The 121,896-nt window shown below is 39.1% G+C and overlaps 7 protein-coding genes and 2 pseudogenes across 7 annotated transcripts; 5 read left to right on the top strand and 4 right to left on the bottom strand.

Moving 5' to 3' along the window:
- Positions 1-11,290: 11,290 nt before the first annotated feature.
- On the top strand, positions 11,291-12,256 carry LOC125282517 (olfactory receptor 688-like). Its single transcript, XM_048217474.1, has one exon. The coding sequence runs from the start codon at positions 11,291-11,293 to the stop codon at positions 12,254-12,256; it is 966 nt and encodes a 321-aa protein (XP_048073431.1).
- A 16,915-nt stretch (positions 12,257-29,171) lies between these two features.
- On the bottom strand, positions 29,172-33,804 carry LOC125282516 (olfactory receptor 52L1). Its single transcript, XM_048217473.2, has one exon. The coding sequence runs from the start codon at positions 30,725-30,727 to the stop codon at positions 29,783-29,785; it is 945 nt and encodes a 314-aa protein (XP_048073430.1). The 5' UTR covers positions 30,728-33,804; the 3' UTR covers positions 29,172-29,782.
- Positions 33,805-36,404: 2,600 nt separating this feature from the next.
- LOC125282515 (olfactory receptor 52K1-like) lies at positions 36,405-40,093 on the bottom strand. Its single transcript, XM_048217472.2, has one exon. It carries the CDS (start codon positions 39,390-39,392, stop codon positions 38,349-38,351), a length of 1,044 nt encoding a protein of 347 aa, XP_048073429.1. The 5' UTR covers positions 39,393-40,093; the 3' UTR covers positions 36,405-38,348.
- An 18,828-nt stretch (positions 40,094-58,921) lies between these two features.
- On the top strand, positions 58,922-63,237 carry LOC125282514 (olfactory receptor 56B4). The gene has a single exon (XM_057316909.1). It carries the CDS (start codon positions 59,638-59,640, stop codon positions 60,601-60,603), a length of 966 nt encoding a protein of 321 aa, XP_057172892.1. The 5' UTR covers positions 58,922-59,637; the 3' UTR covers positions 60,604-63,237.
- A 9,112-nt stretch (positions 63,238-72,349) lies between these two features.
- Positions 72,350-74,551, top strand: LOC125282513 (olfactory receptor 688-like). The gene has a single exon (XM_048217470.2). It carries the CDS (start codon positions 73,586-73,588, stop codon positions 74,549-74,551), a length of 966 nt encoding a protein of 321 aa, XP_048073427.1. The 5' UTR covers positions 72,350-73,585.
- Positions 74,552-91,192: 16,641 nt separating this feature from the next.
- Positions 91,193-95,337, top strand: LOC113245801 (olfactory receptor 688). The gene has a single exon (XM_026486104.3). The coding sequence runs from the start codon at positions 94,372-94,374 to the stop codon at positions 95,335-95,337; it is 966 nt and encodes a 321-aa protein (XP_026341889.1). The 5' UTR covers positions 91,193-94,371.
- Positions 92,110-92,605, top strand: LOC113245855 (60S ribosomal protein L12-like; annotated as a pseudogene).
- Positions 95,338-106,482: 11,145 nt separating the features above from the next.
- On the bottom strand, positions 106,483-108,769 carry LOC123000335 (olfactory receptor 52B2-like; annotated as a pseudogene).
- A 5,211-nt stretch (positions 108,770-113,980) lies between these two features.
- On the bottom strand, positions 113,981-121,320 carry LOC113245808 (olfactory receptor 52B2). The gene has a single exon (XM_057316908.1). It carries the CDS (start codon positions 115,299-115,301, stop codon positions 114,333-114,335), a length of 969 nt encoding a protein of 322 aa, XP_057172891.1. The 5' UTR covers positions 115,302-121,320; the 3' UTR covers positions 113,981-114,332.
- Positions 121,321-121,896: the final 576 nt, after the last annotated feature.

Here is a 121,896-nt window from a genome sequence, read left to right on the forward strand (position 1 = left end):
GTAATGATATGTCAATGGAAATTGCTGGAAATCCACATTCTAGGGTGTTGAGGACAGATGTTCACAAGAAGGTACATCACCAGATGCTCTGACACAAACCCACCCCAGAGAGTTGGTGCAGGAATCACCCAACCACTGGGTGCTGCTGGCTGCCAAGCACTACAGGACCTGGGTACTTGAGATGAGTGTAGCATGGGCACGAAAGAAGCTGTGCATGCTCCAGCAAAGCCTGTCAGAAGCATGTAACAACCAGCAAGTAAAACCCTTTCTGGTGACTTCAGTGAAATAGCAGACTAAGGAACAATAAGGGCCTGTCCCCCCACAAAAACAGCAAATAAATTATCCCAAACTGTTAGAATCAACTTTATCAGAACCTTAGAAATTAGTCAAAGATTTGCAGGAATGAGGTGAACAACTCAATCAAGAAGAAGGTGACTGAATCTCAGTAAGAGAGCTCTGTGACATTTTAACTCACCCCAGCCTCATCCCTCCCTCTTTAGTTCAGCAGTGGTCTGGAAAATGGCAGCCCATGTTCCCCATGGGGCTCCATGGTACTGGAAGAAGCAGATCAGACTTTGTTCTCAAAGAATTATAGTTGTTTGTTTCAGCCTGTCTTGTGATTTCCTGAAAGATAGGTGCAAAGTTGCTTTTATTTCACATAACTCAGAACTTTCCCAGGACAGGGTGGTGGCTACTTATGAGCATTTGTCAAAAACATTTAAAGACAAATGGATTATCCTCAGCCACCTGAGAGAAGGAATGATAGTTGAGGAATCAACAGACACACCAAAAGCATTGGAGGGAAGGCTAGGTAGTGAGATGTCTCACTGGAATAAGAGCTTACTTTGAAAAGTTCTCACATATGCCTGGGAATCTAGAAAGTCTCAAACAAGTCAAAGACTGAATGCATGCTCAGAAAAGACCTGAGAAGGCCCTTAACTCTTACCTCTGCTGACCTTCAGTCTCTGTGCAAGCAGAATACCAATATTAAAGTAGCATTGCAAAGTGCCTACTTGACTGTTGAAGGCATGCTACAACACACACACAGACTCCACCTGCAAAGAATGAAGTTTTTCCATTCCAGGCAATTAAGGAAATTTCTGTTGAATCACTAGATGACCACCAAGCTAATCAACAGAGACTTTAGTAACCACAAGCAACAAAAACTTCAGACTATGAAATTTGTCTGGAATCACTAAAAAGCAACAGCACCACCACAAGGAGTCACTGTTTAGTGTCCTTTCATTTCATCCCGACGGACTCATTTCATCCTAAAGGTCCCACAAACCTCAGGGAGGGGGAGAAACTGAATCCCACAGTTTCTTCATTATAATATTCAAAATGTCCACGTTTAACCAAAAATTATGAGGTATGCATAGAAATAAGAAGTATGTCTCATACACAGGCATAAGAAAAAGAAGAGAAACTGTCTTAAATATGCTCAATGAGAAAAAAAATAAACCATGAACAAAAAACTAGAGCAAACCAATATAACATTTGTCTCACCAAATCAAGAATATCAATAAAAGAGAGAAATCATAAAAAGAGACCAAAATAAAAATTCTGGACTTGAAAATTACAATAACTAAATTAAAAATTCACTAGATGGGTGCAATAGCAGATTTAAGCAAGCAGAATAAAGAATTTATTAAATTGAAGACAAGTCCATTGAGATTAACCAAAATGAGAAGCAGAAAAATAGAATAAAGAAAAGTGGACAGAACCTAAAAGACCTGTAGGACCCCAATAAATCATATCAACACACACATAATGGGAATGCCAGAAGGAGGGAAAAAAAAGAATATTTGAAGAAATAGTGAAATAGTCACAGAAAGCTTTCCAAATTTGAGGAAAGATTTGAATCTATACATTCAAGAGCTCAATAAATTCTTGTAGGATAAACTCAGTGAGATCCACATTGAGACATATTATAATCAAACTTTAGAAAGACAAAGAAAAAGACAGAATCATAATGGTAGCAAGAGAATAGTCATTAGAGATCCTTAATAAGATTAGTAGTTGATTTCTCATCAGAAACCATGGAGACTATGGGCACCTTCATGGCTCAGTTGGTTGGGCATCTGACTCTTGGTTTCAGCTCAGTTCATGATCTCAGGGTCATGGGGTTGAGCCCCACATCAGGCTCCATGCTCAGGGTGGAGTTTGCTTGAGATTCTCTCTCTTTCTCTCCCTCTGCCCCTCCCCTGCTTATGCTTCCTCTCCCTCTCTCTCTCAAATAAATAAATAAAATCTTAAAAAAAAATGAAACATGGGGACTAGAAGTCATTAGGATGGCAAATTAAAAGTGCTGAAATAAAAAAATGTCAACCAAGATTTCTGTGTCTGGTAAACCTCTCCTTCAAAAATAAAGAAGAAATTAAAATATTCCCAGCCAATTCCCAACAAAACAAAAACAGAGTTCACAGCTAGTAGAGCTACCCTACCAAAAAAAAAAAAAAAAAAAAAAAAAGGAGACCTTTAGGATGACCTAAAAGGACTCTAAACGGTAACTCAAATCCATACAAAGAAATAAAGAATAGCCTTGGTCTGGCCAGAAGGCATGGAGTGGGCAGAGGCCAGGCCACTGAAATAGAAAGGGAAGAGCCGAAGCCACCGCTGCCACCACCACAGCTGCTGCCAGAGAGAAGCATGTGTGCAAGGTGAGATAAGAAAATGAAGATGGCCACCAAATCATGCCCAACTGCAACCAAGAGATTCCTGCTGCATGTAAATCTTGTCTCTGTGGTTATGTATTTATTAATAGGAAATTTTTTAAATAAACCACTAAGAGAAATCATCACCTTTTACCGATGTGATTATCATATCTTTGAAAGATTTCTGAGTACTTTTTTTATATGATCTTAAGCTGGGATATAGTGCATCCATAGCAAGTACACATGTCAAGACTGTCTTTAGAGAAACCTCTGTTAGTGAAAGGACTATACAGTGGTGGCTTGAAATTTTTGTTCTGGGGAGCTGAGTCTGAAAGATGAGCCTTGAGGGAGACACAAATCTGTTTTAAATGAAGATCAGTTGAAAACCATAGTGGAAGCTAACTCCAAAACAGTAATTCAAGGCCTTGCAGCAGATTTCAGAGTTTCTGCTACAACAATTTCTCAACACCCAACTTCTGGTTACAATAGGAAAGGCAAAAACATTGGACAAGTGGGTAGGTATCACACCATGATGGATGATCACAAACAGACGTTTAGAGATGGGCTCATCTCTTAGACTTGAAAGAGCAGAGACTTATTTTGGATAGGATCATGAGCTTTGGCAAAAAATAAAATTGAAAGTGATCTGGACAATAGCTGGATGTTGATGAAATTCCAAAATATGTGTTAAAGCCATCAGTGCAACCAAAAAATTTTCCAGTAATTATATGGCGGCCTGCAAAAAGGGCAATTCGTTACTGCTTTTTAAACCAGGTTTAACTAACTTCTTATTGTCAAGAAATTGAAATTACGTACCAAAAATTGTTTTAAAACCACTCTGCTTTGGTTAGTAGACATGGACCTATAGTTTTCCATGACAACATTTGACTACAGACATCACAAACCACCATAGTAAAGTTAACTGAATTGGGCTAAGAAATTCTGCTACATTCATCATACTCGCCTGAACTTTTTTCAACAGATTACCACATTTTTTTGTCATTTGGATCACTTTATAAGAAAGAGAACATTCTCCAATTGAGAAGCAGTAATTGGAGAATTTAAATAAATTTCAACAATGCTGAACTAACAAATATGGTATAAATCATTTAATATATGGAGAAATTTATCATTTAGGGAAAGTGGTTAATGCTAACAGTGGATGTTTTGGTTGAGTAAAGCTTTCCTTTCTCGAAAGAATGAATGAACACTGTAAAGGTTATAACACGGGGAAATATAAAAGACAATTAATAATGCTCAACATCACTAAGCGTCAAGGAAATGCAGATCAAAACCACAATGAGATATCACCTCACACCTGTCAGAATGACTAAAACCAAAAACACAAGAAATAAGTGTTGGTGAAGATGTGGAGGAAAAGGAACACTCATGCACTCTTGGTGGGAATGCAAACTAGTGCAGCCCCTGTGAAAAACAGTATAAAGATTCCTCTAAAACTTAAAAATAGAATTACCATGTGATCCAGTAATTACACTACTGGGTATTTACCCAAAGAATATGAAACACTAATTCAAAAAAATATATGCGCCCCCATGTTTATTGCAGTATTATTTACAATAGCCAAACTATGGACACAGTCCAAGTGTCCATGGATAAATGAATGAATAAAGAAGATGTGGTATGTATACATACAATGGAATATTACCATATATACATACAATGAAATCTTGCCATTTGCAACAACATGGATGGATCGAGAGAGTATAATGCTAAGTGAAATAAGCCAGTCAGAGAAAGACAAACACCACATGGTTTCACTCATACGTGAAATTTTTTAAAAAGATTTATTCGTTTATTTGATAAAGAGAGAGAGTGTGTGTGAACAGGGGGAGGGGTAAGGGGAGAGGGATCGAAAGAATCTCAAGCAGACTGCCTGCTGAGCATAGAACCTGGCATGGGGCTAGATCCCATAACCTCAAGACCATGACCTGAGCTGAAACCAAGAGTCAGATACTCAACCAACTGAGCCACTGAAGTGCCCCCATATGTGGAATTTAAGAAACAAAACAAATGAACAAAGGAAGAAAAAAAAAAAGAGAGAGACAAACCAAAAAGCAGACTCTTACCTATAAAGAACAAACTGATTGTTACCAGACGGGAGGTGGGTGGGGGAATGGGTAAAATAAGTGAAGGAAATTAAGAGTATAGTTATTGTGATGAGCACTGAGTAATATATAGAATTGTTGAATTCACTGTACTGTATACTTGAAATTAATATAACATTGCAGTTAACTACAGTGGAATTTTTTTTAATTTTTAAAAAAGACAATATATATTAATAACACCTTTTTTCTTTATGATTTAAAGTACAACTACAAAACAAAAATTATAAATTTACGTTAAAGGACTCACATAAAGTGTAATTTGTGACAATAACAAGATAAAGGGGATGGAACTATATAAAAAGCAAAGTATTTTGAATATTATTGAAACTAAATTGATATTAATTCAAACAAAAGTATTATAAATTAAGGTGTTAATTATAATACCCAGGACAAAACTAAAAAAAGTAATCAGAAAATACACAAAATAAATGAGGGAAAAAAGAAGGGAATCAAAATAGTATACTATAAAATATTTGTATAACACGTAGAATTGAGAAATTCAGGAATACAAAAGATATAAGACAGGTAGAAGACAATTAGCAAAATGGCAGAAATTCTTCCTTATCAAGAATGATTTTAAATTTAACTAGGTTGGCTCTCTAATTATATGGCAGAAACTGGCTGAATGGATTAAATAAAACATTATCTAACTATATGCTCTCTACAAGGAGACTCACTTTAAAACAAAAAACACAAAAAAAATTGAAAGTGAAAGAAAAGAAAAAGATAATCCATGCAAATAGTGACCAAAAGAAAGCTATGATATATATTAGTATGCTTAATATCAGATTAGACTTTAGGTTAAAAAAAATTGCTACATGAGATCTGGAAGGATATTATATAGTGACAAAAGGTAAATCCATCAAGGAACTGTGACAATAATGCAAGTATATCCACCAAACAACAAATCCTCAAAATATAAGAAGCAAAAAATGACAGAATCGAAGGGAAAAGTAAAGAATTCAACAATAATACTTGGGGATTTCAACAACCACTTTCAACAATGGATGGAACAATTATACATAAGATAAAGAAATAGAAAACTTGAACAAGACTATAAACCAACTAGACCTAATGGGTATATACAGAACATTCAATCAAACAAAAGCAAAATGCACTTTCTTTTTAAGGATTCTCCAGGATAGATCATATGTTAGGCCACAAAACAAGAGTTAATAAATATAAAAAGAATGAAATCATACAAAGTACCTTCTCTAATCACAATGGAATGAGATTAGAATTCAATAATAGAAGAAAAACTGGAAATTTAAAAGGAGGTGAAAATTAAACAGTACAAACTTTAAAAATTTGGGTCAAAGAGGAAATCAAAAAGAAAATTAGAAAATACTTGATAAGAATAAAAATGATTATACACCATACCAAAATTAATGGGATATGTCAAAAGCATTGCTCAAAATTTAGACCTATAACACCTACATTAAAAAATAAAATAGATCTTAAATCAGAAAGTAACTAAGGAACTAGAAAACGAGCAAACTAAATACAAAGCAAGAAGAAAGATGGAAAAACTAAACATTACAGTGGAGAATAGAAAAGAATAAAGAAAATCAACAAAACTAGGATTCAGCTCTTTGAAAGATCAACAAAATTGACAAACTTTTGGCTAGACTAACTAGACAATTGGGCAATAAAAATAAATAAAGAGTATCCAGATAAAATAAGGAATTAGTAGAACTATATTCACAGATGACATGATCTGATATATAGAAAATCCTAAAGAACCCACCAAAAAAGAAAAAAAAATAGCACTAATAAATTCAGAAATGTTGCAGGATACATTAACATTAAAAAATCAGTTATATTTGTACACATTTGCAAAGAACAATTCAAAAATTGAATTAAGATATCATTCAATTTATAATACCATCAAAAAGTATAAAATACTAAAAAAAAGTATAAAATACTTAAGAATAAATTAAACCAAGGAGGTACAAGACTCGTACAATGAAAACTACAAATCATTACTGAAAGAAATTAAAGTATGAAAATAGGGAGGCAAACCATAAGAGATACTTAACTCTAGGAAAAAAACTGAGGGTTGCTGGTGGGGAGGAGGTGGGGGGTTGAGGTAATTGTATGATGGGCATTAAGGAGGACACTTGATGCAATGAGCACTGGGCGTTATATGCAACTAATGAATTACTAAATTCTACCCCTGAAACTAATAATACAGTATATGTTAACTAAATTGAATTAAATAAAAATTTTTAAATAAATAAATAAATAAATGAAATTAAAGCAGAACTAAATGAATGGAAAGGCATCTGTGTTCCTGATTGGAAGACTTAATATGGTTCAGATGGCAGTACTCTCCAAATTAACTCACAGATTCAATACAACCCTAGCAAAATACTAATTGCTTTCTTTTTCTTGAAGAAATGGACAAGCTGATCATACAATTCATGTGGAATTTCAAGGGAGCTTGAGTCAAAACAATCACGGAAAAAATCAAAGTTGGAGGACTCACATGCCCCAATTTCAAAACTGACTACAAAACACAGTAATCAAAACAATGCAGTATTGACATAAAGATAGACAAATAGTTGAATGCAACAGAATTAAGAGTCCACAAATAGGTCACCTGGGTAGCTCAGTCAGTTAAGTGTCTGCTTTCAGCTCAGGTCATGATCCCAGGGTCCTGGGATCGAGTCCCACATCAGGCTCCTTGCTGAGCCTTCTTTCTCTCCCTCTGCCCTTCCTCCCCACTCGTGCTCTCTCTTTCTCTCAAATAAATAAGTAAAATCTGAACAAAAAAAAAAGTCCACAAATTAACTCATACATTTGTGTTCAAATGATTTTCAACAAGGGTGCCAAGATCATTCAATGAGAACAGAATAGTCTTCTCAATGAATTGTGCTAAGAGCACTGAATATCCATGTGCAAAGAAAGAAGTTGGACCCTTCCTTGTACCATATACAAAAATTAAGATGAGTCACAGACCTAAATATGAAAACTAAAACTTCAAACCTCTTAAAAAAATGTACAAAGTAAATCTTTATGACTTTGTTTAGGCAAAGCCGTCCTAGTTCTGATACCAAAAGCACAGAACAAGGGGGAAAAATAGACAAATTGGACTTCAACAAAATTAAAAATGTTTGTGCTTCAAAGGATACCATCAAAAAAGTAAGACAATCTACCAAAGAATAAGAGAATAATTTTACAAATCAAAATGACTAAGAAATATCCCCATACTTTGTCATGGTATAAGTGCCTGAGATAATGCAGAGAATGATAGAATTGGGACTGCCATTTTAGACAGAATTATTGACAAATATATTTCTCATTAAGGAGCATTTGATCTGAATATAAGTGCAATATCAGTCTTTTATTTCAGTTTAATTAACACTAAAAGTACCATGTCATGAAAGACAAGAGAGGGAAGTGGTCCTAGAAGGAACTAATCAACACAGACTAAGACTAGAGAGGGTTCAGATAAGATTACATTCTAAAAAATCCATTATTTTTAGCTATTTGAGATCAAGCATTAGCGAGAGTAATTTCTGCAATGTTGAAACAAGAATTAAATTGTAGTGAAATAAGTATTGAGGAGATGAGGAAGAGTTAACAAATTAAAGAGTTTACCCACAAAGTTTGTGAAGGGGAAAATAGATAGGGGCAATCCCTGAAAGGAATATGAAGGAAAGATATATTTGAAGGGGGGATACTTCAGAACTGTCCTTTAATTTAGGGATATTATTCATCAGAGAAGGGTGAGTTAAGCTCTGGGGAGTCTGGAGTGGAAAGCTCTCCATCTGGTGAGCTGCCCTGAGATTAGTGTTGCCTGGGTCTACTCCCTGAAATTACTTGGCTCACCCCTAAGGGCACTAGAGCCCTTTTCCCATTTTGATATATATATTAAAAAAAAAAAAAAAAAAACATTAGACCCTGGAGGATGCTTAATATAGAGTGGGGAGGGCCTATAGAGCAGCACACCAAACCAGGGCATCCTCAGCACCTAATTTATTCTAGAACCCCACACTCCACACTCCAGGGACGTCAAACAAAGCTACAGATCTGCTCTGAACAACAGAAGGCTGAATACAGGCAGCTGAAGCCAGGAGAGCAAAAGCAGCGCCAGTCTGAGAGCCTCTTCAAAGCCCTCCTGAAGTAGTAAGGAAATAGACCAATAACCTACATCCTGAGAGGTGAGGGGATGGATATGTCCCACATTCCAGTAATTCTGTCCTGCTCTCTGAATTTGATTAGTATATGCCTTATGTTTGGCTTCTGTGGCTGGCTTTCCTTTTTTGATTCTTCACCTCTAGTAACTCCCTCTCACAAGTTCTTCACTTTTGTAGAGACTAAGGTCTATGATCAGAAAACAGGACAGGAATGAGGCTGAGCTCTAAGATGATGGGACCACCTCAAAAGGATGGGATTTTCCAGTCGGAAGACCATACACTTTTTACCTTACATCTCAAGGGAGGAACGAAGACTTGGGTGGATTCCTCCTGCATGTACCACCCTGCACAAGGGAGAGAGTGAGGCAAAAGCGAGGAAAAAATGCCATGAAAATTCCTGCAATTTTGAGTGTGGCATTTCCCTGGTTGGGCAGTTACTTGGTTCCTATAGATCCTCACTTAGTTTCTCAGTTCCTAGAACTCCCACAAAGCTATTTTGGTCAATCTGTTGCTTAATTAGTGTTCTGTGGTAGAACAAGGACCTCGAGTTTCCTAGTCCACCATTTTGCCAACATCAGCCTCTCAAGTACACTTTTTGGTACAATTATTTGAAAAGTTCTCCAAAGATTAAAGAATTGACAAAATCAAGAATGTAAAAATGAAGAGTGTGAAAGTGCCAAGGTTAAGCCATGAAATTACTTAAACAAAGAAAAAAGTGTTAAAATGTGTGCCAAAAAATGCATGCTGTATATCTGGCTTGTACCATACAGAAATACAGAAGCTGTTAAAAGTTTTTTGCTACTTGGAATTTAAGAAACAAAGAAACAAAACAGATAAACATAGGGGAAGGGAAGGAAAAATAAAGTAAGATGAAAACAGGAGGGAGGCAAACCATAAGAGACGTTTTTTTTAATATTATGATATGTTAGTCACCACACAGTACATCATTAGTTTTTGATGTAGTGTTCCATGATTCATTGTTTGCATATAACACCCAGGGCTCCATGCAATACGTGCCCTCCTTAAAACCCTTAACCGGGCTAGCTCATGCCCCCACTCCCCTCCCCTCTAAAACCCTCAGTTTGTTTCCCAGAGTCCACAGTCTCTCACAAACATAAGAGACTCTTAACTCTAGGCAACAAACTGAGGGTTGCTGGAGGGGGAAAATGTAGCGGGGGATGGGGAAACTGAGTTATGGGCATTAAGGAGGGCATTTGATGTAATGAGCACTGGGTATTATATGCAACTGATGTAAATTCTTCCCTGAAATTAATACTACACTATATGTGAACTAACTTGAATTTAAATAAAATCTTAAAAAAAAATAAAAAGTTTATTGCCATTTGTCCCACCTTCTATCTTTTGTTAATAACATTGGTGGTTTAAAAAATACAGCGCTAGGTATGTCTTTAACATCAATTTAATAATCAGACGAGGGAACAAATGCTATTCTATAGGGTACTGACCTATCCACTAAGATTTTATGGAAGGAATGCTGGATTTAATAAAACTAAAAGTTCGCTATAGCTTTGACACTTACTAGTGATTTCAATACATGATCCTTATCTAGACAAATCATTCAGTCTGTTTCCTCATATGAATAACACCTGTTTGGTGAAGACTAAATGAAGCGCTTTATGTCAGACACTATTTTCCTGCAACAGGTCATTTTAAAAGCCTGGTTAGAGCTCTAATTGCAGCCATTTATTCTCTTCCTGAAGAACCCCAGGAATGGAGACATCACCTCTACTCCCTAACTTTACTTACTTGTTATGGCTCAATTGTATCCCTCAATTCACGTATGGAAATGCTAATCTCTAGTAGCTCAGAATTAACAGCTTGGCAAAAAGGTCTTTAAAGAGGTAATTAAGTTAATATGAAATCTTGACCACAGGTCCTAATTCAATGTGACTAGTGTCCTTGAGAAGAGGAAATTTGGGCACAGACATGTGCATTCACGAAAAGTAGATGATGTGAAGACACCAGAAGAAGATAGTCATCCAAAACCAACAAGAGAGGATTTAGAAGAAACCAGGACGACCAACATCTGGATTTTGGGCTTTTTTAGTCTACAAAACTGGGGGAAAACAAATTTCCATGCAGGATTTCAGGCACATAAAATCAGTAAATCTTTACTTTTATTATATTAAATCTTTATCTTATTATCTATATTGGACCTTCTTTTATTCTTAGGTACTTTTTCCCAGAGTCTCAAGGGGATAAAGGATGGATTATATTTAAAAGACTGAATTATTGTTGGTGAATCTTACACCTCTACACAAATTTTTACCTTCACCTAAACTAACCACAGATTATCCTTGCTTCCCTTAATCCAGGGGCAGATGCTGAGAAGAAGACATCGCATGATATGGATACCACCCTGAGCATGACCAATAGCTCCAGGTTCCAAGTGTCTGAGTTCATCCTCATGGGGCTCCCAGGCATTCATGAGTGGCAGCACTGGCTCTCCCTGCCCCTCGCTCTGATCTACATCTTAGCGCTTGGTGCCAACATCCTCATCTTAATCACCATCCAACATGAGCCTTCCCTGCACCAGCCCATGTATTGGCTCCTTGGTGTCTTGGCTATAGTGGACATTGGCCTGGCTACCAGCATCATGCCCAAGATCCTGGCCATTCTCTGGTTTGATGCCAAGGCCATCAGCCTCCCTGAGTGCTTTGCTCAGATCTATGCCATCCACTCTTTTATGGGCATGGAGTCAGGCATCTTCCTCTGCATGGCTGTTGACAGATATGTAGCCATCTGCTACCCCCTTCAGTACCCTGCCATAGTCACTGAGGCTTTTGTGATCAAAGCCACACTGTCCATGGTGCTCAGGAATGGCCTCTTGACCATCCCAGTGCCTGTACTGGCTGCCCAGCGACACTACTGCTCCAGGAATGAAATTGACCACTGCCTGTGCTCTAATTTGGGGGTCACTAGTCTGGCCTGTGATGACATCACTATTAACAGATTTTACCAGTTGACCTTGGTATGGGTTATGGTTGGGAGTGACATGGGTCTGGTGTTTGCTTCCTATGCTTTGATTATTCGCTCCGTGCTGAGGCTGAACTCTGCTGAAGCAACATCGAAGGCCCTGAGTACCTGCAGCTCCCATCTCATCCTCATTCTCTTTTTCTACACAGCTGTTATTGTGGTGTCTGTCACCCAGCTGGCAGGAAGAAAGGTCCCTGTCATCCCCGCTCTCTTCAATGTGCTACACAGTGTCATGCCCCCAGCCTTTAACCCCATGGTGTATGCCCTCCGGACCCAGGAGCTGAGAGTGGGCTTCCAGAAGGTGCTTGGTTTGGGTGCCAATGTGTCTAGGAAGTGAGCCAACTTTCAATGGCAGGGTTTTATAACTGGTATTACAGAAAGAGCACAGGCTTTGGAGTGCAACAGCACTGGGTTAAAAGTCCCTATCACCCAATTGCTAGGAACATCAATTCAAATTAATTCACCTGTTTTGTACAGCATATACTATGTGCCAGGCACTGCACTGTTCTAAACATTTCACAAATATTAACTCATATAATTGCATAACAACCCTATGAAACAAGTCACTTGTTATTTAGATGACACAACTGTTATTGAGAAACTTGTCTAAGGTCAAATGGGAAAGAAGTTGGCAGTGATCTTAGAACCCAAGCAGACCCTGCTCTTAACTCTTTTCTCTCTGTTCAACCTTGCTACTAACTTAAAAACATAAACTAAAATGACAATAAAAAGGAATGATATCCAAGTGAAATTATAAATCACTTATCTTTTAATAGAAGAATATTCCATTTAAAAGTTGGCAGCAATTTTCCTGTCCAATAGTAAATACAGCATATTTTAAATCCTCTAGAGTCGCCCTGGAGGATCCTGTTAGTTATATAAATGTAAATCAGGAGTTTGGCAGTATTTTGTTACTTTATAAAGTCTTTATCAATTATTGAGTTTATTTGCATTAGAGCCCAAAGAGGAATATCCCAACTGCTTTTTGTTAACATTCAACATTACTTGAACTTCTCTAATGAATTAAGAAAATCCCAATTATGTCCAATGGTTCACTGAAAGTATAAAGGACACCAAAAGTATCTAAAGAGAAATTTTTCCCGTAAGAGAAATGATATATGTTTGGGGACAAAAAGAAGAGAAAATTGGTCCAATTTTTTAAATTTAGTCAATGCCAGAGTATAGATCAGTAAGGGTAGAATTTTGGCTTCAATATAACATGTGGATATGATTGGGTCTCCTGCTGACCCAATCACATGGTGTTATGGCAGACTATTCAAAGAGAAACCTAACTTGTGCCAGTAAATTTGGAAGCTCAAATGTGAGAATGTTAGGCCATTAATCCTTAAGGAATTTAATTATCTCTCCTTTGACAGAGAAAGTTAGATAAAGTTTTATTATATCTAATGTCAAGACAGAATTGGACCAGGTGCTTCCACCTGTTTTTAATTGTGATCCTATATACCAAAAACAAAAGCCCTGACAGCTGATAAATAGCAGCATGCTAATGGATGGGTCAAAGCCTGTTACTCTTTCCACATGTTTGGACCAAGTCCTTGAGATCCTTTTATGTTTCAGGGAGGAAAAAATAAGTCCCAAGAGAAAGATACTAGAATCTCTTTTACTCTGGTTATCCAAGAGATTGGGTTCCATTTCTAATAATGGCTGATAGGATAATTGAAAGACTCCTGGTGAGAACAAGTAGAAATGATGGACAAACGTCTTTAAATGGGTATAGAGAGTTTAGAAAACTAACAAATCAGTAAAAATTATGTGAGTTTCAGACTCCCTTTCACTCCAACTTGTAAAGGAAGTTCAGAAGTTGTCATTCCCATTCTTACATCAAGATAAATCTGGACAAACTGAAAACCAATCACTTTTCTTGGACACACCAGAGAACGGAGGTCACAGGGCTAACTGACTTTCTGGAGTCAAGGAACACCCTTCCTCTACATGGGGTATGGCTCTAATAAGTCTCCTATGGAGAGGAGATCGTTATGGAAAAAGCTCTGGGATTATTTCACAATGTTAACTATTTCCCTCCCCCTGCCACGGGTCTCCTCCTGGATCTTTACTGTGAGAATCTGCTGGGATTAGTGTATATAAAGAATGGGGCCTCTGTAAAACTGCACTCCCCAACTCTTTCTCATTCTCATGCTAGACCACATTTGTAATCCAGCAATATTTCAAAATTACCTTTGAAGTCTTCCTACCAGTTTTTCACTCCAGCAGCTTCTACTCTAAGTAACCAGATAGGAAAACCAGTGTTTTTCTATCTCATCAAATTTTAGGCTGGCATTTTGCCCTGCAACAATCAATTCCCTAATGGATATAAGAAAAGTTATTAATAGTCCTTTTTTCTGACTTTTCTTCTTGTAAGGACAGGAATGATGACTTCTAGGTTCTTTACACATCAGAAGTCCTAGTACAAGGTTAATACCCAATGTACAAAATATCCATAAGTCCACACTGATATAAGTAAATTATACAATAAATAAATGAATGGAAGATAATAGACAAATCTTCCATTTTAAAAATTTCCAAATAATTTATGTACATACACCACCCTCAAATAGGTGAAACATAACCCCTTACTTCTCTCCAAAGAGCACAGTATGAGAAGTGGGAGAAAGAACAAATTTACAAATGAAGAAACACAACAAACGCTATCAGCTAGGTGGTCAAGTTTACATCAACACTGATAAATCATGTTCATAATAAGTATCTTTGATATGATATGATAATAACAGCACTTTACCCCATGGTCTTTCTCTGAAAATACATAACCCTGGTCTAATCATAAGAAAACCATCAATTGAAATGCTTCTTAAATGCAATGTTATGTCCTGGTGGAATCCTGGAACAGAAAAAGACATTACGTGAAAACTAAAAATATCTGAATAAAGTATGTACTTTAGTTAATATTGTATCAATATTGGTTCATTAAAGGTGAAAAATGTACTGTAGCAGATAAGTTATTAATAATAGAGAAACTGGGAGTGGGAATATATGAGAACTCTCTACACTATCTCCACAACTAACACTATTCTAAAAATCTAAGACCACAATAAAAAGTCCATTTTGGGGGGACCTGTGTGGCTCAGTCTGTTAAGCATCTGACTCTTGATTTGGGCTCAGGTCATGATCTCAGGGTCATGAGATCAAGCCCCACATTGGGCACCACGCTGGGTGTGGAGTCCGCTTAAGAGTCTTTCTCTTCCTCTACCTCTGCCCACCTCCCCCACCCTCCCTGCTCTTGTGCACTCTTTCTCTCTCTAAAAAATTAAAAATTCCATTTTTCATTTGCTATTTTCTATCTTTTTGATGATAGGCATTCTAGCTGGTGTGAAGCAGTGTTCCATCGTGGTTTTGATTTGCACTTCCTGATGGCTAATGATGTTGAGCTTATTGGCCACATGTATACCTTCTTTAGAGAAATGTCCATTCAGATCCTTTGTCCATTTTTTTAAACTGGATTTTTAGTTGGGTTGTTTTTCCTTTTGTTATTGGGTTTTAAGAGTTCCTTGAATATTCTATATACAAGTTCCTTATCAGATACATGATTCACGTGTGTATTCTCTTGTTTTGTAGGTTGTCTTTTTAATGCCTTGATGGTATCCTTTGAAGTATGAACGTTTTTAATTTTGATGATGCCTAATTTATATATTTTTCTTTGTTGCTTGTGTTTTTGATCTAGTAGGTTTTGCCTAACCCAATGTCTTAAAGATTTGTTCCTATGGTATCTTCTAAAGATTTTATTGTTTAGTTCTTACATTTAAGCCTATGATCCATTTTAAGTTAATTTTTATATATGATGTGTGAGGAAAGGGTCCAATTTCATCCTTTTGCATGTGGATATCCAATTATCCCAGCACCATTTGTTGAAAAGACTATTCTCCCATTGAATAAACTTGGTAAGTTTGTTGAAATTCAGTTAATGCTAAGTGTGATAGCTTATTTCTGAATTCTCAATTCTATTCCATTGAACTATATGTATATCCTCATACCAATACCATGCTGTTTTGATTACTATAACTGTGTAGTAAGTTTGAAAGTGTGAGTCGTCCAACGTTATTCTTTTTTTTATGATTCTTTAGCTCTTCCAGGTCCCTTGAATTGCCATATGAATTTTAGGATGAACTTGTCCATTCCTGCCAAAAAGGCAGTTGGAATTTTGATAGGGATTTCATTGAATCTATGGATCAATTTGAAGAGTATTGCCAACTCAATGATATTAACTCTTCTGATCCATGAACATGAGACATCTTTCCCTTTATTTTTAGTTCATCTTTAATTTCTTCAAAATGTTTTGTAGTTCTCAGAGTATACACTTTCTACTCCTTTTCTTACATTTACTCCTCTAAATATTTGCTTATTTGTGTTTTAAATGGAATTGTTTTATTTCCGTTTTGAATAGTTCATTACTAGTGTAAAAAATACAAAGAAAGCAACCTTGTGGAACTCATTTATATTATAATCGTTTTTTAGTGGATTCCTTAGGATCCTCTACATACGAGATCATGTTGTCTGCAAACAAAGATAGTTTTACTCCTTCCTTTACAATCAGAATGTGTTTCATTTCAGTTTTTTACCTCTGTCCTGGCTAGAACCTCAGTATAATGTTGAATAGAAGTGGTTAGAACAGACATCTGTATTTCATTCCTAATCTGAGAGGGAAAACTTTCAATCTTGTGTCATCAAGTATAATGCTAGCTGTAGGGGTTTCATAGATGCCCTTTATCACGTTGAGGGCATTCCCTTCTATTCCTAGTTTGTAAGTATTTTTATCTTGAATGAGTATTAGATTTTGTCAAATGCTTTTTATACATCTTGAGATGATCATGTGGTTTGGGTTTATATTCCACTGATACAGCATGTTACATTAACTGATTTTCAGATGTTAAGTCAATCTTGCATTTTGGAGAAAAAAATACCTGATTGTAGTATATAATCATTTTTATAAATTGCTAAATTCTGTTTGCTAGTATTTTCTTGAAATTTTTGTGTCTAAACATGTATTTTGGGGGTTTTGTTTATTTGTTTTATTTGTTTGTTGTTGTTTTTTTTTTTTTCTGCTCTTCTGAATTCTAGCTGGCTGTTGGGTCTGCCACATTTTCATAGCTTCCTGAAAAAAATGGTGTCAATTCCCAGAAGTTTGGGTAACTGTGCTTTTGCCTTGGCTGTCAAACTATTCAGCTATTCTAAACTTGTATTTCAAATGCCTTTTATATCCTCTGTTTCCATATACTCTGTCAATTAACCAAATGCTAACAATTTCTTGAATCAAACTGACTCTCTTAAACTGCTGAGACATAGGCCCCTGCAGACACGGGACCTTTACAACTGGAGTTACCATATGGCTGAGAGCCATAGAGACACATGATGCAGAAACAAGAAGAGAGAAAGGGACTGAGCTCTACATGACCATCATTTTTTCTTTGTATTAGTCACTCATGTTGAGATACTCCTACTCTGGGAAGTGAGTGAACGGTGAACAGAAGCCAGTAGTGTTTTAACAATGTACTGACCTACACAAAGAGCAAAACATCAAGAACGGGAAAGGTGTGCCGCACTAACGTTAGTCAACAATCAATTAGGATTGGGTTTAGCTGCCTAAGAGACACTAGATTATAGCGGCTTAACAAATGGGAGTTCATTTATCTCCAGAGAGGTAAATCACAGAGAGAGAGAGAGAGAGAGAATCAGGCCATTCAGAGTTGTTATGACACTTCTATTATGCCAAAAAGACCAGACTTTTTCTATTTTTCTGCTCTGCCATTCAAAGCAATGACCACCATCCGCCACATTCAACCCCCAACAGGAAGGAAGAGATGGAAAAGGAAGCCTCCATAGCCCTTTATATGTGATTGGTCAGAAAGTAATCTGATGTTCAATAGCATCAGATTAATAGCAAGGAAGACTCTCAAGTTGAATATTTTAGCTTCCTAGTCTATAATAAAGGAAAGTTATACAAAGGTGGATTTGAATGAATGTTTAATAGCTAACACTCAGTAAAAACAGCTAAGATACATCATGTTCTTTTCCTGCATTATTCTCAGACATTAATAAAATAATAAGCTATGAAGGAAGTCTCAAAAATTCTAAAGGGTAAATAAGTTCCAAAGATCTCTGGGTCTACATGATGAACTCAGGTTCTTGAGAAACTCAGCAGTCCCTTCCTCCTCCTGCTCCAAAACCTATCAATACTGACAAGATATTCAAAAATAAATCAACCCATAACATGATACAAAACAAATGGAGAGTCATTTATGAAACAGAAACATGAGACAACTCTAAAAGATGAAAGATACTGTGATAGAATGATGGAAAAGAATGGAAGCCCAAAAGGTGCATAGGAAAAAACTGCTACAAAAATAATGTTGATTCAGATTCAGAGATGTCTGATATTATAAGAAGCAGAAGGTCATGAGAAAATCAAGCTGCTGATAAATAAGCAGCACGGGGTAGTAGTCAGGCAGGTCTGTCCTCCTGCACATATATTCCTGAAGAAGTAGGCCAAAAGTCAAGAAACAGTGGTGAGTGTTTCAGAATATTAAAGACTGAGTCAGAAAACAGAAGAGTGACCCACATGCTTATAAATAATCGTGCCACATGAACCATGGGGAAAAAGCTCAAGCATAAATTAAGCTAATAGCACACCCCACGTCTCCTGTACAACATGTTGCATCAACGAACTACAACAGCATGCTGGGATGCCTACTAGGAAAAAAACAATCGATGATCAAGATGGCTAACCTTCAGACAGTTTCTTCCAGACTATAGACCCCTGTCCTTTGTTCTCTTAGAGCACTTGCTTGAGCAAATTTGTAATTGTAATGTCTTTGCCCCTTTGCAAGTTATATAAATCTTTTCCTAACCTCTTGCCAGTTTTGCAACCAAGGAAATGTCTTTCTCAAGAACCTGGGAACTATCTCCTAAAGTGTAAACACTGAAAGAGATAGCACCCTACCTCCCAGTCCCTATAAAGGGTACCAGCCTAATTTCTAAAGGCACCAATTAGCAAACACAGATGGCCTAATCACAGACCAAAACATTGGCAATCTCAGGAATAATTCAATGTACTTGACACATCCCATTGATCAACCTCTCTGAAGTCCTCCAGCACATTTGCATTTGCACTCCCCTGGGCTTAAACTCATTCCACCTGACACCTTACCCCAGCTCGACCCTGCCTTTGGTGTTGGTGTAACTGGGTATCCAGGCTTGATCTGTGCTCTCTTCCCCATTGCTGGCAATAGTATAAGAATAAAATCAACTTCCACTTGCTCATCCTGTCCAGTGCAATTTTATTTAACACCAAATACAACCAGATATCTGAGCAAAATCAACATGAGAGAGTGGCATTAAAGTTAACAAACAACTCATGCCTGAAGAGATAGAATAAATTCAACATCAGTCAAAAATTTCATCTCAAGGTAACCTTCTCTATGCCAACTTGCTACTTCAAAAATCTAGTGACTCTTTCCTTCATATCTAAAGCTGGTGACAAGTGCTGTTACTAATCCAAGGTCACTGCACCATCATTTAGGATCTTTTACTGATTACATCCTTATAAATAGTCCCTTTATACATAAATCCTTCTCTAATTATTCTAATTTGAGTGGGCCATCTGTTCCCTATTGGGACTCTTTCTAATTCAATGCTCATTCAATTAGGCAATATGGAAGTCATTAGCAAAACCAGTTTCAATATAGCAATAGGACAGATTTTAGATGGTCACAGATTAAAAAGGTGAGGAAGTGAGAGCAATACACAAAGATGACTCTTACAAGAGGCTGAGTCAGTGAAAGACAGATCCTGAGGATACAGAGTGTGACTGGGAAGAGCCATGGAAAGACCCAGGCACAAATATGTGCAGTAGAGATATTTCGTGAAGTTCTCAGTCCTTGGAATCTTCAAATATTGAGGTGGAAGATTCAGGAGAGTGGAAGACTGTTGACACAGGACAAGGGGGATACAGTCCCTTCTGCTAGATCACTTGGTTTGAATGTACAAACATGCTCCAACACCAGTGACACATTACGAAACAACTGGAGCGTAACCAGATTTCACCTTTGCCTTCGTGCAATCCAAACACAGAAACTGCATCAAACTGAGAGTGAGCGTCCTAGGATACACAACACACACACACACACACACACACATACACGCTCCTAACACCCACCAGCTACCTACCCTCAATCACAACTTTCCGTTTGAGTTCAGGCACAGTTCTTTTTATCACTTCAACATAGCTCACAAGCTGCGGCCCTTCCACCCACGTCCACAAGCAAACGTCAAGTCCTTCTCAAAGCCAAGTGTTGTCTTCATTGCAGTATTTGTATTTCCTTAACCAGTTCACATGTGTCAAACTCTGCTAGTTTTATCCTAGTTTTCTATCATTTTAGTGTGTCACTGATAACGTTTTCGAGTACTATGCTCCTGACTCCACTTTTCCATAAATCCTGTGGATTCTCATGTGGAGTTTTACATAGCACAGTGATTTTGAAGAACTCCTGCGTCCCATTCCAACACAACTGACTACTTGCTAGAGTGAGTAGGGAGGAAACCAAGCCTAGACAAGAAGGACCAACACACTTTCTTCTGACAATTCAACCTGGCAGAGCTGTCCATCTGCTGGGTCCTTGTCCTGGGACTAGGTTTGTTCCCAGAGTGACCAAGACAGGCCTCCAAAGTCACTGGGGGCCCTTCTGCTGGAGTGAGACAACCTGCCCCAGGGGCAGTTGGGTGGCACTGAGGAGTGCCATAGGGTGGGCCCGGGGATGGGGGTGGGGGGTCAGACCAAGACCAGGTGATTTCAGAGCTGTGATTCACATCCAAAACTCCGGGAATGGTAGGAAAGGGATACAGCAGCTCTGAGCAACAAAAGGCCCAGCATAGGCATCACCAGCCAGGAGAGGGGAAGCAGCCCAGGAGGAAGAACCAGCCTGGGCCATCTTCATGGCCCCTCCTGCAATAGTAAGTAAAGCAGCCACTGTCATGGACATTGGGAGGGGAATCAATGGAGGCAGTCCCCCTCCGAGAATTCTGTGTCTGCCTATGAATCTGGCTCACTGTCCTTGAATTTCTCAACCTTCCATTGATCTCTTCACCTGGGCAGTGGTTAAGAGCTTTAATCTGGGAACGAGGGCAAAGAGTTGTGGCTGAGCTCTGACATGGCCATACTGCAGACAGTGGGGCTCTCCAGCCAGATGAATATGCGAAGAAAATCCCTTGGCTGCCACAGTGTCAGGCACACAGGAGTCTCTCAGTCAAAGTTTTATGAGTTTTATTATCTGGGGTAACTCCTCACATGTTCCAGCCCCTCTCCAAGCCATCTGGGAATAGTCCTAGTTTGGGAGTCTAGGACTCTGGGGCTGATGAGCTGGATCTCTTGGGAACTTTCATCTCACCTTATGTTATGCTGCTACAGGGTACCAGTAGTTGTGATGTCAAGGACAGGATTTAAAACTGACTTGAAATTCAAATCCACATCTCTCTGTTTAACTCCACAGACCATCCTTCTAAACATTATACCACTTTCAACATCCTGAAATGTTATATTGAAACTTTCCAGAATTTCTTCATGAAACTATATTTTTTCCTGCTTTTCACATGATCCTGTATTGAACTCTGCTGTTTGATATCTGCATGAATTTGGTTAGCTAATTTACCCTATGTAAAAGTAGTCATTGGATAAGTATTTTTTTTTATTCAAGTATAGTTGACACACAATGTCTCATCAGGTTCAGGTAATAACATACATATCTGTTTTTTATTACCAATTATATGTCCAGTGCTAGATTAGTAACAGGGATAAAGGTGAGTAAAGCAGTTAAGATCCCTGCCCTCACTGATATTCCCTTATAGTAATTTCATTTCATTATAGTATCAGTAGCTTCGCTTTGTTCATAAAATAAAACTATCCTTCTTTATATGGACTACTCAACACTACACCTGAACTGGACAGATAGCTCCATGAACATTGGATCCATGTCAATTTTTTCCCCATTAACGTGGTGTTACACACAGTGTTAAGAATCTAGTAGGCTCAAAACCTGTTTACCTAATTAATGAAATAAGGTCATACATAATCTGATTTCCTACCTCCTCAGTGTATTTAGAACCACATTTCTGAGTGGGTATTCCAGTCACAGACATTGTTGAATATCTCTTGGGGATTTAAAATGAATAAGTTAAAAGTAAAACTAGCCAAATTAATTTTGTGATATTTTTCTCCTTTACCTCCTGGGTCCAACCACAGAAAAGGCAAACAGTTTGGCTATTTATTCTCTATTTGGCCACAAATTCATTTCCTTTCTTTGCCCTGCTCTGTGCTCATGGAGGCTGATCTCTATGCCCTGCTTCAGCTAGGTTCCCTGACTTGACTTTTGGACTTCCAAGTTCAGACAACAGGAGTCACCTGCAGGAGATCAAATGTGGGAGGAGAGAGAGGCTGGGGTACTTATTCCTATCCCCACCTTTTGGTTTGATACAGTTCTAACCATGGTTGTGTTTCTTGCTCACCAGAGATCCTAGTAAGAAGCCCCTCTTTCACAGTTCTGGAGCCCCCCAGGTTGGAGTAATACTGCTCCCTCCTCTTATTCCTTCAGACTTGGGTGGTAGTGGCTTCCTGAGGTTGCTAGATCTTGGGTTCTTCTTGTTGGTTCCTTGACCCTGTCAACACCTCTACAAATACTCTCTTTTTAAACTCCTTTCAGTTAAACCCCTCTCTAGTACTGTTTCCTCCTTAAACCCTGCATGATACAGTATTGGTACTCGAAGGGAACCCAAGAACAGACCCTCAAAATAGGATTCTAGAATTGAGTGGTGATCCTGTGGAAAAGCTTATCAGCACAAAATGAAACATCAGTGAAATGTAGCATGGAGTGACATCTCGATAATGCAAATTACCACCAAGGTAGTGTAGAATGGAGAGCGGGCTGCTATGATGAAACAGACTGTAGGATGGGCTGCTGGAGTTAAAATCCAAGTACCGTCCCTTATAAGCTGTGTTACTTAAAAAAAAAATCACTTTACGTCTGAGTCTCAGTTTCCTTATTTAACATAAAAATAATAATAGAACACCCATGTCGTAGGATTCTTGTGAAGATTAGAAGAATCAATATATAAATACCACTTAAAACAGTGCTGGACTCATATATTAGACATAAATTAATTTCTTCATGTTCTCATATTCTCTTTTTGATGGAAGCTCTTGCATACTCTTCAGACTTTCCTCCAAGTTGGAATCAACTAAAAACGTAAACCTTGACCACTAGCTAATGCCTACTTACTCCATTTATATATATTTTTTTCTCATTATACTGTCATAAAGAGAGAGTCCAAGGTTTACGGAGCATATTGTTGGAGAAAAAACTCAAAGCCTGGGAGGAGAAGGAAGGAGTCTTCTGGGAGTTCATATATTGATGGTTAGTTTTATGTGTCAACTTAACTGGGCAGAGGAATGCCCAGATAGCTGGCAAAACATTATATCTGAGTGCATCTGAATGTGTTTCTGGAAGTGATTAGCATTTGGTTCAGTAGACTGAGTAGAGACCCACCCTTACCAATGTGGGTAGGCAGCAGCCAATCTATTGAAAGCCTTACTAGAACACAAGAAGACAAAGGAAGGGAGAATTCCCTCTCTTCTTAAGCCGAGCTGTCCATTTCTTCCCTGCCTTTAAACGTCAAAGCAGCTGCTTGCTGAGCCTTCAGACTCCAAGACTTACACTAGCAGCCCCCCAAGTTCTCATACCCTTGGCCTCAGACTGGATTTACACCAGGGATCTCCTGGTTCTCAGGCCTTGAGATTCAAAATGAATTAGACCACTGGCTTTCCTGGTTCTCTTGCTTGCAGACAGATTGTGGGACTTACTGGCCTCCATAACAGCATGAGCCAATTCCTATAATAAATCTCCTCTTGTATGTATCTATCTATCTATCTATCTATCTATCTATCTATATCCTATAAGTTCAGTTTCTCTGGAGTACTCTATTACAAAATAGTCTCCCTTCACTGGAGAACTTGAGAAGGAGATATCCTTAGTTGATAGTTAATGGGGAAATCATAGAAAAGAAAAAAATGTAAGGAAAGAAGGTGAGATGGAGGAAAAGGAGGGAGATGGGGAGAGAGGGAGGGAAAGAAGAAGGATGAAGGGGAGGGGGAAGAGGGGGTAGAGGAGGAAAGGGAGAGGAAGGGAATGGAAGAAAAGGGAAAAAATACTTTCCTTGAAAAGGAAAGACTATCCCTTGAGAATTTCTGATCATAAATCTGTACTTAGGATATTTGGGGGCTGGAATTCATATAACATGTGTCATAAAATCTCACAGGTAAATTGTTGGTTTTATTGGTTTAAAACTGTAACATTCCTTTATTATCATTTTAGTATTTTAACTAAACTTCTTCAATAATCATATTGTATATGATAACTGTATAACTTCTTCAATAATCACATTGATCTTCTGTGTTGTTCTCTTTTTCTAAGTCTTATCAGAGCTTAATTTTATTAATCTTCCCAAAGAACCAACTTTGTTCTTCTGTTAATTTGTTGATTTTTCTCTATTGCTTCTGTTCTCAATTGTATTGATTCTATTCTTATCTTTATTAACTCCTTACTCTACTCCTGTTTACCTGGGCTTAATGTATTCTTCTTTCTCTACAAGTTGTCAACTTAAATAATTGCTTTTATTTTTTTATTTTTCTTTTTCTTTATTATGTTATGTTAGTCACCATATAGTACATCATTAGTTTTTGAAATAATTGCTTTTAAATCTTTATTCTTTTCTATTGTAAGCAGTGAAAAATATAAATTTACCTCTAATTTCTTTGTAGGTATGTCCTACAACTTTTGCTCTATGTTATTAACAATCAGTCTGAAATATTTTCTAATGCTTGCTGTGATTCTTATTTAAGCCATGGATTATTTAGATGTGTGTTATTTAATTTCCAAGTGTTTGGGGTTTTTCATCACATCTCATTGGTATTGTTTCCCAACTTAATTCTGTGTTTGTTAAGATACTAAAATCTGTAAGGCTTTGTTCTCTTGAAACTATTGAGACATAATTTATGATGCAGCACAAAAAAACAAATTTCCTGCCCCTACTCTCCAAGTCATTTTTCCAAGCCCTGCCCCATGTAATATTATCAATTTCACTCAAAAGAATGTGAAAGGAGCCATCTGCTGCCTGTTGGGGAAGAAGTTTATTTCTTCCACTCTGCTTCCAGAGCAAGGCTTTTCTTCCCCTCACCACAAGAGGGAAATAATAGGAGTGAAACTTCTCTATCTTTCCCTCCTCTCCCTTGCTTGGTTTCCCATATGTGAAGAAGGATCACTAATACAATTGGACAGAGATGATTGGGAGCAGTGGCCAGGGTTAATGTATCTCAAACATAGGAAATATGTTCTGTTTCACTACCTGCCTGGAGGATCTGTAAGTATAGCAGTGGACTCTTGTACATTGTATTTCAATATCACATACACACCTGCACAAGAACCCTGAGATCTGCTTCCCAGAGAGAAACCTCCAGAAGCCAATCACTCTTTTTGCACTTTACATTCTGCTAGGGCTCTGTTTGTGGGGGTCCTGCAATCCTCCTTCCAGATTGCTGGGTAATTGTACTAGAAGCCAAATTTTCACATCAAATCTCCCTGTGTTGGGGGTAAGGGGAAGAAGTAGAAATGGATCCCAAGATGTAGAATTAAAAGAATGATGTTGAGGACCTCCCCTTTGTCCTCTGGTCCCACGTATGTTTTGCAGTCATGACTTACTGCAAATGGAAGTTACTAGGTTCTAACCATCATTACTTTGATCACTCTTTAATTTCTCATTAGCAGTCTCAACTACTTAGAACACAGAGGGGATAAAGAGAGAAATGTGCCCTTTCAATTGCCCACAACATTCCTAAGCTTTTCTCTATCAAGATGCACCCTATCTCCATCAGATGATTACCATCTAATTCTAGGATGGAAGACCTGTCCTCCTCAACAGAAAAATCACACTAAAAATTACTAAAAAAGAAGAAAGAGGGACACCTGGGTGGTTCAGTTGATTAAACATCTGTCTTTGGCTCAGCTCATGATCCCAAGGTCCTGGGATCAAGTCCCCTGTTAGGCTCCTTGCAGAGTGGGGAGCCTGCTTCTCCCTCTGCCTGCTGCTCACCCTGCTTGTGTGCTCTCTCTCTCTGACAAATAAATAAATAAAATATTTTTCAAAACTTTAATTTAATTTAAAAAAGAAGAAGAAAGAGAGAGAGAGAAGGAAAGAAACAAAGAAACAAAGAAATGGTACTCACAGCAGAGGTATCAAGTGTGTGCATTCATCCTGTATCACAAACAATTATTAAGATGTTTATTGTGTTAGGGAGTAAGTCAGGCACTTGGTATTGAGAAGCAAATGACACACAGAAGACTCCTGTCTTGGGGCACCTGGGTGGTTCAGTCGGCTGAGCGTCAGACTCTTGGTTTCCACTCAGGTCATGATTTTAGGACGGTGGGATCTAGCCCCATGTCAGGCTCTGTCTCAGTGCAGAGTCTGCTGGAAATTGTCTCCCTCCTTCTCCCTATCCTTCTCCTTTTGCACTTTCTCTCTCTCTCTCAAATAAATAAATAAAATCTTAAATTAAAAAAAAAAGACGAAGACTCTTGTCTTTCTGGAGTCTAGTCTAGCATGGAAGATATATACAACACAAGTGACATCACAAGATTAAGTTAAAATTATAATAATTATGATTCAAGATGTTGGACTGAAAACATGATTTACTACCCTATCTGCCAAAGTTTCTCTTTAATGGCTACAGCAATGTGAAAATAAGATAATTCAATCCAGTACTAGATGTGAGAAAATGTACAAGGACTGGTTCAAATACTTTGAGAAATTTCTGGAATTCATAATTCACATTGGATTGGCTTTATAGAAAAACCAGAATGAAGAGGCTGCAAACCAATGTAGATATTTGTGTGGTGAATTATGAGTTAGGGAAAGAGAAATCAGACAAGTTAAAGCTTGATGCAGAGATGAGCAATGGGCTCTTTAAGGGATCCAGGGAATACTCCAAGTTCAAAATCAGTGGAAATGGTGACAGAAATTGAAAGCAATCCTTTAGTGAACTGATGAGGTAATTAACCTTGTATTACCTGGACAGCTGGGTCAGTGCGGTCTTCTATAGACACAAAGTGACTAGGACATCAGCTCCCTATCTAAAAAGAAGTGCCACTGACCTCCAAACCTTGTCATTGCAGTGAGGCCAGTTGGAATCAAAGTCAGTTCCAAGGTAGGGTCCAAGTTAGATATGGACCAAAAGTACGGAGAGCTCCACACATTAGAGAAGTGTATTGTACCATCTCTGGTTCCAGGTGTAAAAGCTTTTGTGCTTCAGCTGAAGGGGAGGAAACTCAGTAGACCTTTTCATTTTCCACTTGACCACCAAATGGGAATTCTACCCGTTTGCACATCGCAGCACAAAGACCTACAGGGTACTTACAACCAGGGAACAAGAACTGTGACCTTTACAGCCTCTGAGGAAACCGCCCTTCACCTGTGCAAACAAATAATTCTCATGAACAGAGAGATGAAAGAATCTACAGACAGCTGAGGAACAATGGCCTCATGAAAAGGAAGGACCATGCTCACAAGCAGCAAACCTAACCCATTATAACGAGATAAGAGTGCAAGGAGAAAACAAAGACATTCATAAAATATGTAATAATATTTTTAAATGTCTTTTTAAATGTATCTTTGAGGTGGTAAAAAGTAAAGGAATACAAATCAGCAAAAAAGGCAAGAAAAGTGAAAGCCAAAAAGCCAGTGCTACCATTAAGTTAAATGGCTGCAAGTTTAAACATTTAAATATTTTCATACTATTGATAACTGTTTAACATGAACAAGCAAGGAAATCAGGAAAGGCACAAATAAACACTGCTAAGAATGAAACGGGATTTATGGAGATATACGATAGCCACGGTAGAAAATAAAACAGTAAGAAAATGATATAAACATTTTCTGGCAGTAAATTTGAGGATAAAATAAACAGATTTTTAAACAAACAAGAACTGAGAGCCTTTTCAAAAGGAAATTCTAAAAGACATCCTTCAGGCAGAAGACATATCCCACTTGGATGATCTGAGATGAAAAACATCTACTGCTTAGGCTATAGGTTAGTCAGCTGCAAAAAGCTTCCCCCAAACATAGTGGCTTAGCCCAGATACGAGCTTCTGTCCCAGGTTTAAGTCAGGGTTGGTGGCCCAGACGGCATCAGGGACACAGGCTCTTCTACAGTGCTGCTCTACCAGCTTCAGCACACATTTCCATCTTGTGATCCAAGGAAGCTCTTCAGATCCCACTGTCATACCCACATCCCAAGCATCAGCAAGTGGTGTAATTGGGAGAAGAGAACAAACCACTACTTTGAATAACCTCCCCAACCTAAGTACCTCTAGGGCCAAGACAGTTTTCCCACGGATGTGATATAACATACACCACAGCCTGGGCTTCCCCAGGACAACTCCCTAGAGTTCAAGTCCTAGACCTACAACCAAGGAGATGAGAACCTGTAATTGCTCCTGCAATAAGAACTCATGTGACTCCTCCCTAATTAAACCATGTGTGCCAAACTGAAGACTTCATACTCCATCTCTGTACTTGAAAACTATTTATTAGGAGTAAAATTTACCAAGAAAGAAGAAATGGAACACTAACCCATCCATTCCCCGCTTTCGACCACAATTGAATCCCAGGATAGGACCTTCTCAACACAAGAGCACCCTCCTGCAAGGCAGCAGTAAGTTTCTTCTTCTACGGCTTAACAAAATGTACTACTTTTTAGGATTTTAGGGCAATATCCAACAAACAGGATACAATATACCAATTGTGACAATCCTCTTGTAAGCTTTACCCAGATTATGTTACTAGAAATGGGGAGGCTCTAATCGAGCCCATACCCACATTTCAGAAAGAGAAATTTTTTCAAGTGGCATAACTAGTTCTATATTTATTAATAAATATAATAATAATTTATAAATTAAATAAAAATTTACCAACAACAGACCAGCAAGTTTTATGGTTATTAAATCATGATAATTACATGGTTACTTTTGCTTTGTTAAATTAATACTTATAAAACATATGTATATTCAATACTTGGTCTTACTCACTCTTTATCCTAAGCAAAACATATAAAGAAATTAAAATATAATAAATCAAAAATCCAAATAGACCTTTTTTAAAAAGAAATCCACTATATACATGTAAGTTTATATTTTGAAAATATAAATCATAACATATTATTCCTAGAACCTATTACGTTACCTGTCCCACTTAGGTCTATTTTAAATAAATAAATAACACCCATATTGTAAAAAAAAAAGTTGTTTTCTCACATAGTGGATATCTCAAATGCTTTGAGAGACACTCTCTTACTACAAGGGAACCCAGTGACCTAGAGCTCACAGAATTTTGAGGGTTTAAAGACACTCTAAAACTAAAACCATGCACAGGTTGGGACTTCCCACTCCTTTACTAGATGATGCTCCACAGTCATTGGGTGAAGGCAGGAAAACACAGCATATCCAAAGCTACATCTACTGATCTTATCTCTTAGTCCCACAGCACAAGGAGTAGAGAAATACTGGGATCAAGAGCAAAAAAAAAAGGATGGGGAAAATAATCACAAATTCTGCTATTAAAGTAAACAATCACTGATGGAGCCAAGTGCCCAGGCATATTCTTTGCCACGAGACTAGCAGGACTGGAAGGACTCCTCACTGTGGAATGATCTCTAGCCACATAGCCTTGATCAGCCAGGGGCTCCTGGCAATACCTTTAGCAGGAGACTCAGAAGAAAATAACTGAGATGTGTTCAGATCTATCCTTTAATGGAGAAAACCCTAAGTACTCGCTGGCGGATCTGCCGAGTCTTCACCCCATAGACAAGAGGGTTGAGTGCTGGTGGCACAAGGAGGTACAGTGTGGCCAGAAGAACATGGACGTGATGGGGTACATGGTGGCCAAAGCGATGAGTGAGGAAGGAGAATATTCCAGGAACATAGAAGATCAGGATGACACAAATATGAGACCCACATGTGCTAAAGGCCTTAAGTCGGGCCTCACCCCCAGGTACCTTCAGCACAGTCTGGAGGATGAGGGCATAGGAAATACCAATGGCCACGACATCTAGCCCAACCACAAGCAGGGCCACTGCCAACCCGTAAGCTCGGTTCACTGTGGTTTCTGAGCAGGCAAGTTTTACCACAGCCATATGTTCACAGTAGGCATGGCCTATGATGGTGGCCTGGCAGAAGATGAGTCTCTGCAACAGGATAGGGAAGGGGAGGAGGAGGACCAACCCCCGCACCAGCACTGCCATCCCAATGCGCCCTATGATCCCCGGATGCAAGATGGTAGAATGGTGCAGAGGGTGACAAATGGCTACATAGCGATCCAGAGCCATGGCCACAAGCACACCCGACTCCATGGAAGAGAACGCATGGATGAAGAACATCTGGATCAGGCAGACAGCGTACCCAATCTCATGGGCATGAACCAGGAGCACCGCAAGGGTTTTGGGCGCAGTGGAGGAGGCCAGCACCAGGTCAATGCCAGACAGCATGGCCAGAAAGAGGTACATAGGCTGGTGCAAGGATGGGTCAGTCCAGATGATGAAGAGGATGCTGACATTGCCCATTACAGCAACGAGATAAAGGACACACAGTGGCAATGCTATCCAGTGCTGGCTTTCCTCCAAACCGGGGATGCCCATCAGGAAAAAAGAAGGCTGGAGTGGCCTCCAGCTAGAGTTATTAAGGGCCATCGTCAATGGCTTGGACACAGAAGAGAGAAAAGAAACCAAAATCCGGATCTCTCCATTCCTGGCGGGTTATCCCAGTGTCTAGATCTGGCTACCATCTTCATGAGAAGAAAGACGCTGAAAGTGAAACACAAGCAAAGAAAGTGAGATACAAAGAAGAGAATCCCCTTTTCTTGAGATAATGTCTTTAAGGTGAGACATCCACGTGTCTGAATTACAACAGGTCTGGTTTCATTTACAGATAAGAGTAAGCATGCTGGCTTTAGAGAGATGTTAAGCTCTACCATGCAGTTACTTCTCATTGGGAATGTCCACTTGAAAGGATCCTCTGTATCCCCTCTTGCCATGACTAAACACTGTAAATCAATCTGTTCTCTTGTCAAGTATTCTCCCTCAGTTTCCATAACACAGCAACCTACAGTTGTTCCTCCTTTGTCTCCCATCCCACCGCTTTCTCCATCTACCTCTCCCTCATATGTTGTTGATTCCGGGATCCCATCCTCTCCTCCCTTCCCTGTTCTGTATGCTATCTCTGATGGAGTTCATCCATTTATAATACTTTAACCATTTATATACTTTCATTTCTTCCAAGGTTTCTGAGTCAAATACTCCAGGTCTCTGAGTCAAATGCCTTTCTGCAACCCAGATGCATTTTGCCTTTATCTATACTGAAATATCTATACCACATGCCCAAAGAATTCAAGACTGAATTAAGTTGCCTGTTCTTCCCAAATCCACTCTATCTCCTTCATGCTCATAGTTTTTTTTAGTTAAATCACTATATGTACCTATCCAACCCAATGTAGAAATTTGAAATGATTCTTACACATTCATTTCTCTCCTCCCTTTTACTTGTCACCAGTTCCTATTGACTGCAGTTTAACCCCTTTTGACCCACTCATTTTTCTCACCCCCCATTGTCACTGCGTAGGGCACACTCCTAACTTCTATCACCTGGATTATTTCCATAGATCTTTCTGGCTTTGCCATTAACCCCTTCCTATCCACTATGCATTCTTAAGGCAGAAGATTATAAAATACATCTAAAATTCACGTGTCATCATGTCACTTCTAAGATTAAAATCTGTTAGTCCATTTAATCCATGGAATAAAATTATACATTCAAGACTGGCAAACAAGGCTTTAAAAGGCTATTTTTTGTACTACTTTGACTTACACTTAGCAAATTTCCACCTATATATCTTGCTTGAACTATTCCATGTTCTTGGAAGTATGTGAGTGCAACAACTTATTTTACATGTACCTTTTGCGTATTCTTTCTTCCATCTCTTTTATCTGAATTGGTCTTTCTTGTCATTCAAAATTCAGAGTCCACTGGTTACTGTCTCTTAGAAGAACTCTAGTTGTGTTAGGACCACACTAATCATGTTAAGAGCACTTTATTTTGAGATTTTTTTGTTCATCCACAACTTTCTGTTTTATCTAATTATAGAAATCCTTTCAGTGTCTTAATGGTTTGTCTCAAGTAAAGAACAATTTCTCATTAAGCTTCATAATTATAAACTAGCTGGTAAAGGCCTCACAGTACAGGGGATAAACATAAGTTTTGTAGGCAGACAACTATGCTTAAATTCTGCTGCTTCATATTCAACAAATGAAACTATGGTGGGATACTTAAACTCTGAGTATAGATTGCCTCACCTGATGATAGAGCAAATAATGTAAATCTTACTGATTTATTATAAATATTAATTAAATGATGTGTATAAAGTTCCAAAGTTCCAGTATATAGGTTATTCTATAAATAGTGTACAGATTTATACCTAGTTTTGTAATCCTACCATGAAAGACAAGTCCATTCTTGATACTTCCCCAAGGTAGGTCCAGTGACTGTGAATAAGACACTGAGCAGGCAAGATGTTATTACCAATTGGCAGGTCCCAGAGGACACACAGACACCTTGGACAGGGCTAAACTCAGTATCCAGATTGGCTGGAGACCCAGAGAGCTAAGTCAATTGCCTCAGGGATTGCTAGTTGGGCAGAGAGGCAAAGCAGGGAGTGGCACCTGCACCTGACCAGGTGGCTCATGTCTGTCCAGTGTTGGTCATCACCTCTAAGCCTGTCCACCTTGATGGCTGTCATAGGAAGCTGCATGCTCAGTGAGATATGAAAGCTCAGATTTCTCTGTAAGCTCAGATTTCTCCTTCTCACAGGTCAAACTCAGAGCAATAAATTCTTTAGTGGACTCTGTGGTGAAACGTGTTCATTCCTCTATCTGCTGAGAGTGGTGGCTGCTAAAAGCTCATAATTGAGTCACTCTCCCTTCAACAAAGAGAGCTGACTCACCCAAGATTAGTTTTCTTTTCTGAGTGCAGCCCTCACCCAATGACCCATTTAAGTACAAATAAAAAGACCTGAACCTCTCTCTTTTGAAACAACATTGAAGGACCATCTCAGCTCAAGAGCACCCCCATGGAATCAGCTCAGGCATCTGGAGTAACTGGATCATAGTTTAACTTCTTCCTCTTTTCCATCCTGCTTCCCTCACTCCCTGATAGGTGTCAGTCCCAAGTATATTTCACAATAAGTTTCCTGCATGCAAATCTCTGCCTCAGTGTGTTTCTAGAGGATCCAATCTAAGACAAATGCCACCTCTCTCAAGTGAATTAAGCACTTTGTTTCTCTTCTGAGAAATTGCAACAGGTCCGTGGATATCAACTCCAATACCATAGCAAGTATGGGATAGATATTGATTCTCAGAGAGTCCATTGAAGCAAGTTCCCAATGAGATGGCTAAGACCTCCTCTATCATATCTCCCCATTACCAAACAGTTCCTTCTTTTGGCCACATCTCTGATAAAGCAGCTACGGTCTACCCCAGTGGCTACATTCTCCTTTGGAATAATGTTTCAATTGCACCGTCTTTTCATTTATCCAGACAACCAAGTATTTCATTCATAGCTGGTGGGAAGCCTCACTTATTCATGCATTCAGTCAGTCAGTATTAAATACCCACCAAACCCGTGCACTCTACTAGATGTTAACCAGAACGAACAATATGATTAAGGATCCTTGTCATCATGGCGCATGGGCTGGTATATATTATGTATGCAACCACAGAAACCTAATAATAGTTATAAGTATTATAAATTAAAACTATAGGTTTTATAAGAGCATGTAATAAGAGAAACTTTTCATTCTTGGGAATGCAGGAAAGCCTCCCTAATTCAACTTAGTGACCAGAAGAATGGGTTAAAAGTGAAGGGAGTTGTGGGGTAGGCTGAGGATACAAAAACCCTGAAGCAAGAGGGAAGGGAACTTGGCATTGCTAACGACCTGAAAGAATCATGAAATCTGGGGATGTAGTACTCAGGAACGGAGCCTGGTGTATAAGCAGGAACCACACTAGATGTTTTAGGTCATGTTAAAGGACAGTGGGAAGTGGAAATCATGAAGATTTTAAGCAGAAGACTGAGAGATGAGCAGAATCTCATTATCAAATATGATAGGAGTATGCATAAGAAGGGAAGCAGAGACACTGGGAGATGTGTTGGAGACAAACACAGTGATCTCCAGAGAGGTTCAAGGATATGCCATGGGAATGGTTAAATGAGGTAGGAATCTTGGGAGAAACAAATCAAGAATTATGAAAACAGAGTGTTCAATGGGACGTTCACATAAATCCTGAAGTCTTACACCAGGGTAATGGGGGGGGGGGGCAAAAAATAGAGTACATATCAACTCAGTCATCATTTAATGAATAAGAGCAACAAGGAGAGATATCGATAACTGGGAGTAATAGAGAATAATTTCCATGAATGACATGAACAGCAAAGCACCAGTCCATGCTTATTTGTGTGCTAGTCTGTTTTTCCAGGGGGAAAAAACCCTGAAAATTGCTTTGGGGAACAAGAACAGTGAACTCGCTACCAAAACAGAGTTATGAGAAGTGTGAGAAAATGAATGATGCCCACTTAGTAGGAAGTATAACATTTTTGTCAGAAAAAAAATGGATATAATGAGATTACCAGCCCCATATGCATTTTGTAGACATTAAATGAGAGAGCCTATGTGCAAAGTTTTTTTTCTCAAGGGCTCAAGGTACAATGGAATAAGAGCTGAACAATGGGAGCTGCTCAGATTATCAAGATTTTACACTAGGGGCACCTGGGTGGCTCAGTCCGTTAAGCAGCTGCCTTTGGCTCAGGTCCTGGTCCCAGGGTCCTGGGATTGAGCTCCATGTCAGGCTCCCTGCTCAGCAGGGAGTCTGCTTCTTCCCCTGCTCATGTTCTCTCTTTCAAATAAATCAATAAAATCTTTAAAAAAAAAAAAAGATTTTACATTAATACAGCATATTCAGACTAAGATTTTTTTTTAATTTTATTATGTTATATTAGTCACCACTAAGCTTGTTTAAAACAAGTTTAACTAAAGCGCATAGAGAACTCTACACCCACTGGTAGTAAATGTCACTCATCCTCCCACTAAGGAATCCTCTGCAATTCTATAGCTACCGTGCATCTCCAGGAGCCCTTTCTTCCACTCCGACCGATGAAGCAGAGATAGGAGAAGAGGGAGGTCTCCACTTTTTACCTTTTCTTTGAAGATCTGTCTTCTAGGGGGTATTTTTGCTGTTGTCATTTTTTATTGTGGTAAAATATATTTAACATAATATTTATCGTTTTAACCATTTTTAAGTTACAATTCAGTGGCATTAGGTACATTCACAATGTTGTGCAGCCGTCACCAATATCTATTTCCAGAATTTTCCCATCATCCCAAATGGAAGCTCTGTGCCTATTAAACAATAATTCCCATCCTTCTTTCCTCTAAGCCCCTGGCACTGTCTGTTTTACTTATGTCTCTATGAATTTGCCTATTCATGTAAGTGGAATCATAGAATATTGTCATTTTGTGTCTACCTTATTTCACTTAGCATAATGGTTAAGGTTCATCCATGCTGTACCATGTGTCCGAATTTCATTCCTTTTAAGGCTGAATACTAGATGTGTATACTACTTTTTTGTTAATACTTTCATTAGCTGATGGACACATGGGTTGTCTTCACCTTTTAGCTTCTGTGAATAATGTTGCTGTGCTATCTTCTTACTAATAATATTGAAGATTAATATTTAACAGAGAAAACATGGGATCATTGAACATGGCATTGAGCAGAGGCCACTTAGGAGAAAGACTGAAGCAGAGTTCCCTTAGGGACCATAAGTTTAGCCCTAACCCTCCATCTACCCACTTGACAACCTAGGCCCATACTCTTCTAAACCCTGGTCATTCATAGCATCTCTTTAACCTAACCCAGCCCATGTCCCTTTCCTGCCCCTTACTTCCCATGGAGAATTAGTCTTCAGTGACTTGGAACCAATATCCACCACAGCACTACCACATTTTATCATAGTTTCTAGATTTTCAAGTTCATTTCATCATTACACCAAGAGCCTGGGAAATACTCAGGATGAGGAAGAAAATAATGAAGAAAAGAAGAGCAAATGAAGATAAGGAGAAAGATAAATGCTATTTTTCTGCTTGTTCTATGTTTATGCATAGCAGTGAGATCGCCTTATAAGAGTAACCACATTCTTCAGTGCATCTACACAGTGTCCAAAATGTCACCAGTTGAAATTTTTTTAAAAAATGAAAATACATTTGAAAGTTGAGATAGTGTTCATCACAATGATAGCAGTAAAGACAGTAGTGTTAATAGTGATTATGACTGCAGTGCTGGTTTTGTGACAACTTATTTCATTTCTTTTTTTTGAGTTTTTTTTATTATAATATTTTTTTATTATATTATATTAGTCACCATACAGTACATCCCTGGTTTCTGATGTAAAGTTCGATGATTCATTAGTTGCGCATAACACCCAGTGCTCCATGCAATACGTGCCCTCCTTACTACCCATCACCAGCCTATCCCATTCCCCCACCCCTCTCCCCTCTGAAGCCCTCCGTTTGTTTCTCAGAGTCCAGAGTCTCTCATGCTTCATTCCCCCTTCTGATTACAATAAAAAGTTATTAAATGCCTATGTCACAATTTGAGATTTATGTATTCATTTAATCCAAAATACACATATGTCAATGTGACTGATGAGGAAATATGCTAGCAATGATACAGTCCATTAAAATAATAAAATTTATTTATTAAGTAAAGATTTATTAAGTGCCTATCATGCGCCAGGTACTATGCTAAGGATACAACGCAATTCATCATTTAGTAGATATGGGGGTCAGAGAACTTTCAACCAATCATTTTATATATAATTTTTTAAAGATTTACTTATTTATTTTAGAGAGAGAGCATGAGCAGGAGGAGGGACAGAGGAAGAGGGAGAGAGAGAATCTCAATCAGACTCCCTGCTGAGTGGGGAACCCAACGTAGGGCTCAATCTCACAACCCTGAGATCATGACCTGAACTGAAATCAAGAGTTGGATGCTCAACCAACTGAGCCACCCAGGCAGCCCAGTGTGTGTGTGTGTGTGTGTGTGTGTGTGTGTGTGTGTGTAATTTTTAATTATAATATATAATGAAAGAAATATACATAGAGCTCTGAGTTCATAAAGCAAGTGACTGATCTAGTTTTAAAAACCTGCTTCAAAGAGGTGAGGTTTGAACTAAAGTTCAAGATGAGTAAGAATAGGAAGGATAAAGACAGGGCGGTGCATTCCCATTAGGAAGATCACAGACTACCCATGGGGGAAGGAAGCATGGACTGGAGGAACTACAGAAGGATACTTACGTATATTAGGAATACATAACACTCAGTCAACACTACATACATTGCAAGGATATGTAAATACTTAAGAACACACAACAAACACATTAAAAAGTGAGTGCCAACAGTAGGAAATAGAAAAGAATGGCCAAAAGAATTACAGATGAAGATAAAATAAACAACAATTAGTACAATGATTATTGTATGCAATAAACTTTAACTCAAGGCTCTGCACCTGAGACTAAAAATGAAGACATGAAAGAAAAATTATCATTATTCTCAGAGGTTAAAAATACATAATACTATAGGTGTCAGAGAAGGTCATCCATCTCAAAAGCAGGAGAAAAGCACATGGACTAGCACTTCTAGAATCAGATGGAATATGAATATTTTAAAGAGTTTCTCTCATGAACCTGAAACTCTAAAGAATTTCCATAGGGTGCCACCCTTATTTCTATGATGCCAAAGTTTTACTGATAGAGAAGGCCTATCGGCTGCCAGACTGCCTATGTGTCAGTGTCACGATGGTGGGAAGTGGTCCATGTTCTCATATGTACAAACAGGCACCCAGTTCATCTCTCCCTGATCTTCAAAGTCACTTGTCTCAGGTTCATAGAAGTGCACATTGTTTCTTAATTCCCTGATGCATTTATCTTGTCAACACAAGTAAATCATAAACTCTTAGAAGAAAGACATATTCAAAAAACTACTTGCTTGAGATACCGCAGCACTTCTGTTTCCCATCCCAATATCTGAACACTATATAGACCTCAGAAGAGACTTCCCAACTTCCAAACACTCAAGAAAACTTCATTTGCTTTCTCTTGACTGTCCCTACTAGGTAAATGACCTGGGCTGTGGGGCTCCCATCCCACAGGAGAGGACCACCGTTGCCCTGAGATCCAGCTGATGAGAACTATACTCAGGTGGGATCAACCTGCTTGCCTTAGCATTTTAAACAGCCGGTCCCAGATCTGCTTGGTCTTAACTCCATAGACAATGGGGTCTAGGGCAGGGGGAAAGAGCAAGTAGAGATTGGCAAGGATGACCGTAGCAGCAGAGGTGGATGGGCCAAAGCGCTGCATGACCACAGAAAGAAAGCCTGGTCCATAGAAGAAGAGGATGACACAGACATGAGCCGTACATGTGCTGCCTGCTTTAGCACGTGCCTCAGGTGAAGGAAAATGAATCACAGTCCTCACAATCTGCCCATAGGAGTAAGCAATAAAGGCCACATCCCCCACACCAAGAAAGATTGCTACAGCAAAGGCATAGAGATTATCCACAATGGTGGCCCCACAGGCCAACTTTACAACTGCCATATGCTCACAGTAAGTATAGGCAATTGTGTGAGAGCCACAGTAGGGCAGCCGACTGGCCAAGCTTGGAAAGGAGATGGTCAACCCCACACCTCGCAGTGCCACCAGGCCTCCAATCTTGGCAACAACAACAGGGGTTAGAATGGTTGCATAATGTAATGGGTTACAGATGGCCACAAAACGGTCCACAGCCATGGCTACCAGCACTCCCGACTCCATAGCAGAGAATGCATGGATAAAGAACATTTGGGAAAGACAGGAGTGGGAGCCAATAGCTGTAGCACCAAACCAGAAGATGGCCAGCATCTTGGGCAGAGTGGAGAGGGAGAGAACCAGGTCAACAAAGGAGAGCATGGCAAGAAAGAAAAACATGGGCTGATGAAGGCTGCGCTCGGTCTGGATAAGAAAAAGCAGGACACAATTCCCAGTCACTGCCAGGATGAACATGAAGCAAAAGGGAAGTGAGATCCAAATGTGGGCAGCAGTCAGTCCTGGTACGCCAGCCAAGAAGAAAGTATGTGGGAAGTGATGAGAATTATTGGAAAGAATCATGGTGATCATCTTATTTAGAAGACTGAAGGGTTCTTCACTGAAAGGTTCAGTGATGTGGAGATTGAGAGTTAAGATACACCGTCCCACTAAAAGCACCATTACCATCACTCTTCCCCCATAGGTCTCAGTAAACAGCCGAAAATAATTTTCAGTTTAGTTGATCTTCTGCAAGATCTTCAAACACAGAAGAGGCAAGTCAGCTTGGTCCAGTGGGAAATGCATTGGTCAAAAAGTTCAGAGACCAGGTTCAAGGATTGAATATCCTAATATATCTATGACCTGGAGCAACGGACATAACCAGATTTAAGTAGATGCCCAGAAACTAATGCTAAATAAAAATCCTTCCTGTCATGCTCACATTCCCAAGTTCTGAATGCTGGCACTGGATTTAATCAGGACTGACCCCACATGGTCCTTTAGTCTTATATCACTAACCTTCATCTGAAACTGCCAAAAATCCTAACATCTGGAAACTCCCTTAATTTGGAGACATAACACCCCTCCAAACTTCGCTTGACTGCCAGGTTACAGAATAAATGCTCCCTGGTGACTCCAAAATTGATATGGTTCTTCCTGAGGTTATTCTCCAATCATTTCACAGATGCATATCTTGTTTCTCTCCCCCATATCGCAATCCTGTATCTCCCTCTCCTTCAAGATAGTGGTGTACGGAGGTAGACACAAAGTTTGGAGCTGTGGTGACCTGTAAAAAACAGAAGCTCTTGGAAATAACTGTCATGTGAAAGTCAAAGAATTCTAAATCGTGCCAAATTAATGAGAACAGAAGAAAAAATGGGCAGACATTCCCTAAAATTCCATTTCTCATGTAATCACAAAAAGTGTACAAAATTTTTCAGATCTGCAATATATCCTGTGTCCAATACCATTGTTTTGTAGGTTAGAAAACTGAGGTCTAAAAAGAAATAAATGGCCGAGGGTCACAGATCCATTTAGTGACAGAATCAGACAAGAGCTCACATCAACCAGATCACTGATTCCCGAGCTAGGAAGTCATTACCTTCTCTGTGTGTTAGCAGTGACTGCAGCAGGGCCAAGGGAGAACATCCAGGGCCAAGGGTGGCCAGTAGAGGGATCAAATAGCAGAGCAGATAAGGAACAATTTAGGGAGTACAGGTCTCCCCAACACCCCTCAATACCTCCAGTGCCACAATTCTCTCATGTGAAAGAAAAACACAAGGATACAGAGAGACCTAGGTCTAGGAGTCTAAGAGGGCTTTGGAGCATAAGATAAGTGATTCATATTCCAGGCAGAAAAGATGCAGCTGGGTTGATCTCACAATTGCAGTGACAGCAATAAGTAGTCTCTAAGCATGAGGGAAAGGAGCAGAAGTCAGCCAGGAGCATAATCCAAGAAAGAAGAAAGAGCACAGCTTAAAATGACCAAGAATGTTTTGCTTTTCTCTCCAAGAGAAACTATGTGATTGTTGCCCATACCTTCACCACAACCGCTAAGACTGTGTAACCTCAGCAGAAGGCATGAGAGCTGGGAAGATGGGAGATTAGAGTAGACCAATAGTTCTGGTGTCATGGAATAAACTCTGGACCAGGACTCGAGGTCCTGATTTGAGGTACTATTTCTGCCATATGTCAGCTCTGTGACTTGAAGGAAATCATCTAGCCATTTCCAAGCCTTAGTTTCCTCACATGTGTAATGAATATACTAAAACCCATCTCACAGGATCATTGTGAGAATCCAATGAAATATATGTGAAAATCCTTTGTCAAGAGCTGAAAATAGTAATATTATTTTCTGAATTATAAAAAATGCATTCAGAGGAATCTGCTTAAGAGCAGCAGAAACTTCAGAGATTCAGAAACAATGCATTTCATTTGACAAGGGATAATATATTCATCCCTTATGGGTGGCTCTTAAGTAGTAGTAACCCAAAGGCACATAGTCAAAAATACCGTATCCTCTCCGATATTGCTCCCCTCTTCCTTCCTAACCACATGCTGTGCCCCTCAGCACCCCCAGGGAATACTGCTGTGTGTGTTGGTGGTGGGGGAGGAGGGGTTGAATGGTGTTAAGAAATGTGGCTCTGACCATCTGAGCATTGGCTTTGCATTATCCTCAAAGCTGCCCATCCTTGTGGAACATGATGGTATCTTCAGAACAGTTTAAGAAATAATTACCTCTAATGTCCCTCAGGACCCAGCAAATGTCCTTCATTATAACCTTATGCCTCAAGGAAAAGTCTGACCCAGTAAGCTCAGCTTCTTTATTTCCATCAGGGAAGAAGGTTAAGGGAGGTAAGGGGTCCTGGAACCAGAAGAATCCAGGACACAGGTTGAGATGTCTCCAAAAATGCTTCCCTACAACCCACCCTGTGGGCTTCAAAGAGGAGCAGACTTACAAATAGCTTACTATTGAGCCAGGACTAGAAAGATGTTTGCCTGCTTGGGAGGAAGTAATTCTCACACACCTGATCCCTCCCTTGCCTGCATCCATATAACACAAAAGGTCCAAATAGACTTTTGATGATGTACATATCATCAATATTGGTGGTATTTCCAGTTTTTCCCAGTGATATCAAGACCATGCATTTCCACCCCAGATAGTCTATCGGATTATCCAGATCTGGGAAGGTTGGTGAAAAGTTAATTTGTGGATGAAGCCTGTATGTATCTCTCTTCCTTGGGCCTACCCTTGGCCTTTACTCACCAAAGAGCTGCACTGTTTAACCTACAGAAGGATGAGAAGTTAAGCTACCTTTCAAGTTCCGAGAACAGGGTGTTTAATGGGTACCTTTTCAGGCATTGCCTGTAGGGATCCAAAATGAAGCTCCCACCACCCAGACACCAATTAGTACTTCTGCCTCTTCTACAGACAAAGGTTTAACAAGGTCTCTTGTTCTTACTGGGACCCCAGGGAACAGCCCCAGCAGGGAATATTTTGAATAGCATACTCCAGGGTGCCATGTCAAGAGAGGGCCAAGGCCTTGCATCCAGAAACAAGGTAAAGCTTCCTGCTGTGGGGAGTGGGACTACCTGATTTGATGACCCAAGCAAGATCTGATCTAGGGTGAGTGAGAAAGAAGGCAGGGATGTTGGGAGGGCCAACACCAGGACCAACATACAACATTACCCAAGTGACTCCCCCCCCCCAATGACATAGGTGGAACCATGAAAGGAAGAATGGATTAATAAGTAGAAGACTTTATGAGTAAAGATAACCTGCCCAGGGAATAAGAGTGAAGATAATGTAAAATGCCTGAACTCAGAATGGTAGGTACAAGGGTAGGCCAAGTCTTGTAGGTACTACCATTCATAAATTATCTCACCTTAAGTGAAATTACCTAGAACTCTGTCCCATCTTAACCAATCTCTCTACAGTTGATTCTCATCTCAGCCCTGAAAATGGTGCCAGGTTAATCTATGGGAGGACATTCAAGACTATGAAGGATCTGGATTGAGAAGGATTCAATGGATTAAGAGGGATTCAAAAAATTGTGTGTACAGCTTACACAAGAGAACACTTGTGATGACATGCATGGTTTTCCATAGATTCTTCAAGTCCAGGAGGATAGTCCCCACAGGGGAAAATTTTTTTGTTTTATAAAGCCAAAGGAAAAAAAATGAGAACAAACTTGTGCAAATTTATAGTTCAGGACTCAGATAAACCTGTGTCTTCAGAATGACACTCTCCTATCAGAAAGACAAAGGACAAGACAGGCTATATGGGAAGGGAACAGCACAAAGTTTATTGGTAAGGGTCAGTACCCAAATCAGGTCATCCATTCTGAGAGCCATGCTCTAAGAGTACAAAACCAGTTCCAGAGGAAAGAAGAAGACATACCAGGTGTTGTTTCAGGTAGAGCCAAGATTAGAAACGCTAATATGAAACACTCCGTTTCCTGACAGAAAAATCAAGCTGGATAACAGTAAGCTTAGAGTGGAAGATGTTATGATGTCTCTGAAACTGCAGAGAGAGGTATTATGAAGCAGAAAATACCAGCCCAGAACCCCAGTGGAGAAGGAAGGAGTAGGCAGAACAAGTAGCAAGAGCAACACAAAGTCCAGCCTAAGAGGCACTGGTAACAGACATAGGAACTCAGGCCCAGAAAATAACATCTCTATGATGTTAGAACTAGAACTAGAACTCTAGATTAGTGTGACTATGGACTGCTTGACTGAAACTCTGAAACTTCACCTAAAGTCAGAAATTGTGTGAAATACTGAGAGACTGGAATTGGCTAAAGCTCCAAAAACAGTCAAGAGGACTGGGATCAACAATTTGCATCAAAAAATTTATTTTCTGAATTCTCCCTTAAGGTTGTGGAAAGAAATTCAGAGATTTTAAACACGGTCAAGTGGAAGATATACATCAAACTAAGGCAAGCACTACCAAAGGCAAAGCAGAGGCATACACAAGGATTTGTGGCCACACCATGGAGAGATGGAAACACCTTGGAGAGAGAGCATCTAATTATACCTGTGGGGATCAGGGAAGGCTTCACAAATAAGGCAACATTAACGAGGAAAGTTGAAGAGTGGAATAGAATATTCCAGAATGACTCACTAGCCTTAAAAGGGACTCCAAACTCATAAAGTATGGAATTTTGGATAAACAGCTAAGAGATCAATATTGAGGGAACAGTGCAGAGGGATGAGGTTTGAGAGGAAGGTTGGACCCAGACTGTGGCAAGTCTTGATTGCTCTGCGCCACAGTCCTACATGTTAATAAGAGGGCAGTGGCACAGATTGATTCATATTTTAATAGATTTCTTTCACAGTGTTCTGAGCATAAGAAGATGATCTGATACTAGAGTGGGTGAAAATCTGGAAGAAAGCAATGGCAATGGGGTAAAATTGAGGAAATTGGACCAAGTCTTTACTAGCAAATTCTATCAAACTTTTAAGAAAGAAATAATAACAATCCTTACAATAGAAACAACAGAGCAAACTTCTAGAAAACGAGGGAAGAGGGAACACTTCACAACCCATTTTATGACGTCAGTATTAACCTGATGACAAAATCATATAGACAGTACAAGATAGGAAAATCCAAACCCAAATCCCTCATGAACAGAGATATAAAAATCCTTAACAAATGATTAGCAAATATGACCCAACAACATATAAAAAGAATATTATATCATGAGTAGGTTGGGCTTTCCCAAGAATGCAAGATAAATTATAATTCAAAATAAATTAATTCTCATCACGTTAACAAAATAATGAAAAGCATACATATCCACCCTATTGGGGACAAAAGTAAAATCATTAGACAAAAACCAACATTCATTCATGATAATAACAGAAAAAATACTCAGCATACTGGAAATAATAGAAAACTTCCCAAACATGATAAAAAGTATCAGTATAAACTTTTAACATCAAACATAATAGTAAAATGTTGAGGGCTTTCTCCCTAAAATAAGGATTATCAAGGATATCCACTCTTACCACTTCTTTTCACCCTTGTATTGGAGGCCCTAACCACTGAAATAAGACCAAAGTTAAAATCTTATGGATTGGAAAGAAAGATATAAAATGGTTATCACTTGCAGACAACATGACTATGTAGGAAAGCCTAAGATCTGCACTAAGTAAATTTAGCAGGGTCACAAGACACAAAGTCAATATAAAATTGATTTTCTGCATTTCTGCTTACTAGCTATGAAAAAACTGGAAAATTAAATTCATAAAGTTATAATGTATGAAGGTATCAAAATATATCAAATACTCAGGGATAAATTTGATAAAATATTTCTGAGACACTAAAACACTACTGAGAGAAATGAGAGAAGATCTAACTTAAAGGAAAGAAATGTTATATCCATGTATTTGCATCCTTGATAACTACTCTGGCTCTGGGAAGAGTGGGCAGAACATACGTTCCAAAAATGAGGCGGGGGTGAGGAGCCTCTGATTACCTGGTTCAAGCTTCCAGGTCAACCAGCAGTCATGTCCTCTCAATGACCTCCAACAATCTTAGACCTAATGTAAAAGCTAAAACTATAAATTTTCTAGAAAAAATAAATAGGATAAAATCTTTGCAACATTATGTTAGGCAAAGATTGCTTCAATAGGACACAAAAAGCATGAGCTATAAAATTAAAATTGATAAATTTGAGTTTGCCAAAATTTAAAATCTGCTACCTGGAAGACACTCTTAAGAAATGAAAAGGCAGGGTGCCTAGAGGTGCAGTCAGTTGGGTGGCTCACTCTTGGTTTTGGCTCAGGGTCATGAGATCAAGCAGCTCCAGTCTGCTTCAGATTCTCTCTCCCTCTCCCTCTGCCCCTCTCACTTGTGCTTTCTCTCTCTCTCTCTCTCTCTCTCTCTTAAATAAACAAATCTTTAAAAAAAGAAAGAAATGAAAAGGCAAGCCACAGACTGAAAGTATTTGCATTGCATATATCTGGGAAAGGACTTGAATCCAGATTATATAAAGAACTTTTACAAAGCAGTAAGGCAAACTCAATTAAAAACAGTACAAATATTTGAACAGACACTTCTCAAAAGAAGATTTATTAATGGCCAACAACTCAAAAGCATGTAGAATGATGTTTGATGCCATTAGTTATCAAAGAAATGCTAATTAAAACCAGAATGACCTACAATGATAGACATAATAGAATGGCTAAAATTAAAAACAAGTGCTGAAGAGGATGCAGAACAGCTGGAACTCACATATTGCCACTGAGAATGGAGAATGCTACAATCACTTTGAAAAGCAATTTGGCAAATGTATTTTAATAAAATTAAGTGTATACTTACTACAGAACCCAGCAACTCTATGCCTAAATATTTATCCAAAAGAAATGAAAGTTTTTCATTGAAAAATAATCTACATTATTGATCACTTCCTTTATGTTCAGTCCTTCTTTATGCGCTATTTAAGAAATTGTTGTCAACCCCAAAGTCATGAATATATTCTTCTATACTGTTATCTATAGACTTTACTGTTTTTCACCTTTCACATTCAGCCTCAAAAATGACTTTCGAGTATACGCCAGGGATCAAGATCCATTTTTCCATATGGACAGCCTATTGAGTTAGCACCTTTCACTAAAAAGACTGTCCATTCCCCCACTGCTCTGTAGTTTTGCCTTTGTCATAAATCACATTTTTTACATATGTGTAGGTTTATCTTTTAACTCTCCCTTCTTTTTCATTAATCTCTGTTTATTCTTTTGCCAATAGCATGCCACGTTAATTATTGTAGCCTTATAATATATCTTGCTTATGTAGCATAAACTTGTCAATCTTCTTCCTCTTCACATACTTTCCTTAATAAGTAAATGAAGAAGGACCAGTTTGTAAGATTAGATTAAGTGCCATATCAGAATATCCATGGAAATCCTTGTCTCTGGCTTTCCAGTGTCATACATATCAATCCACCAGCATCATAAGAACCCCTCATATTGTTGTGTTATTTTTAAAAAATGTTATTCTTAGATTCATTAATTTCAATAAACAAAAGTACAGTAACTCCCAAGAGGAACCAATCTATATTGACAAATCTTTTTGCCTTGCAACTAAGAACAACTGACTACTACATCAGAGTCCAAAAGGAACAACGGAGAAGCTGGCTACCATGAGAGAGTTTTCTCATTACTATGCATACATGACTTCAATACATTTTATTAAGTAGACCTCTTCTTCAATGTCAGAGGAATCACTAACCAATAGCACCATCCTATTATTGTAGGATAGGTGACATAGAAATAATTATCGGTTAGAAAGGAGCTAAGTGATCTCTGGCCAAGCAAGGATTCAGTGTCTGGCTTAAAATTTGTAATCCCTTGATGCCATTTAAATGTGTCCAAAGCTGGATGTTGCTTGAAGGAGACATGATAACACTAAGTGGATTCAAAGAAAAAATATTTTTATCTAGATCAGTGACCCTCTGAAATTTTGTTCAGTATATGGTGAAGAAGGTACAATCCCCATAAGGTAGTCCAATTAATACAGAACGTACTAAAGTAGCCAAACAACAACAGACTTTAGATAAAGTTCAGAATTGTCCATTTGATCCATGTAGACTTAGGTCTTCAAAAATTGCCTCTGGGGAAGCCTGGGTGGCTCAGTTGGTTAGGCATCTGCCTTCAGCTCAGGTCATGAACCCAGGGTCCTGGGATTGAGTCCCACTTCAGGCTTCTTGTTCAGTGGGGAGCCTGCTTCTCCCTCTGCCTGCAGCTCCCTCTGCTTGTGCTCTTTTTCTCTCTCTTAAATAAATAAAATAATAACTCTTTAAAAAAACTGCCTCTAGACTGACTGGACCAACACTCAGACAAGTGTCATCAGGGATGCCTGCATGGTTCAGTTGGTTAAGCACCTACCTTTGGCTCAGGTCATGATCCCAGGGTCCTGGGATTGAGTCCTGCATCAGGCTCTTTGCTCAGCAGGGAGTGCAAATTAATATATAAATACACCTCCAAAAAAGTTTTGAAACCAAAAGTTTTTGGTTGATATCCACTGGCAAAACCTCAGTAGCGGATATCACCCAAGAAAATAATACAGACTGAGAAGAGATAAGTTGAGGAAAGAACATGGGGCAGTAAAAGCATTAAACACAGGACACAAAAAGAAAATCCAGGACATTGAAAATACGCAGCACTGAAATTGAATTAATAAGAGGTGATTAAAGTAGTAGGATTTGATATTGATATATTTGCTATAGATTAATATATACAATGGAGTATGGAGAGTATGGTGTTATAGTAGCAGAGAGAAAAAAGATTCAATATAACATTTGTTGGATATCTATTATCAGCCAGCTACCCTGAGAGATATGAGGAATAAAATAATGGATAAAATAGGCACAGGCCCTGCTCTCACAGAGTGTAAAGTAATGGAGAGAAGAGACACATATGGCAATTATAATGCTATCCAAAGATTGATAAAAGGGGAAGTTTTTGGCATTACAGTAGTACACAGGAATGGTATCTAAAAAAGACTTGGGGGGCGCCTGGGTGGCTCAGTCATTAAGCACCTGCCTTCGCCTCAGGGCATGATCCTGGTGTTCTGGGATCGAGCCCCACGTCAGGCTCCTCTGCTGGGAGCCTGCTTCTTCCTCTCCCACTCCCCCTGCTTATATTCCCTCTCTCACTGGCTGTCTCTCTCTCTGTGTGTCAAATGAATAAATAAAATCTTTAAAATAAATAAATAAATAAATAAAAATAAATTAAAAAGACTTGGAAAATTAGGGAAGGTTTCTTAGAAGAAGTGATACCTAGGTGAGAAGCAAAAAACTAGGAGAAGTCACACACATGAACATAAAAAAATATTCACAAAGAAAGAAAAAAATCTCTGACTGCAAAAGGTGAGAGTTAAACAATGTATTTGAGAAACCAGGTTCAAGAAAGAGAAATACTAAAAACTTCCCATTTGATCAAATAGTATGAGGTGTGGTAGGTACACGGGTGGACTGCACAGATCCCTCTTCATGAAAGGACTTTCTGTCAGCTAGTAGGGGAGCAGACATCCTCTGGCTGTTACTCTCAGGGACTCCCTTGGCTATCGAAAGCCCAAGGTCACACCCACCCTTAAGATGAGCCCATGCAGTGACAGTGTGAGGTGGGGATATGACAGCTGGGCCATTTTGGTCTTCTGTGGATTAAATTGTGGTGAACACTGTTCTCTCCCCTGAGGTAGTTAGCTGCAGCTTTGTCATGCATGTATTGCAGTTTTATTTAACGTATAGATTCAGGAACATTCCATCCTAAAACAGCAGAATACATTCTTCTCAAGTGTACATGGAACATTCTCCAAATAGATCCCATGTTAGCCCACAAAACAAACCTCAACAAATTCAAGAAGACTGAAATCATACCATGCATATTTTCTGACCACAATGCTATGAAACTAGAAATTAACCACAAGAAAATATCTGGAAAGACCACAAATACAAGAAGGTTAAATAACATGCTACTAAACAATGAATGAGTCAACCAGGAAATTAAAGAAGAAATTAAAAAGTACACAGAAACAAATGAAAATGAAAACACAATGATCCAAAACCTCTGGGATGCAGCCTTCCTGGAAACCTATAAACTACCAAGACTGAAACAGGAAGAAATTGATTTTTTAAACAGGCCAATTAATTATGAAAAGATTGAAACAGTGATTAAAAACCTTCCAAAAAACAAAACTCCAGGGCCTGATGGATTCCCCAGGAAATTCTACCAAACGTTCAAAGAAGAAATAATACCTATTCTCCTAAAGCTATTTCAAAGAATAGAAACAGAAGGAAAGCTACCAAACTCATTCTATGAGGCCAATGTTACCTTGATCCCCAAACCAGGCAAAGACCCCCTCAAAAAGGAGAATTACAGACCGATCTCCCTAATGAATATGGACGCCAAAATTCTCAACAAGATCCTGGCTAATAGGATCCAACACTACATTAAAAGGATTATCCATCATGACCAAGTGGGATTCATCCCTGGGGTGCAAGGGTGGTTCAACATTCGCAAATCTATCAGTGTGATAGATTATACCAACAAGAAAAAAGCCAAGAATCATATGATCCTCTCAATAGATGCAGAAAAAGCATTTGACAAAATACAGCATCCTTTCCTGATTAAAACCCTTCAGAGTGTAGGGATAGAGGGTACATTCCTCAATCTCATAAAAACCATCTATGAAAAGCCTACAGCAAATATCATTCTCAATGGGGAAAAGCTGAAAGACTTTCCCTTAAGATCAGGAACACGACAAGGATGCCCACTCTCGCCATTATTATTCAACATAGTACTAGAAGTCCTTGCAACAGCAATCAGACAACAAAAAGGGATAAAAGGTACCCAAATCGGCAAAGAAGTCAAACTGTCTCTCTTTGCAGATGACATGATACTCTACATGGAAAACCCAAAAGAATCCACCCCCAAACTACTAGAACTTATAGAGCAATTCAGGAATGTGGCGGGATACAAAATCAGTGCTCAGAAATCAGTTGCATTTCTATACATGAACAATGAGACTGAAGAAAGAGAAATTAGGGAATCCATTCCATTTACAATAGCACCAAAAATCATATGTTATCTTGTAACTAACTTAACCAGAGACGTAAAGGATCTACATTCTAGAAACTACAAATCACTCTTGAAAGACATTGAAGAAGACACCAAAAGATGGAAAAATATTCCATGCTCATGGCTCAGAAGAATTAAACATAGTTAAAATGTCCATGCTACCCAGAGCAATCTACACTTTCAATGCTATCCCGATCAAAATACCAATGACATTTTTCAAAGAACTGGAACAAACAGCCCTTAAATTTGTGTGGAACCAGAAAAGGCCATGAATCGCCAAGGAAGTGTTCAAAAGGAAAAACAAAGCTGGGGGCATCACGTTGCTGGATTTCAAGTTGTACTACAAAGCTGTGATCACAAAGACAGCATGGTACTGGCACAAAAATAGACACATAGGCCAATGGAACAGAATAGAGAACTCAGAAATGGACCCTCGGCTCTTTGGGCAACTAATCTTTGATAAAGCAGGAAAAAACATTCAGTGGAAAAAAGACAGTCTCTTCAATAAATGGTGCTGAGAAAATTGGACAGCTACATGCAAAAGAATGAAACTTGACCACTCTCTCACACCATACTCAAAGATAAACTCCAAATGGATGAAAGACCTCGATGTGAGACAGGAATCCATCAAAATCCTAGAGGAGAGCATAGGCAGTAACCTCTAAGACATCGGCCACAGCAACCTTTTTCATGACACATCTCCAAAGGCAAGAGAAACAAAAGATAAAATGAACTTGTGGGACTTCATCAAGATAAGAAGCTTCTGCACAGCCAAGGAAACAGTCAAAAAAACTAAGAGGCAGCCCACGGAATGGGAGAAGATATTTGCAAATGACGCTACAGATAAAAGACTGGTATCTAAGATCTACAAAGAACTTCTCAAACTCAATACACACACAAAAAAAATAAACAAATCATAAAATGGGCAGAAGATATGAATAGACACTTTTCCAATGAAGACATACAAATGGCTAACAGACACATGAAAAAATGTTCAAAATCACTAGCCATCAGGGAAATTCAAATCAAAACCACACTAAGATACCACCTTACACCAGTTAGAATGGCAAAAATTGACAAGGCAAGAAACAACAATTGTTGGGGAGGATGTGGAGAAAGGGGATCCCTCTTACATTGTTGGTGGGAATGCAAGTTGGTACAGCCACTCTGGAAAACAGTGTGGATGTCCCTTAAAAAGTTAAAAATTGAGCTACCCTATGACCCAGCCATTGCAATACTGTAAAGATACAGACGTAGTGAAGAGAAGGGCCATATGCACCCGAGTGTTCATAGCAGCATTGTCCATAATAGCTAAATTGTGGAAGGAGCCAAGATGCCCTTCAACAGATGACTGGATTAAGAAGTTGTGGTCCATATATACAATGGAATATTGCTCAGCTATCAGAAAGAACGAGTTCTCAACATTTGCTGAAACACGGATGGCACTGGAGGAGATAATGCTAAGTGAAATAAGTCAAGCAGAGAAAGACATTTATCATATGGTTTCTCTCATCTATGGAACATAAGAACTAGGAAGATTGGTAGGAGAAGAAAGGGATAAAGAAAGGGGGGGTAAATCAGAAGGGGGAATGAAGCATGAGAGACTATGGACTCTGAGAAACAAACTGAGGGCTTCAGAGGGGAGAGGGGTGGGGGAATGGGATAGGCTGGTGATGGGTAGTAAGGAGGGCACGTATTGCATGGTGCACTGGGTGTTATACGCAACTAATGAATCATGGAACTTTACATCAAAAACCAGGGATGTACTGTACGGTGACTAACATAATATAATAAAAAAATATTATAATAAAAACAAAGAAGTCATCAAATATTTTTAATTTGTCCAGAGGAAATCTAATTGATTCCTGTTTTAAAAAGGGACAAGTAGAGATGTATATAGCCTAAGTAATACATTTTATTTGTGTAGATCTTTAAGTAATAAAGAGAAATAATTGAGTGTTTCAAGGATAATAAAAAATTTTTAGTAAAAAAAAAAAAAAAAACCCTCTGGGATGCAGCAACAGTGGTTCTAAGAGGGAATTCAAGCCTACTTCAAGAAAAAAGAAAAATCTCAAACAAACAACCTAACCTTTCACCAAAAGGAACTAGAAAAATAACAAACAAAGCCTAAACCAGCTAAAGGAAGGAAATAATAAAGGCTAGAAGAGAAATAAATGATACAGAGGGGTGCCTGAGTGGCTCAGTCAGTTGAGCAGTTGGCTCTTGGTTTCAGCTCAGGTCATGGTCTCAGGGTCCTGGGATCAAGAGCCCTGCATTGCGCTCTGTGCTCAGCGGGGAATCTGCTTCAGGATTCTCTCTCTCTCTTTCTCTCTCTCTCTCTCTCTCTCTCTCCCACCTCTCGTTCTTGCTCTGCCCCTCTCCCTGCTTGCTCTGTCACTCTCTCTCTAAAATAAGCAAGTAAATCTTTTTTTTTTAAGAAATTATAGGGATGCATGGGTGGTTCAGTTGGTTAAGTGTCTGCCTTTGCCTCAGGTCGTGATCCCAGGGTTCTGGGATCAAGTCCCTCGTTGGGTTTCTTGCTCAGTGAGGACCCTGCTTCTCCCTCTGCCTGCCACTCCCCCAATAGTGCGCTCTCTCTCTCTGAAAAATAAATAAATAAAATCCTTATAAAAAATGATATAGAAACATAAATAAATAAATAAATAAATAAATAAATAAATAAAACATAACAGATCAATGAAACCAAGAGATAATTCTCTGGGGGAAAAAAAATCAATACAATTGATAAACCTTTAACCAGACTTGCCAAGAAAAAAAGTTAAAGGTCTAAAATATATAAAATCACAAATGAGAAAGGAGAAATAATAACCAACACCACAGAAATACAAACAATTATAAAAGAATATTATGAAAAACTATATGCCAGCATATTGGACAACCTAGAAGAAATGGATAAATTCCTAGAAATATATAACCTACCGAAACTGAAACAGGAAGAAACAGAAAATTTGAGCAGACTGATAACCAGTAAAGAAATGGAGTCAGTAATCAAAAAACTCCCAACAAACAAAAGGCCAGGTCCAGACGGCTTCACAGGGGAATTCTACCAAACGTTTAAAGAAGAGTTAATACCTATCCTCAAACTATTCCAAAAAAAAAAAAAAAGAAAAGAAAAGAAAAGGAAGGAAAACTTCCAAATTCATTCTATGAGGTCAGCATTACCCTGATACCAAAACCAGATAAAAACTCCACTAAGAAAAAGAGCTATAGGCCAATATCCCTGATGAACATAGATACAAAAACTACCCAAGAAAATACTAGCAAACCAAATTCAGCAATGCATTAAAAAAAAAATCATTCATCACAATCAAGTGGGATTTATTCCTAAGTTGCAAGTGTGGTTCAACCCTTGCAAATCAATCAGTGTAACACATCACATTAAGAAGATAAAGGATAAGAACTATATGATCATTTCACTAGATGCAGAAAAAGCATTTGACAAAGTCCAACATCCATTCATGATAAAAAACCCTCAACAAAGTAGGTTTAGAAGGAATTTACCGAAACATAATAAAGGCCATCTATGAAAAACCCACAGCTAACACCATCCTTAATTGGGGAAAAACTGAGAGCTGAGGAACAAAACAAGGATGTCCACTCTCACCATTTTTATTCAACATAGTACTAGAAAGTCCTAGCCAGAGCAATCAAACAACAAAAAGAAATAAAAAGCATCCAAATTGGTAAGGAAGTAGTAGAACTTTCACTATTTGCAGAAAACATATTCAGAAAACTTGAAAGAATATCAACAACAAAAAACGAAAGACCACCACCAAAAAACAGCTAGAGCTAATAAGCGAATTCAGTAAATTCAGGATACAAAATCAATGTACAGAAATCTGTTGCATTTCTATACACCAATAATGAAGCAGCAGAAAGAGAAATTAAGAAAACAATACCATTTACAATTGCACCAAAATAATAAGATACCTAGGAATAAATCTGACCAAAGAGGTGAAAGGCCTATACTCTGAAAACTATAAAATGCTGATGAAAGAAATTGAAGAGGACACAAAGAAATGGAAAGACATTCTATGCTCTGGAAGAACAAATATTCTTAAAATATCTGTACTACCCAAAATAGTTTATACACTTAATGCAATCCCTATCAAAATAACAACAGCATTTTTTACAGAACTAGAACAATCCCAAAATTTGTATGAAACCACAAGACCCCGAATACCCAAAGCAAACTTGAAAAAGAAAAGCAAAGCTGGAGGCATCACAATTCTAGACTTCAAGTTCTATTACACAACTATAGTGATCAAGGCAGTATGGTACTAGCACAAAAATAGACATATAGATCAATAGAACAGAATGTAAAATCCATAAATAAACTCACAATTATATGGTCAATTAATCTTCAACAAAGCAGGAAAGAATATCCAATGGGAAAAAGAGAGTCTCTTCAACAAATAGTGCTGGGAAAACTGGACAGCAAGATGCAAAAGAATGAAACTGTACCACTTTCTTATACCAAACACAAAAATAAATTAGAAAGGGATTTGCAAATGACATCTTCAGTAAAGGGTTAGTATCCAAAATACATAAAGAACTTAAAAATTCAACATCCAAAAAACAAATAATCCAATTTAAAAAATGAGCAGAAGATATGAACAGACGTTTTTCCAAAGACATAAGATGGCCAACAGACACATGAAAAGATGCTCAACATCACTCATCATCAGGGAAATACAAATCAAAACTATAGTAAGATATCACTTCTCACCTGTCAGAAGACTAAAATCAACAACACAAGAAACAGCAAGTGTTGGCGAGGATGTGGAGAAAAAGGAACACTAGTGCACTTTTGGTGGGAATGCAAACTGGTGCAGCCACTCTGGAAAACAGTACAGAGGTTTCTCAAAAAGGTAAAAATAGAGCTACCTTATGATCCAGCAATCACACTACATGGTATTTACCCAAAGAATACAAGAACTAATTCAAGGGGATACATGCAGCCCTGTTTATAGCAGCATTATTTACAATAGCCAAGATATGGAAGAAGCCCAAGTGTCCTTCAATTGATGAATGGATAAAGAAGATGTGATATATATATTCTTTTTTATGGCTGAAAATATCCCATTGTATATTACTCAGCCATAAAAAAGAATGAAATCTTGCCATTTGCAATGACGTGGATGGAACGAGAGTATTATGCTAAGCAAAATAACCCAGTCAGAGAAAGACAAATACTATTTGATTTCACTCATATGTGGAATTTAAGAAACAAAAGAGAAAAAATAAGAGGGAGAGAAATCAAGAAACAGACTCTTAATTATAGAGAACAAATGGATGGTAACCAGAAGGGAGGTGGGTGAGGGGATGAGTTAATTAGGTGATGGGGATTAAGGAGTACAGTTGTGATGAGAGCTGAGTGATACAGGGAAGTGTTGAATTAGTATATTGTACACCTGAAATTAATATAACAGTGTATGTTAACTACCTGGAATTAAAATAAAACTTAAAATAAAAATTTTAAAAAGAAAAAGTAAATGGCTAACCTAAAAATTAAAAAAATTTTAAAGACAGAGTGACCACCTAATAGTGCTTTCCATGGGACTGGGAGCTGAGTATTTCTATGCACTGAGCCAAGCTTGATATTCCTCTAAGATCATTGGGGCCATTTGTGGCTATGTCAAAAAGACACCACGCCTTGATTCACACAGGAAAAATGATTACAGAGAGTCTCACAGAGGACCTAGAGAATAGCCAAGAAGGTCTAGGGCAACTCCGGGCTCCAATCTGTGCAACAGCCCAGGCCTCAGGGGAGAGGAGAAGTTGTACTCCCAGCAACAAAGGCATAAAAGACAGGTGTAGCCAAGAGAATAGAAGCGGCTACAGAAGGCAGTTCCATTTGGAAAGGATCTCTACAGGACCTTCTAGCAGGGAGTAACCAGGGGCCAAGGGGAAGGAAGGGGAGGGGAGGGGTGGGGAGGGGGCCATTTTCTTGCTCTGTGTTTCTAGCCCTGGGTTCTGGTTGCTCTGCCTCTCTTTCTCCCCATCCTTGGCTTTCTCACTTCGCTTCCTTCTTTTGATCCTTCTGACTTTGGCCCTCTTATTCCTCAAGACCTTCCCTACAGAGATAAAAGCCTGAGGTCTGGAAAACAAGCGAGAAAAAAATGAGACCGAGCAATCCTCGGGACATGTTAGAGGAAGTAGAAATCCATGCCTAACAAAAGAGCAACCAAAGCCTGCCTCTCAGAGCCTGACACTGGGGAGGCATGCTGTCAAAGCTGAAAGAATGGTGCCAGCAGGAGATCCTCTCATTTAAATTATAGATCCAAGATCCTGAAAAAAGATAGTGATTGAGTTTACCCATTTCTGATTTTTTCTAAAATCAAGAACTAGAAATAGGCATCAAATCACCAAAACTAATGGAGACCATTCATCAGAAAAGCATTAGCTAGTGGCACACTGAAGTGAAAGTTCTAAAGACATTCTACTTCAAGTCCAGACCTAGACACAGATGTTGACTATCAGTTTCCTTATATTGTTTAGAAATGTATAAACATTTCAATATGATACAAAATAAAAATTTACAATAGTCAAACTTATCTAATGGTAGGAAATATATTCTCCTACCAAAAAAATGTGAAAACAGAAAATTTACTAACAAACTATTAGCTTTCGAAAGCAATAGTGTAAAAGAGCTATATTTTAGAAAGTGTCTTAAAAAACAGTAGTCTACAGGAGGTTTTTTACGTAATAGTAGCCAATTAGGAAATTCAAAGAGAGACAAAAGTAATAATAACAGAAAAAATTCCAAAAATATCTATAACAGGAAAAACATATAGATTTCTGAATGGAAAGAATCAATGGGTAAAGACATCAATTCGTCCATAATTAATTTGTATTTTTAAATATAATATTCCAAAAAAATAGCATTTAAATTAACACTAATTTAAAACATTTTTTGAAGTTATTACTACGAATCTCCCCTACTGTGTGGTAAATACATGATTCAATTGGTAGTGACACTAAAAACAGAAAAGATTGTCCTGGGAGTCAGTGATCTTTAAAATATGTTGGAATTTAATATATGACCAAAAAAGAGCATTCAGAATAATGAGAAAAAAGAAGTCTCATTTACTGAATGGTGCTGAAACAATGCTTAAACTATTAGTAGGGAGAAATTAATTTAGATACTTTTTCACTCCATGTGAAATTTCAAATTCTTTTTTTTTAATTTATTTATTTTAGAGAGAGAGAGAGAATGGAGTGGGGGGCAGCGGAAGAGGCAGAGACAGAAGGAGAGAGAAACTCAAGCAGACTCCCCATTGAGTGTGGAGCCCAACACAGGACTCAATCTCACAACCCTGAGATCAGACCTGAGCCAAAACCAAGAGTCTGACACTCAACCGACTATGCCATCCAGGCACCCCAGAAATTCCAAATTCTTTTAAAAATTAAAATAAATTTTCATAAAGAATATACTAGTAAATATTTATTAAAATACTGGATTTTACATCATTAAAAGCTTAAAAGTCACAAAATAATATAAAAAGTACAATTGTTATGACTACATAAAAGTTTGTGTATACATATGTGTGTAAATCATTTTTTAGAAAAGATAGATCGAATTTAATGGAATATGAATTAGAGGAAATATTTCCAGAAAATTCAACAGAGATAATATACTTAAGATATAATGAAATAAAAAAAAAGATATAATGAAATCCATACAAATTAATAAGGTTGTACTGAGGTTTGGAAAACATTATTTCATTTAATACTATGAGTTAAGTTGCACATAAAGACAAAAGAGAAAATTAGTGAAGCATATAAATGGAAAATAAATCTTTGAAAATGTTAAAGTTCAAAAAAAAAAAAAAAGAAAAAATGTCAAAGGTCATTCAACAATGAAGTGAAAACAGAACCAAAATCGAAATACCAATTTTTACTTACTTATTAATAAAGATTTTTGAATTAAAATTCCTAATTTGTGATGTGATAAAATGGATGGATGTGGTGAAATAAACACAGTCCCGGGCAAACTCTAGGTATGTAAAGTACTATAGTGTATCTATGAAGCAACATTTCAGTATACATCAAGAGCATTTAAAATATCCATATGCTCATAGAGGGGCAGAATAACTTCTTGAAAAACAATTTGGTAATATCAAGCCAAGTCTTTCTTTTTCCATTTTACCCCCCCAATTCACTCTTAGAAATTATCCTATAAACTTATACATATGCATAAAGATATATGAACAGGACATTTAGTACATCATTTTTACAGTAACAAAATACTGGAAACAAATTGAATGTCAGAATTCTCATTAAATTATCAGATATCCGTGTGGTAGAAAATCATTGACCAGTGATCGAACAGTTCAATCACTGAACAGTGAGGCGAATCTAGTTTGTGATATGGAGCAGTGTCCAAGATAATTAAGTAATAAAGAAAAGGAAAGGAAACAAAGGACAAAGAGTATGATTAGTATGCTAACATTTGCTTTTGTCTTTTATAAGAAAAATATACATATATTCTTGTTCACGCAAAAACTATCTCTGGAAGGATTCCTAAGAAACTGGGCTACTAGCTGCCTTTGGTGAAAAGAAAGAGATTTGGGAGACCGAAGTCTTACTGTCTGTTGTTTGTATTTTTTTATTTTATTTGACTTTTAACCATGTACACGTATGACACTTAAAATCAAAATATTACTGAAAATAAAATATTAAAATGGCTATGTTCTTCGTACGTATCGCTCTTGTATCATTTTAAAAATTCTACTTAAAGGAAATAATCTGAAAAGAAGATAGTGGTGATTAAATCATGGAGCACCCAAATATAGAAATATAAAGCAGTCATCAAAATTAAGATTCCACGTTGCTTTCAATGATACTGGAAAGTTGTGGTTTATTTATTCATCCATGTCATAAATTTTTACCGAGTGCCTATTTTATATTCTAGAATACAATACTTAAATACAAAGGCAAAATACGACATTATCCTCATATAATGATGTGAACTGCTTAAATATAAAATAGAAAAATGGAAGGAAACTAAATATTAATATTTGTTATCTGTTAGTAAAAAGATTATGCTTGAGCAATACATTTGAACATGCTCATTAGATACACAGTGGTAATAATAAATGGTTAATTCCAACCTTTATGTTTAGGACAAATTTTGGCTTGTTTTATTACTCCCCTGTGGAATATTTCCAGAAGCAAAAAAGAATGTTGAGGGTTATTCACACTTAAAAGAAACTGGATCATTGGTGGGAGTCTGCATTATGAGGACCCCGAGCTGAACTTTCAAATGCCGTCTTCCTCCTATTTCAGTTTTATGGACATACACTGAGAACGGGGCACCTGTACCATGGATCCCTCCGCTAGTGTTACCAACAGTTCCAGCCTCCAGATATCCCAGTTCATCCTCATGGGGCTCCCAGGCATTCACGAGTGGCAGCACTGGCTCTCCCTGCCCCTGGCTCTGCTCTACATCTTAGCACTTGGTGCCAACATCCTCATCATGATCACCATCCAATATGAGACCACACTGCACGTGCCCATGTACCATTTTCTAGGCATATTGGCAGTTGTGGACATGGGCCTGGCCACCACCATCATGCCCAAGATCCTGGCTATCTTCTGGTTTGATGCCAAGGCTATCAGCCTCCCTGAGTGCTTTGCTCAGATCTATGCCATCCACTGCTTCTTGTGTATGGAATCTGGTGTCTTCCTCTGCATGGCAGTGGACAGATACATAGCCATCTGTCACCCTCTTCAATACCCCTCCATAGTCACTGAAGCTTTCGTGATCAAAGCCACAGGATTTATGGTGCTCAGGAACGGCCTGTTTACTATCCCAGTGCCCGTACTGGCTTCCCAGCGACACTACTGCTCCAAGAATGAAATTGACCACTGCCTGTGCTCTAACTTGGGGGTCACCAGTCTGGCCTGTGATGACATCACTGTGAACAAATTTTACCAACTGATCTTAGCATGGATCCTGCCTGGGAGTGATGTGGCTCTGGTTTTTTCTTCTTATGTGTTAATCCTTCGCTCTGTGCTGAGGTTGAACTCACCGGAAGCAATGTCGAAGGCTCTGGCTACCTGTAGCTCCCACCTCATCCTCATCCTCTTCTTCTACACAGGTATCATTGTGCTGTCTGTCACACACCTTGCAGAGAAAAAGATCCCCCTAATCCCTGTACTCCTTAATGTGCTGCACAATGTTATCCCCCCTGCACTCAACCCCATGGTCTATGCACTTAGGATGCCAGAGCTCAGATTGGGCTTCCAGAGACTGCTTGGGCTGAGTGAAGATACATCCACTAAGTAACTCAGCTTTACAAGGCCATTAAGGTGTGAGGAAAGGACAGAGGTTTTAGATCTCATTATACCTTGGTTGTAATCTGCCTTTATCTCTCACTAGCAGAAAAAAAATGACCAATAAAATCATGAAAACTGTCAGTCTCATTGATCAAAATATGCATATGACAATTACAATGAAATTTCCTGTTACTAAAATAAGTAAGAATTGAAAAGTGAAATGTTGCTGACCACGGATGCTGTTCTGAGACTGGTACTCCTATACATAGCAGGTAGGAATGTAAAGTGGCCCAAATGGACCAAAAAGTAATTTGATAAAATTTACTGGAATGTTCATAAATGTTCATATTCTTTTGTCCAGTAATCCTATATTTAGAAAGACATCCAAAAGAAATGGTCTAAATGTAAACAAAAATTTATTCAAAAGAATTCACTAACAGTAATAGAAAATGAAGACTTTAAAACTGTGCATGAATTGACTCTAACTTGTACATATTTATGTGTTTTTCATGTCATTTTCATAATAAGGAAAAGAAAATAAATGTCTATTGTAAAAAGACAGAGAAAAAAGTTTTATTTTTGTACCAGATAATCTCAATAATAATCAATTAATTAATTAATGGTTAACAAGTGCTAAGTACTTCTTATAGGGCAGATAAGTGAAATACACACACACACACACACATACACACAGAGTCTGATTTAATATTCACAATAACCCTGTGAGGCACATACAATATTATTCCCAATGTACAGTTAAGGGATCTAGGGCACTGGGGGTTACAGAACTTGCCCCACCAACATAGTTTTCAAGTGGGGGAGCTGGGATTCTACTCCTTGGAAGACTGATTGCATAACCTTTGCACTATTCTCCCTGTTCCTCTTGCTCTGTTTCAGAATTGCTACATTATCTTAAGGAACCTATGAAACCTCTCTCTGCTTCAATTCTTCAAGTTAAAAGTAGTAATGATCATAGCATTTTGTTGATTCACAAAGTCACAGCATGCCATGACAAGCAAAAGAGATAATAAAGAAAACAGGTTTACGGTGATGGGTAGTAAGGAGGGCACGTATTGCATGGTGCACTGGGTGTTATATGCAACTAATGAATCATCGAGCTTTACATCGGAAACCGGGGATGTACTGTATGGTGACTAACATAATATAATAAAAAACCATTAAAAAAATAATAAAGAAAACAGGTTTAGATATGATATACACATGGAAAAACTGATCTAATTATGCAGCAAAGTTTTCTTCTTAGGAAAAGAAGAAAATGGTCCTAGAAAATGCCCTAGAAAAGTAGCTCTAAATAATCAATTAAATCTAAATTAAATTTTGTCGTTTGCACACCTAACAAAAAGGTACACTTTTGAATATAAGAGCGCTGACCCATGTTTGTTTTGTACCTTCTCTGAGCCTAGTACAGGAGCTCTGCATGTGACAGATGCTTAATACATGATGTGGTTGGTCAGCAGTATAAGATAGTCTGTAGACCTATGTATCACATATCCTGGACCATGATATGAAGAATGACCTCAGAAAGTTTGCATGAGTCCATCTTGGAGAACAACCTCTTAGAAGACAGCTCGGGGCTTAAGCAACACCAGAGCTCATCCCACCAGGGAAGTGAGCACTGGGCAGCACAGCAGACATGCAGGAAGTGAGTCCATAATGTGGGACCAGCCATCCTAAGAGTAATGTTTGGAAACTTACCCAAAAACAGAGACTATAAACTTTCTCCAAGAGGAGCTATTACTTCACCCTTGACCGACAATAGCCACTGATTCAGATTGAAGCAATCCTCCAATAAGAAAAGGTATGCAAGAGACAGTCACAGAAAAGGGCTTGAGCTTAAGCCAACCTCCACTGTTTCCACCCCAAAGGAGTAGGGTAATAACAACACATAACCTTGAAGGTTCTTTCCAGTGTCCACTTTCCCACAATGGATCAGCTAATTTCATATAGTCTTCATAGCAGCCTTCTTTGCTAGGAAACATTACTATTAACCCTTTTTCACAAAGAAATAGGTGCTCAGGTTGAACGATTATACAAGTTCATCAAATGGTAAATAGCAATGTTGAACCATCCTCAAAGATGCCTCCAAACTTTTTCATTCACACATTTTTTTTCATTTATTTATTCATTCATTCAGAAACACACACCATAAGTCTATGTGTAGGAGCCCCAAGTGTAGACCACTTTCAACAACTCTCTGGGGATGTGTCTCTCAGTTCTTTTGAAAATATGTAAACATCTAACATCTAACCTGGAGTTTCAGCAAAAATTCTGACACAACAGAAAGATGAGAGCAGTTAATTATTCTCTCCACTCTATGTGCCATGACTATAAAAAAGGATGTGCACTCTGTTTTATCTTTATAAACTATTCCTCTCCGTCATGTGCTTTGTATTTACCCATTTGTTTTGCCTCATGTGATGTTAATACTGTCGCACTATTTTATTTTTAATTGCCTATTTGTCTTTTCTAGCACATGTATTTTCATATCCAGTTGACAATTTAATTTGAACCTGTCTTTTCAAAACAGCATTAGCTGTGTCTTCATTACTGTACAGAACAAAATCACAATGAGATACTACTTCACACCCACGAGGATGGTTATGATTAAAAATACAGATAGTGGGGCGCCTGTGTGGCTCAGTCGGTTGGGTGTCTGCCTTCTGCTTGAGACGTGACCCCAGCTTCCTGGGATCGAGCCCCGCGTCAGGGTCCTTGCTCAGCGGGTTACTGCTTCTCCCTCTCCCTCTGCCTGCTGCTCCCCCTGCTTGTGCTCTCTCTCTGTCAAATAAATAAATAAAATGCTTTAAAAAAAAAACAGCTTTAAAAAAAAATACAGATAGTGAGTGTTGGTGAAGTTATGGAGAAAATAAAAGAGTCTTTGAGTGAGGCCGCTCTTTGATTAAACAGGAGTCACCACACAACCCAGCAATTCCACTCTTAGGTGCCACCCAAGAGAATTGAAAATGTATGTCCACACAAAAATTTGTACATGAATATTTATAGCAACGTTATTCCTAATAGCCAAAATATGAAAACAACCCAAATGTGCATCAACTGATGAATGCATTAAACAAATGCGGTGTACCCATACAATAGAAAATTACCCAGCCAGAAAAAGTAAAGGCACTGATACATGCTACAACACAGATGATCCTTGAAAATATTACGCTAAATGAAAGAAAGCCAGACAGAAAAATACACATATTGTATGATATTTATATGAAATATCTAAAATAGGCAAATCCGGAAGGACAGACAGCAGCTAAGTAATTACCATGGGCTAAAGGAAAGGGAAAATGGGAAACAACTGTGTACAAAAGGGTTTCTTTGGAGGATGGTAAAAGTTCTATAATTAGAATTAACAGTTGTACGGCATTGTGAATGTGCTAGAAGCCACCGAATTATATACTTTAAAATGGTTAAAATGCGGAATTTTATGTTATTTGAATTTTACCTCGCTTAAAGACAAAAAAAAAACCTTTCTCCTTATGATGTCTCTCCAGTGCCCTCTACTGCCAAAGTTTAGCATCATTCCCGTGGATAAAGGCATATACGTAAAGCCTCCAAATCCTTTCCCAGAGCAGGCCAAAAAACTGCTCGGAGGCACAGTAAGTTGATTAACAGCCTCGGTCACACCTTTGACGACTCAGCTTCCCTATGCACCATTTCACGCACATTTGAACTCCCACACAACAATAAAACAACTCAATATTTCTATCTTAAAAGAGCTAAAAAATAATAAATAAATAAATAATAATAAAGACATAAATGATACAGCTACTCTTCATACAAAGAAGTTCTCACCTTTTCCCCAAAATAACAAAATGCACAATCCCAAGAGTCATTGCATACATTGCTGGGAAAATTACCCTATACCTCAAATTCTGGCAGAGTCCCATCAAATATTCTGTTACCTACTACAGACGAAACTGTAAAGTTAACTTCCAATAACTTGTGTATAAAATAAAAATGGAAAGGAAAGAGAAGCCTTGTTCATATATAAAAATAGCAGCTCACTTATGAAAAGCAAATCCAAAATATTCATAGCTACAACAGCTCTAATTTCTGTCATAGTTCACAAGGTCATAATGGATATCTACCATATTTATCCCAACTCTGTCAAAACTTGGCAGAGTATCCAAACCCTTCACTGCTAAAGGGTCTGAATTCTCAGTCATCCTGCCCCTTTATCAGTCACTATACTTTTCCATTAACCCTTACTAGTGGGCATGGAAGTACCATGAGGCACCTCGGGCGATATCCTGGGTTCCCAGCGTAGTCTGCCTGTCTCCGTTGCATAGAAGCAACCTAATTTCCCCTTAGTTAATTGGCTTTAATCACTCCAGATAATAGATTAATCTTTTCTCCTCTGGTTTTATGGTGTAAGGCAGTAAGATGGGTACTTTTTTTTTTTTTTAGTTTTTATTTAAATTCCAGTTAGTTACATACTGTGTAATATTAGTTTTTAGCTGCAGGTGTACAATATGGTGAATCAACACTTTCCTACAAGGCCTGTGCACAACAACTGCACTCCTTAATCCCCATCTCCTATTTAACCCACCCGCCCTCTGGTAACCATCAGTTTGTTCTCTACAGTTTAGAGTCTGTTTCTTGGTTTGCCTCTCTCTTTTTTTCCCGTATGATCATTTGTTTTGTTTCTCAAATTCCACATATGAGTGAAATAACACGATATTTGTCTTTCTCTGACTCGTATCGCCTAGCACACTACTCTCTAGCTCCATCACATCCTTGCAAATGGCAAGATTAAATTCTCTTTTATTGGCTGAGTAATATTGTATTTTTTTACCACATCTTCTTTATCTACTCATCAGTCAATGGACATTTGAGCTCTTTCCATAATTTGGCTACTGTTGATGACGTTGCTATAAACATCAGGGTGAATGTGCCCCTTCAAATCAGTATTTTTGTATCCTTCGGGTAATACCTAATATTGCAATTGCTGGATCATAGGGTAGTTCTATTTTTAACTTTTTGAGGAACCTCCATACTGCTTTCCACAGTGGCTGCACCAGTTTGCACTCCCACCAACAGTGCAAGAGGGTTCCTCTTTCTCGATATCCTCCCCAACACCTGTCATTTCCTATCTTGTTAATTTTAGCCATTCTGACTGATGCATGATGATATCTCATTATAGTTTTGATTTTTATTTCTCTGGTGATGAGTGATGTTGAGCATCTTTCCACTAGTCTGTTGGAAGATGGATCTATATAAACAGAGGATCCAAATTAAAATACTTTCTGTTCTAATCCTCTGGTGATATTTGAAGCATCTGCTTCCATGACCAGATATGCACATTGAAATCCAGAATATGTCCCTATCGAAGCCAGGAACCATCAATACCCTCCACTTGCTAGCTACGTGTCGATCTGGTAGTGATGCATAGTGGTCCTGAGTTTCTGGTTGTCCCTGTTGACAAACAGAGCAATTTTGAGCTTCAGAAAGAATCAGTGGAGTAGACTGATTTATTTATTTATTGCCCATGATAGCATCACTAGAATAATCTCATGACCACTCATCTCAGGTAACCCAAGAAGACTCCTCCAGGAAGTGGATTACAACATCTACTTGTTGATGCTAGGCCACGTCTGGGTTCACAAAAGGGTTTTGCTAATAAGCATCAATATGCCCATTTTTACATTCCCTTTCTGCAAGTTCATAGTGTTCCATAACTTTGCTTGCCATACTGAGATTCATCTTATTATTCTGTTATCAAAGGTCCAGTTTAGGCCAATTCATTGTCTGTGATTGAAAATATGCATAATTCCATCCTATTCTATTGTCATTATCACTTAGTCCCTCCGATGCCGTGAAGAAACCCACTGAGCATATTTACCTTTCCTTTGGGCAAGTTCATTAGTGAAAACTATCAGACAGCAGTCATTCCCAGAGCAACTGACATTCTATTAGAGAAGATAATTTTAGATATTTGTAGATTTTCTGAAATACGTTGTGGTTTCAGGTAGAGAATAAGCCTACGAAATGCTTATCAATGTTCTTCTTTTGGAAATCTATACCATTTATCTCCATAGCATTTTCTACGGTGCCCTGAACAACGCATTGCTATTCCCAAGTCCTTCCTGGTTACGACTTCACATTTTTTATCAACTACAAATTTATTGTTACCAAAATTAAGAATATAAATAATTGCTGTTCCACCAGAATTGCTTACCCCCCTGACCATGCTTTTTTGCAGTCCAGCAGCAAATTGCCCAAATGTGCTGGCAAGTCTGTGACTTCCTTTGGCTATAGCTTGACAATAATAATGTACGACTTGGTGTACCTTAATTTTAGCAGGCTACACCTCACCTTGCAATGTATTACAAAATCCAAACAATGTAATATTCTATTAAACAAAATTGCTAAAACATTACGGATCTTTGATTATAGCAAAAAAGTGAATTTTCACACATGGATCAAAATATTGATTCCATTCCAAAACTGGGCAGCAACACGCAAAAGAATGAATCTGGACCACTTTCTTACACCATACACAAAAATAAATTCAAAGTGGAGTAAAGACCTAAATGTAAGCCCTGAAACCATATAAATCCTAGAAGAGAGCACAGGCAGTAACTTGTTTGACATAGGCCATAGCAACTTCTTTCTAGAGATATCTCCTGAGACATGGGAAACAAAAGCAAAAATAAACTATCGGGACTACATAAAAAGAAAAAGATTCTGCACAGCAAAGGAAATAATCAATAAAACTAAAAGGCAACCTACAGAATGGAAGAAGATATTTGCAAATGACATATCCAATAACGGGTTAGTATCCAAAATACATAAAGAACTTAAAAAATTCAACATCCGAAAAACAAATAATCCAATTTTAAAAACATGCAGAAGACATGAACAGACATTTTTCCAAAGAAGACATACAGATGGCCAACAGACACATGAAAAGATGCTCAACATCACTCATCATCAGGGATATGCAAATCAAAACTACAATGAGGTATCACCTCTCACCAGTAAGAAGGCTAAAATCAACAACACAAGAAACAACAAATGTTGGCGAGGATGTGGAGAAAAAGGAACACTAGTGCACTTTTGGTGGGAATGTAAACTGGTGCAGCCACTCTGGAAAAGAGTACAGAGGTTTCTCAAAAAGGTAAAAATAGAGCTATCTTATGACCCAGCAATCACACTACTGCGTACCTACCCAAAGAATACAAGGACAATAATTCAAAGGGATACATGCAGCCCTATGTTTATAGCAGCATTATTTACAATAGCCAAGATATGGAAGCAACCCAAGTGTCCATCAATTGATGAATAGATAAAGAAGATGTGGGAGATAGATATATATATATAGTAAGCAAAGTAAGTCAGTCAGAGAAAGACAAATACCATATAATTTCACTAACACATGGAATTTAAGAAACAAAAGAAACAAGCAAAGGGGGAAAATAAGAGAGAGAGAAATCAAGAAATAGACTCTTAGTTATAGAGAATAAAATGATGGTTACCAGAGGGGAGGTGAGGAAGGGGATAGGTTAAATAGGTGGTAGGAATTAAAGGGTACACTTATCTTGATGAGCACAGAGGAATATATGGAAGTGTTGGATCACTATATTGTACACCTGAAATTAATATAACACTGTATGCTAACTAACTGGAATTAAAATAAAAACTTAAATATATATTGGTTCCATTCCATCACAATGTTACTGTATTTCGTGTAATTTTTAACTATTAGAATCTCTGACAGCAGTCCTTAAGCAACAAATAAATGGAGTTTCTTAAGCTAATTTGATAAAATTAAAATAAAAATTAAGGTTTTATTTAATAATAGTATATGTAGCTAGAATACATGTATTATTAAACAGAAAAGGGTAAAATGTGACTGCATATGAATGTAAGCATCACACTTTGAAATTCCTCTAGACTGCTTCTCTATTTACTCTTCTCAATATTCATTCATCTATTTGACAAACGTTCATAAAATATCTACTATGTGCCAGGAACTGGTCTAGTGCTGGGGACAGAGCAGTGAACAAAAATTACTAAAAGCAGACTTTGCAAGGGCTTAGATTTTAATGTGAAAAATACAAATAAATGACTTAATAATATGACATGTTGCGATATATGCCATAGAGATAAATAGAGCAGAGAATTATAGGGTCAGGACTGCTATTTTAGATAAAATGATCAAAGAATCCATCTCTAAGGAACATTTGATCTGAATACAAATTCTATATCACTCTTCTATTCCAGTTTAATTAACACTAAAATTACAACGTCATGAAAGACAAAAGAGACAAGTGGTCCTAAAAAAGGAACTGATCAACACAGACAAATAGAGAGGGTTAGGTAAGATTACATTCAGGTAAGATCCACTATTTTTGGCACTTGAGGTCATTAGCAAGAGCACTTTCTAGGTAATGTTAAAACAAAAGTTAAATTGCAGTGAGACAAGAAATCTATAGGAGGTGAGGATGAGGAAGCAACATAAAGAGGTAACTCATAATGTTTGTGATACAGGAAATAGACAGGGGCAATCTCTGGAAAGTATATAGAGTAAAGATGTACTTTGAGACAGGGAGACTTCAAAACCTTCCTAGAATGAAGAGCACTATTTTCAGACAAGAATTAATCCTTGGGGAACCTGGAGTGAAAAACTGTCCATCTGGTGGACTGCTCTGGGACTAGAGTTGAATGGACCCAAAAACATTTTACGACTAACCCCTAAGAGCACTTGGGTTGTATTCCCATTGCAATGCCCAAGAAGACCCTGGAGGATGCTTGTTATAAAGTAGGGAGGGCCTGGAGAGCACCACACCAGGATCAGGCATCTCACAGATCTAATTTATACAGTAACCCCAGACTCCAGGGGTGGCAAGCAAGGACAGGAATCTGTTCTGAACAACACAAGGCTGAACACAGGCAGCTGAAGCCAGGAGAGCAGACAGAGCTACAGAAGGCATTGCAGGTCTCTTCCAAGACCTTCTTGAACTAGTAAGTAAACCCGTCAAAGACCTGCACCCTGAGAAATGAGGCACTGGATATCCCACCATCCTGTAGGAAACTCCAGAGATGAGGGGCTGGATATCCCCACCATCCTGTAGGAAACTCCATTCCTCATGTCAGAAGTTAGTCAGTATAGGGGCGCCTGGGTGGCATAGCGGTTAAGCGTCTGCCTTCGGCTCAGGTCGTGATCCCGGCGTTATGGGATCGAGCCCCACATCAGGCTCGTTTGCTATGAGCCTGCTTCTTCCTCTCCCACTCCCCCTGCTGTGTTCCCTCTCTCGCTGGCTGTCTCTATCTCTGCCAAATAAATAAATAAAATCTTTTAAAAAAAAAAAAAAAGTTAGTCAGTATATGCCTTATCTTTGCCTTCTATGGTGCTGCTTATTGGAGTCTTCACCTCTAGTACCTCCCTTCTCTCGGCCTCTTGACTTTGGTAGAGACTAAATCCTGTGACTGAGAAACAGGAGAGAAATAAGACTGAGTTCCAAGACTGTCAGTAAATCAATGATAAACCGACAGGCCTAGAATAATAAATTCTACACCCAAGATTCCTAGAACAAAAAGCAACTTTAAACAAAACATTGCTTTATTACGCTCAAAAAAAGACATATGATTGTTTTTAAAAGACCTCATATTTAATATAAATTGAAGCTGAGTTCTCATTAAATCAACCAAAAAAAACTGAAGATGTTTGCCATCATACTTATTTTACACTGATCATGAATTTCCAACTGTTTCAGTGAGATATGAAACAAAGATTAAGATATATTAATATTTGTAAAGAGGGGAAAATAGCACTGTTTGCAAGCAACTTTTTTAAAAAAAGGATTTGTTGTGCTTTTTTTTTTTTTAAGATTTTATTTTTAAGTAATCTCTACACCCAACATGGGACTCTAATTTACAACCCTGAGATCAAGACTTGCATGCTGTATGGACTAAGCCAGCCAGATGCCCTGTAAGCAACTTCTTGCTGTACCTAGAAAATCAGAAAAAGAGCATTAAGGGGAAAAATTTAAAAATTGATGATAGCTTAGCAAAATGGATGATACACAAGACAGAAAGCAAAACAAATAAAATTGTGATTTATAAAATAATAAACCCAAAATATTTGGTTTACCAGCAACCATTAATTGGTTGTGATAAGACAGAAAAAACTCACGAAATGTTTAAAAGTAGCACAAGTTTAGCAAAATGAATGAATGCAAAAGGAAATAACAAAAACCAATATAACACTAAAAAAGGTAAATTCACTGGATTTCCATAGGTCATAAGTACACACTGGAATACGTCATGAAAAAATTCATATTCATTCAAAATATCTCAAAATATTAATAATCATAATAAGAGTGCAGAAGTACAAAATTTTAATAAAAATTTTTAAAGATTTAAACAAAGGCAGGGAAAATCCACATTTGATGAATGAGTAGACTTGATAGTATAAGGATGTCAACTTTTTTTTCCAAAATTAAGCTACAAATTTTGCACACTCCCAACCAAAACTGCTATTTTAGAACTCAATATAGGAAATCCAAGTTTAATCCAGAAAATAAACACATGAAAAAGGACTTTAAAATTAAAGAGAGTAAGTAATAAGGGAATATAGTCCTCTTGTGAATTAAATTTATTATAAAACTAAAATGTTTAACGCAGTTTGATATTGGCACAAAATTAACCAGAAAAAAAAAATAGAAACAATCGAGTGCCCACATAGAACTTATACATATAAAAATTTATTATGTTACGAAAGAGGCATAATAATCACTTGGTAAGACATGTGGAAACCATTGCTTAATTATGTAAAATCACTTTATTTGCATACCTCTCTTTAACAGAAAAACTAATTCCATGTAAATAAGTTGCATCACAAAGCAGAAGGTCAACCATTAAAAATTAAAAGTTATAGAGAAGTGAATTCTGGTCAAAATTTTGAGTGAAGACTGGTCTTCTGTAACTGTTTTTTGGTTGAATAATGGAATATTTTGAGAATTTGATGAAAGCTAAACAGTTCCTCTCCCCAGAATAATGTAAATATATATGAAGTTTTTCCATATAAATTTAAGAAATTCACAGATTCCCATGGAGACAACTCATAAATTCTTGATTAAAGAGTTCTATTTAAGTTTATAAGACCTAGAAAGAAAACATTTAAAAATTGTGTAAGGTGCAATATACATATATCCAAATATGTGTGTGTGTGTGCGTATTTTAAAATTTGTAAGCAGTATGTAAAACCAAACAAAATTTGGGGAAAAGATTATAAAAGCCATATGACATCATTTAGTGGCCATTGAAAAAAATTTATATCAGGGGCGCCTGGGTGGCTCAGTCGTTAAGCGTCTGCCTGCAGCTCAGGGCATGATCCTGGCGTTCTGGGATCAAGCCCCACATCAGGCTCCTCCGCTATGAGCCTGCTTCTTCCTCTCCCACTCCCCCTGCTTGTGTTCCCTCTCTCGCTGGCTGTCTCTCTCTCTGTCAAATAAATAAAGTCTTAAAAAAAAATGTTTATGAAGTTTCCCAATGCATCAGAAAATTTATATGTACAATGCTAAGAAAAAGCACGGGATGAGGAATTCCACTTATATGAAACTTCATTAAAAATTTTTCTTTCAGCAAAGAAAAATGCTGAAAATTAAATATTCTAAAATGTTAAAAACCATTACCTTTGCTTGTTGCAATTTCGATTTATGGTTATTTTTCTTAACTTTTTTTTTGTTTTCTAAAAGTGCTACTATTCTATGTTTTTCTTATTTTTCTTTTTCAATTTCTTGAGTACTACAGGTTTATTATAATTATAAATGGCATGGGTATTCATTCTTCACAAAGGCAGTGAGGGATGGAGCCTTGATCTTATACTTAATGCCATCAAATGAAGAGAGAGGCAGCAATTTGAAAGGCAATATGGATACTAAATATTTGACAAGGGAAGGTATTACTCACAAATAAAGGTTAAAAAAAAATAAAAAAGAATTCTCAGGTATTGAAGGTTTCCAAAACCATAATGCCTATATGCTTTTTGATACAAACTTTGAAAATAGTCTGCAATAGTTCAATAGTGAACAAAACTGACAATGTGAGAATGAGGCAGACCAAGTATTTAGAGGACCAATAATGAGCCGTGAAACTACTTAAATGAAATGGTCTAAATGTGCGTGATAAATGCCTGCTGCTTTAAACCTACAACCACACAAAACTCTGAAAGTGTTAGGAAGTCTGGTGGTAATCTTTTCTCCTTAAATCTTGATTAATAAAATTGATGATTTTAAAATATAGCTTAATGTGTGTCTTTAAATTACTTTCATAATCAGAAGAGGAAACAAGTGATACTCCTACAGATACTGACCTTTTAGCTATGATTTGATGCCAGAGACTAAAATTTTGCTGAAGTTTTCTCACTTACTAGTGTTTTCAAAATATGATTCTTATCTAGACAAATCATTCAACCTCCGTATCCTCGTATGTAAATACCAACCCCTGTTGGGTGAAGATTAAATGACATGATTTTTGTCAGAAATCATTTGTCAACCACAGGCACTGTTTAAAAGAAAAACACGGTCAGCATTCTCCCTGTGGCTGCTTGGTCTCCTCCTGAAGATCCCCAGCAATGGAGAAAACACCTCTGCCCTCTAACTTTGGGTTCTTTATAACGTGCAAGTCTTCTGCTGTGTGTCTGCATTCCTCCCACACACACACACACAAAAATCTACCTGGAATTTCCAGAAAACAAAGCCAGTAAATCTTCACTGCTATTCTGCTAAAATCTTTATGTTAGAATCTGTTTTGGCTCTTCTCTTGTTCTTATCCAAACTTTTTTCAAGAGTCAAAGGGGTTGAGGATACATTATGTTAAAAAGGACTTACTGAGTTATTATAGATGAATCCCATACTTCTACACAAATTCTGAGTCTCAGCTGAGCTTATCAGAGCCTATTCTTATTTCCCCTTAATTCACAGATAGATGCTGAGAAGAAGACATCGCATGATATGGATACCACCCTGAGTATGACCAATAGCTCCAGGTTCCAAGTGTCTGAGTTCATCCTCACGGGGCTCCCAGGCATTCATGAGTGGCAGCACTGGCTCTCCCTGCCCCTCGCTCTGATCTACATCTTAGCGCTTGGTGCCAACATCCTCATCTTAATCACCATCCAACATGAGCCTTCCCTGCACCAGCCCATGTATCGGCTCCTTGGTGTCTTGGCTATAGTGGACATTAGCCTGGCTACCACCATCATGCCCAAGATCCTGGCCATTCTCTGGTTTGATGCCAAGGCCATCAGCCTCCCTGAGTGCTTTGCTCAGATCTATGCCATCCACTCTTTTATGGGCATGGAGTCAGGCATCTTCCTCTGCATGGCTGTTGACAGATATGTAGCCATCTGCTACCCCCTTCAGTACCCTGCCATAGTCACTGAGGCTTTTGTGATCAAAGCCACACTGTCCATGGTGCTCAGGAATGGCCTCTTGACCATCCCAGTGCCTGTACTGGCTGCCCAGCGACACTACTGCTCCAGGAATGAAATTGACCACTGCCTGTGCTCTAATTTGGGGGTCACTAGTCTGGCCTGTGATGACATCACTATTAACAGATTTTACCAGTTGGCCTTGGCATGGATTATGTTTGGGAGTGACATGGGTCTGGTGTTTGCTTCCTATGCTTTGATTATTCGCTCCGTGCTGAGGCTGAACTCTGCTGAAGCAACATCGAAGGCCCTGAGTACCTGCAGCTCCCATCTCATCCTCATTCTCTTTTTCTACACAGCTGTTATTGTGGTGTCTGTCACCCAGCTGGCAGGAAGAAAGGTCCCTGTCATCCCCGCTCTCTTCAATGTGCTACACAGTGTCATGCCCCCAGCCTTTAACCCCATGGTGTATGCCCTCCGGACCCAGGAGCTGAGAGTGGGCTTCCAGAAGGTGCTTGGTTTGGGTGCCAATGTGTCTAGGAAGTGAGCCAACTTTCAATGGCAGGGTTTTATAACTGGTATTACAGAAAGAGCACAGGCTTTGGAGTGCAACAACACTGGGTTAAAAGTCCCTATCACCCAATTGCTAGGAACATCAATTCAAATTAATTCACCTGTTTTGTACAGCATATACTATGTGCCAGGCACTGCACTGTTCTAAACATTTCACAAATATTAACTCATATAATTGCATACAAATACACTTGTTATTTACATATTTTGCAGATGAGGCAAGAAAGTTGAGAAACTTGCCCAAGGTCAAATGGGAAGGAAGTTGCAGAGTTAGGTTAGAACACAAGCAGTCAGCCAGGCCCCAGACCCCAGGAGAGGCGCTCCATGCACCCCCCCACCACCACCACCGGTTTCATGTATAAAGTACGAAACTAACAGTTTCTGTCTCTCGGAGATGCTGTAAGTATTAAATGAGCTAATGCCCGGCACACAGTAAGCACTCAGTAAAAGCTGTTATTAACAAAGTTCTGTAAGAAATAAATTCCAGAGCAGGTTAAGATGACGGAGGAGCAGGGGACCCCTTTTTCAGCCGGTCCCCTGAGTCGAGCTGGATAGGTACCAGACCAGCCTAAATAACCACGGAATCAGCCTGAGACGCAGGAAGATACATCTGGATCTCTACAAATGAACATCTCCAGCGCTGAGTATTGAGGTACGAAGAGGGGAGCCGTGAAACTGCGCACAGATGTCGGAAGATAAACGGAAGGGGGAGGGAGCCGCCGTGATCGGGCTCCGGGAAGCGGCAGCCACCTGCACGGGGAAGCGGGCGGACTCATGGATGGCACCCGCGAGAGAGCGGACTGAGACCGGTGAGCCGGGAGCGCGCGCCACCAGGCATCTCCCGGAACACCAGAATCCCGGTGTGCTCACGGGATCCAGACTGAGACCGGGAGCTTCCTGAGCGCGCGCGGGGCGGCTGGCGGCTGGCGGGCCACCTGCACGGGGGAGCGGGCGGACTCGCAGTTGGCACCCGTGAAACAGCAGACTGAGACCCTGAACCAGGTGCGCGCGCCACCAGGCTTCTCCCGAAACTCTGGAATCACGGTGTGCTCACCGGGCATAGACTGAGACCGGGAGACCCGGGAGCACGCGGGGTGGCTGGCGGCTGGCGGCATTGGAAACACAAAGGACAGAGACGCGCCGGCCCTGGAAGTGAGGGCAGGGACGCCGGGTTGGTGCGCACATCCCAGGACACTGCAGGGTTGAGCAGCACCAACAGTAACAGAGTTAAAGTGGCCAGAACATCAGTGGAGAACGGGCCGCAATCCCTCTGTTCTGTGACAATGCAGCCTCTGCTGCTCTGACTCTCAGAAGAGGCACAGCAAACCGCCAGAGAAAGCCGCCAGAGAACAAAAGCCTGGAAATACTGGCTCAGAAAGTGCCCATCCCCATCCTCCCTCGCAGGGGACACGGAGACTCTACCCAAACAGGGTTGCCTGAGTATCGGTGCGGCAGGCCCCTCCCCCAGAACACAGAAGGCAGGCTGAAAAATCAAGAAGCCCACAACCCGAGGCGCCTGGGTGGCGCAGTCATTGAGCGCCTGTCTTCGGCTTAGGGCGTGATCCCGGCGTTCCGGAAAGGAGTCCCTCATCGGGCTCCTCCGCTGGGAGCCTGCTTCTTCCTCTCTCACTCCCCTGCTTCTGTTCCCGTTCTTGCTGACTGTCTGTCTCTCTCTCTCAGATAAATAAATAAATAAAATCTTTAAAGAAGAAGCCCACATCTCTAAGATCCCTATAAAACAAGGGGCATGGCCTGGGACCCAGTCAATAATTTGGGCTCTGGACAACCCTGCAACCTCTCCTCATCAGAATGACAAGAAGGAGAACCGCCCCCCCCAGCAAAGAAAAGACAGTGAGTCTGTGGCCTCTGCCACAGAAATAATGGATATGGATGTAACCAAAGTATCAGAAATGGAATTCAGAGTAACGATGGTCAAAATGATGAGTAGAATTGAAAAAAGTATTAACGAAAAGGTTACTGAGAATATAGAATCCCTAAGGACAGAAATGAGAGCGAATCTGACAGAAATTAAAAATTCTATGAGCCAAATGCAGGCAAAACTAGAGGCTCTGACAGCCAGGGTCACAGAAGCAGAGGAACGGGTTAGTGAATTGGAGGATGGGTTAATAGAGGAAAAAACCAAAATAGAAGCTGCTCTTAAAAAATCCACGCCCACGAATGTAGGTTACGGGAGATTACTGACTCAATGAAACGATCCAGTGTTAGAATCATCGGCATCCCCGATGGAGTGGAGAAAAAACGAGGTCTAGAAGAGATATTTGAACAAATTGTAGCTGAAAACTTCCCTAATCTAGCGAGGGAAACAAACATTCGTGTCCAAGAGGCAGAGAGGACCCCTCCCAAGCTCAACCACGACAAACCTACGCCACGTCACGTCATAGTGCAATTCGCAAATATTAGATCCAAGGATACAAAATTGAAAGTGGCCAGGGCAAAGAAATTTCTCACGTACCAAGGCAAAGGCATCAGAATTACATCAGACCTGTCTACACAGACCTGGAATGAGAGAAAGGGTTGGGGGAGAATATTTAAAGCTCTTTCAGAGAAAAACACGCAGCCAAGGATCCTTTATCCAGCAAGGCTGTCATTCAGAATTGATGGAGAAATAAAGACATTTCAGAATTGCCAGTCACTAACCAATTTCGTAACCATGAAACCAGCCCTACAGGAGATATTACGGGGGGTTCTATAAAAGTAAAAAGGACCCAAGAGTGATACAGAACAGAAAGTCACAGCCAATACAAACAAAGACTTTACTGGCAACATGGCATCATTAAAATCATATCTCTCAGTACTCAGTCTTAATGTTAATGGCTTAAATGCTGCCATAAACGCCACAGGGTTGCAGACTGGATAAAAAGAAATGACCCATCCATTTGCTGTCTACAAGAGACTCATTTCGAGCCCAAAGATGCATTCAGACTGAGAGTAAGGGGATGGAGTACCATATTTCACGCAAATGGACCTCAAAAGAAAGCTGGGGTAGCAATTCTCATATCAGATAAATTGGATTTTAAACTACAGACTATAGTTAGAGACGCAGAAGGGCACTATATTATTCTTAAGGGAAGTATTCAACAAGTGGATATGACAATTATAAATATATATGCCCCCAACAGGGGAGCAGCAAGATACACAAGCCAACTCTTAACCAGAATAAAGAGACATATAAATAAAAATACATTAATAGTAGGGGACCTCAACACTCCACTATCAGAAATAGACAGAACACCCTGGCAAAAACTAAGCAAAGAATCAAAGGCTTTGAATGCCATACTCGACGAGTTGGACCTCTTAGATATATATAGAACGCTACACCCCAGAACCAAAGAATACTCATTCTATTCTAATGCCCATGGAACATTCTCAAGAATAGACCATGTTCTGGGACACAAAACAGGTCTCAACCGATACCAAAAGATTGAAATTATCCCCTGCATATTCTCAGACCACAACGCTCTGAAATTGGAACTCAACCACAAGGAAAAATTTGGAAGAAACTCAAACACTTGGAGACTAAGAACCATCCTGCTCAGGAATGACTCGATAAACCAGGAAATCAAAAATCAAATTAAACAATTTATGGAGACCAATGAGAATGAAAATACAACAGTCCAAAACCTATGGGATACTGCAAAGGCAGTCCTAAGGGGGAAATACATAGCCATCCAAGCCTCACTCAAAAGAATAGAAAAATCTAAAATGCAGTTTTTATATTCTCACCTCAAGAAGCTGGAACAGCAACAGAGGGACAGGCCTAATCCACGCACGAGGAAGCAGTTGACCAAAATTAGAGCTGAAATCAATCAAGCAGAAACCAGAAGTACAGTAGAGCAGATCAACAGGACTAGAAGCTGGTTCTTTGAGAGAATCAATAAAATTGACAGACCACTGGCAAGACTTATCCAAAAGAAAAGAGAAAGGACCCAGATTATTAAAATTATGAATGAAAAAGGAGAGGTCACGACGAGCACCATTGAAATTGGAAGGATTATTAGAAATTTTTATCAACAGCTATATGCCAATAAACTAAGCAATCTGGAAGAGATGGAATCCTTCCTGGAAACCTATAAACTACCAAGATTGAAACCGGAAGAAATTGATTCCTTAAACAGGCCAATTAATTATGAAGAAATTGAGTCAGTGATAAACAACCTTCCAAAGAACAAAACTCCAGGCCCGGATGGTTTTCCTGGGGAATTCTACCAAACATTCAAAGAAGAAATAATACCTATTCTCCTAAAGCTATTTCAAAAAATAGAAACAGAAGGAAAGCTACCAAACTCATTCTATGAGGCCAATATTACCTTGATCCCCAAACCAGGCAAAGACCCCATCAAAAAGGAGAATTACAGACCGATATCCCTAATGAATATGGACACCAAAATCCTCAACAAGATCCTTGCTAATAGAATCCAACAGTACATTAAAAGGATTATCCATCACGATCAAGTGGGATTCATACCTGGGATGCAAGCGTGGTTCAATATTCGCAAATCAATCAGCGTGATACATCATATCAACAAGAAAAGACTCAGGAACCATATGATCCTCTCAATCGATGCCGAAAAAGCATTTGACAAAATACAGCATCCTTTCCTGATTAAAACCCTTCAGAGTGTAGCAATAGAAGGTACATTTCTCAATCTCATAAAAGCCATCTATGAAAAGCCTACTGCAAATATTATTCTCAATGGGGAAAAGCTGGAAGCCTTTCCCTTAAGATCAGGAACTCGACAAGGATGCCCACTCTCGCCACTATTATTCAACATAGTACTAGAAGTCCTTGCAACAGCAATCAGACAACAAAAAGGGATCAAAGGTATTCAAATCGGCAAAGAAGAAGTCAAAATGTCTCTCTTCGCAGATGACATGATACTCTATATGGAAAACCCAAAAGAAGCCACTCCCAAACTATTAGAAGTTATAGAGCAATTCAGTAACATGGCGGGATACAAAATCAATGCTCAGAAATCAGTTGCATTTCTATACATGAATAACGAGACCGAAGAAAGAGAAATTAGGGAATCCATCCCATTTACAATAGAACCAAAAACCATACGTTACCTTGGAATTAACTTAACCAGAGACGTAAAGGACTATATTCTAGAAACTATAAATCACTCTTGAAAGACATCGAGGAAGACATAAAAAGATGGAAAGATATTCCATGCTCATGGATCGGAAGAATTAACATAGTTAAAATGTCCATGCTACCCAGAGCAATCTACACTTTCAATGCTATCCCGATCAAAATACCGAGGACATTTTTCAAAGAACTGGAACAAATAGTCCTTAAATTTGTATGGAAACAGAAAAGGCCCCAAATCTCCAAGGAACTGTTGAAAAGGAAAAACAAAGCTGGGGGCATCACAATGCCGGATTTCGAGCTGTACTACAAAGCTGTGATCACAAAGACAGCATGGTACTGGCACAAAAACAGACACATAGACCAATGGAACAGAATAGAGAACCCAGAAATGGACCCTCGGCTCTTTGGGCAACTAATATTTGATAAAGCAGGAAAAAACATCCGGTGGGAAAAAAGACAGTCTCTTCAATAAATGGTGCTGGGAAAATTGGACAGCTACATGCAAAAGAATGAAACTTGACCACTATCTCACACCATACACAAAAATAAACTCCAAATGGATGAAAGACCTCGATGTGAGACAGGAATCCATCAAAATTCTAGAGGAGAACATAGGCAGCAACCTCTACGACATTGGCCAAAGCAATCTTTTTCATGATACATCCCCAAAGGCAAGAGAAACAAAAGATAAAATGAATTTATGGGACTTCATCAAGATTAAAAGTTTCTGCACAGCCAAGGAAACAGTGAGAAAAACTAAGAGGCAGCCCACGGAATGGGAGAATATATTTGCAAATGACACTACAGATAAAGGACTGGTATCCAAGACCTACAAAGAACTTCTCAAACTCAATACACGAGAAACAAATAAACAAATCAAAAAATGGGCAGAAGATATGAACAGACACTTTTCCAATGAAGACATACAAATGGCTAACAGACACATGATAAAATGTTCAAAATCATTAGCCATCAAGGAAATTCAAATCAAAACCACACTGAGATACCACCTTACGCCAGTTAGAATGGCAAAAATTGACAAGGCAAGAAACAACAATTGTTGGAGAGGATGCGGAGAAAGGGGATCCCTCCTACACTGTTGGTGGGAATGCAAGTTGGTACAGCCACTCTGGAAAACAGTGTGGAGGTCCCTTAAAAAGTTAAAAATTGAGCTACCCTATGACCCAGCCATTGCACTACTAGGTATTTACCCCAAAGATACAGACGTAGTGAAGAGAAGGGCCATATGCACCCCAATGTTCATAGCAGCAATGTCCACAATAGCTAAATCGTGGAAGGAGCCGAGATGCCCTTCAACAGATGACTGGATTAAGAAGTTGTGGTCCATATATACAATGGAATATTACTCAGCTATCAGAAAGAACGAGTTCTCAACATTTGCTACAACATGGACGGCACTGGAGGAGATAATGCTAAGTGAAATAAGTCAAGCAGAGAAAGACAACAATCATATGATTTCTCTCATCTATGGAACATAAGAACTAGGATGATCGGTAGGGGAAGAAAGGGATAAAGAAAGGGGGGGTAATCAGAAGGGGGAATGAAACATGAGAGACTAGGGACTATGAGAAACAAACTGAGGGCCTCAGAGGGGAGAGGGGTGGGGGAATGGGATAGGCTGGTGATGGGTAGTAAGGAGGGCACATATTGCATGGTGCACTGGGTGTTATACGCAACTAATGAATCATCGAGCCTTACATCGGAAACCGGGGATGTACTGTATAGTGACTAACATAATATAATAAAAAATCATTAAAAAATTAAAAAAAAAAAAAAGGACACAAGCAGTCAGGCTCCAGAGTCTCTGCTCTTAACACTTTCTCTCTATTCAACCTTGCTACTAACTTTTAAAAACAGAAATTAAGATGACCAAAAAAAAAAAAAAAAGTAATGATATCTAACTAAATGAAATTGCATATCACTTGTCCATTAATAAAAGAAAATTCCATTTAAAAGTTGGCAGCAATTTTCCTGTCTAATGGAAAATACAGTTAGTTATACATGTAACTAACAGGGGTTAGTTATATATAAGTCAAGAATTTGACAGGAATTATTTTGTCACTTTACAAACTCTTTTACAACTCTTGAGTTAATCTGCATTAAACACTAAGAAGAATATCCCAATGGCTTTTTGTTAACATTCAACGTTACTTGAACTTCTCAAGTAAATTAAGAAAATCCCTGTGAGGTGCTGCAGTTCATTGGCAGTATAAAGTTCAGCAATCTCCTCAGAGTAGATCTTTCCCCATAAGACAAATGATACAAGTTTGTGGACAGAGAGAAGAGAAAGTTGGTAAAATTATTTTTTATTTATTTTAAGGTCAGAATATAGACCAGCAAGGGTGGAATTTTGGCTCCAAAGTGACACGTGAATAAGTTTGGGAAATTCCCCTGACCTACTCACATGGCATTATGGCAGACTTTGGAGAAAAGCTTAACATAGATCAATAAACTTAGAAGCCTCTTCTAGGGTTCCCAGACCCAATTCTAACATGGAGATGGAGGGGAGAGGGTTCCCCCACACACCTGGCCACATGTCTAAGAATTCAACCCAGTTCTGACACTATCTACTGGGAAAAAGCATCAGATTCCACAGGTTAAGGGTTCAGTCCTAGAAGACTGCCCTCACCCCCTGCTTCAGATGCCTAGTTGCAAGTCCTAGACTGTCCAACCTGTGCTCTTGACCAACCAGATACAGACTGGAGGTTCCAATGACCCCTCCTTGGGTTTCAGACACCAGTTACAAGTCCAGGTTGTATAAATCAGAGGTTTCCAGGACCTCTGCCTCGAGTTCCATTAATTTGCTAGGGCAGCTCACAGAGCTCAGAGAAATATTTTACTTACTAGATCACCAGTTTTTTACAAAAAGATATGTCAGGAATAGCCAGGGGATGAGATGCAGTGGGCAAGGTGGCAATGTATGTGTTAAGTGATGTGGACAACAAAGGCGAAAATTAATTAATTAATTAATTAATTAAACTTCCTTATAACTTACAGCCCATTGACAAGTACTTGGGACAGGCAGGGTGACCTTCCTCCAGGAACTTAGCTGCCTTGATGTTAATACTTTGCTAGAGGCAAAGGCAACTTTAGCTTGACATTAGCCCAGATCTCCAGGATCCTGTAAGTCTTCTTTAACATATAAAAATCCCTTTGGAAACTTCCTTTCTCTCTACTTCTGTGTGTTAGCAATCTTCTGTATGTTAGCAATCTTCTTCCAAGCATATGGCCCACTGATATACATCTGAAGGCTCTCATGACTGAAGTTTTACTAGACAGTAGTAAATGACTTTTTCCTAACAACAGCTAGCCCCTCAAGGTCCTGAAAACCTTGCTTCCAAATTCCTTAGAGATACATGCTATTCCCCAATCCCCTCCCAACTTGGAAATATATAATCAGCCACTCCTTACAACCCAGTGCAGCTCTTTCTGCCCACACGTCCTGCCCCCATGCTATAATAAAACCACCTTTTTTGTACCGAAGACATTTCAAGAATTTTTTCTTGACCATTCACTCCTGAACCCCAGCATTTCACATCATTAGGGCACATAGCTTCCATGCCCTCTCCAGGTCAACATGTGTTCACCACCTGGGAAGAGATCTGAACCCACTCCTTTTTTTTTTTTTTTTTTTTTTGAAAGAGAGAAAGGGGGAGAGAAAGAGAGAGCAAGAAGGGAGGAGGGTCAGACAGAGAGGGAGAGGCAGACTCTCCACTGAGCAGGGAGCCCGACATGGGGCTTGATCCCAGGATCCTGAGATCACAACCTGCCCGAACCAAAGGCAGATGCCCAATCGACTGAGCCACACAGGTGCCCCATGAACCCAGACCTCTGGGGGCGGGGGGGGATTTCATTACACAGTCATGACTAAGTCATTGGTCATTTCCTGACTCAGCCTCCAGCCCCTCTCCCCTCTGGAGCTGAAAGTTCTAACCCTCTAATGACAAGGTTGGTCCTCCAGGCAAACAGCACCAATCCTTAAATTAAATAAAGGCTTTCCAAAAGTGACTTCATTAACATAACAAAAGAGACCTTTATCTCCCTTATCACGGGAAATTTCAAGGGTTTTAGGAGCTGTGAGCTGGGAACCCTGGGTGAAAACCAAATACACAGGAAAATACATAGGTCATTCAGATGACTAAAATATATATTCCTTACAGGGGCAGCTGGGTGGCTCAGTCATTAAGCATTTGCCTTCGGCTCAGGATGTAATCCCAGTGGTCTGGGATCGAGCCCCACATCGGGCTCCTCTGCTGGGAGCCTGCTTCTTCCTCTCCCACTCCCCCTGCTTGTGTTCTCTCTCTGTTAAATAAATAGAATCTTAAAAAAAAAAAAAAAAAAAAAGAAGGTGCTGTGACCACCACCCTCCTTTAAAAAAAAAAAAAAAAATATATATATATATATATATATATATATATATATATTCCTTACAAATCACAAAATCACAGAGCCCAAGACTGAAAAACTTAGGCCATTAAAATTCAAGGAATTATCTTTCTTTTAACAGAGTGAGTTAGCAGGCCTTTGTTGTATCTATAGCCAAGGCAGAGTTGGACCATGTGCTTTTACCTATTTGTAACAGTGATCTTAGTAGAGGCTGCTTTTAGGCAAATAGGATTGAGCAATGCAATGTAGAAAGGGCCACAGTGACCACCTGGCTGAATACAGACAGGCCCATCAGGCCACCCACCTCAAAATATCCATAGAGCTTAACTGACCAATGAGCTATTTACAATCAAGCACACAGTTACCAAAAAGGGGAGAATTTCATACATTTCCATACCTCCTCATCTAACCCCTTTAAAAACAGCCCCCATCCACTGCCTCCTTGCAGACAGCCCCTTCTCTGCTGTCCTGTCCGCTGCTCCCCTACAGTGTATTCAATAAACTTCTATCTCCTTTGTCTTGCCTCAGCTGAATCTTTAACCACCTTGCCACTAGCTTCCTCCCAATCATCACCCAACATTTGGGGGCCCCGATCCAATAGGCACAGACACCCCATTTAGACAACACAATCTTGATGAGGGATAGAAGCAGAAAAATGTTCACCTTTAGCCTAGAAGGCTGACCTAGAGCCTACATAGTCCTGATAGGGATTAAATATGCACTAGTTGCTACATTCTTAAAGGGTCTCCTGACTGCATATATTCACCAATAGCTAATGATAAGCACTAGAGAAATCTGTGGAAGTAGTTTTACAAGTAGAAATTCAAAGAAACATTTGTGATCTAATACACACTGCATGTCCCCTCCCTCCTGAGCATTAAGCATATAACCACCAGCTTCATACAGCAAAAAGTACAGCTCTTTCTGCCCAAAGGTCTTGTCCCTGAGCTACTCATATAAAGCTACTAATTTGCACCGAAGTCTCAAGAACTCTTTCTTGACCCTTCACTCAACTACACCACAACAATCCCATATACAAAGGACAGAAGCGTTGACTGCTGATAACTGTAGTGCACTACTGGATGGGTCAAATTACCTGTTATTCTTTCCACACAGTGTTTGGACTAAGTGCCTGAGATCCTTTGACATTTCAGGGAGAAAAAAATAAGTCCCAAGAGAAAAATACTAGAATTTCTTCTATTCTGGCCATCCAAGAGATTGGATTTCCACTTCCACTAATAGCTAAGAGGATAATTCAGACAAAGACTCCTGGTGAGAACAAGTAGGAATGATAGAATGATAGACAAAGCATCTTTAAATGGATATAGAGAGATTAGAAAACTAACAAAATAGTAAAAATTACATGAGACTTCCTTTAGGTTCCAATTTATAAAGAAAATTTAGAAGTGTCACTCCCAGTCTTACATCAAGAAGAAGCTGGAAAACCAACCACTTCTCCTGGACCCATCGGAGAACTGAGGTCGCAAGGCTAACTGACTTCCTGGGGTTAGAGGGATACCCTTCCTCTGGGTGGGATAAGACTCTAGTAACATCTCTTACTTTATTATAGAGAATGCTCTGGGGTTACTTCACAATGTTAATTTTTCCCTTCCCCCTGCCAGAGCCAGGAGACCCCTTTTGGATCTTCACCGTGAGAATCTGCTGGGATTGCTGGATTTAAAGTGTGGGACCTGCCTAAAACTACAACACCCAAATATTTCTCATTCTCATGCTAGATCACACTTATACTAAGGATTTGTCAAAATTACCTTTGAAGTACCTACCAGTCTATGCCTTCAGCACCTTCTGCTCCAACTAGCCAGATTCTCTGTATTCACCTGTCTCTCCAAATTAGGGGTGGCGGTTGCCCTGTAATGTCACTTCTTTGATGGGTCCATGAAAAGTCAATGAATTTCCTTTTTTTCAGCCTTTTTTATTTTAAGGACGGGGTGATGATTCAAAGCTCTTTACACGTCAGAAGTTCTCAGATTAGATTATAACTAAAGTACAAATTAAGTATCCATGAGTTCATACTCATATAAATAAGTGATCTAATAAATAAACACATAGGGGAGAATAAACAAACCTCTCATGCAGAAAATTTCTAAATAATTTATGTAGCCTCACCACCCCCACGTAGGTGAAGCATAATTCCTCACTTCTGAAGTGCACAGTGACTTCTTTCCAAAAGTCTGCATTGGCTCTAAGTAGGAAAAGGGAGGGGGGGGAATTAACCACCAAGACATGTATTTTGGATGCCCAGGTTATAGATTTTTATATCCTCTTCCTCAGTACGCTCTGTCAATTAACTAAATGTTAACAGTTTCTCACTAGACCTTTTTTTTTCCTTTTTCACATTAACTGCTCAGATTAAAACACTCCATACTCTGGAGAGTGAGTAAAGAGTAAACAGAAACCACGAGTCATGACTATGAACTGGCCAGCAGAAGGGCACAAAACGTCAAAAAGGGAGAACGTGCTTCCTTACTGTTAGTAAAAAGCTGTCAATTAGGATTCTGTTTAGCTGTTTATAAAGGATAACAGAGTATAGTGGTTAGCCAAATTGGGAGTTTATCTCATGACATACACGTGCACATGCACACACACACACACACACACACACACACAAAATGGGAAACTCCAAAGATGAAAGGCAATTGTGATGGAATTATGGAAAAATGAAAGTCCAGAAGGTGCATGGTAGATTCAGACTGAGAATGGCTGACTAAGAGAAGCAGGGCACCATGAGAAAAACAGCTCAGTGATGAAGGAGTAGCACAATAGAAGTAGCCAGGCAGGTCTCTGCTGCTGCACACATACGCCTGAACCAAGAAATAGGCCAAAAGTCAAGAAACAGTGGTGGGGGTTCCAGAACATTGGAGATTGGGTGATAAAACATAACAGTGACCCACATGGCTATAAATGACAATGCCCCAGGAAGCATGAGGCATAAGCTCAAATATAAATCAAGATATTAGCATACCTCTTATTTCTCTTAAAACAGGTTCCATGAAACAAATACAGCAACATCCCGAGATTGCCTACTGGAAAGAAAACCAACCAACCAGAGATGAAAATATCTTGGTCTAAATTTTACAAAGGTTTCTTCCTGACTATAAGCCCCTGGTCTCCCTTTTCTTTGGGCATTTGCTGCAGAAAACTTGTAATTGTAAATTCTTTCTTTGCCCCTTTGCAGTGTATATAAGTCTTCTCTTAGCCTTTTGCCAGTTTTGCAACTTACGAAATGTCTTTTCCAAGAACCTGGGAACTATCTCCTAAAATGTAAACACTGAAAGAGATAGCATCCCATCTCCCAGACCCCGTAAAGGGTAGCAGCCTAATTTCTAAGGGCACCAATTAGGAAACACAGATGGCCTAATCACAGACAAAAACATTAGCAATCTCAGGAATAATTCAATGTACTTGACACATCCCATTGATCAACCTCCCTGAAGTCCTCCAGTACATTTCCACTTGCTCACCCCAGGGCTTAAGCCCATTCCACCTGACGCCTTACCCCAGCTCAACCCTGCCTTTGGTGTTAGTGGAACTGGGTATCCAGACTTGATCTGTGCTCTCTTCCCCATTGCGGGCATTAGTATAAGAGTAAAACCAACTTCCACTTGCTCATCCTGTCCAGTGCAATTTTATTTAACACCAATACAACCAGATATTTGAGCAATCTCAACACAAAAGAGTGACATTAAGTCAATAAGCAAAACTCACACCTAAAGAGATAGGATAAATTCAACATCATCAATCAAAAACGCTCCTCTCAAGGTAAATTTCTCTAAGCCAACTCTCTACTTCAGGATTCCAAGGACCCATGCCTTCACATCTAGAGGTGGTGATGAGCGCTGTTACTAACTCTAGGTAACTGCACTCTCACTTAGGATCTTACTAGTGACATCCTTATACTAGTCCCTTTGTAAGTAAAGTCTTCTCAAGTTATTTTAATTCAATTAATTTGAATTATTCTATTCAAATTGTTCTAATTTGAGAAATAATTAGTGCTGGCAAGAATGTGGAGAAAAGGGAACACTTGTGCACTGTTGGTGGGAATGTAGATTGGTACAGCCACTATCAAAAACAGTATGGAGGTTCCTCAAAAAACTAAAAATAGAACTACTATATAATTCATCAATTCCATTTCTTGGCATTTACCCAAAGAAAATGAAAACACTAATTCAAAAACATATATGCACTGCCACATTCATTTCAGCATTATTTGCAATAGCAAAGATATGGACACAACTTAAATGTCCATCAAAGGATGCATGGATAAAGAAGATGCAACACACACACACACACACACACACACACACACACTGAAATACTATTCAGCCATAAAAACGGAAATCTTGCAATTTACGACGTGATGGACTTTGAAGGCATTATGCTGAGTGAAATTAAGTCAGAGAAAGACAAATACGATATGATCTCACTTATATGTAGGATTAAAAAACAAAACAAAACAAAAAAAAAGCACAACAAGCTCACTGATACAGAGAACAGGCAGAAGCATAGTTGCCAGAGGCAAGAGCGGGGTGGCAAAATGTACGGGAAGGGAGTCAAAAGTTACAAACTTTCAGTTACAAATAAGTAAGTTCTGAGGATGTTACGGACGGTCTGGTGACTAGTTAATAATAGTGTACTGCATATCTGAAAGTTCCTAAGAGAGAGTAACTCTTGAAAGTCATCACGAGAACAAAAAATTGTAAGTATGTATAGTGATGGATGGTAACTGGATTTATTTTGGTGATTATTTCCCAATATATACAAATGTGGAATCATTATGCTGTACACCTGAAACTAATATAATGTTATATGTCAATTATACCTCAATTAAAAAGTTTTTTAAATTACTCTAACTTGAATGGGCCATCTGTTTCCTATTAGTACTCTATCTACTGCAATGCTCATTCAATTAGGCAATATGGAAGTCATTAGCAAAACCAGTTCCAATATAGCAATAGGACAGATTTTAGATGGTCACAGATTAAAAAGGTGAGGAAGTGAGAGTAATACACAAAGATGACTCTTACAAGAGGCTGAGTCAGTGAAAGATCCTGAGGATACAGAGTGTGACTGGGAAGTGCCATGGAAAGACCCAGACACAAGTATGTGCGGTAGAGATATTTGGTGAAGTTCTCAGTCCTTGGAATCTTCAAATATTGAGGTGGAAGATTCAGGAGAGTGGAAGACTGTTGACACAGGACAAGGGGGACACAGTCCCTTCTGCTAGATCACTTGGTTTGAATGTACAAACATGCTCCAACACCAGTGACACATTACGAAACAACTGGAGCGTAACCAGATTTCACCTTTGCCTTCGTGCAATCCAAACACAGAAACTGCATCAAGCTGAGAGTGAGCGTCCTAGGATACACAACACACACACACACACACACACACACATACACGCTCCTAACACCCACCAGCTACCTACCCTCAATCACAACTTTCCGTTTGAGTTCAGGCACAGTTCTTTTTATCACTTCAACATAGCTCACAAGCTGCGGCCCTTCCACCCACGTCCACAAGCAAACGTCAAGTCCTTCTCAAAGCCAAGTGTTGTCTTCATTGCAGTATTTGTATTTCCTTAACCAGTTCACATGTGTCAAACTCTGCTAGTTTTATCCTAGTTTTCTATCTTTTTAATGTGTCACTGATAACGTTTCGAGTACTATGCTCCTGACTCCACTTTTCCATAAATCCTGTGGTTTCTCATGTGGATTTTTACATAGCACAGTGATTTTGAAGAACTCCTGCGTCCCATTCCAACACAACTGACTACTTGCTAGAGTGAGTAGGGAGGAAACCAAGCCTAGACAAGAAGGACAAACACACTTCCTTCTGACAATTCAACCTGGCAGAGCTGTCCGCCTGCTGGGTCCTTGTCCTGGGACTAGGTTTGTTCCCAGAGCAACCAAGACAGGCCTCCAAAGTCACTGGGGGCCCTTCTGCTGGAGTGAGACAACCTGCCCCAGGGGCAGTTGGGTGGCACTGAGGAGTGCCATAGGGTGGGCCTGGGGATGGGGGTGGGGGGTCAGACCAAGACTAGGTGATTTCAGAGCTGTGATTCACATCCAAAACTCCGGGAATGGTAGGAAAGGGATACAGCAGCTCCGAGCAACAAAAGGCCCAGCATAGGCATCACCAGCCAGGAGAGGGGAAGCAGCCCAGGAGGAAGAACCAGCCTGGGCCATCTTCATGGCCCCTCCTGCAATAGTAAGTAAAGCAGCCACTGTCATGGACACTGGGAGGGCAATCAATGGAGGCAGTCCCCCTCCGAGGATTCTGTGTCTGCCTATGAATCTGGCGCACTGTCCCTGAATTTCTCAACCTTCCATTGATCTCTTCACCTGGGCAGTGGTTAAGAGCTTTAATCTGGGAAGGAGGGCAAAGAGTTGTGGCTGAGCTCTGACATGGCCATACTGCAGACAGTGGGGGTCTCCAGCCAGCTGAATGTGCGAAGAAAACCCCTTGGCTGCCACAGTGTCAGGCACGCAGGAGGCACTCAGTAAAACTTTGGTGAGTAAATGACCAAGCTAAGTGATTCTTGAATAATGTATTATAAGGCAAAGATTCCCAAAATAAAAGGATATTTTGAATCATGAGTCTCAATTCTTCAATGATTTGGAACTTTTACAGCATACAAAATACATTCTTAATTGGTTTTATTTGTAGAACACAAAAGCCAACACCGTTCTCAATGTAAAATATTTTATTAAATCAACCAATGGGGGAAAACGAGATTGACTGCTAGCACTATTTTATGTTGTTCTGGTTAAAACAAAGCAGAAAAACATAAATGACAGCTATATTTGGAAAAGAGAGCTCAAAAGTATCATTTTGATAACACGAAGGAGGTCTTACTAGAAAATCAAAGAGAAAAAAATGAACTAAAAATTATTTATAATGGACAATAAAATAGTGAAGCTAATGCAAAGCAAAATACAGAAATCGGCAAGTTTCCAATGTATGAGCAACAATTAATTAGAAAACAGACTCTAGAGGGCGCCTGGGTGGCTCAGTCGTTGAGTGTCTGACTCTTGATTTCAGCTCAGGTCATGATCTCATGGGTTGTGGGATCAAGCACCACATCAGGCTACCCGCACAGTGGGGAGTCCGCTTGAGATTCTCCTTCTTCCCCTATTCCTCCCCCCACTCGCTTACTCTCCCTCTCTCTCAAATCAATAAATAAATACATAAATACATAAGCAAAAATTTAAAAAAAAGAAAAACTCTAGGAAAAAATTCCACTAATAAAACTTCAAATATAGGGTTTTTTTTAAGTTTGAAATATTGAGACATATAAATAATAGCTTTTAGTCACAGATGTAAATGAAAATTTAAGTAAAGTAAGAAACAAATAAAATTGCTGAATAAAAAGGAAAAAAACTTTAATTAAAAATAGAACTACCATATGATCTATCAATTCCACTTTGGGTATTTATCCAAGAAAATAAAAACGCTAATTCAAAAATATATATATACACCCACATTTATCTCAGCATTATTTACAAAAGCCAAGATATGGAATGTGTTAATTTTTATAAATTAGTTTTTGTATTTCATAGGATCCAAATTAAATTTGGATATTTTTCAAATCAACAGAAGAGTTTAAGGTGTTGCTGGCAGTCTAAACATAAGAGTTTTAAAATTTTAAATGTAAAATATTAAGTGGAAAGAAGATCTACTATATGTCAAATTGACATGGAGAACAAAGGCAAAAGAAAAAAATTAAATTTTCTTACAACTTACAGACCATTGGAAAGTCCTTGAGATGGGCAGAGTAACCTTGGAACTCAACTGCCTTGATGTTAATACTTTGCCAAGGGCAAAAGGCAATCTTAGCTTAACATTCTCCCAACCTCCCGGATCCTCTAAGACTACTATTACATATAAAAATTCCTTTGGGCTTTGGTCTTTGGGCTGAGAGGAAGCAAAGGTGCAACTGTCTTCAGTCGTCCAGAATCCAGGTTCATCAGACACCAGCCCCCTCTACCATGCCACCCAGATTCAACCCCAATGAGATCAAAGTCATATTCCTGAGGTGCACCAGTGGCGAAGTTAGTACCATGTCTGCCCTGGCCCTGAAGATTGGCCATCTGGGTCTGTCTCCAAACAAGGTTGGTGATGACATCACCAAGGCAACTGGCTATTGGAAGGGTCTGAGGATGACAGTGAATCTGACCATTCAGAACAGATAGGCCCAGATTGAAGCAGTACCTTCTGCCTCTGTCCTAATTATCAAAACCCTCAAGCAATCGCCGAGAGACAGAATGCAGCAGAAAAACTTAAGCACTGTGGAAAATCACTTTTGATGAGATTGTCAATACTGCCTGAGAGATACAGCACTGATTTTTAGCCTGAAAACTCTCTGGAACCATTAAAGAGATCGTGGGGACTGCCCGGTCTGTAGGCTGCAATGTTGATGGCCACCACCCTCATGACATCAGAGATGGCATCAATAGTGGTGCAGTGGAATGCCCAGCTAGTTAAGAACTACAAAGGAAGTATTTCAATAAAGGATCATTTGAGAACCAGAAAAAAATTCCTTTGGAAACTTCATTTGTACTCCCCAAGTATAGGTTAGCAATCACCCTCGAAGCATATGGCCCACTGATATACATCTGAAGGGTCTCATAACTAAAGTTTTGTTAGACAGTAATAAATGACCCTTTCCTAACAATAGCTAGCCCTAACCCCCTCCCAACTTGAAAGTCTATAATGTGCCACCCCTCACAACTTCAATGCAGCTCTTTCTGCCCATGGGTCCTGTCCCCGTGCTTTAATAAAACAACACTTTTGCACCAAAGACATCTCAAAAATTCTTTCTTGATGGTTCGCTCCAAACCGTAGCATTTCCACATCAAAATCTCATAAATCCAGAGAAGTTTTGCTCACTGTGATAATACCACAATGCACAGACAGAAAAATGGAACAGACCTAGTGCATATAAAACTTACTGCACACAAAAGGAGGCATCAGTAGTCAATGGGAAAAGAAACTAAAACTATTGTTTTACCATTTGAAGAAAAATAAAATACAAATATATTCTTCCCACTGTAGATCAAAAGCTATTCAAGATAAATGAGTTACATTTTTTGTAATGAACCATTAAAAACAGGGAAAAAATAATGAAAATAATAATCAAAATTCTGAATTGAAGATGATTTTCTAACTCATTCAAGGTATACTGACTATTTTCCCTTGCTGCTAAAATAACTTGAAAATGTTCTATAGCCATGAAAGATTTGAATAAAAATAAAGACCTCACAAATGGGAAGGTACCGTTATGAAAAGTTAATATGGTGAACACTGATTTCACTTAAGTATAATTATCTAGATATTCAAATGTCAACATATCTGCAGAAATCATGGCAGTTAAATCCAGTACATGTTAAAATTCATTTAAGGAAATACATGGTATTATATATTTTTAAAATAATGCTATTGAAAAAGTCCTACTAAAATCTGGAAGTGGTAGGAAAGTTCTTATTGATTTAATCATCTTACGTATCTCAGTATTAAAAAATCAATAAACCAAAAACTATAGGTTTTAATATGTTTTCAATTTAACTTTTATAATCAAAAAGGGAAAAAAAGGTTGTACCTGAAAAGAACCATTTTTATTAAGCCATCAGCCACAGTTTAAGGAATTTGCATAGCAGCTAAATACAGAATACTAAGATTGTAGCTCCAGCACATTTATCATTTAAGACTGTAACCTCAAATAAATCACTAAACTTCTGTGAACTTCGATTTCCTAAAATTTGAAAAAGGCGTCTTTCAAAGAAGTTTTTGTGAAAACATCTAAACCCTATCCAAAATAAAACTATTATGATAATTCCTGTTTTGATTTCTTGTTCTTCCTTGGAAGACCTCCAAGAAGGGCCATATCTATTCTGTCCTTAGTGTTTACCTCCTGAGAAATCAGAATATTCATGACTGTGTCTCCTGCTTTGTCTATATCCTCTTGCTCCACGTAGAAAAACGCCACTAAGTGACAAGAAGCCTATAACTGATTCCCTTATGACTATTTCTTCTGTAGTCTTCCTTTTAGGGCTTATTTTGGCCATTTCAGTTACTCTCTTCTGAACATTTTCCAGAGACAAGAGACATGGTGTAATATCCTGATGAAAGGGACTATGAGTAAATCTTATATCTTTAAATTAAATCTGAATCTCAGCTGAACACTTAATCAAGCTTCCTTCTTCTTTCCCTCTATCTACAGGCAGACACTACCAATTCAGAAGCTCCAAGATATGGATATCTCCCAGAATGCACCCAACAGCTCAAGATTTCAAGTGTCTAAGTTCATCCTGATGGGGCTCCCAGGCATTCACGAATGGCAGCACTGGCTCTCCCTGCCCCTGGCTCTGATATACCTCTTAGCTCTTGGTGCCAACATTCTCATTGTGATCACTGTTCACCATGAGCATAACTTGCATCAGCCCATGTATCAATTCCTTAGTATCCTGGCCATAGTGGACATTGGCTTGGCTACTACCATCATGCCCAAGATTCTGGCCATCTTCTGGTTTGATGTCAAGGCCATTAGCCTCCCTGAGTGCTTTACTCAAATTTATGCTGTTCACTGTTTTATTAGCATGGAGTCAGGCATCTTCCTCTGCATGGCTGTCGATAGATATGTAGCCATCTGCCACCCACTTCAATACTCCTCCATAGTTACTGAGGCTTTTGTGGTAAAAGCCACAGTGTTCATGGTGCTTAGGAATGTACTGCTGACCATCCCAGTGCCTATACTGGCTGCCCAGAGACACTATTGCTCCAGGAATGAAATTGAGCACTGCATGTGCTCCAACCCAGGGGTCACTGGCTTGGCCTGTGATGATATTACCATTAATAGATTTTATCAGTTGGCTTTGGCATGGGTCCTTGGTGGAAGTGACATGGTTCTAGTCTTTATTTCCTATGTTCTGATCTTTCGCTCCGTGCTGAGGCTGAATTCTACTGAGGCAATCGTCAAGGCTCTGAGCACCTGCAGCTCCCATCTCATCCTCATCTTCTTCTTCTACACAACCATTGTGGTCGTGTCTATAGCCCATCTGGCAGGAAAAGCAGTTCCCATCTTCCCTGTTCTTCTAAATGTGCTCAACATTGTCATCCCCCCTGCCCTCAACCCTATGGTATATGCTCTTAGGGCCCAGGAGCTCAGAGTAGGCTTCCAGAGGGTGTTTGGGTTAGATAAGAATGTATCCCAAAAATGACACAAACTTAAAGAATGTGATATGTCACATTACAAAAGAGCACAGGTTTTGAAAACCAACAGACCCAGGTTGCAGTCCTATTTCCCTCTGTCATTATGAAATATAATTTTTTAGCTAACATATGAACAAAAATTCACACTGTCTAGAAATAAAAAGTTGTAAACAAACAAATATGAGAGGTAGTTCCTGCCTAAGGGGAACTATATACACTGTTTTTAATGGGAGCAATTCACATTTAAAAGTTACAAGAGTGGAAATAACTCAAACATGCATCAGCTGATGAATGGATAAATAAAATGAGGTATATCCATATCTTGGAATATTATCCAACAATAAAAAGTAAAAAAGAAGTAAAAAAAAAAAAAAAGGAAGTACTGACACATGCTACAATGTGGGTGAATCTTTAAAACATTATGTTAATTGAAAGAAGCCAGACATAACAGGTCATATATTGTATAATTTTATTTATAGGAATTGTGTGTAATAGGCAAATCCATAGAGATAGAAAGTAGACTAGTGTCTGTCAGGGGCTGGGGATGTTGGGTGTGGGAAAATGGCAATGATTGCTAATGGATAACATTTCTTCTGTGGTGATGAAGGCGTTCTGGAATTATATAATGGTGATGGCTGCACAGGTCTATGAATATACTAAAAACCATTGAATTGTATACTTCAAAAGGGTAAAACGACAGTATGTGCAGTAAGTTTCTATTCTTTTAAATGTTGCCAGATGCTTGTCTAACATTGAAGGCAGCAGATTTTCTTTCTTCTAGAGATCAGTATAATAAAAATTAATTGTATACGGCAGAATGTAACATAAGTTATTTTGTGATTTGACAAAGCCTGACCTCTCTCACTGTATGTGGAGGGACCAAGAAAGCTTTCTGGAAGAAAAGTAATGAGATCACCTACCCCCATAACCACTTCATTTTGGATTTTAATATAATATGACTTTTCCCAAAGAGTGGATGATGATCCCAACAGACTCTAGACCTTCCCTGCATCAAAAATCATAGAAAATCCCAAAAGGGGAAATCTCACCATAAGCAAAGAGAGTGAGAGAGAGAGAGTGCTGGGAGGCCGTAGAACTGATGTCCTGGGACCAGTGTCAAAATGGACAAAGGAGAGTTGCCAGATTTAGCAAATAAAAATACAGAATGTCAGTTAAATTTTAATTTCAGATAAATGGCAAATAATTTTTTAGTAAAAGTAAGTATCATGCAATATTTGGTATCTATTCATAGTTATAAAATTATTCATTGCTTATCTGAAATTCAAACTTAACTTGGTGACCTCTATTTTATCTGGAATTCCAGATAAAATAGGTAGTAGATTGCTCACAGGTCCCCACATGGCTGAGGCTGGGACTCTCTGACTTAGTCTCTCCATCTCTGTGGGAAGACTTGGGAAGAGTATTAGTCCTCAGACTAAGCAAGTAAGTGCTAGCTAAAGGGCTGTCAACTCGGGAGTCTGACTGTGGAGTGTGTTTGGCCAAACATAATACTGAGGAAATGTAGTCATCCTACCACAAAAGAATTTTTAGGCAATACAAAATAGTATGGCAATGAGGGGAGGTCATAAATCTTCTTCCCAGGAAACAACTATAAAATTAGAAAGAATTATCAGAAATACTCATATCATGGTTCTGGACACCAACCAGTGGAAAAATCACAAACTGAGAGGCCCTTATTGAACAATGGCTGAATATTGAACAAGACTGTTGCTCTTGCCTGGGTGGCTCCCATCTAACCTCCTCCAAACCCAGCTTGGTCAGTACAACAGTCTCACCAGGGAAAGACTGGGTATAAAATCAGTAGCTTCACTGCCAGAAGGGGCTGACTTGATTCGAAAGGAAGAGTGGAAAACCCATATCCAGTGCTGAATGGGAAAGCCCTGTAGTCATTCTAGACAGAGGATGACGTCCTGGTTGGAGTTAGCAGCAGACTGGAAGACTGGCCAGAGGTTGGCAGGGAGATACTAGCAATGAGAGAAGCTTAGAGGGTTTGATAAGCTCTTCACACATGCCCAGCTGACTGGAAGGTTGTACAGACATTCAAGGGAGAACCAAGAGAGCCTAAACTCCCCACACATCCTGAACTGTCCAGAAGCTGAGTACACGTGCAGAAGACACTTGTGGAAATGGATGGAAAATTAAAGCAGGGGCAGACTGGACAACTGCCTGAACTTCGAACGTGCTTCCCACGCTGAACACAGACCCACAGCAGAGGAGACAACTATTACTGGCTCAAGGTATTTTTTTTAAGATTCTTTTTTTTTTTTAAAGATTTTATTTATTTATTTGACAGAGATAGAGACAGCCAGCGAGAGAGGGAACACAAGCAAGGGGAGTGGGAGAGGAAGAAGCAGGCTCATAGCAGAGGAGCCTGATGTGGGGCTCGATCCCAGAACTCCGGGATCACGCCCTGAGCCGAAGGCAGACGCTTAACCGCTGTGCCACCCAGGCGCCCCTAAGATTCTATTTATTTATTTGACAGAGAGAGACAGCGAGAGAGGGAACAAGCAGGGGGAGTGGGAGAGGGAGAAGCAGGCTTCCTGCCAAGCAGGGAGCCCAGTGCAGGGCTTGATCTCAGAACCCTGGGATCATGACCTGAGCCGAAGGCAAACGCTTAATGACTGAGCCACCCAGGCGCCCCTGGCTCAAGGTATTTAGACACAACATCTGATAAATCACTGGTGGCCCACTAAGCTATGCAGACACAGGGAAACCCATTAAATTCCAGGCTTAATAGTAAAATTTTAAGTTTTAAAAATATCTGAGCAGAGAAGTCAGGTGAGCACTGTGAGAGAGGGGTTTCACAGATGCCAGGAAAAGCTCCTCAAAACAAACAAAACAGCAACAACACTGGGGGAGGGGGGGAATCAGAAAAAACAAAAACAAAAACCTTATTTAAAATGCCGAGCTTTAAAAAGTTGTTTTTTTAAGTAGGAGACATGTAGAGAAAGAAGAAAGTATGACCCATGGGGGGAGGGGGAGCAGTCATCAAAACGGACTCTCAGCAGACCTAGTATTGTGTTTCTCAAAGACAGGCTTCAGGGCAGCTATTATAAATATGTTCAAAGAATTAAAGGGAAACACACTTAAAGAATTAAAGAAAAATATGAGGACAGTGACTCTACAAGCAGAGAATCTTGATAAAGAGATAGAAAGTACACATATTAACCCATGGAATTCCTGGAGTTGAAAAGTATGATAACTGGGCCGGGGTGGGGGTGGGGGGAACTAACCAGAGAGGCTCAGCAGCAGATCTGAGATGGCAGGAAGAAAACAAAAACAAAAACCAGTGAACTTGAAAATAAATCAAGGGAAAGTATACAATCTGAACTACAAAGAGGAAAAAAAATGATTAAAAAAAATGAACAGAGACTCAGAGACCTGTGATACAACAAAAATACCAACATATGCGTAATGCAGTTCCCAGAAGGAGGAGAGAGAGCAAGAATGGGGCAGAAAAACGCACTGAAGAAATATTGGTCAAAAACAATTTATGTGGGGCACCTGTGTGGCTCAGTTGCTTAAGCGTCTGCCTCTGGCTCACGTCATGATTCCAGGGTCCTGGGATGGAGCCCAGAGTCGGGCCGTGCTCAGCGGGGAGCCTGCTTCTCCCTCTCTCTCTGCCTCTCCCCCAGCTTATGCTCTCTCTCTCTCTCTCAAATAAATAAATAAAACCTTTTTAAAAACTGTATGAAAAAACAATAATCTACATATCAATATCAGAGTCCCAACTATGATAAAAACAAAGAGATCTGCATCTACACATGTAAGAGTCAACCTTCTCAAGACAAAGAGAAAAATCTTGAAAACAGCATGAGAAAAATAACTCATCACAAACAAACACAATGTACAATTAATGATGACTCCTGGAGGCCAGAAGAGAATCAAATGACATATCCCAAGTTCTGAAAGTTCCTGATGTCAACCAAGACTCCTATATCCAGCAAAATTACCCCTCGAAAATAAAGCCAAAATAAAAACTATCATAGACAGAAAAAAAAAGGCTGAGAAAATTCACTGCCAGCAGACTTGCCTTCTAGGAAATACTAAAGAAAATCATGGAGGAAAGGATTCCTCCTGAATCCACAGGAGGAAATGAAAAATATAAAAATGTTAAATATGTAGGTAAATATAACGACTGTATAAATATATGTATTTTTTCCTCTCAAAAGTTCTTTAAAAGACATAAGACTATATAGACCAATAATAATAACACTGTATTGGTGGGTTTGTAACACAAAGATATAATATTTATATCACGGTGAGAACAAAGAAGGAGGAGGTAATGTAGATTTATTAGAACAAAGTTCTTATGTTTTATCAGAATCAAGTTTTTATTCATGCAAATTGTGATAAAAAAGAGAGGTGCATCCTTTAAGCAATATCTAAAAAAATAACTAAAACGTGGGTTAAGAATCAAAGGATTAAAATGGTACACTAAAAATATTTATTTCATGCAAAATAGGTAAAAATGGTAGTAGAAGAGTAATAGAGGAAGAAAAATCAGAGGAACCTGAGACACACAGAAAACAAAAAGCAAAATGGCATATATAAATCCAAACATGGGAACAATAACATCAAATGTGCAGGGACCGAACACTACAATCGAAAGTCCTCTGAAAGTACAAACAGTTTGAAATTTACAAAGTAAAAATATAAGCTATAAAAACAGAAATCGTAAGTGCTGGAGTGACTATATTAAAGTCAGATAAAATAGACTTTAAAACAAATATTTCTAGAATCATTTAATAATGCTAGAAGGACCAATAACTTAGAAAGATACATCATCTATAAATGTTTGGCACCTACCAATACAGCCCCAAAATGTATGAAGTAAAATCTTACATAATTGAGAGAAGAAACAGCTCAACAACAGTTAGGGATTTTAATATGCCAGCAACAATAACTGATAGAATAACTACATGGAATATCAGCAAGAATACAGAAGACTTGAACAACACTATAGACCAACTTGATTATAATTGATATTTATATAACACTCCACCCAATGACAGCAAAATACCCATCTTTTCAAGTACGCTTAAATATCCTCCAGGATAGACCATACACTACATGATAAAACCAGTCTCAACAAATGTTATATATATATATATTAAAAGACTGAAACCATACAAAATGGTTTTTTTTAATATTTTACTTATTTATTTGACAGAGAGAGAGAGCACAGCAGGGGGAGTGGCAGGCAGAGGAAGAGAGAAGCAGGCCCCTGGCCTACGAGAAGCCCAATGTCGAGCTTGACTGACTGAGCCACCCAGGCGCGCCCCCACACAAAATGTTTTCTGATCCCAACATAAATTAGAAATTCAAAACAAAAAAATCTGAAAATCCCCAGGTTTTTAGAAATAAAATTACACATTTCTAAGTAAACTATAGGATATATATATATATATATATATATATATGGAATCATAAAATATTTTAAATTAAATGAAAATTAAAATGCAACATATGAAAACGTATGGAATGTATCTGAAGCATGCATAAATGGAAAACTGTAGCTTTATTCTTTTTCTTGAAAACTGTAGCTTTAAATACCTATATTTAAAAAGAAGAAAAATCTCAAATGTGTAATCTGAACTTCTATTTTAAGAAATTAGGAGATAGGGTGGGGCGCCTGGGTGGCGCAGCAGTTAAGCGTCTGCCTTCGGCTCAGGGCGTGATCCCGGCGTGATGGGATCGAGCCCCACATCAGGCTCCTCCGCTATGAGCCTGCTTCTTCCTCTCCCACTCCCCCTGCTTGTGTTCCCCCTCTCGCTGGCTGTCTCTATCTCTGTCGAATGAATAAATAAAAAATCTTTAAAAAAAAAAAAAAGAAATTAGGAGATAGGGCACCTCCCATCCCCTCCCCAGCTCCCTCCTCCTCCCCCCCATTAGTGCTCTCCCACTCTCTTTCTCATAAATAAATGAAATCTTTAAAAAAAGAAAAAGAAAGAAAGAAATTAGGAGAGGAATTAAAACCAAAGCAAGCAGATGAAATAATCAAAACAGAACAGAAATCAATGAAATAGAAAACTTAAGAAGACTAAAATAAAATAAATAAAACCAGTAATCTGTCCTAAATAAAGAAAATCCATAAGACAATCTGAATTTTATTTAGAAAAATATGCATTGCATCACTACTCAAAAAATAAAATGCATTCCATAAAAAGCTTGTCTACAAGACTTTATAGTTACAGGGGTGCCTGGGTGGGTCAGTCGGTTGAGCACCCGACCCGGTTTCTGCTCAGGTCCTGATCTCATGGATCATGGGATTAAACCCCAAGTCAGGCTCCAACCTCAGCGGAGTCTGCTTGGATATTCTGTCCCTCTGCCTTTCCCTCCCCTGACTCTCTCTCTCTCATCAATAAATACATCTTTTTTAAGAAAGACTATAATTACAAGGAGAAATTCTCATGGAATAGTATTAATTTAAAAAGAAAACTATAAACTATCTTCAATAAAACATCTCTCTCTCCTCTCTTCTCTCTCTCCCTTTCTCCCGTATTTACTATTTTATACGTTTTGGTGAAAGAATGATAGAGATTTTGGGGTGCCTGTTTGGCTCTGTTGGTAGAGCATGTGACTCTTGATCTTGAGGTTGTGAGTTCGAGCCCCATGTTGGGTGTAGAGTTTACTTAAAAAAAAAAAAGGATTAAAAAAAAAAAAAAGAATGACAGAGGCTTTTTGACTGAGGGTGAGATGCTGGTGATGAAAGAGTAAACAAGCAAGACGTGACCTGCCCCCCATACTGTTTACAGTCTGAAAGGGAATATACAGTAAACACATAAATACACGTAAATACAGAAGTCTCTAAAAATCAAGAGATACAGATCCTTTGCCTTTCTGCCTCTGATCTGCCACATAACTGTAGTTGACAGTTAGCTTTCAGGAGCTGCTTTTCTGAAAAATGTCCTCCCTAATCACATAGCTGACAAGGAGGCGCCCCTCCTTCCTCACAACACTTTGGTCTACGAGTAGGCACCTGACTCCAACTGAGCCAAAGAGGTCCTTCTCCCAAATTTTTATGCAGTCACTCTCCAGTGGACAAAATTTTTAAATATAATTCTCAGAAACTGTATTTCCAGGCTATAGAGAGAACCAGTCTATAGTATGATACATAACTACCACACAGAGAAAATAGAGATGATAGTTGGACAGGGCTAGTTCCAGCCCTTCCTATGGTTTAATGTCTTTGCCCTTCCTACAGTCTAGCTTTTAAATCTCTCCTTCAAGCTAGAGGTTCCTATTTTGCTTACAACCTGTGTTCTGTTTTGGTCAACTTCAACCCAAAAGACAGAACAGTGTCCTTTGTGACTTACTTAACTGCCCTATTTTTTTCTCATTTGTACATTGGGAATAGTCCCGGTTTCCCTATGGAACAGGATATTGATAAAATAAAAAGATAAGGGAAGACAATGTGCCTTGAATGTGCAATCCACATAGAGGCATTTAAAGTTATTTTGCAATAAGCAGAGAAAGACAACTATCATATGATTTCTCTCATCTATGGAACATAAGAACTAGGATGATCAGTAGGGGAAGAAAGGGATAAAGAAAGGGGGGGTAATCAGAAGGGGGAATGAAACATGAGAGACTATAGACTATGAGAAACAAACTGAGGGCCTCAGAGGGGAGGGGGGTGGGGGAATGGGATAGACCGGTGATGGGTAGTAAGGAGGGCACGTATTGCATGGTGCACTGGGTGTAATACACAACTAATGAATCATCGAGCCTTACATCGGAAACCGGGGATGTACTGTATGGTGACTAACATAATATAATAAAAAATCATTATAAAAAAAATAAAATAAAAAAATAAAGTTATTTTGCAATAAAACTCAAAACCTGGACGAATGTTTCCACATAGTCTTTGAGTGGAGACTAGATGACTGTTTTCTGTTTTTATCTCTCTAATGAAATTGTAAACAAAACAGTATATCTAGCACGGGACTTTGCACCCCACAGCTGCCTAACAAAAATTTGTGTGTCATAGGACAGTAGTAAATGTAATCTTTCCCTGTGTCTCAAAAAAAAAAAAAAATGTTCTGGACCATTCACTGAGGGGAGCCTTCAGGAAGTTTATGGATGAATCCATACTTGGGCATTAGCTCCTTAGAGGACAGATTTGGGATGGATGTGGGAGCAGTGGTGGGAACATGAGGGGATCAGCCAGAGTGGTTCAATGCCGGGCAGGACATGGAGGCTGGAAACCCACAACAGAGCCACGAGTAATCGGCCTTTACATTGGGATGGGTAAACATGAGAGGCGGCAGTAAGAAGACAAGCTGCATCCTTTTCCAGCAGGTCAGAGTGACTCTTCCACCAGTGATCAGGAATTTCAGACTCCAGAGTGTAGGGAGAAGAGACAGACAGTCACGGAAGAAGCCTCGAGATTAACGCAATCTTTCATGGGTCCACCTGGCAGGAGCATAAGAATAATAGCAATGCCCTATACAGAGTATTTGGCAGCTTAAAAATTGCCACAAACACCATCTCATTTAATCTTCATAAAATTGTTAGTTAGATATGTTTCTTGACATTCAAAAATTCCAAGAATCAGACTAATTCAGTGACTGTATTAATAATACAAGTTCAAATTTTCGCATATTTAACACAACGAAACATTATTTGTTATTCATACAGAAAAGAAGAAGACAATGATATTGCAGGTTGAATGAGACAACTAATGGCTTTCCTCCCAGGGTTATTTTCCACAGCTTTATCAGATATAATTGACATGTAACACTGTGGAAGTGTGAGGTGTATAATGTGTTGCTTTGATACACTTTTATATTACAGAATGATTGCCACCGTAGTGTTAACTGACACCTCCACCCCATCACATAATTATCATTTCTTTTTAGTGGTGAGAACATTTAAGATCTACTCTATTAGCAACTTTCAAGTATATAATACAGTATTATGAGCTGTAATTACCATGGTGTGCGTTAGATCCCCAGAACTTACTTTCTTATAACTGGAAGTTTGTGTCCTTTGACCAACATCTCCCCATTAACCAGCCTCCCTGCCTCGTAATCACTATTGTACTGTTTCTATGAGTTTGGCTTTTTTGGATTCCACAGATAAATGACGTCATACAGTATTTGTCTTTCTCTGTCTGACTTCTCTCGGTGATGCTTTACCCTTCTGCCTGCCTCTTTCATTTATGAGGGCCCTTGTGATGACATTGGCCCCACCCACATACTTCAGAAAATATCTGCTGGTTAGCAACCTTAATCCCTCTTTGCCACATATCCTAATATAATCGCTTCTGAACAGTAAGAAATGGCTTTTTAAAGCTTCAAGCAAAATTTCTCAGTAAACTAAATTGCCTAAAGATAAAGATCGTGTTATGAGTGTGCTCTCCAATAAACATCTCAGATAAATAAGGCAGCTGAGGGCAAAGGTCAAATTAAAGGTAGTACCTTCCCACTAAAGGCATCAGAACCCCAAATTAGCCTCCATTTGGTTCAGAGACATACATGGAAGTGATAAAGGGAAAAATAGAGAAAATTGGAGAATTACGTCTTAATAAGATTTGGGGTATGTTTAGTGGCACATAAGTGGAACCAAATAGATAAGAAACATGGGTTTTTAATCAACATATATTGCCCAAAAAACCAAGAGCACAGCTGAGAAATCCCTTGACTATTTAAGAGTTAACCTAACTCTTGGGACCCAACATTTCTGCACCAGAAAATGGACTCAGAAAACTCATTGTCCCCAAGAAGGACATATTCCCCAATTCCCATTTTAGATGCGACCTAAAAAGATAATAGAAAAGAAAGAAGCTTCCAGAGAGATGTTTCCATGGATCACAGTGAGGAATGGACACAAGAGTTTCCATTAGAGAGTCTATCAAGAAACTTCTCCCACCCACCAAACCTCCCAAAAAAGAGAAACTTCTCCCAAACCCAGGGCACAGAGCCTTCCCAGTGTCTACCCAACGGCAGCTTCAAAACTGGTAGGAGTTACTGACCACTGTGGGCCTCATATTCATCATCTTTCCAAATGGGAGAAGTTACTGCTGTTAAATGTCCCTGTGACACTATCATATATTTAGTAAGGGGGTGAGGAGTAAGCAGGTAAATTTCCTTTTAAATCATAGGCCTCTAGGCCAAGAAGAGCCCCCAAACAAATCAGATGGAGAAGTTCTTGTGTATCACCTGAAGACCCTACTCTTAAGGGGGCGAAGTGCCTGGATAGGACTTTGGGGATTCTCCAGTGGAGATGATTTGAATGTGGTCTAACATGGGGGTAAGAGAACACAGAAATATTAAGTGATCAAAGGCATGGATGGATCAAGTGCACAGACGATGCGCATTCACTGCAAACCCATGAGCTCCCCTACATTTCCCACCTTCCCCTGCAGCTGAGTTGTGGCCTTGTTAAAACAACATACTCACCAAGGAAAATGTGAGCAAAAATGACAAACACTTCAACACCAAGGCAATTAATAATTGGAGTGCCTCACCTTTCCCTCTCTTTCCCTGCTTTTGCAACTTAGAGAAATGCACATTGATATGACTACACTTCACAAGACAGAGGGATCCAGGATTCCTGACTACCTGATGGAAAATAGATTCTGTCGATACACACTATACTTTAAATTAGAGAGGAATGAACTTTGTTTTGTTAATTAACTGAAATAAAGCATAGCTTAAATTATCCTAATACAGACATGTTTATTTTGAGATGCCTACAAGACGTATAACCGGAGATGTCAAGAAACAGCTGAATATATGAATCTAGATTTCAAAGAAAAAATCAAGGCTGGAGATACCAATGAAACTTAAAGCCATACAACTGTCTCTAATTCGGGGGGAAAGTATGGATATAGAAGACATAGAATCATAGATACTGGCTTACATCCTCTTTTTAACATGTGAATATTTGTGTGCTGTATCATATTCTCTATTATCAGTGTGGACCCCATAACTTGTTCTTTGTTCATGTGTCCAACTCAGACAACTAACTCTCTAAGGGCAATGCCTGTGTCTGTGTCACTCAACCCATTTCCTGCATGAGTTAAGAAATTTCTTTAACATAATAATGGAGATAGTTCTTTACATATAAAATGTAATCAATGCCAACCTTAGTCTTTTTCAACATTTTAATTTTTTAAAGCATTCTTTTGTATCTATTACCTAAACTGATTCATACAGCAAACTTGTGGTTATGATGGCAGTAATTTGGAGATGTTGATGGCTATCATAAAGTCTTGGGAGGTAAGCAAAGGCAGAGCAGCCTCCGGAAATACTGGAAATCTCACATACATCAAATCTAAAAGGTCTTCCTTGGGTAACAAACTTCAAGTTAGAAATTATAGCTAACATTGAGAGCCCACTAAGTGTTGAGCAATGTACAAAGTAGTTTATAAATTTTAATCCGTACAAAACTCTTACAGCATAGGTACAATTGAGTCTATGTTATAGGTTAGGACTAAATTTCCAAATGGTGGGAACCTAACCATGGTCAAAAATCAGGAAGTAAATGAACTAGGATTTGAATCCAGATACATTTTATTCCAAAGCCTATGTACTTTCTGCTTCAGTACACTAAAGTGCCTAAACTTGAGAACTTGGTTGCTAAGTTCTTTTTTCTCCTGCTGGTAAGAGAAAACTATGAAAGAAACATAGACTTTCTCAAGACTTCTCCACAACAGATAACATGTGAGCCATACTATCCCTGATTTGCTTGGTTTTTCTCCATAGATGATGGGAGTAAGCATGGGGGGAATTAACACATAGAGAGAAGGATGTGGACATGGTGGGGGATATTTTTGCCAAATCGGTGGGTTAAGAAAGTAAAAAAGGATGGGATGAAAAAGAGGAGAATGATTCCAATGTGGGAACCACATGTATTGAGAGCCTTGTGCTGGGCATCCTGGGAAGGAAGTCTAAACACAGCTTGGAGAATCGAAGTGTAGGAAATACCAATGAGAGCAACGCCTACCAAAACAGATGCCATCAGCATGGAGAAGCCATACCAGATATTGACAGTGATGTCACCACAGGCCAATCTGGCCACCCCAGTGTGCTCACAATATGAGTGGGGGATGATATTAGCTCAACAGTATGGCAGCCTCTTCAGCAGGAATATGATAGGGAAAGAGTCCCAGTGCTTCGTCCCCAGATTGCCAGTCATTTTTCCAATTGCCATAGGAGTTAAGATGGCTGTGTAGATCTCAAGGGAGTACAAATGGCCACATAGCGGTCAAATGCCATAGCCAACAGGATACCTGACTCAGCCACAAAGGCAACATGGATGAAAAACATCTGAGTGATGCAGGCATCAAAGGCCATCTCCCCAACATGAAACCAAAAGATACCCGGGGCCTTGGGAATGGTGGTGGTGGACAGCAAGATGTCAGTGCCAGCCAACATGGATAGGAAGATATACATGGGTTCATAGAGGGTTTGTACACTGAAGACAAGGATGAGGACTCCATTTCCCAATACTGCAGTGATGCACATGAGGCAGAAGGGGAGAGATATCCAGGTGTGTCAGTTGTCCAGCCCTGAGATGCCAAGTAGGATGAACACAGTGGGGTGGAAGGTGGAGAAGTTAGCACTGAACATGCCTGCTTTGGGAGTCTCTCTAGGAAGACTACAGAAACAGAGAGTCAGTGGGCAGAACCAACAATAAGTTTCACTAAAAGTTGAACATTAGATAATTAAATCAATCACTAATTCCTTGACTTAGAGTATATAATGTTATGCTTTCATTTCCTACATCATTATAAACACAAATATAAGTAAAGGTTCCTGGTCACACCTGAGCGATGTCTAGAAGCCATATAAACCTTCCTTCTCGTTTCTCTTCCTTCATTCTCACTTACATGTTCCTACTCTGGTTTAAGCATCCTTCACTTGTCTGGTGCAATGGCATCCTACCTAACTGGGCTTCCCACACTCAACCCCTCCACTTCCGTCAGCTATTTGCAGCCTGGCTGGTATGCACAAAACAAACAAAAATCTTATTGGATTTTCACTTATAACCTTTATATAATGATTTTTTCATTACAAGATAAAACTCAAACTTCTCAAGCATGCAAAGCCTTCCACAATCCCACTGTTACTCTCCTCTCTAGCTTTAGTCCCTTTAGGCACTCTGACATTAAATTACATGGACGTTAAATAGACCATGATCTATTCTCCACACAAAACCTGAGTTTTCCAATCTTCATGACTTTTCTCAAGCTTTTCTCTTAATCTGGAACATACTTTTCTACCTTGGATGTTTATTAAGCCTACTGAGCTTCCAATTCACAGCTCAAATATTTATTATCTGAGAAGCCTTCTCCAGGTTCAAATTCTGGGCTTCCAACTTTCTGATTATTGACAAAAGGCAAGTTTTTCACATTTCAGAAATTCAGCCTAATCCATGAAAATGAGCTATTCATGTTTATCTTGCAAGGATTAAATTGAATGCTTTCTTTAAACTGCTTAGTATAATGCCTAGCATAAAAATACTATAAATGCCTGTTATTATTAGTCAGCAGATCAATACAACTAAATAGAGAGTCCAGAAACTAATATATTTGGAAATTTAAAAGTAATAACATACCATTTCAATTTAGCAGGGAAAGGAAGGCCTATTCAGTTAATGGCATTTTGATATTGAACAATGATATTTTTGTAAAAGAATAAAATTAGTTCCCACCTCACTCACTAAACAAATAGAAATCCTAGATAAATTAAAGACGTATATTTTAAAAATAAAAACTGAAAATATTAAAAATTAAAGTGAAGGTCTTAGGAGAAAACAGGAAAATATTTTTAAGTTTGGGAAGATCTTTCTGAGTAAGTTAAGAAAATGGTATTTCATGGACAGTAATAATTGAATGATGTAATTATGCAAAATGTAGACAAGAATAAATTCTAGGAGAATAAATAAAAATTCTAGGAGAAAAAATTATAAAGCATATAATAGACAAAGGGCTAATATCCTTGAATATTGAAAGTTAGTATAAATCAATGAGGAAAAAACAAAAAATATGCAAAGAATCAAAATAGGCAATTCCCTACACCACAAGAAAAATAAATAGCAAATATATACATGAATAGGTGCTCAAAACTTAAAGAAATGAAAATCTGTCATATTGAAGTATCATAGTTTTCCTATCAAATTGGAAAACATAAGAAAAACTTAGCCCCCAGTGCTGGTGATACAGCATGAGAACATACAGATATTTCTATAAGGAAATTCATTGTTATACTATTGCTATAATAAAAGAAATTATGGCAACTTCCATATCCATCAATAGGGCAAAAAAATAAATCATGGAATATACAGTACAATAGAATGTTTTGTTTCCACTCTTAAGAAGAAAGTATCAGTCATGGCATATAGTTAAGTGTAAAAGCAAATTGAAAATGAAAATGAATAAGATAATTCTTTTCTTCTCTCTTGTATCAGTTACAACACTTTACGTTATAAGTAACAGAAAATCCCACCTCACTGTGGCTTGAACACATAGGGAAATGTCTTTGCTCCTGAACTGAAAGGTATGTTTCTAACTATCAGGTTTATGGAAAGATTCAAGCAGGGGCCACACTTCCTTGAGACTCTGGTCTGCCCTCCAGGTGTTGAGTCTCCTAAGGCCAGGACTGAGGTGAAATGAGAACTACCTCAGTACAAAATGTAAGCGTGAACCAAAAATTCAATAAACATAATATTTCAATACAATTTTCAAGTCAAATTGAATGCAAAATATCCATGATGAACAAGAAATCAAAATTTTAAATAAAGATAGGATTGACCATGCTGTATGGAGCCATATCGGAGCCCAAGGCAAAAGGGAAAATGGGAGCACCTATATATATGTTTTTATATGCTTTTAATGGTTAGTTTTTTCACTAATTTTATTTTGAAAGCATCATTTATGAGTTTCTCCCACTAAAGCCAGTAGAATTATAATAAATTCTAATTTTATATAAATAGTATATTTAAACTTAGCATTGTGAGTTTTAATATACTTACTTTTCAGTGTTTTTTTTTTTACTTTTTTTAAAGATTTATTTATTTATTTGAGAGAGGGAGTGTGTGTGTGTGTGTGTGTGCTCATGAGTGGGGGGAAGGGCAGAGGAAGAGAATCTTAGAGCAGACTGTCTGCTGAGTGCGGAGCCCAACATGGGGCTTGATCTTAAGACCTGGGCCAAAACCTAGAGTTAGACACTTAACCGACTGAGCCATCCAGGCGACCCCAGTGTTCAATATTTTTTTAAACCACTTCAATTCTGGAAAAATATTAGTCATTCTCCCAGCCCTGCATAGTAAAAAATGTCTGCAGCAGCTCAAGATGTCAAGATATACACACTGGATAGTATGTACTTACACTACACTATCCAGAGGAATCGAGAAGATCTCATCTGAATCAATAGTTTATTAAGTTTATTCCAAGAAAACCTAAAATTCCTAGGAAAGAAATATTTATCCCCTTCCCAGAAACTTACTCCAGTTCAAAAGAAAGTTCTTCCTCAACATGTGAAAGAAGCTGACAGATGCAGACTCAGGAGTAAAACAGGGCAGTATTTGAACCTCATCCACAGGAATCCCTTGGGCAAGAAGAGAGCTTCTACTCCACCAGGTCTCTAGGGAGCATCTGGTTTAATTAGAAAGAGACAGACCCCAGCAGGACCAATCTCCAGAGATCACTCACTCAGGAACCAGAGAGGGTGGGCAATCTAACTCTGCCCTACCTACAGCAGTCTGTACACACTGCATCTGTTAAAGACTCCATGTCTCTGGCTAAGACATGGACAGAGCGGATATGAGTTGCTGCTGGTCAAAACATAGAACACTGAAGCCCTGCTACACCTGCTAGACCTCAAGGTACATAGAAGCCTGTGGAGATGTAGAAGAAATAGACCAGAAGGAAATAAGTGGTGTGTATGTGGTGTCCAAATGATTTTCAGTCATAAAGTTAGATAATATTTAACCGTGAAGGGTCCAGAGGTCAAACACTTTACCAACATTTCAAATTAATCAATCCATAAATATACGTACTGAAGCCTATGCTAGATGTTGGAACTATAACGATGAGTCAGACATATTCTCTGCTCTCACAGAACCCAAGCTCTGATGGTTTCATGGAGTAATTAACATTCAGTTGAAACATAAATGTCATTGCTGTGGAGAGCCAGAGGACAGAGAAATCACCTCTGACTTGGGGGGATTGGTGAAGACTTCAAAAAGGAATTGCCGTCAGTACTCTACCACTTGCCAGCTGAGAGGCCTTCGTCATTCATCCTCTCTGAAACTTGGGGGTGCCTCTGTGTATAAAACAGATAGTAGAGGCGCTATCTCGCAAGGCTGTATAAGGATTAAATAAGCCAATGCAGCAGAGCACTTCCCATGGTTCCCAGCAGAGATTAATCTAGCGACTGTTCTAAGTTATAATTATTGACACTATTATATACTAATAGATTGCTATATGGTCGTGTGTTTTGAGATAGAAATGGAAAAGTAAGTTAGGACTACATTATTAAGTTAATGCTTGGTTTAGAAATTACCCTGTAGTCCTATGATTTCTAAACTGTGGCTAATGGAACACTGGGTTATTTTAGAGATGTAAATTGATGTGCTATCAGAAAAATGATATGGACATGGAGACAAATATCTATGGTCACATTACTGGAGGATGTTCTGCAAACTCTAGCCTTCCCTTGGAGAGCCATGTGCATGACCCACGGAGTATCAGCATTTTTCAGTTATTTGACTGGAACTTTTTAATGAAACATCTATTATGATATCTGCTGTTTCTGCAGAATATTCTATGGAAAACACTTCTATAAGTAATGAAGATTCCTTGAAAGTATTTGACAGAAGCTCTGCCTTTTAGAATGTTTAACTTCCAGTCAATTTATAATTCAGGTTACAGTGTAAAAGACTGAAAACAATGAAATCAATTAAGAAGCTAATGCATAATCTGAGGTGAAAGATAATAACAGACATAAGTAATTGGTACAGGCGATGTTAAAAAGAAAATTAACAGGGGAGCCTGGGTGGCTCTGTCGTTAAGCATCTGCCTTCGGCTCAGGGCGTGATCCCAGGGTCCTGAGATGGAGCCCCGCATCGGGCTCCCTGCTCTGCTGGGAGCCTGCTTCTTCCTCTCCCACTCCCCCTGCTTGTGTTCCCTCTCTCACTGGCTGTCTCTCTCTCTGTCAAATAAGTAAATAAAATCTTTAAAAAAAAAAAAAAGAAAGAAAGAAAAGAAAATTAACAATACTAAGAACTTAGCATTAATGAAATATTTCTCAGATACTTACTATGAGCCAAGGATTATATTAAGTACTATACATATGGTTTATTTCATTTCATCTTCTCAACTATTATATACAGTTTATTTCATGTAATCTTCTCAACACCCCTATGAGATATTATTGCTATCCCCATTTTACAGGTAAAAAAAAATGAGGACTAAAAATATTAAATATGTTTCACACATTCACACAGCTAGAAAATAATAGGGATAGGGCTTTAATCCTGACAGGACTACAAATATTATCCACCTAATTATTTAGTGGAACAATCAATATTGGTAACAATCATTAATTTCTTGAGGAACACAACAGAGAGGAAGAAGTTGAGAAACTCCCCAGGGTTTCTAGCTCCGTGAAGCTGATGGAATCACCATAATCTAGTTCCTAAGAAAAGGAATGGAACAGGAAGAAAAGCTAGCCTGAATGGGAGCTCTATATCCTGGAGGAGAAATCCAGTTGCTAGGTATATTTATGCATCTAAACTCAAATAAGAGTTCTACGATGGAGAGAGGGATGTTGGACTCATTTGTGTCAATGGTGGTTGAAGAAATGAGTGTATATGATCTCTTCTGAAAAAGCATGAAAGGATGAGGGGCAAGACTTTAAACTCCGAGAGACTACTCCAAAGTTGCTAATCCAGCCAGGAACAATGTGCTATAATTCTTCACACTGAGAAGGGTCGGAGGCCAGGTTAGAAGGGAAAATCAAGAGCGCCCTGTTTCCTCCTACTCTAGTCTATCCCCTGGTGTGTCTGTTACAGCAAAGGTGTAAGAAGTAAGAAGCTCTGCAGTCTACAACTTATTTGCCTCCCTGATGCCAAACTGCCTTTGTGAGGAGCTGATTTACTCATCACTGGTTTGTGGACTAATTTAGCTGATCATTTGAGAGCATAATAGAAATGCATGTTCTAACATCAGGAGGTAATTGTGTGCTCATTCATTTTTCAAACATTTATTATGTGCCAGGCATTTTATAATGCACTGGAGTACAAATATGAATGACACACACTCTTCTGATTTCAAGGAGTTTACAGTCAATTAGGGGTACAAATAAATAAATAACCCATTACAATTCACTACAAGCATTTTGAGATTTGTACAAGATGCAATCAATATACAAAGATAGGAGCCTCGGATTGCTTGGAAAAGTCAGGGAGGAGTTTGCAGGGAAGGTAGCTCTTTATCTGAAATTTGAAGAATGAACAGTTTTCCAGATGGCTGAAGGGCATGCATGACTATTTTTCGAAAATACCTGCCATTGTAAAAGTGAGGAGAAATCTACTTGAATCTGTACAAAGAATCAATGCACATTTGAAGATTAAAAAAAAAAACTGGAATCCCTTCAGATGTTAAATATAAAATTATTTTCATCCATGTGTTTATAACCCAGTTCATGGTGTTCTCTGTTTCTTGAGTACGTCTGTTTTACTGAAGATACCAAATGTTCACATCAGAGGCATGTACACTTAGTTATTATCTCTGGGTTGTGGAGAAGGGATACAAGAAGAGAAGAAGATAAAACAAACAGAGAAACAGGAGAAGGATGCAAAGATGAAGAGACAGAAGAGGAAAAAAAGAAAAGTTGGAGGGGGATGACGACAACGAAGAAGGAAGAGAGAAAGGAAGAGAAGTAAAAGCCCTCTCAGTCCAGAAAATCTCTGTATTTCATGCCTAGTTTCCTTGATAAAGCTTGGAGTGCAGATTCATGCAGAGCCATTAGCCCAGAGGGGAAGCACAGCACCAAGTCTTGATGTCAAAGAACCGGTGGGCTACACCCTCCCGGATCTGCTTAGTCTTCACACCATAGACCATAGGGTTGAGCATTGGTGGCACCACTACATAAAGATTGGCCAGCAGGATATGGACATGTCGAGGAATGTTGCGTCCAAAGCGGTGGGTCAATAATGTAAAGAAGGATGGAACATAAAACATGAGGATGACGCAGAGGTGGGAGCCACAAGTGCTGAGGGCCTTGTGCCGGGCATCCTGGGAGGGCAAACGAAACACTGCTCTGAGGATCAGTGAGTAAGACACAGCAATGAGGATCACATCCAAGATGACCATGACAATGGGCACTGAGAACCCATACCAGATGTTAATGGTGATGTCAGCACAAGCCAAGCGGGCCACTCCAATATGCTCACAGTAGGAATGGGGGATGATGTTGGTCCGGCAGAAGGGCAGCCGCTTCAATAAGAAGATCACTGGGAAGATGATGCAGAAGCTTCGGGTGACAATGGCCAGAGCAATCCTTCCCACAACACTCCGCGTTAGCACTGTTGTATAATGCAAGGGGGCACAGATGGCCACAAAGCGGTCAAAGGCCATGGCTAACAGGATGGCTGACTCCCCCACAAACATCACATGGACAAAGAAAACTTGGGTGACACAGGCATCAAAGGCAATGTCATGGGCGTGGAGCCAAAAGATGGCTAGAGCTTTGGGTACAGTAGTGGTAGACAACAGGATGTCTGTGATGGCCAGCATAGAGAGGAAGAAGTACATGGGCTCATGAAGATTACGTTCTGTGATGATGACCACTATAAGGATGGTGTTCCCCAGGACAGCAGTGATATACATGAGGCAGAGGGGTATTGATAGCCAAATGTGGTAAGGCTCCCACCCAGGGATGCCCAGTAGGACAAAAACTGCAGGATGGAAGATGGTAAAGTTGGTGTGAGTCATGATGCACTTTAGGGTCCTCTCTACAACAACTCAGAAGCTGAAGAGTCTGCTGAAGATGACAGGAACAGAAAGGACCCCTGAGTGTGTGCAGAGATCATAAAAGATAGCATCAGGTTCTAAACTGTGGGACTCTTCTGGCAAGTTCTCCCAGAGAATGCTCATTTTTGGGTGTAGGAATGTAGGAAATTCTGACCCATGGTGCCCCATTAGGATGTACAGCTTCTGTGCCAATCGTGCTCTAAGAACTAGCAGAGGCTTCCCCTGCCTCCAGTCACCCTATTCCCAAAGTTTGGCCCCATTACATTTTTCTGACCTCATTCTACCATTCTACACAAGTGGCATTTGCACACTTACCTGTTTTATACTTATCCCTCCCCCCAAGATTTTACTCCTTCTCTGTTTACTTAAATTTCCCTCCCCTGGCTATGGATTCTGGGAAACAAACTGAGGGTTTCAGAGGGGAAGTGGGTGGGGAATTGGACTAGGCCAGTGATGGGTATTAAGGAGGGCACATATTGCATGGAGCACTGGGTGTTATACGCAAACAATGAATCATGGAACATTACATCAAAAACTAATGATGTACTGTATGGTGACTAATACAACATAATAAAATTTTTTTTTAATTTCCCTTCCCTTCCACTTCTACTTACACAAATTTTAACCTTAAAATGCCTCCTTAAAATATACCAATTTGTAGTGACCTATGTTTATAACAACGTATCTCCTTCCTGAGGACCTATTAGCTTAATTATATTCTACCTTGATTATATTTAATCATGTTAAATTTATCTGGCTATTACTTTGAACATTTCATATGATACTAACCTAATATCTTGGCACTTGTGGCTTCCTGTTCATGAAAATGGAGCACCAAGCAGATATCCAGAAGGAGCCTAAGGTATGTATTTCTCCACTCTGGCCCAAATTCAAATCTTCCCTACAGGCAGCAAGGAATGGAGCAACCAATGAAATTGAGAGGGACCATATTCATTGCCTGCTCCTTGTGACTTCTCATGCTCCTCCCCAAATGGTTCCAGAATGGTGTGTCTAGTCTATATCTCCTTATCCTTAAGAAACATCCCCCCCACAGAAAGGAAAACTATTTTGAGTACAAGGAATGAATACACTTCCCTGCGGTTCCATTAATATAGCCCTCCTCCTGCCCCGCTTGTTTCTTACCCTCAAAAATATTCAGATCTCCCTTCTGCTAAGAAGGGCTAAGCATAAAGTCCTCTCTCCTTAGCTTTTCCCAACTCTCAGGTGAGATTGGTTTCCTGCTGAAGCTCTGGATGACCTGTTAGCTATTAGGACTAGAGAAAGTATGATTAAAACTCTGGAAGGGAACATGGATAAAAGGGACAATAGAAAGAATAAGGAGAGAATCAAGAGTATAAGGTTACCAAATAAATACTGAATGGATCTACTACTGATAATCAGAGGGCCCCATGGAGGAAGGCATCCAAAGGAATGAAAGCACCAACTTATGAGTCTATCCCCCTGCCCCTATGCAGATGCACTTGCTCAGAGCACGATGGGCTGCGTGGAGTGAACAATGGGACTACAGGTGGGTACAGAAAACGGAACAGGGCCAGATTCAGAGAAGCATGGTCCCCAAGTGAGCTAATAACATGACATCTTTCAAGGCAGTAGATTTTAAATATTCATTCAACTTCTATTTAGAGGAGAGGCTGAGCTTTCCTGGGATAAGCACAGAGAAAGGCCACTGATAGCATTGCTCTGCCTCTATTCTAAAGCACTGGACCTAAATTTATATAAACAAAAGCCCCACCAGAAAACAAATTCTTTTTCCTTAGAAGAAAAGTTACTGAAAATTTTCCTCATCACTTCTCCCAACCCCATTAGTTATTCATGCATCCCTTCTCAATAAAAGATACCTGATATAAGTCCTCATAAAAACAACTCTGGCTCTCTACTATAATTCTAATGATGCTTTAAAACCTCAACAGTGAGACAGCAAAGGCAGGGCAGAGAGAAGGGCAACGAGACCTGGATGGCTGTTACTGAGGTTCCAGAAAGGTTACTGTGTGTGAAGAAGGACTTTCATTTTATTCAATGGCTTCTGAGGGCCCCATCTCAGCCCTGCCGAGGGTTCTCAGCAGGAGGGTTCTAGGCTCATTTAGGAAGAGGGATGAGAAGAGAGGAAAGTCACAGGCACTAAGAGGCACATCGAAAGTCTCACAGAAAGTACCTCCCAAAATCCTAAGAGAATATCTAGATGAGAGAGAAAAAAGATTCAGAATGGTAGAGAAGGGGCAGGGAGCCATATTGAGTGGGAAGGAACAGGTGTAGTAGGTGAGGACACCAAGTTCTAGAGCCAGACTTCCTGGGTTAATTTCCCAATTCTTCCCTGACTAGCTTCAGGGCAAGTCACTTTACTCTGGCACACCTCCATTTTTTCACTTGTAACATGTGGGTAACAATGAACTGCATGAGATAATCAGGAGGATTAAGTGAGTTAGTTCAGATAAAGTGCTCCAAAGACTAGGTGATTAGTCTTGTTATTACTATTGGTAAGTCTCTTTGGCTATCATCCCATTGTTTTTTTTTCAATAGGCAAAACACATTAACAAATATTCAGCAACATTAAAGTCTTATTCTTCATCCAAATATGACCAAAGGAAATTCCTTTCCTGAGAAAAAGAAGAGTGAAAGGGATGAGGAAAGTGGCCAATGAGAAAAAAAACAGCGTGAGAACAGATCTCTCAGAAGGACCTGGTGTCACAGAACCAAGACCCGAGGGCTGGGTGGTACACAAGCAGGTCCTCCACTGACGGACTTAGCTCAGGTCACAGTTACCTGGCAGGCTTCCGTTGAGTGCTTTGAAAAACACCCATCTATCTCAGCAGAAACAGAGACTGTCTCCATCATTTTTGGAATGCTGGGGGCAGGGCAGAGTGATGGGAGTCAGAGCTTCAGCTCTAGAATCAAGGAGAGACAGGAGCGAGCATTGGGGGAAGAGCCAGTCCAGGCTAAGGTGAAATGCATTTCTTCCCTGCAGCTCCTGAGCTGACTTTGCTGTCTCCTTTTCCTTCCAGGGTCTTCTTTCCTTCCTGCGAGTCCCAGCCAACTCTATTTTTTGGTTATGCCCCTTCTCTCTTTAGGGGGTTATGTAAAAGCCTTTTATGTCTTCGTGCAGTCTAACACTGGAAGACTCTCCTGACATCAGAGGGTTGCACATCACAAATCGTGTTAGATACAACTGTTAGATAACTACACAGGAGTTGAGTCCATTACTTTTTTGCCTAGTTGTATTATGTAGATATTTATTTAAACAAGTAGTAATTTTATTTTGCCATTTTCTTTGTACATAGGCTTCAGATCTCAGGTGCTTTTCACCACTTTTAGGTTCTTTAAAAGGTACAGGCTCTCCACACTGAAGCAACGTCCCTAATGGATAAAACAGCTTGCCCCTCACCCCAGGTTATAAGGGTGGCCTCTGTTTGCAGCACAATATATTGGAAAGATTAGTTATAAGATGTGTCACAAGGAATCCTTTTCAATACATAAGGTGAATGTTTATCTTTTTAATAAATTGGAGCAAATGCAGATTTATATATCTAATAACCTCACTCTTGCTCACGTGCACTTAAAGCCAGCATGTAAAGTCTTTTCATAACCTAAAGCCAGTGTTATCTATACTGCAGAGGTACTGATATACCCTTAATTCACTGACATGATGACTCATGTTTTTTAATACATAAACATCTCAAGAAAGATTTCCACCTACCCATTTGTTTCACTCCCAATAAGCATTGTGAAGATTTTGTAAAAATCTGAGTAAGCATATGGTGGTGTACCATGTGTAAATATCATCCGCCATATTTGTATGTTGTGATGGCAAAATCATAGAGAACCCAGCTCCAAGGCACAATCTCTTGTCCCAATCTCTATACCTGTTCTGCAAAGTACAGGATGGGAGACAGAATGAGGACTTTCCTGGCTTATCCAGATTACCAAGAATAGTTTCCTCAAGAGTCCTCCTCAGTTTGGGACTAAGAGTTCACAGCACTAAGCACAGAGTCTGGCACATCATAGGTACTTAGGAAATATTTGAACAAATGAACCATGGCATTAGCGAGTTAATCTTTCACCCGTAGCTTTGCCTGTTTCACCAACGTACTGATCAAAATCTGAGCCATTTTCATGATTATCCCCCACTGATAAACTCTGTCTTGGCACAGTCTGATTCTAACTGCTCTATGAACTGCCCTCAAACATTTATCAGGGGCACCTGAGTGGCTCAGTGGATAGAACATATGACCTGACCTCAGGGTTGTGAGTTTCAGCCCTAAATTGGGTGCAGAGCCTACTTAAAAAAAAGCAAAAAAAATTTTTTTAATCAAAAAGTCTCTTCCCCCACATTCTCCAATACTTTCCCGCACCCCATTCTGCATTCCCATTCCTAACCAGTGCCACCTCCTAGTCCAACTGACATCTCCCCCTGTGCCCACCCTCCCCACCCTGTGGTCTGCCATGCTGCAATCCCTCTCTTATCCTCTGTCTCATTCCCACATCTCTACTTCCTGTCTCCCAGCTCTAGTCTCTGTCCTTCACAGATTCTCCTAAATACACAAACACTCACACTCAACACTCCTGCCAATCCCTCCCCCGCTACCCTCGATGCTCTTAAACTCACCTACTATATCACAGTATCAGCTGAAGGACTGAGAAAATGGTAGAGCAGAGCACTGCTCATTCTGCGAGAAGAGGAATGAGAAGAAAAGAGAAAGCTGGAGACTGATCATGTTGGCATGAGGGGGTGTCACGATTCCCCTCTGTTCAGGGTGCTTATATTTGGACTGAGAAGACACGTGCTTCCTTCTTCTGGAGGCAGGTGTCAGAGTTACCCCTGGGATCATTAAACATGGGGTCAATGAACTAAAGGAGAAAAGAAAACTCTTCCCCTAATGCCAACAGGGAGCACAAACTCTAGGGATAATTAGTGACTCCAGACAACACACGCAGAAAGTATTTGAAGACACAGCGTAAGAGCAGTGACAGAAATCCCAGCAATAACATAGTAACAGTTAAATGAGCCCTCACTACAGCCCTGTCACTGTGTTAGGGCTAAACATAAATTATCTCATTTAATTCTCAGAGCAATCTAATACGATAAGGACCATTATTATAACCATTTGGCAAATAAAAAGACAGAGGTTGAGAGAGACCAAGTAGCTGGTAAGAAGAGAAAACAAAAGCCCCCAGGTGAGCATGTCAGAGTGTTCAGACTCAGTCCAGAAACTCTAAGAGAGCTAAGAGAGATCATTTTGAAGCAACCCTGCAAGATCAATCACTCAAGGTAAGTTCAAGAAAAGAGAAACTGAGTAAATTAAAGACTGATTAAAATGTTTATACCATTAAAAGCAAAATTTATTTTGTGTGAGCACTTAATTAAAGTTGGGAGGAGAGTAATCCTTCCCAACTCACCTTATAACTTTTGGAGCAAAAAGTTGCTAGGAACCCCATAAAGAATAAAGAAAATGACATCAACCCAGCAATCCCACTTTCAGGTATTTACCAAGAGAAATAAATCATAAATTCACAAAAGCCTCGTACACAAATGTTCATGGCAGCTTTATTCATAGTAGCCAAAAACTAGAAACAGCCTAAATGCCCACCAACAGAAGACTCGATAAACAAATTGTGATATATTTACACGATGGAATCCTGTTCAGCAATTACAATGAACAAACTTCTAAAACATGCATCAATACAAATTAAACTCAAGATCATTATGTTGAGGGAAAGAAGCCAGACCCAAAGGCTACATACTGTATGATTCCATTTATAGGAGTTTCTGCAACAGACAACAACTCATCTGTGGCGACATAAATCAGAATGACTGCCTCTGGGCTGGGAGGAAGCAGAGGGAGTTTCTTTGATGAAAATACTCTACATATGGAGACGTCTGAGTTTCATGTGTGTCCATATTTGTCAGAAGAAGGATTTTTTGAAGCATCAGAAACAATGAACAATGAAAAGAGCAGAAATATAGGTAAATTCTTCTCATGAGTTTTCATTTCACATACAACAGTAAAAGAAAAAGAAAAATACCAGCTGATACTCAAGATAATGATATTTAAAAGTGGGAAGAGCAAAGGGACATCTAAATGGAACTGTTTTTCACATTTTACTAAAAGTGGTGAAAAGTTGATACCAGTGGACTATGAGTCATATATGTATGCTTCAATGAAACAACCACAAAGAAAACTGTACAAAACCATACACTCAAAACCCTATAAATAAATCAAGAAGGAATCCTAAGAAGGTTCAAATAACCCACAGAAAGGCAAAGAAACGGAAACAAGAGTCACTGAAGAAACAAACAGAAAGCAGTAAGATGGCACACTTAAGCCCGTCACATATTACCAATTACCTTAATTATAAATGGTTTCAGTACACCAATTAAAAAACAGAGACTGAATTTTAGAAAAACACAACTCAACTAGATGCTGAAAATAAAAGGATAGAAAAATATATATCATGTAAACATCAAAAAAAGTAGGAGTAGTTATATTGATATCAGATAAACTGGACTTCAAAGCAAAGAAAATTAATAGTAACAGAGACA

The sequence above is a fragment of the Ursus arctos genome, unplaced genomic scaffold (genome assembly GCF_023065955.2).
Source record: "Ursus arctos isolate Adak ecotype North America unplaced genomic scaffold, UrsArc2.0 scaffold_22, whole genome shotgun sequence".
In the NCBI taxonomy this organism is placed as follows: Eukaryota; Metazoa; Chordata; class Mammalia; order Carnivora; family Ursidae; genus Ursus; species Ursus arctos.

Bases quoted from the DNA above. Each gene is read 5' to 3' on its own strand.
- LOC125282513 (XM_048217470.2), top strand. From the start codon at position 73,586: ATGGATACCACCCTGAGTATGACCAATAGCTCCAGGTTCCAAGTGTCT.
- LOC125282516 (XM_048217473.2), bottom strand. From the start codon at position 30,727: ATGGCCCTTAATAACTCTAGCTGGAGGCCACTCCAGCCTTCTTTTTTC.
- LOC125282517 (XM_048217474.1), top strand. From the start codon at position 11,291: ATGGATACCACCCTGAGCATGACCAATAGCTCCAGGTTCCAAGTGTCT.
- LOC125282514 (XM_057316909.1), top strand. From the start codon at position 59,638: ATGGATCCCTCCGCTAGTGTTACCAACAGTTCCAGCCTCCAGATATCC.
- LOC125282515 (XM_048217472.2), bottom strand. From the start codon at position 39,392: ATGGTAATGGTGCTTTTAGTGGGACGGTGTATCTTAACTCTCAATCTC.
- LOC113245808 (XM_057316908.1), bottom strand. From the start codon at position 115,301: ATGACTCACACCAACTTTACCATCTTCCATCCTGCAGTTTTTGTCCTA.
- LOC113245801 (XM_026486104.3), top strand. From the start codon at position 94,372: ATGGATATCTCCCAGAATGCACCCAACAGCTCAAGATTTCAAGTGTCT.